Raw genomic sequence first — 144,179 nt, forward strand, 5'->3', positions numbered from 1 at the left:
TAATAATAATAATAATAATAATAATAATAATTATATTAATTAATACAAAATAAAAAAATAAAATAAAATAATAATAATAATAATAATAATAATAGTAAAAATAACCATAAATAAATACAAAAACGAAAATATAAATGAAGAGTGAGAAACGATATACATTACGTATGTTGTGTTGTCAAAGTAAGAGAAACATTTGAAACCCTGCAATTGTGTGTAAATGAGGCAGAAAGTCAGATTAGCAACCTGGGACTTGGTCACAACTTTTGTGATGCCCTATGGCAGCAGGGTCTACCATTAGGTTGAACAATTTTAACCACGATTTAAATGGTTGATAAAAATTATCTGACGCTTGCTTGGCTTTGCATAAAGGGCATAACAACATCAGTAACACTAACACGTGCGTCAATGGGACCGAACGAAGGTCATACGGATACCACCCAGACACATGCATGCATCATTTATATCAAACTAAGAGTAAATACAGATGAACTGATAGCTATACCCGCCAGCCTAGCACTTCAAATACCTTCTCTTCCCCCTCCACACAAACTCTGAGTCTCCTCTGATAATTTCAATTTAAGAGATCAAATGCGTTGCTTCTATCCTACCGTACCTCAACATATTAACAAATTTCCACACTTTAATGTCCTTATGAAAGGGCTGCCAAAAGAACGAAACTTGTATTTACCATAGACCTAGAGTCCGAAGACAATGAACTCATCACATTTCTTAATATTCTTTTAATTGTTTCCACCAACATATGAACAATGTTACAATAGGCCCTTGATCGGCTCGAGATACATCTAGTGATGACACGTTTGTAGCTAAACTTTAACGGTTTAAAACTTCAAGCTGGAGGAACACAATGACATAGAATGCTCCGTATTTCACGACTGGCTCTTAGCTGTGATGGTGAATTTTCATGCAGGACCATGGTTTTTGTATATGGCAGTCTAGCAGTCTAGGTTTAATTATTTGGAAAAGTTCGTGTAATTGGATACCACGCTTTCAAAAATATGTTTATATTTATGTTAAATAGGTAATGTTCTATGTGTGGTTTTGGGTTACAGATATAACAATACGAGATAAATATAGTGAAATCCATTTTTACGAAATGACCCAACAATATCGTCACAGCAAAACAACTCAAGTATAATACCCTAGGTCTCCAGTAATCTTTAATGAAATACAGTAAAACTTGAAATGAAACTATAGCTACCTAACCTTACCCTGGCTTCTATTTTTTTTTATGAGGCAGAATCAGAAAGGGATCTGCTGAGTAAAAAATAAACTTTCTTCTTTTATCGCTTGGGCGATCGGTCACGTCTCTGTTACACACTGTTGGCAGGTAATGGGCATGCACCGGCTCTTGAATGTACCTGAACCTGCTCCAGTGTTGGCCAAGTCTGGTCTTGAAAGAGCTCACACTCGGTGCCGTCACAACACTTTCCGGAAGATTGTTCCCAGAGCTTACAACTCTCACTCCGAAAAAATTTGCCCTCACAGTTTTCTGGACCTGTGGCTTTTTCAATATTGAGCTGTGACCCCTCGTGGGGCGAGCGTCCGCCAGCTCCAAGTAAGGACACTCGACTGTCGACTGAGTAATGCCCCTTGAGATGCTTATTACACCTCAATTAGGTCGCCCCTTGCCCGTCTGTAGTATAAGCTAGGCAAGTTCAGGCGCTCCAATCTCTCAGGGTAGTTGAAGTGCCGAAGTGCAGGCACCAGTCTGGTGGCCCTCCTTTGAACATTTTCAACCAACTGACAGTCCCTAGCATATCTCGGGGACCAGATGGGGTGACAGTACTCCAGCCATTTAAGGGTTAACTAAGGGTACTACCAGTAATCTTAAAAAAAAATAAATAAATAAATAAAAAACAATAAGATAAATTTTGATAACAATGGTGTATCAGTTCTTATAAGACCCAATAATTTATTTACCTGATTTACCTTCTTGCAATGGCCCGAGAACTTTAGTTTATTGTCAACATACACATAGGTCCTCACATTCAGTCTCAAATAGTGTAGCTTCTTCATCCCATTGGGACATATGATACGCCTCCTTACCGTTGGTATGCCTCAGGTGCATCCTCTTACAGTTCGTGACATTAAATCTCAGCAGCCATTTCTTCGACCATTCTTGGAGCTCACAGAGATCCTTCTGCAGCTCTTCACAGTCCGCTTGGTTCTTGATTTCCCGAAATAACTTGGCGTCATCGGCAAACATTTGTATGGAGGAGTGTACAACGTCAGGCATGTCATTTATGAAACAAAAAACAGCAGGCCCAATACACTGCCTTGTGGTACCCCGCTTGTGACAGGTACAGATGATGATTTCGTGCTATTAATCACCACACACTGCTTGCGATCACGTAGAAAGTCTTCTATCCATGCTAGGACATTTCCCCGAATTCCGTACCCTTACAGTTTGATTTTCAGCCTTTTGTGGGGTACACTGTCGAAAGCCTTGGCAAAATCTAGGTATATTTTATCGATATTACCACCCCGTTCCAGAATATGGGTCCAAATATCCAATACCTTGAGCAGTTGTGTTAAGCGGGTGCACCCCAGCACAAAACCGTGTTGGCAGTCCTTTACAAGGTTGTTTCGTTGTAAATGTTCCATCGCGGCATCTCTGATAAAACTCTCAAGTACTTTACATATTATGCTGGTCAGGCTCACCGGTCTACATTTCTTCGTGGAGTGACGATCGCCCTTCTTGAAGATAGGACTCACATAAGCCACTTTCCAGTCACTGGGGACCTTTTGTTCATCCAGGCATTTACAAACAGGATCTTCAGGGGCTTTGACATGCTCGTTGCACAACTCTCTTAGCACTCTGGGATGCACCATGTCAGGGTCGGGACTCTCATGGACCTTTATCTTCGACAGCTTATTCCTAATACCCTCTTCTGTGAACACAATGTGGGTCAGTGCTGTGACGAACCGTCTGTCCTCAAATGCAAGGTTAATCACATCCTCTCTTGTGAACACCGAGGAAAAGAAGCTGACCAGCTTTATTCTGGTCTGAATCTGAGTAACTACCATCTTCAAGCTTCAGGTCTGATACTCCTACTCGTGTTTTTAATTTCGATTTTGCATAGCGGTAAAACGCCTTTGGGTTTGATTTGACCTTGCTTGCAACCAGCCTCTGGAACCATAACAAATTATTAGTGGGGAGTTTAGTATGTGACCCTGGTCATTGGTAACCAGTGGCACATGTACAGAAGCAGTAGATATCTCACAAGTGTTGTCGAATTACTACTGGCTGTCCCGCCAGTCTCCGGTGATTTCCCGACGATCGGTATCAGTGTACAGACAAACAACAGGCAGGTAGATTTCCACCAGGTCACAGAAACACACTTGTGCACTGTAGTCTTCTTTAATAAGCACACTGATTCTTCACAACACTATTAACAGGGTAATGGCTTCACAGCGGACTTCTCACTTCGAATATATACTGCAGTCGGCACACTACCAGAGTACTTCCTTAGTCTTTTCACTTTATATTAATCACAACAATTCCACAATACTTGCACAACAATTGTCTTCAGTTGGTCTGCTAGGCTTATTCTTTACACTCTGAAAAGAAGCGATCGACTGACTCCTGGGTGGTTAGGTTAGAGAGCCGTGGCTCTGAGGGTGCAAGAAGGGTACAGTAAAAGGTAAAGTTCAGAAGTGGGAAATATAGTATGAGGTTGACAGCAGGTGGACTATCCACTTAGGCTGCTTGCTGGTGTTTATATACGCCTCTCGAACATCCTAGAATCACCCAGAGACGCCTGGGAGGTTCTCGAACGTTTTATTTGATCAAGGCTTACAATAATAAGTAAATCATAAAAAAAAAAATTATGCTATACATTCTAGAATATTCTTACATAATGAATACATCAATATACACACGAAAATTTCACTAAATTTGCCAAAATAATTGTTGCATGGGACAGAAAACAATTAAAACACCTAGTTTACAAAATTATAACACTAAATTATGTCTCGGTATAACAGTATTATACTCTAGCTGGGATACCGTCAAAACAGGCACTCTGTGGTTACAGTATTTCATCTTCATTTGTTAGTATTTATGGACCATACGCAAAGTTGACGGACAGACAGACAATATTTTCATTCGTAAAGTGTCTGCATTTGAATACACAGCATTTCCAGCCTTAGCAAAGGTAGCAGAGATGCTGTTGAGCCCATCCCAAAACTAACGCCGGGGATTTCCTCTACAATTTTGCAACAGAGGACCTATACTCTTACAGGGAGCTAAAACTTACACGCCCTTACCCACACGCCGCGGTGGGAACTACAACTAAGATCAGATTACATTAATAGGGTCTCGTAGTAGCATGATGAATAATTGTGTGAACCAGTCTACACATGATACCAATGTAGGATGGAATTCCACACAGGACCGGTGGGTAGGTGCCCAATCCTGTTATGTCAGGTGAACCCGGTAGTCACAGCAGACTAATATTAAGACATTAAAAAAAAATAAACAAATCGTATTCGGGCCGGAATATTTTGAAGGTGGGTCATGATATAATTTAGTCATTTTGTCTGTTGCTGCATTTTTTCTCCACCGTGAACGTTTTGTAGCTACCTTAAACCATTTGAGCTGAGTAAACTATTCACAACACATCTAGGGTGGAGTGCAAAACCCATTTTCATAGGTGTGCTTTACTAGTGTGAAATGTTGCTAAATGGGGTCAAGTCCTGCCAAACATTCCTCAATTCTGAAGTTCTTAGGTCTGTCACAGAGGGTTTATTAATTACAAATTAATTACCAGTTTCATCAATTTATAAGTCTTGCGAATGTCAGAAGCGCGTGTGGTAAATGACATTTGTTATACAGTAGTTTCATGCCTGTTTATGCATCCTTTGTAATTTACCGTAACTCTATGCATTTTATATAACCAATGCGTGTAATATGTTCAGATATTTCAAAACTACAGAAAAGAACATAATAACCTAACCACAATCAACATCAGAACACATAATCAAGCATTAGCAATATGGGAAAAACTCTAAGAACTAGAAGACCCCATATTCCAACAATTAATGCAAGAAGACATTACCAGAACACACAACTGGTGGCCAAAGAGCATAACATATGACAATACAGAACCAGAACCAATATGCACGAAATAAAAACGAAGAGACTCAAAGGACACGGAGGGCCCCCTCCCCAAACACCACAATCTACCTTAGCTTAGATTAGCTTGGCTTCTCTTCCCTTGCTGTAGTGGACATGAACTGCTGGCATGGCAGACTTAACCTCGTCCCCGCAATGTGGACAGCCCACCTGCTATCAACCTCCCTCATTAATTTCCCACTTCCTAACCTTTACCTTCCTCCTACACCGTCTTCCACCTTCCTGAGCCAATAGGCTCTCTCCTCTCCATCCCATCGGATCGAATCGAAGGTTATTCTACTCAACACTCTCAAACAGACAAGACCCCCTCTCAACAAGCTCCTCACCACACAGCAACTCCCGAGCACTGCATTGTATGTATGTGTATATATATATATATATATATATATATATATATATATATATATATATATATATATATATATATATATATATATATAAAACGCCAGTGGGTTTCCCTTCTCACCTCCATCCTTAGTGCGAGATCTCCTACATGTACAGTCACCCAAAAAAGTCCTGTCGCGAACCACGAACCCAGAGATTCAGACTCGTGAACCCGAAGCAGTACACACATACATTATTCTGTCCATAAATGCTTCGGATTCAAGAGTCTGAATCTCGGGGCTCATGGTTCGCGACAGGACTTTTTTGGGTGACTGTACGTATGTATGTGAGCCTAACAGAGAAATTTGACAACTGGCCTTATACCATACGCTATAACATAACAACTACTAATAGCTTGTTGCACGAGAAACACATTATCTTACATTTATAAATTAAGGCAAAAATAATCACGCTTCGAAAACTATATTAACCACTATTGGATCAACTCACTGGTTTAAATCCAAACAGTAAATAAATCGTCAAATGTTAATAATATCCCATTAGCACTCTTATTAATAACTAATGGGAGTCCTTTCCTATGCCAGTGGCATGCCCATCGGGGATTATAAATGTTTGCTGTGTGCTGATGACCTCCTACAGTAGAAGAGATCCAAAGGATGAAGCTGACGTGTTATATCCGAGTTGTAGTCAATGACGTAACAAATTACTGATAAACAACAAATTATCACTACAGTCGGGAGTACTGATACAATATTATTTGCTTCAAAAAGGCAATTTAAGAGTAAATGATGTTAAGGTAAAATAGCGAACACCTATCTCAACTGTCAGGTGTTTCTGGGATATCCTTCATGAAATCGACTTATTTTTTACCATTCTGTGTACCCGCATTGAGTATGTACACTTACGGACGAAATTCCCTAAACACTCGGCAATATCTGGCATTTACTTTTTGGTCATATTCCAAACCCCACTCACCTAATGATCCTCAAGTACTTACATGCCAGATACTGCCAAGTATCCAGGGAATTTTATCCGCACCTGTACAGTGTACACCTGCACTATGTACTGTATATTGTATACTTTTATTTTGTACACCTGTATTACTTATATATTTTTCTTTTTTATTTTTTAATTTATTTTTACTCTTATTGTTTCGCCCCCTAGGCCCCGTTGTGGGTCGATGACCTGTGCCCGGGTGGGCTATTCCCAGTATAAAAAAAAAAAATATTGTATACATACTGAATCAAATGTAACCTAAAATGACGATTTTGCAGAATATCTATCTATCCAGACTCTAAGTACATCATATCGGTCAGAAAGTTCCGCAAACAATAAGTGTGGCAGGTGGAGTGAAGCATGTTGAACTGAATCATATTTTAAGAACTGTCAAGGATTGCAACAACTTAACTAACCACATAAGTCTAGTAATATAATATAAAACAATTCAAATGAAAATTAATAAAGTAAATACATAACCGAAGAAACTACAGCAATTAGTTATTTTCTGCATCACTGACCAAGTATAGTTTAATAAAAACATTACCATTTATTTTTTTTAATTGTTATTGATTAGTCCCCTAGTACCAAAACGGACCCTAATGGGAATAAGCCTGTTGTCTTTTTTTTGTCAAATCTATGCACAACACATTGTTTTATGGGTGCTAACTATAGCGCATGATCCACAAAGATATACAGTATGTAGTCTAACCTAACTAACCTACAGTAACGTTAACTAACCTAACCTAAATATCTTGTAGTCCGCACGCTAAAGCAGCACTGCTTTATGCCTGCATTGCCTGTGTACATTGTATGCCGACAATTGCACAAGTTGAGCCTATGTGAATTTGTATAACAATTCAACTGAAGATCTACTTATCATAGATATGATGGGAAGAGAACGAAGCAAAGGAAGAGGACTTGTAGTCTTGTACCTCACTGTACTTGTCACCTCACATTTTTTTTTTCAGATATGCCCCGCGAGAGGGTAAGTTTATTGGACATCCCTTGCATCTTGTGCTAGGCGAAGCGCAAAAGCGTTCGCAGCAGATGTATTACAACGTGTAGAATGAATAATACTGTCATGATAGTAGCAGCGGCGGCGGTACTAGCTTTAGGCAGCTGTGGTGATACGTTTTGAACAGTCCAACCTATCCCAATGAAGTTTACACTAACTTGTCTAGCATAACCTGAAACCTAACAAAAACACTTTTGTAAATGTTTAAGCGTTTGTTTTGGCAGATAAATAAATAAACAAATGAAAATTATTGAGCAAATTTCAAAGTTTGTACAGTTAGTATATTTGAGCTATCCAAAACAGTTGTAATCATAGGAGCGGGGCGGCAACTGCGTCTAGCTCCAAGCGGGAGGTAAGTTAGCAGCGGTTGGTAGGGGTCATGGGGAGGAGAGGGAGAGAGAGGCGTCTGCCAGATCCCTGTCTTTCGCCGTCTTCCAGCACTTTTCGCTGCTCGATAGGAAATCTCTCGGTAAAAATTCATGAATAGGATGAGAATTCGAATGTTTAAATATAAAAGGTTGTTAAAAAACTTCGAATGAAATGAAATTTTAATATGTCCTGATGCAAGAACTAACATGGAACGCTTTGTTCAAACAACAGTAGCCAAGAGCGGCCCCACGTCAGCCGCTGTGGGAAGTGGTGCTAAATTCCCACTAGACCTGCTGGTTGAGCAAGGCTACAGTACACACCGATTACAGCCAACTCTTGACTGCTTTACAAGCTAAACTTCGTATATACCTTTGTAGTATATATGTATATATATATTAGTGTGGCAGTGGCACTGCATCTTGAGTAAAAATTACTGGACTCCTTTTACTTTTATCCTCTTCGCCACTGATCTTAGCCGCCTGGGCGATTGTTGGTTGTCTATTTAAAGACTTCGAGATATCTTTATACTTTTCATTACCTTCAGTTTGCCCCCTAAAAATAATATCGATATACAAATAAAAAGTTAATAAATAAATACCGACTGCAAGAGTTCATCTATTTTATTCTCAAGGTGAAGCACAAATGGAAGTTTACCCTACGATGGCTGGTAGTGAAGATTTGGTTGTAATACAAGCCAACCACGCACCCCGCAGGTAACATTACTTTTACTTTTATCATGTAGCATCTTTACACGTCTTAACTTACAGCTTTTTTATAATTCTTATCACATCAATATGTAGACATATATTTTCCCTAATATATACTGTATATTGTTGTAGCATGCGGTCTACCGAACTGGATGTATTCTACCGGTAAATTTACACTGTAGCGTCTATTAACCCAACCTAACCTAACCTAATCTAATGTATCTTAACCTAAACTAACCTAGCTTATGTTAGGTTAGTTTAATGGGTGCTAGTGTGACCGATCGCCCAAGCGGTTAACGAGCCAATCAGTGGTGAAGAGGATAAAAGTAAAAGGTAAAAGTAAAGAATTTCCCGGTTCGGTAGACCTCATTTTATAGGAGCACACACGCATATATATATATATATATATATATATATATATATATATATATATATATATATATATATAGAGAGAGAGAGAGAGAGAGAGTTATCACAAAACAATTCTTGTAATTGAGAGGAAAGTGCATCAAAAATTGGGTTGGCGAAATTATTCAAAATATAAAATGGATTTAAAACTTTGACATAAGTATTAGTGTACCAAACGTGGGAGAAATTGTCAAAATACTGCACCGATATAAGAAATATCAGTGTGATGAAGCACAACTTGTATGATCAAGTTACCAACGTTTCTTTCAATTATTCAGCTTAAACGTTTTTCACGTTTTTCTCTTACCTCTTTTGTAATATATTCAATTGAATTATAATGTTCTTTTCATTTTAAAATCATTTTGTAATATACAGGTATATTATTATTAATGTTGAATCATGAAACCAGACCAAAGAATTGTCAACAGTCATCGACCGCGCGCACCCTTGTATGCCTTCATGCCGTAAAATGAATTATCCCACAGATTTAACCATACTATAATACATAACTTCGCTTGTTCTAGTGGTATATATAAATTACCAGTGTATATTCTCTTTCATTTCATTTGTCTTTTCTATAAATGAAGATATATAATACAAATAAACTTTTGGCGGGAATTGCCGAGATCTTGTGGCGGGAAATTTGGTTTTCAAACTGCCACCCTCCGGGATTGATCAACAGAGATGCTCGCCATTTTGGCTTACACCATCGTCATTCAAAATTACAATTAAGTACTAAATCATTCAAAATAAGACCACATAACGCTATCACACCATCTTTAGGGTTTAAAGAGAGTTTACATGGGGAAGTGGATGCTTATCTTTAAGACAGGCAACAGGACATGAATTTAGAATGCGAGCTTGCTTGGCCGTATTTGGCGAGTTGCCGCTACTTTACCCTCTTCTGAGTATCGGGGGGGACAAATAAAAATAATTTTCCGTCTTACCTCAGCAGGTGACCCAACGTTATTCGCAGCTGGTGCAACGGCAGCGTCGTCCGACATATTGAAGGTGGTTTGGTTGCTTAACTGTCAGAAACTGGTGCGGAGGTGAATTTTGAAGTGTGGCTGGCCGGGGTCTGCCAAGCGGAGTGCGGCGGGTGGGCGAGGGTCACGTGACACCACCGCTGTTCCCGCCACCACACCCCCGCCCCCATCACCGCCATCCTCGCCACAACTCTCACTCACATCCTTGCACAACCTTTTTAAAGTATACATATGTACTACCCTAGGTGACAAGAAATCCAGCACACGGGAGAAACTCGCGCGATACCATAAACTATCGTTTAGTGAAAAAAGGGCCCAATAGAAGTAGTGACCTTGCACAGTGACCTTGTCAAAATTTGACGATACCTTATGTATGTAATATTAAATTGCTCGTCTTACTAACATCAAATACCGTAAGAAACGTGATGAGTGTTTACGGTTTTGTGACTGAATCAAATCATCGAAGCCAGTGCATTATGACCTCCCTCGTATATTATGATATTTTCAAACAAATCGTGAGCCTAATATTGCTTACTATTATGAGAGTGTACTTGGGAGTAACGTAATGTGCAAGAGACGATACAACATTCTCAATCAGCAATAGGCTCCGAACTATACTGTGTTTTTGACATGTGTGCACACATTCCTTACATCTCATAGTCATCTGTATACGGCACTAAGCGCTTCCATATATAATCAAATTTCGTATTCGTTTTACTAAAGCAAATTATAAGGGACTGCCGACGTAGTGCATAAACTTGAAAAATATCGACATGGCAACTTTGTCAGGATGGAGGAAATCCAGTGAAATCTATTTTGATAAACAACACATACATCCTAGACTGGACTACAAACTTTTTTTTTTACAATATAATCCATTTTCCTCCCTCATCGTGTAAGTATTGAACTAAATCCATCTACACTTTCCAAAATATAATTATTCAAAGACGTCGAGAAAAGGCTCCGTGATATTATGGTATGTTTGGTAACAGACAGTTGCTGGGCCTCATTCGGCATTGTTGTATATTTTTCATATAAACAGTGTCTATATTGATTAGTACTTAGGAGTCAGCATTTCGATACGAAATACACTACAGGAAGATAACATAACAACATGTATAAAGGTCCCAATAGGACCATGCTCTTAAAAACGATATAAAATCTTATCAAATAGAAGTCATGTTATCTTTATTCATTCACTGGAGTGGCTACATTCGTGGTCGTGGTGCCCCATATAACTGGCGTGTCTATGTGGCCAATATTGTCTGCATTGACCACCCTCTCAATCTCTATACATAGTATCTCTACCCTGGTTAAAACGTCCACTACACGTAAGCCAATGTGGCAACTGTCTCCACTCAGTTTCTACTATGTAATCTCAGCGTAGTTCATCCTGTAGCCTCCATAACTTTTTGAAAATAATGTAACATGAAGAAATGGAAAACAATGAAGGTCTCCCTAAACCGACAATGAGACAAATGAGTAGTGACCCTGCCACCCCTTGGATACAACGGACGCCTCCACTATCTCCCGCTTATTTAATCCTATGTGAAATTGTGTTTTGAGCAACTACACTGTGTATATGGATAACACAAGAGTTCATGTCATTTCCTTTTATTATACCATATGATAATTTATATCAACAAAATTAAATATATGAGGGGCTAAGAAAGCGCGGTTGGAGCGGTCAGCATTTATGCAGTTCACTAAAGAGAGGTCAGTGCGGCAGGGCCAGCCAGTATTGCCATACGATTTGCATCCTGATTTTTGCTCCAGGAATGTCGTCCAACTGGTAGATTTGTTGGCATGAGCAAGGCATTAGTGATGTTGCTCGGCCAAACACAACCAAAATAAGAGGCTTCTGTGAGTTTAGTAATGCACTGATATTCTCCACCTCTACCAACAACCACAAGAACAGTACAAACGCCTCCAACTGACGTCGCATTCACAATGGATTTACGTGCATTTTTCAAAATGCAAATACGTGCATAAAGAAAGGATATCAAGAGTGCATTCGAAAATAGTTATTTGGTCCGTGAAAAACATCCTGAACTGTATTGAAGGGCAGAGATGTTTTATATGTAAGGAGGTTCTTGTGCAATATTGTAAGACATCACTTTACGCAGCACCAGGGAAGTGGGGGAGGGCGCCATCCCCCAATCCTTCCTCCCAGTCTGCCTACTATACTCACCCCCTGTTACACCCCCCTCCCAAGGCACTCCTCTCTGTCCTTACTGCCATCCTACTGTCATTTCCCATTTTCTCTATTTATTTTCATATACCATATTTCTGCATATTTTCTCTCGCATCTCTTTTCCCATCTCCCTGTTTCTCTTTCATTCTCATTTTCACTTCCAAGAGGCAGGGAGGGTAGAGGCAAGCAGTACAGTGCGTGTTGTGGTGAGGCTGGGTGAGGCAACATGGTCGGTTGGTGTCACTGTCAGGGATGTGTACATTAAATGCACTCTGATCGATACCACTTATCCTTGGTTCGAATCCGGATCTTCCAGGATTCACGTTATTGTTTTCCCTGACCAAGGAAGAGAAGTGTAGTTTTGGGGGGCATATGGGCAAGTGCCCCCCCCCCCCAATATATTGACCCCTCCAAACATATCAGTGCCCCCCAAAAATGATTTTTCTAGATCCGCCACTGCTTGGGACTTTGGGACTAAGTTAATAATAACCACATATGCTTGGTACAAGTCCGCATTCTTGAAGATAATTCGTAGGTAATATACTCGCAATTGAGGATGAGAGAACGCATCTAGGCAGTGTTAATAGCCAAAGCGGCTAACGAGCCGATCAGTGGCGAAGAGGATAAAGGTAAAGCAAACCCGTGTTAGGATTCACAAAGGTTCATAAATTGATTTTTATCGTAAATTAAGTAAGAACACATTCAGGCGTATTTCGAAGTGAAGCCCAAAAATAACATCTAAACTGTTTCAAAATTTAAATCTACCTTTCCTAGACACGTCCACTCGGTTACAGATAAAAAAATTATCCCTCTTTATGAATCTCCATCCTAGAGCTCGGATTCTCCAAGTATTGCTGTACCGAGGAAGATATAATTCATCTAGTCACGAGCGAGTACAGTTCACACGTCTAATTTATGGCCACCATCTTTATACTGTAGATTGATTTAACCGAACCTGTTAAATAAGCTCTCACATTTCAAATAAAGTACAGTATTGTGTACCTTTCAGAATCCTTGCGGTGCACTTAGGCGCTGTTACCAAGAATGTTTTAGACGGTCTAAAACATTCTTGGTAACAGTCATCCTTTTTTTTTGTCGGATTCTTTTGTATTTTCCTGCACGTCATAATTTATTGAAGCACTGCTATACATTTGCTGCGCCCTGCATATTACCTGTAAGCACACAGGTTTTACACCCACATAAGTGAAGAAATATTTAGAAGTTTATTTTTTTATTGAATATTGTACTCTATTCAAAATCCATATTCCTTTTCTTTGATACACATACACTCATTATCGAATTAACACATGCAGGTTGTGAGTGCTATTGTGCAGTACTGTACACATGAACTGTCCATGTGCACTGTGTACCTGCACGGTTTATGTACATCTTTTTATGCCTGCATTGCATTTGTCCATCGTATAATGCACCTTCTTTGTACACACAAACAAATAATCCTACCTGCCCACCTGGGTCAGATGTGTTTGGAAATGAACACAATGTACATCGGTTTCAGTTAGATTATCAAGGATTCTTAAATAGTTCACAAATAGTTCACCGGAATTGCTCGCCCATTGTGTCATATTGTATCAACGAGAAAAGGGGTAGATGGTATTTTGTGTGTACAGATGTGGAAAAAATTTCCTGATAATTTGTCGGTACATATCTAGCATTTTATATTAAACTTGAGGATCATTAGGTGAGGGGGATTGAAATTTTAACTTTTCTCAGATTTGTCTTTGAATTAAGGATTTTTTTTTTCATTTTAAACCAATAATATGACTGTCAAGTGTTCGGGGAATTCTGTCAGCAACTGTACATGATAAACCAAAAGGAAATAGTATGAAGATTATACCTTACAGAATAAATATCAATCGGCCTGTAATAACCAGAATAACAGGAAACCTGACCCGGAATTTCAGCTGGTGAAACTAATAATAATCGATCAAACTACCATACTCATACAGTATCAGAAGGGAGACGACCAGTCATTCACTTGAAACGTTTACGGGCTGTTTTTACGAGTCCTCCGAGAATTTGCATAACTTTGAGGACCCGGTGTTTAATTAAATTCATCAAACTCCGCCCCTACTTTTCCCTGTCCCTCCTACCCTTAACTTTGCTTATTAATATTTCTGTTATTATCCCCTCATCCTAAAGAGTAATAATGCTGCACTAATTACCTTAATGATGACAAAACAATAAAAATTCAGTAATAATTAGTATCGAGTTGATTTACTACCACTCGCTACAATTACTAATAATACAGTAATAATAATAACAACAGAAAACAATACTTGTACTACCACTACTACTTTTTTTTCGTGGCCTCCAGCCTCCCCCAATAGCCACACCTTCGCTGCCATTTTATTACCTTAATATTAAATATCCTAATACATAAGTAGCTATCCTAGCTGTGTTGAGTTAGTTGAGCCGCAGATCTATGCGGCATTCAGTGACTGTAGCCTCATAGTCAATATCTGCAACTGTTGTCGGCTTTGGGGCCGAAGCTCTCGTTCCCCTGAGGCAGAGCAAAGCCGACCGAAGGAGAGAGGACAGTCGACATCTCATCCAGGCTGTAACATAACTTCTGGGCTGCTGCTTCTGTTCGGATACCACCTCTGCGAGTCTGGCGTAGAAGCATCTTGCACTTGGTTCCATCCCACCAGAGGTTGTGAAAACTAGAGGAGTGAAGCTGCCTTGATCAATGTTCTGAATTCTCTCCCCGTATGCCCTTATCTTGTTGTTCTTATTCCTCCTGTGTGCAGCATTGATAGCCAAGTTACGGTGACATGCAGCCATGGGATAAAAAATCCTGATGTCGAAGAAGGCTGCGTCCAGAATCCTCGAGCACTGACATCAACATGGGCTTCGTTGGATGTGTTTGAAGTCCTATGTTGGAAAATCTCACCGTCCAATGGAAGGAGGGTCGGTTCTACCCTGATTTCCTTCAACATATTTGCTGTGAGATCCCTTACTTTGTCATGCCTCATGCATATGAAGCCCCCTTTCTTGCACACCATGGCGTGATCGGCATCATAGGAAGAGCCACACACGCATTGGGAGGGCAAACCTTCCACTGGCCTACCGTACCTTAGAGCATTGGCATCTGTAAATTCTTGGTTAGTGAGACTGAAACCATTTGCCCTTATCGGTAACGTAGTTAACTAGTTCGAGGCGCCCACCTCCTGCGCTATAGCTACTTTTTTTTTCTTCAAATTCTCTGGTACTTGTAACAACAGTTGCTGTAACTTATCACTTTGGCTGTGCTGTCGTTCTGTCGTAATGGACCTTCGAATCTTGTTTACTTCACTGGTATCCACCTCCCCTGTTGCGTTCTGAGCTATTATGTGGTCCGTGAGGGCTGACGTGAGCTTAACTGAGTTTTGATGTTTGGTGGGGTGACAGTACTCCAGATGAGGAAGCACTTCACTCCTGAAGATTGTTACGAGGGACGGACCATCTAGATATCTGAACGACCTTCTTATAAGACCCAATCATTTATTTGCCTGATATACCTTCTCGCAATGGCCCAAGAACTTCAGCTCATTGTCAACATACACACCTAGGTCCTTCTCACACACAGTCTCAACTAGTGCAGTTTCTTCATCCCGTTGGGACATATGATACACCTCCTTACCATTGGTACGCCCCAGGTGCATCCTCTTACACTTCGTGACATTGAATCTCAGCATAATAATACACCGTACTATAATAAACTGACAATACAATACACGCCATTTTTTCTGAAACATTTAAGTTCATAAATGATGCGACAAATTTTAAGCGATATAGTTATATTACAAATAAGTGAGTCTATATAATCAAAGTGTATAAATGGAAGGCAGGGTTAAATAGTGATGCTATAACTAAGGCACATAACTACATTATAAAATTAGGAACGAACATGAAGCAATAGTTTTAAATTCGGCTAATTTAGATATAGGCAGAATTAGGTAAACACTGGTTTGGAAACGAGTACTGTAGTATATGAGTGGAACAATTTGCCAAACACTATCATTAACTCGAAATCGTTGGGGAAGCTTCAAATATAGGTTAGATTGTGAGATGTATGAGTGACTCAAACTATGTGTAAACAGGTTTGCCTGGTATGGGTCCCTACAGCAGTTTTCTTTATTCTTATGTTAACATTACCCCGAGCGCTGGGTAATATCCCTGAGTAGGTCCCAACAAGGTCAGTGGTGTTTTCTACTTGAAGAACTAATTATCAAACATGAGTTTTGTTTATTTATTTGATCGATTAATCTCAACAGAAATGTTTATAATGAAACCTTAGGCTATCCTTAGTAAGATCGATTTACTGTACTGTTAACTATAGTTTTCACACCTGAACTACCTACTGTACATGGTACACCTGCACTCTGTACTGTACATTATATACCTGCACTATGTACAGTATAGTTGTATACTTGCACTGTACAGTACATTACTGCATATACCTGCACTCTGTACCGTACATTACTGTATATACCTGCACTCTGTACTGTACATTATATACCTGCACTATTTACAGTACTTGTATACCTGCACTCTGTATCTTACATTACTGTACATACCTGTACTCTGTACAATACATTGTATACCTGTACTCTGTATTGTACACCATACACTGTACTGTATATTGCATACCTGCACTATATAATGTACATCAAATACCTGAACTATGTACAGTACAGTACTGTACAGTTAGTCAGCTGTTGCCTTAGCCATACAGTAAGTGGTTTGTTGTCTTTGTCGCAAATAATTCATCTAATGTCTTAACTATACAAATCATCTTTTGTTTTAGCCATGCAGTTAGTCAACTATTTTCTTAGTCAGTCTCTCATCTGTTGCTCTAGACCAGGGGTATCAAACTCATGGCCAGCGGGCCAAATGTGGCCCTTGGAATGGTCAGGTGTGGCCCGCGGGATGACGGTAAAATATATCAACCGGCGAAATTATAATAGAAATAGATATGAAGGGAAAAATGCAAATATGAATGAGTCAGTAAATTCCGAAATGATCTTTACATCATTGTGGCAATAATTGAATTTATATTGTTAATGCTAGTAATAACACTATAGTAAAGGCGAAATGCTTATAAATCGAAATCACTAAATAATTAAAAAACGAAGCTGCAGCCATTACCACACATTCATATTACAAAGCATGCTTTTGGACTGTTCAGTTTGGAAGTACTTATGGCTGTGAACAGTTATTCTCTCGGATGAAGATAAATAAATCTTAAGTACCGAACCCGTATTACTGAAGCACTTGGATGCCATCCGCCGACTCGGAATATCACCTTTGCAGCCAAATATAGAAAAACTCATGGAAGAAAAACGCTTGCAGTACAGTGGAAAGTGAGGTCAAATTTGAGGGTTGCATGATAATTCTTGTTCTGCATGTACATAACATAACTGTCATAACAAGATTGAGCTCTTAAGCTTCAAATCACCAATGGAATTGTATAATAAATTGTAGCCCCAAAATAATATATATTTCTCTCAAATTCCTTTACAACTAAAAACCTGCAACGTCAATGTGGCATTTAAAAACTCATGCACTGTTAAACAAATGTTAATCAAGAACTCCCCCAACAATACAGGTGGCTGCATTTATAAGGTTCCTTGTAAGGAATGTAATATGTTTAACTTAGGCAAGATAGGTAAAGATCTTGTAACTAGACTTAAACAACATAAATATAGTGTTAGGACAGGCCAGGAATACAATGCTCTGTTTGTTCATTTGAGGGATAATAAGCATTGCATTGACTGGGATAATGCCTCCTCATATTACCTTGTAATTCAATTGACAGTAGGAACATTATAGAATCCAGTCTCATTAAACATACCGAATCCGTCAACATGAATTTGAGTAATGGTATGTACAAACTAGATAATTTCGTAATTAAGAAGATTTGTAACCAGGTGAGAAGGTTGGGTCATCTTACCCTCTGACCTGATTACTGACTGCTGTGGTGCTTTTTGAAGATTAGTAGGGTCATTACCTAATACCTGACCATTGTGAACTTGATCTCACCCTCCTCTGTATATACGTATATATTCCTTGTTTTGTACTTCTCCTTAGTCTGTACTCACCCCTGAAGATGTGAATTACACGAAAGCGCTTGGGAACTTCGTGTTTTCTTTTTCCTTGTGGTTATCAGCATACTGTATACCTGGATCATGTGCACCTACAGTGATTTGCTTGCATATATATATACTGTGTGTGTGTGTGTATGTATGTATATATATATATATATATATATATATATATATATATATATATATATATATATATATATATATATATATATATATATATATATATATATATATATATATATATATATATATATATATATATATATATATATATATATATATATATATATATATATATATATATATATATATATATATATATATATATATATATATATATATATATATATATATATATATATATATATATATATATATATATATATATATATATATCATAATTAACTTATTAAAAAAAAAAAAAGACTTTTGCTTTACTTTATACCAGGTTTAAAATTTAAGCAAACTTCTTTATGTACTTTACATTCCAAGAAGAAATTACCTGCTTCCCAGTTGAACATGAGAAAATGCTACTTATGTTTGGCAATTAGTGAGACAAATACTGTACTAACCAAAGTTTCAGATGTAAACAGCTCAAGCATTACTTGGCTTTATTCTTTGCCTTATCTCACCATGATAGTGGCACCACTTTAGTTTATTTCTCTAATGAATGAGTTCACTAAATCACATTTATAACATAAATGGTAACCATTCTATTAAATGGTGCACACAAAACTTGCTTTCAGCAATTTCAAATTGCACATGCAATGATATGCTGCATGTCTTAACTACTTTATTTGGTCTCAAACCAAACAGTGAAATAGAAGTGGAATATTGAAAATCACATTTTTGAATTGTAGAGCTATATTGATGAACATAAGGTTGAGACACAAAATAACACTAATAAACAGCATCTGACAATACTACGGGTCGGGTAAGGAAAACATTAAACTTCAAGTGTCATGGAATTGAGTTGGTGTTACCACTCAGTGTACAGCTCAAATCCAGGGCAAGGTGGGAACAGCTGGATTCCTCACCAGCACAGTACACTTCACAAAGGACTAAAAATATTCACTGGTGACAAGTCCCAAGATTGAAGAAAATATCTTGGAATTCAGGAATGCACCTAAGCTCTCTCAAATGCTACTATGACAAAGCCAGCCATCGAGTCAATTTTTTTTTTTGGCTTGCAACAAAAGTGCATCTGTTATACAATAAATGTGGCAAGTCTGTATTATTTAAGGCATTTGATTTTACTTCCATGAAACATGTGTCTGTAGTCAAAACATACAGTACAATACAATACATTGGTAGTATTACCACAGCCTTAAACCACAGACTCCCCACATAAATTCACTTTTAAGACACATTGTATGCAAAAATAACAGATTCAAATTCAATTGCAATACATGATGGAGCATGCATTGTTTCATTAGAAATACACTTTGCAGACTGCAAATTTATAAAAAATGCCTAAGATTATGATCATGAAAATATTTACTTATCATAAAAAATTATTCATAAAAATTTAAATCACTGCAAATAATTTTTTTTTTTTTTTTTTATATAAGCAAGGTGGGAGATGTACGAAAAAATATGCATTGTACTTTTGCTTATCTCCATTAAAAAGAAGATATAGTAATGGGGCTGAAAGTAAGCTCTCATCATGTGAAAACTCCTTCCATTTACAATAACTTCTATATTATACATGTTTCTGTTACAAGCTAACATCAGAGACAACAGCTAAATGAAGGGATGTGTCAGAGGTACAAAAGAACAGAGTTACAAAGGATATTTTTAAAAATGATGAAATATCTCCCAATAACGTATTCACAAAATATGATTTTTCCTCTTAATCTAATGGACTGACCTTTCGTTGAGCTCGCTCATTTTGTAGTATTTGTTACAATCTTGAATTAGACATGTTTATCGTAATCTACTGCTTGACCTCAAAATAACAGGAAATGCATTTTTAATCATTTATGTGACATCCCAAAAAGGTTAACTGTCATTCAATCTTAAGCAAAGCTCCACGAATAGTCTACAACCTCCAATAAATGTTTATTATATGAGAGGAAACAATAACATCTGTGGTTTGAAAGTGTCAGGCTGATACAAGTCATAAAGTTTGATTCAATGAACGATATGCATAAAACATAAAAACCAGGAAAGAAACAAAAATCAATATTGTTATGTCAATGAATAACTTAAATACAAATGAACACAAAGTGGAAGAATGACAAAATGGAAATATGAAATGTTTACTATTGAAGGAAAAAACATACAGTGAACCCTCACTTTACGCGGTTAATTCAACCCACGGCGGCCCGCGTAAAGTGAGAAACGCGTAAAGTGAACAACATAACATATGGGATTAATTGAAATAGAGACTGGGCCGACCCCCAAACTCCACTTTTTCAGACACAATACCTACGTTGTAGTAAAAATAACTTCTTAATTTTATGATGGTATGCACACACAATTAATAATTAAGAGAAATATCAATAATATTAGGTTTTTTAACACTTACATTAGTAGAAAAGATGGCTGGGCACACGGGGATGGGGGGTTGGTTCCGAGGCAGAGGGCAGATTATTGGCCCTCACCTGTATCACTTGTATCACTATCCACCACAGAGGCTTGCAGGGCCTCTTTGTCAAACCCCTCAAAGTCCATATAAGTCCATATCCTCACTATCATTATCACTATCACTGACTTGGGCCGCCTATGGTGGGTGGCGGGTGAAGAACTCGGTAATGTTTTGATGACTGGGCGACCTTGTGCGCACCCTGCTCGCGCCGCTCTCCGCGTAAAAGGGTACACACCACCGCGGAAAGTGAGCATTCCGGTTTCGGCAGGGTACCGCGTAAACGTGGAAACACGTAAAGTGGGACCGTGTAAAGCGAGGGCTGACTGTACTCCTATACTAAAGAAAGATTAATAAGACATAAGCATCAATGTAATTTTCTAAATAATGGAAACATGAATGTCACAGTGATCCTACAGCTGAAGATGCTCATGACTATATATATATATATATATATATATATATATATATATATATATATATATATATATATATATATATATATATATATATATATATATATATATATATATATATATATATATATATATATATATATATATATATATATATATAAAAGAGAGATCCCTATGGTGACAAATTACAGGTGTTCAGAATGTAACAAATATTATTAGTACTGGAAAAAAATGTAAAGGATTATTCTCTACAAGCCAAGAAAAGCCAAATTTCCAGAAAAGAGGGCTGCACCCATGTCTACTATATACATGCATCTCATATAGAATAATGCCATGGTGTTGACAACTTAATAAGTTTATCCTGAGATAAAATAGCACATGAACATTTGTTGCATAATTTTAATATAATTAAACAGAGGACATAAATGAACCTACTAGCTGCGTGGGTCAAACCTAAACCACAATATGTGAAAATTAAATAACAAAAGAACAAAGACAAAGTACTCTTTCCTGCAAAAAATGTCAGTGGTGGATTCCTCATGAAACACTTGAGATGTGAAGTTAACAGCTAACACTAACCTATGGAAGAAGCTGCTTGACTCAAGTGCAAATATGATAGAATTGTTAAATAACCATGCATCTATATAGTTTGAATGAATATCATGTAGAGTTGAAAAAGAAGAGGAAAAGGAAAAGTGTGAGGAGGAGCAGCAGCAGCTCTATGTCATTATCTTATAAACAAGTACACAGATTTTTACATACATGCACTGTTCACATTTCTCATACACTACTGTATATATATATACGTATATATACACCCACACGAGAGAGAGACATACATATATATATATATATATATATATATATATATATATATATATATATATATATATATATATATATATATATATATATATATATATATATATATATATATATATATATATATATATATATATATATATATATATATATATATATATATATATATATATATATATATATATATATATATATATATATATATATATATATATATATATACATATTCTCATACAGTAATGTACACTCACGCACCATAGTTTCGATGCACCCTCTACTCTCCTCCTGGCTCGAGGGAAGGCGTAGTCAGGGCTGCAAACCGAACGGCCCCTCTTGTATAGTGATGGTAAATAAAGTGTTGTAAAGCCACTTAAAAAATGTATCATGCATATATTCTCTCAAATACGTATTACATCATGAAATGCTATTCGTACAATCCAGCGAAGCTTCGAGCTACCACATTGCGCCACTGAACGATTGGTGGGGGGAAGTGGGGAGAGGGGGTGCATTTGGCATGAAGCCAAGGCTTCGACTTACATCGAGTCAGGAGTAGGGGTAGAAGGTGAATCAAAACTATGGTGCATGAGTATACCTCTCTATCCCTCTCAGACATAAACATTCACCTACTTACCCTCCCATACACCTCCCTTCCCATACATAATGTCTCATACAGTTGCACACAAAATAACATGATTCATAGTATCGCATATCTAAAGAAAAATAAAATAAGAGAAAATGGAGAAATGGCAGTGAAGCTTCAGAATAAACAGGTCATACTAAGAGCTTCCTAATTTGTACTTGTTTGCATTTCCTGCAAGGGAGAGTATTATTTTTCAACTGGATGTGAAGAATCCACCACAATATTTCATGACAGCTTTTTGACAGTGACTTTAATCTGGTGCTGTGCTCCAGCTACCATACATGTGTTCATATATTCCATATAAGAAACACATACAGTGAACCCTCACTTTACGCGATTAATTCAACCCACGGCGGCCCGTGTAAAGTGAGAAACGCGTAAAGTGAGCAACATAACATATGGGATTAATTGAAATAGAGACCGGGCCGACCCCCAAACTCCACTTTGGATCAGACACAATACCTACATTGTAGTAAAAATAACTTCTTAATTTTATGATGGTTTGCACACACAATTAATAATTAAGAGAAATATCAATAATATTAGGTTTTTTAACACTTACATTAGTAGAAAAGATGGCTGGGCACACGGGGATGGGGGGTTGGTTCCGAGGCAGAGGGCAGATTATTGGCCCTCACCTGTATCACTTGTATCACTATCCACCACAGAGGCTTGCAGGGCCTCTTTGTCAAACCCCTCAAAGTCCATATAAGTCCATATCCTCACTATAATTCTCACTATCACTGACTTGGGCCAGCTGTGGTGGGTGGCGGGTGAAGAACTCGGTAATGTTTTGATGACTGGGCGACCTTGTGTGCACCCTGCTCGCGCCGCTCTCCGCGTAAAGGGGTACACGCACCGCGGAATGTGAGCATTCCGGTTTCGGCAGGGTACCGCGTAAACGTGGAAACGCGGAATATGGGACCGCGTAAAGCGAGGGTTGACTGTAATTTGCACCATACATACACGCATTTATACTTGATCAGCCACTGTATATTATATACACTTACCTTTCTCAATCTAAGCACATTAATCAGTAAATACTGTACATTCACCAGACACAATCCTATTTCTTACCTTTTTTCCCCTAATAAAGCTCTATCCCTAACATTCTTCAAACACACATAATTTTGTTGCAAAATAATAAAAAGATTTTGACATGAAAACCTGACCAGCAGATGACTAGTTCCTGAATCGATATATATATATATATATATATATATATATATATATATATATATATATATATATATATATATATATATATATATATATATATATATATATATATATATATATATATATATATATATATATATATATATATATATATATATATATATATATATATATATATATATATATATATATATATATATATATATTACATAATGAAAGTTGATCAGACCACGATAGTGAAAACAAACCAATGTTTTCAAAAACTTGCCATTGTTTCCTTTCTACACTGCACCTGACACAATGATGCTGGCCACTACCTTCACAGAGCCACATTATAATTTCATTGTTATGGATGGTACAAACAATGAGCAAATTCTTAGTACACTAGTATGTATATCAGTCATATCTAATCATAAAAAATCTTATTAATCATAAATTGTAATCTCATTTCATATCTCAGACTCAAAGAGTGCAGCAATGATAATTTCAAACTGTGTCATTTACTGTTTAGAGAAAATAGTAAATATTCAATTATCTATTGTTTAGAGTAAATATGACTGATAATTGAGCGGAAGAGATACTGATGCCTTAAAAATTACGATCATGATGAGGGAGGGAGAATCAATTTGCCGCTGGGATAGCTCCTGGGCAAGCAAAACACACGAGAAACACTACCACTGAGGTGCAAGAAGGTTCTTGGAGCAGGGACATTCAGAGGTAAGCAGGCACAGGAATCCATTTTTTATTTTTTTCAAACTACCTGTACTGTACAGGTGGTTTTGTTTCTGGGCAGAAATAACCATGCTTGTAAAAAAATCTTTATATTAGTGATGAATGCCTTAGGAATATACTTCATACAGTATATCAGTTTACATGTATTCATTATATACACTGCAACAATAACTGAGATTTTTAGTTCATATCTTAATTCTTTAAAAAACGTTCATGCTACAGAAACTTCAACTTCAAACTGCCCATCTGTAGGTTTTGTCACTTTTAGAAACATATGAAAGCAGAACAATAAAAAGCTGTTAAGGTATATACACAAATAATCATAAGGAAGAACTGAAGCACAAAAGATTAAAAAATGTAGTTATTTGTAGGTGAGGTTAAATAACTTATTTAACAATTATTATGTCTGATTCTTCCTTGAACAGGATAGTAAGAGGAACTTTACATTATAAATAACAGGCATTAAAAGTCAGAAAACTAAGCTCGGTCAAAACCCCAAAATTTTGGGTCCACTCACACTGACAAATTCGGAAAGATAAACTTCAGCAATTGGTATCAACAAAAAACTTACTTTCTATTTAGGGTCACATGACATAAATACTAGGCAGATAAAGTCAATAAAACTGCTGCTGATATGAAGCACAGTACTAGTAATCTGATAAATTTAATAACTCTTATCTAGATTTTGAAACTACAGTATATCTAATTAGGGTTATGAATATGAAGTACTGTACTGCATTAGTAATAATTTAATATTAGTCCCAGGCTATCAATTATTATCATGCTCTGTCCCAGCCTGCTTAGCTCTATTCCCTCACCACTACTCTACCAAACACACTAATTTCTTGTACATTCTAACAGAGTTCATTCAAAAAATCTAACAAGTTTGCTTCTATCAGTGACATTAAAATCTCACTATGTGGAACTCTTAATAGTATATATCACATTAAAAAATACCTGAATGTTGCAAAACCATTCATGGTGTTAAGTTTATGACACATTTATAAAATGTGTCTCTCAACAATGCGTATTCTATCATATTTATTTAGAAAAAATAATGTTTTCATATTATTTCTATTGAAAAGGTCAAACAAAACACCTAATCCACTCCTATGTATTAAATGCAGAAACCTTAAAAGTTATCAATAATCAAAACACTACGAAAAAGAGTGGACGAGCCAGACAGGGGACATTTCTACATGTTTGTGGAAGGTTGAGGCATCTCAAAACTACTCAAACACAAGTATGAGATGACTACTTTATGTACAGATGAAGCTACTACCACTGTGGACAAATGCATCCTTTCCTGTCAAATCCCACAAAGTTAGATGCACATGCATTTACATTATCATTAGTTGCTCTTTGTTGCCCTAATAAATAATATACTGTACTGTATTTAAAAAAGTCAAGACCGACTGTTACAATCATATATAAGATCAACAGCCAATTGAAATGAACACTACTTACACCTACTTTCCAACACACAAGATTGTGAAACTTTAAGTGGAAAAATCACTGGCAACAGAACATGAGAATAAGATACACGTAGCCTATAATAAACCTGAGTTTTTACATGTAGGCAGAATGAAATTTCAATGATAAAAAAAAAAAAAAAAAAAATATATATACTGTATATATATATATATATATATATATATATATATATATATATATATATATATATATATATATATATATATATATATATATATATATATATATATATATATATTATACTATATATTTTTTTTTTCAAATACTGTTTGCCAAAATGGCTTTCAGATATCTATATAACTCTTTGTTTAGCATTTATTTGCCATGAATTTAAATTTTACTGGACTAGTATATAACTGTATGACCTCACCAATTCAATGCATATCACATAATTATCTTTGAAATATTTCCAATATATAGTATAATAATAGTATTCATTCTGGCCTACAGTGTTCACACCCCTTCCTACATAAAGGGCATTCATCATCAATTTCAGCTGCAGAAACATTCAGGAAGGCCATCTGAATTTTCTTTGCAAAATTTAGCAAAAGCACAATAAAAAATTTCTTGAGCTTAAAATTTGGTAATCTAATCATATACAAACAAATTCTGAAATCTCCCGACAGAAAATCACTTCTTCATTCAACCTCAAACACTCATTCCCTCAATAAGCCCCCATTACATATGAATAAAAAGTTGCATAATTTAATTTAAGAATTAAAACTATGATGACATAGACAACTCTGTGTTTGGATTATAACTGCCAAGACAAAGAAGTACTGTACAACAATACCTCAATTACATGGGCCTTGGCTAACCAGGTTTTGTGTTATCTGGACATGGCAGCAAAAATCTTTGCAAACCATACATAGTTAGTGGTAGTAGATTTGTCATATCCACTTGTTTATGGAAGCACTACCATGGGACTTCTGGTTACCCTGAAGGAAGACATCTCCCCCTATGGTCTCCGTCCCTAGTAATGGTTCTACTTCTTTGGCCACAAACTAAAGCCCTACACAGTTTTTTACTTAAAATACTTTTAAAACAACAACTATCTTTAATTTCCATATCTTTTTGCTTTCCCATTCTTTTAAACAGTCCTTCCTAAATTAACTACAGGGTATTCTACCTGAAATGTGATGGTCATTCATTATATACTGTACTATATATATTTATCTACATTTTTTTATGGTGCAAGCTGAAGACATGTGTTTACTTGTGGGATAGCCCATCCAATTTTTTTGTATTTATTTATTTTTTTATATGTTTTTTTTTTAAGGGAGTAAAGAACTGCCATTGGATTTTTTACACAATATATGTATGTGGATTCTGGGGAATGTAGTGTGAAGGGAAAGATTCTGAATTTGCAAAACATCTCGAAGTGCAAAAGACAGCATCTTTGATGTACAATAATAGATAAGACAAGGTTCAGACAATGACAATCTTTCATACAGGGCTGAGTAATGATACCATGATGTGAGATAATGAAAAATTTGGTGAGCACGGGACCTAATTAATCAGGATATCAGTGGACAACATATATATATATTCAATGTGTCAGACATTAAATAACACTGGGAAGGCACCAGGTGTGAGGTACTGTACAGTCATCCAGCATCATACTGTATATGAACTGTCTCATCATAACTCATCAGAAAAAAGTTTTCAAAGTTTTTTACTGGACATTTAGTTGAAAGTTGGGATTTATTTTTATGACTCCTTAGTATTGTAATCCTACAGTAAATACAAATTTTAGTTATATACAAATGTCCATATATGATACTAGCTGCTAACAATCTAAATTTGGTCTGTCCTCAACTGACAAAAGTTAGCTATATTGGCATGAACCAACTTTGAACACTATTACAATGAGTTTCTAATACTGTATAGTTAATTAAGTAATCGAATAAGTGATAACTGTACTTATAAACACTGACACCTGGTGATGGTAAGAAAGCTTACCTAGAGCCAATAAAAAACAATACTACTTGCTAATTTCTACTCATTGTTGCTCTTAAATATCTTGATTATACAGGGACGTAATTCATTCAGACTTCCTATTCCTCAATCAAGTAGCCATCGCTTACGAGATAATTAAAAGATAGTAAATCCATGAAAATTCACATTATCTAGATTTTTTTAATGATATTTGTATTCCAGACCATTATTACTCCAGTATACTATATGAATGCTGGTATATAATCTCAGAATTCTTTAACCAAGATTCCAGAGCTACAGAGTTACCATATTAGTTTAGACCAAATTCAATAATAAAACCAAAGGCAAGAATAAATTTTCTTAAGCAATACAGTACAGTACTAGGAATTATCTTCTCATTTGTTTGTTATCTATACTGTACTGTACTGCAATCTTTTATCTGCTGTTCTCCACAACAAAATTCAACAATCATTGTTTAATGGTCTGTTGTGAAATAATTCTCTGAAGTCCTGTAGAGAGTTACTGACAATATTAAGAGTATAAAATAAATCTACCCAATATATGAGATCATAAAAACTTTAAATATTTTGAGTGCAATAATTAACAATGAGCAAAATAAAAACTATATAAATGGGAACCAAATATTTCCTAAAATGTACAAGTTTCTGGAACTTAAATTTCCAATATTTCTTTAAAATGTCAACACTTTTAACACTAAAGTATAAAAGAAAAAGTTAAGTATTAAAACTACTTACTAATTTTTCAAAGCTATTAATTTTTTTTTACCAAAACACTACAGGAATATATGACCTATGCCATACAGCCCTGATCCAACTTCTGCAATATACTAGAACTTTAATTCACACTTTAGAAATCTAATGAGATCAGGATTTCCTGTCCCCTGACTGGCAGGTGTTTTAAGAGGAGGACGACAAAGACAGACAGAGACCCAGACCCACACTCACACATGCCTCCAAACGTGACATATGCGCACACACACACACACAAAGTTATTATATACAGGCAATATGCGAATGGCATCTTTGTATGCCACTTGATATTTCTTCCCTAACGTGTGACATTACATAGAAATTAAGTTATTCTCAAGCTCAAAAATGATATTACAATACCTATAGAAATATCCATGATCTATAATAAAAAATTTTCCATCAAAAAATTATCTCCAGTTAAACCATGATACGAGAGTGCAAATGCTTATAATAATAGGACTTTACAATTATTACTGTAAGAAACACTATATCTGGACAAAGATGAAGTTTTCCACTGAGTGCTTTTTGTAAATTTTAAGGTGCTTACATATATTGATACAATATATAGTCACCCAATTATGCTGAAAAATATTTTCTCAATCTTCCAAATACAAATTATAATTCATTGAGCAGATTAAAAAGCCTGCCTGCATGACTGTTCACTTCCATAACCACGAAGAACATCATTCCTCATTAATTCCATTTACCTCATTATTTCCCTTCAATGGTTACTGATTCATAGAACACTTCCTACAAATCAAAAGGAAGATGTTTAAGACACTAGAATACACAAACTTTTATTTGCTTGTCTGTGGCATGAGAACTTACTCCTTACAAGTGAACAGTTTACCACTGTCAGTACATTATCTGTGACTCACTTTTTTCCTTCCCAGAAAGTCTGATACTTTGCCAAATTACTAGTTGTCATGTCTGATATTGTTGATAAGAATCTATTGCTTCTTTTAATTATATATTCTCTGCCATATCTACAGACATAAACCTTCTGAATGACAGTGGCTGGCAACTTTGGATTTTTGTCATGAGGCTGCATGAGAAACAGCAGTCTAGAATTTCAGGTCTTTAATCCAACACTAACAAGATGAAAAACTTCTTTTGCAGCTCTAATTTAGGTTTTCTCTGTCATATAACTCCAGGATTTCAAAGATCTTTTGTTACCCTCTCAATCAAGGTTTCCATCTGATAATAAATCAAGGAAAGAGAGCTAAGTGCTATTAAAGATAATTCCCTTTTTCTTGATAAATCAGGACTTTCTCCACACACAATGTATTGACACGTTGCTATTCACTACATTTACTTTCACTTTCACATTGCCAAACAACACCTACATGCTGCTGATAGCTTTATCCGCTCATATTGGTGATATGCCTCCATGTCTCACCAATGATGTACTTCCCCAGGTTTCTCCAGAAGACCCTAGACAAGACTGAGGTCATACTGGTGCTGATTGCTGGAGTGCATTTGTGATTCTCGTCCACAGCTCTTTCTTACATGACTTTGATCTATGGAGAAAAAGCATTTAAATAATTTAGTTGGTCATTTATTCAAACAAATACTGTACAATGTTAATCTTAATGGAATGACTTTCTACATAGTATATGCAATATATTAATATCACATTCACTTTACTTTATCACCATCACAAGTTAGTGCAGTTCCCTACACTTTATATTAGTCCCCAAGATACTGTCAAGGACTATAATTTTTTCATTAACTATACTGTATTTTATTCTTTGCTTCTTCCTGTTTCTTTAACAGGTAGATTTCCCTTTGTTTGCATTTTGCCTTTTACAATAATCCCGTGTTTTTCACGGATTTTTTTATCGCGGTTTTGACCATTCGCTGTTTTTTACTAAAAAATTATATATTACATAAAAAATATCCTTTAAAAACAAAAATTAAAATTTCGCACCATTTTCGATATTCCCCTGTGTGGTGCGGCAAACAGACGCCACCCTTTCCCGCCTCAGACACCCGCTGCTCTGAGAAGCCTCAGTCCACACGTGCCTACTGTACTGTGAACGCTACTGCGATTACCTCTTCTGCTTGTCCTCCCAAGTGCATTCCACATGGCTCTGGGACGTAAGCCAGCCTCAACAAAGGCAAATATTACTAGCAAAAACTCTAAAGTGACCAAGAGATCAAGAATAGTGTTGACCTTAACGGAAAAAACAGTTTTATTGGACAAGCTCAGAGGTGGTATGAGCTATGGGTCGAGATGTGGTGAAGACCGACAACTTATTTGTGTCTTTTGTCAGAATACAAGTCTTCAAGTGGAGGAATGTGGATGGAAGAGGACTGGCTGGCTGGTGTGACTGTGTGAGGGCGGGCAGACGCCGGGACAGCAGGGAGGGGATGGCAATGCGGGTGTTGCCGACCTCAGCGAAATATAAAAATTTTTATTTACTTGTAAATAATATTTTTTTTTATATAACTGTGTTTACATTTTTCCATTTATTATACTACAATATGATTAGTTTCAAATAATGATGTGAGTAAATGCCGGTACAGTGCATCAGTGATCAGTGTGACCACTGGGCCGTGAGTGAAGAGCATGGCGTGGTTAAGTGCATGACCAACCTGAGCTGTTTGGTGGCCACAGGTACAGTGATTCCTAAAATAGTACTCGCGGTTTTGGATTTTCGCAGGGGTTTCAGGAACGTAATTCCCGCGAAAAACACGGGATTACTGTACAGTACAGTGGTCCCTCGGTTAACGAACACAATTCATTCCAGAAGGTAGTTCGTTAACCGAAAAATTCGTTAATCGAAACTATTGTTTCAATGGGATTTTTGGTAATTGGTTCCAGCTCACCAAAAATTACATACAAACTAAAAATAAATGCAGTAAAGCACACTTACTTTGAGGTGTGCATGTAGAAGGCTCCTGGTTGATGATGATGATGATGATGGGAATTAGAATGGGGGTGGAGGAGAAGGGAGAAGAGAAGGCATTGGGGTGGAAGATAAGTCACCCCATGCCACCATTTCACCCATAAAATTTTAGTTCACTTGGTGTAATTCAAGATTATTTTCATTAAATCAACACTGCACTGCAATATATATTGTCAATATGTAAAATAAACTTCAGAATGACCAATAATTGTACTGTAAAAACGTAAAAATAGTTTATGTTCAAGAGAGTCTCAAGCAAGAAGCTTCCTCCACTGAGCAGGGACACACACTGATGCCATTTTGGGTGAGTCAAGTAACTGTTTGGCGTGCTAAAAACTAGTTCCCTGTACTTCAATTATGTTAAATAATTGTTAAAATGACTAAAAACTTTAATATAAGACTTGAAAAATTATTGAATAGTACAACCTTCTTGATATTTACTCAAAAGGTAACGAATTTAAGCCCTAAAACAGATTACTGTATTGGCGGACTAATAGTACAGCTGGTGAGCAGGCGAAAACATGTTGGGAAAAATTCGTAAGGAATTCGTTAACTGAGATTTTTTCGTTAACCGGAGTGAAGAATCTTATGGAAGGTAAATCGCTAACCGAGGCGTTCGTTAACCGAGGGATCACTGTATTTTCAAATATGAATCAACTCCTGGGCTGACAAATTTTTTGTCATTCCAGTATACAGACAGTCTTTGCTACACAAAAGGGAAGAGTTTCAACGGGATACACAATTGCCACATGGAAATACATATAAAAAAACAACATACGGTAAAAAATAACTTTAAAGGGAGGGAAGGGGGAAAAGTTGAAACAAGAGAACAAAAGTTAAGTTTAAACTTGTGTGAGAGTGTACATGGGTGTATCACTTACTTTCTAGGTTTACTTTCATTTATAAATCAAGAAGCAATCATCAAATGAACTCAACAGCCATGCTAGTGTCATGTCACCATCTTCTCACAGGTCATAGCTCTCATGATTAAACCTGAGAGTGTGGCAAGATAAAATCTATGCTCATCACAAAGAAATCATTCACAAAATAAATTTGAGTACTCAATCCATGGAATTCGAGCAGGTGATTGATCAATCCTTTTTGTTTCATTAGAGAACATTCAGTGATAAAACAATAAAAGTTGAACTTTTTGAGCAGAAACATTAATAAATCCTGCAAAATGAGCATGAATCACTGTAAATTGACTTCTTTGCATACAAAATCTCCCTTTTGAGTTATATTGATGATAGGCTTTGCCAGCAAAACTCTACCTTTTAAGAGACCATAAATATGTTAAAAGGGACCACTATGACTAACCTCCTTCCTGTATATGTAGTACATACACACAAGTTTTAATTACACTGTGATGGACTAAGGAGGTGTACATCACCATCTGTACTATCAATGAACCCTACATACAATCCAAGCTTGCCTAATACATCTGGGAAACTTTCAAAGTCAAACAAGGGTATAATATCTCCCAGACAATTTGAGACATAATTGGGATACATTTCCCTAAGGTCTGGATATTAATGAATCAATTGAGTTTTCATGTCAAACAGATAAAGGTGAATTTGAACTACTCGTGCTGGCCCACACTGAATATAACCCATACACTGCCTTCCCAGAGCAGATTCAAACCTGGAACCAGTGGACTACCTTCTTGTTAGGATAGTTGTTCTGCCAATGTATAGGTAAATTGTGATAACTAGGTTTTTCTGCATTTACATTTCCCCCTTGAATTGTACCCTTGTTAAACTTTGGCAAGAAAAGTAAAGTCTACCTCAGGAGAATAAATAGAGGTACTTACTGAATTATAAGAACATAACCTGGTTCCTTCAAATATACTCTAACTACATTTCTCAAGATAATAAGGCAGTCTGCAGATGGAATGGCTTTAAAAACTGCCTTAAGTGGTGACTTAGGCTAAATTTTTAAAATTACTGTAATTGGAAATGTGTACAGAACTGATAGGTTTTTGATGATGCACCACTTTTGTAAAATTTAGTAAATTGTCACACATTACTTTGGTAATGATCATTAGCTCCATATCTTCATGACCATTTTAACCAGTGGATTACATATGGTAATTAAACTGCATAGCACATTCATAATACATCCACTGATAATGGGGTGATGTTCAAAGTAATACACACAGGGTGATGGGAGAGGGTCTACACTGCATGCATCAAAAACTACTGCTTATTGTCTCATCTTCCTGTCACTAGGAACACAAAAGGAATACTTTACCATAGAAGCCTTGGCAGGGGTAGCTCAGTTAATATTCAAGCACAAAACATGATTGATTTTCTTCCTTACTTTGTCCATTTCAGCTTTTTCACTAAACAAGAAGATTCTTACCGGATACTCTTTACTCCCTCAAGAAAATCTTATGACCAACATAGAAATGTAGATTGTGACATCATACCCAATTAATAGCTGATATCAGATCACAAGAAAAACAAAATTATAATGGTAAGGCTGCTAAGTTTACTGAGAGAACTGTATAAATTGGGAGATGCCATTCAATTGTCAATGACAAAATCTGTGAATACAAAAAAATAACTTAATGACATGCAAATACGCCATTACTTTTTACTTCATTTGCAAGGGAGACTCCCAGAATCCCCCTGGTGACACCTTCAGCATCTCAAGCACTTTGCGATACCCTGTAATACATACTACATTAATGTCTTTTATTGTAATGTACTTACCAGTCTTAACCTCCTGGGTATCTAAGATAATAAATTTAAGGCCCTATACAGCAGCTATTATAATTAGAAAAACACTTATTTTCAGAACTTACCTTCTTAGAGCCTGCAAGAGTTCATTAAACTGGACAATTCCACCTGGTGTCATTTGGTATGCTGAACGAGCAGCAAGAATGATGGATATGAATTCATCATATTCAGTTGGGGTAATATAGTACATTTTCAGGTGGGTGCACTGGAGAAACCTATTAAGAAGGAAATATAAATGAAATATAAGCACACAACATTACAATATATTTTCAATCTTTATGAGCCTTTATTTACCTAAATTCAAGGTGGTTGCACTCAAGAGCAAACTCAGTCTCTCCCTTCACCTCTCACAATACATAACTTTTACAGGTGTAACAGACTTTTAATGCAATGGTACCATTCTTCCCTTCCACAATAAGGCCAAAATATCCATCTGGTTTATACCTGTTCCTTCACACAACCAAACATCACCCATCAGCAGCACATCCATTCCCCAAAACCACCAGACATTATGCTCTCCTATTATTCATGCACAATATTGGTTCCAGTATGTCTATCCCCTTCACTTAAAGAATGTTCTTAAGGCCCTCCATCCATCTCCTCCTTGGTGTTCCACCTTTCCTCCTCCCATCCATCTCTGAATTTATACACTTTTCTTACCAATTCTCTACTTTCCATATCGGAACACAATAAACCATTAAATGAATAATGATTTTCAGTGAAAATAGGATTGATAATATTGTTTTGGTTGTTCATTATATTCATATATTGAGAAAGGGAGGGAGGGATATAAAAATGAGTGGATGATAACAAAGTGTGTGTGTGCACAATCTTTACTTCAGCCATCCTGCAATATAACAGAGTGGGATATTAAACTTTAAGAATTCTGTCAGTGCTGGTAGAAGTATTTGTAACATCACATGAATTTCTGAGCAGAATAGTATATTTAAATAAGCATAAGCATATCAAAAGCTTTATTCAGTTTCCCAAAATGAATCAATATATTTGCGTAACTGTTAATTTTCAAACTTTCTGAGCACAAGACTATTGCTATCAATCATAACAGAGACTCAGTTAACTGTACAATATACTTTAAGTTTATTCATAAATGAGATACAATTGTGATCAACTTACATTTGCTGGCACTTCTGTACAAGAGGTTGTAAGATGGGTGACCTTAATTGTTGGTGAAAAAGAGCAGGTGAATGGCGGGCTAAATAATGTGCTGCCTCTACTGCTAGTTCCTGCAGCACAAATGGCGACACTACACTATTAACTGAGCACATACAAAATTGATGCAGGTATTGTTGACCTGCAAAAAAAGAGAAAAAAAGTCACAGTTTGCTAACAATTACAGTATAATATATTGTATAGATGAGTCCTTCACAACTGTCAGTACTCATAAAAAGTTATTTTTGTCACAAATGACAAGAGAATACCGGTAAGTCACTCACCAAGCTTTTTAGCTACTCCTAATAGCCACTTGACATCTTCCCCATAAGGTGGGTTTCGGGCATACTTTGCCTGAGGTCGATCATCATGGACTCTTCTGGCTAAAGTCTCTAATGCTAGCATGCCAACACGGTAAGAACTCAGCAAATAGTGCATAGATCCTGTGTTATTCACTTGCTGAATACCACCAACCTGTGAGAATATTAGTTGTGAAAAACCTAAAAAAATTCTTATTTACATACTGTATAATGTATATATACTGTATAAATATTATCTGGTAGTGTCTTGCAGATGGTTATTCCAACATCTTACAGGTTCAAACACATTCTGCTTAGAAAATAAGAGAATAGACAGATAAGAGCTCTGTGAACATATGGACACAGGACAGGTGCTGGTGCATGTGCCACACCTCTGAACCATACAATGATTTAGCTCACCATCAAAGTTTTAGAAAAAGGGAAGGATAAACGATGAGCTCATTTCCAACAGAGGGAAAGGAGAGGGACTGTTACCATCTTAACAAAACATGACATGAATAAAGAAAAGTCTCATACTTCAAAACAGTCTTCCTCTCTCTTTGTCTAATTGTTGCAGATGCCTAATGCATTGAGAAGAGAATAGGGAAGGGGCTAGGCGATACTCAGTGCATTCTTTTACACACTGGTGTTACTCAGTACAAAATTTTGCATCTTGCTCAGGTGCTACTATATTACAATATTAGCCATGGAAGTACTCCTGTATCCAATACCAGGAAACAATCCTGATCACTGAAGGAATACTATATCATAATGTTAAACTTTCAAGTGGACAAGACTATAACTGAAGCTTCAATGATGAGTAAAGTAACTAGATGGTTCAGTGGTTGGGGTGTATGCACTGGGGCATTCCTAGTCCCGTTTAGTACACATATGCATGTACCATTTAGTTCTTTCATTCCCCCCTTCCCCTGTAAAATGTAAATTAACTGATCCTAAAGGACCATGTATCAGGCACTTGTTAAAATTAGACAAACAGAAAAATTAAAAGACAAAATTTATTATTTATAATTATTATTATTTTTGTGCTTGAATGGCATGATATTCCACCACCGATTTGAAGATGATGCTATTTTTCTTAAGACATTCTCTTTGCATTTTATAATAAATTGGAGGAGTTGCCTGTTGTTGTGGTTGTGAGGTGGGCCGTGGGGGCAGCTGGGCCTGGTGGGGGGAATGTTGGACGATGTGGGGACCCTGGGCTCTGACCCAAGACAGCAGAGCACCTGGCTGAGGACCACCCATGAATCCTGCTGTTGACACTCCTCCACTGCCAACTGCACCCGAGTAAGGTAGCGAGTAGAAGCCCTGTCCAACAAATATTGAGGGGTTATTGACAAGCCTTAAGGATCTCATTGAAAATTTCAATCTAAATATATTTCCAAACTCTAAAAATTATCAATAATATAATAGAGGAAGATAATTCCCAGTTAGACAGGCATTTATTGTTTTGCTTCTTATGACTAATTTTTAATGTAAACACGTACCATATGAGTAACACCCCTCAATATCATAAAATCAATCATATAATATACACCTCTGATACCTATTTTTGCAAAAAGTTTGTTGCCCTATTTGCATTTGTATTTAAAATCAAAATGTTGTTGAGGTGATGCCATTTTCTCTGTTAGAAGAGATCTGTTGTTAGTATCAAAGTACAATATTAATTTCCATAACCACCATTTTATCATCTATCACATAGTAACACATGTACAATACTGTACATGAATGTGTTTCATATATGATGTAAATTACTTTAAGTATTGTTGAAATGTCTTCCAAAATTCATTAGAAAACAAGGGCCTCTTAAAATTGTATTATATTAGTTTCCAATGTCCACTGAGGGGCAACATCACTTCAACTAGAGCTGTATTCTAAGGAAAAATTACCTGTGTGTCCTGTGTGAGCCATGACCTCAGTAAAGAGGTATTCAAAGACTGTGTCATACAAAGCTATAGTACTCCTCTCCACCTCTTATCCAGTATTTGCATAATATTTAGTAGTAGCCATCAATGTGAAGGAGGGATGGATATGGAGATGATGTCCTGTGATACCATTATAGCAAATGGAATGTTTATGGTGGTAAAAGAAAATCATAACTCAGGAGAATGGGAGACAGAATGCAAGTAAGCTGAGGAGTGTGAAGGATCCAGGAGTAGATGGAAGGTGGAAGTGTTAGAATGGATCACAAGAATGTATATAACTATAAATTATTCACGACAGGGGAACAGAACATGAACAGTTATCATGCATTAAACAAAGTACAGTAGTGACAATTAATGTAAAAATAATTGTTGGAAAAAATTATTAAGCATAACAGGGAAAGTGTTTTGTAGTTATTATTCAGATAATTTAGAGAATTATATTACAGAAAGAGCAGTGTAGGTTCCGGAAAGGAATATGTGGATTATGTGTTTGCATCAAGGATCAATGAGTGAGAATGTTTTGTGGCATATAAGAGATGATAGAAAACAGTATGAGAAGTAAAAACAAATACTGTACGAGATAAATGGGAAATTGTTAAAGCCAATATGACTTTATTGGGAGAAGGAAAAAGATAGTTATTTCTTCTTCATACAAAATATTAGGAGTCAATGATTTAAATTGCTATTTAGCATAAGGTAACCAAAATTATATTAATTTAGATACAGACTTTAAATTACAGTATACTGTATATATACAGTGAACCCTCACTTTACGCGGTTAATTCAACCCACGGCGGCCCGCGTAAAGTGAGAAACGCGTAAAGTGAACAACATAACATTTGGGATTAATTGAAATAGAGACTGGGCCGACTCCCCAAACTCCGCTTTTTCAGACACAATACCTATGTTGTAGTAAAAATAACTTCTTAATTTTATGATGGTATGCACACACAATTAATAATTAAGAGAAATATCAATAATATTAGGTTTTTTAACACTTACATTAGTAGAAAAGATGGCTGGGCACACGGGGATGGGGGGTTGGTTCCGAGGCAGAGGGCAGATTATTGGCCCTCACCTGTGTCACTTGTATCAATTGTATCACTATCCACCACAGAGGCTTGCAGGGCCTCTTTGTCAAACTCCCCAAAGTCCATATAAGTCCATATCCTCATCATAATTATCACTATCACTGACTTGGGCCGGCTGTGGTGGGTGGCGGGTGAAGAACTGGTAATGTTTTGATGACTGGGCGACCTTGTGCGCACCATGTTCGGGCAGCTTACACAACATGGCGGATGGCGGGAGGTTTGGATCCAAAAATGGCGCGGCTCGCCAGCCGCTCTCCGCGTAAAGGGGTACACGCACCGCGGAATGTGAGCATCCTGGGTTCCGGCAGGGCACCGCGTAAACGTGGAAACGCGGAATGCGGGACCGCGTAAAGTGAGGGTTAACTGTATATATATATATATTCTTTCATATTCTTTCATTTTATATTATTTTTTGCATGGTACTGCCTCCATCGTTGTAACTGGGTGACTAATGAGGGTGTTTTTTTTCTTTTCATCCTACATTAGAATGAGAACAGGAATATAAGTAAAACATTGTTTCTAATCAAAGTAAATACATAAAAATCTGTATCAACAGGTATCAGAACAACCAATACCTGTGTTGGTGGAGTATTGCCTGGCAGGAGAGCAGGTTGTTGAGAGAGAGGAGGTGGGCCAGCAGTAAGGGGAGGAGGTGGCTGGGTACCAAGGTTCTGCTGACTCCCAGGTACGCCTGCAGGCAGACCTCCTGGCACGCCTGCTGACATTCCTCCATTACCTGGTAATCCACTCTGGAATGATCGGTAATAGGGTAATTCTTTGAAAAAAAAAGAAGAAAAAATACAGGAAACCCATTTTGATGGAGTTTTCTCCTTATTTCCACCAATCCCGATTCAATCATCCTGCACATGTATATTATAAATAGGGAAAGCAACTGTTAATTTAAACATAAAATACACCATGCAAGTATGTTGTTCAGGAATCAATTGTATGGGATTTCTAAAAGGATAAACATTTTTATCATGGTGTTAGGGTCACTATCACAGAATATTAAGATTGGTCTGCCCCAATGACTTAACTGCTGATAGCAGATAGAGAGTATTGAAGAATTATTTAAAAATTTTAATAAATGGAAGGATAAAAAAGAATTGAAGAGAGGGTGAAGGACCCATGCAGAGTGGAAAATGGGAAAGTGCTGACTGTAAAAAAGGTGTTGGAGCAGGTCAATAGTGTGCAGTAGGTGTGGAAGGTGATTATGAACATCTGTAACTTACAGTATCCCTGAAGGGTTTTCCATGTTCTGTAATATCAAAATCTACAAGCACATAGCTTGACAGAGGTAATATATATATATATATATATATATATATATATATATATATATATATATATATATATATATATATATATATATATATATATATATATATATATATATATATATATATATATATATATATATATATATATATATATATATATATATATATATATATATATATATATATATATATATATATATATATATATATATATATATATATATATATATATATATATATATATATATATATATATATATATATATATATATATATATATATATATATATATATATATATATATATATATATATATGTCGGTAATCCTCAGTTCACAGAGCTTCCAAAATTTGTAATTACAGTAAAGCCTGAGTAATGACGGGATGTGTCCGCCAATTTATGGTTGTAAATGGAATTTGTTGGATCTCTAATGTCCATTCACTTAATGCTATAAACTGAAGATGCATTCTTGGTGACACAAAAGATAAAATCCCCCAAAAAGGAATGATAATATAAAAAATATATTAAATTATATAGCTATTGTATAACATTAATAAACACAGGTACTGTATGTCAATGAAAAACGAACGATAGCGATTACTTAAATGAGTCACAATTTGAGTACAGTAAAAGTCCAAAAATCCGGATGCCAGAAATCCAGACCACCCGAGAATCCAGACTTTTCGAAAACTCAAACTTTTTTTTTTAAATTTAGCTGGCTTTTGTGTGTATGTGCACTTGCGTGAGTGCCACAGCTGCACAGCGACAACAAGCGACCACGCGGTCGCCACTTTAAAACGAGCAATCAAACTGTGACAACGTATGTAATTTTGAGTCCTACTCTTTCTATTTACGGAGTACTGTACGTTCTGTAACAGCCCATAATAATGGCTCCTAAAGTAGATAAACTTCGTTATGTGAAGAACACGTTGAAATTGAGTGACAAACTTGAAATAATTAAGAAACTAGAACGTGGTGTGAGCAATACTGTTCTAATGGAAACATACGACATTGGAAAAACTACAATTTATGATATGAAAAAGGCAAAGAATCAAATTCTAGAATTCACAGCTTTTTCTTTAAAACTGCTCGTTTTGATAAATGAAGCATGCTATATTTGCCAATGAATAAACTATCAAAATGTACCTGTTCATCTCTTCTTTATTCCTCCTTAAATTTGAATTTTAAAAGTAGTCTGAGAATCCGGAAAATCCGAAAATCCGGACCAACCCAATCCCCAAGCAGTCCGGATTTTTGGACTTCTACTGTAATTGCCTCAAGGTTAAACATATTAGAAATCACATTAATTGTTTTTACCATGGATCCACCATTCCCAATTCCAGTGAAATATTCAATGACTTCTCACATTTTCGAAGTGCTCTAATGCTTTGAATTTCTCAATTAAACTAACACAATTTCTTTTATACTTTGCACCAGGACTGTCATCACTTGGTCATATCTTTTACTCATTCTTAATAAATTATTAAAAATGAGGCATCAAAAATGCTATTCATTTATGAGTAGTCTGTGCGATGCCATAGCAAATGATTGACTGAACTGATGCCACAATGCACCAACCTAAATAGCTAAAGTGCCCACTGCGTTCTGAAGGAAATGTGGAGCGAACAACATTCTACAGTAGCTTGAATCAGATCCTAATTTACAAATTTATGTGATTCATTGCAAGTCATGTTGCCATAACTTGGGGCTATATTATATAGGGTAAATAATTAAAAACTGTACACTGGTGAGGTTACAGGCAGTAAATTATAATATATATATTTTTTTAATGTTGAGCTATGAAAGTTTACGGTTATTACTCAGAACCTTAGCAAGACATCAATAAAATAAGCTATGGAAAATTTCACCACAAAACTACTCACCAGTAGACAGTGATAACTCTAACCTTAATCCGTACAGTAAAGAGTCTGGGTGGCTGAGGCCAAAATTAATCATAATACAGTACTACAGTATAATAAAAAAAAGGGTGACGGTATTCAATAAGTAACACAGCCCATAGAACCCCGTGTTTACTGACGTGATTAAAAGAAAAATATTAATGCAGACCATTGTTTTTGTCTTGGGTAGATCAGCCAATTAATAAGTATTTGGTTTGATGACCTTAATGTTTTAGCATGTGAATTTTCAATTCACAATCTTCTATTAAGTTCATTAAGCAAAATTTTGACTGAAAGACTGTTCATGTGCCTGCCTGCACCCCAAGTAAGGCCAGCTATTTTTTTCTATTAATTTATATTTGGTTCCTTTAATATTTATTAACTTAAACAATAAACACAAATTAAACCTCATATTCTAATTAAATTTCCTACTCATGATATTTGAGAGGAGATTATTATGACCAAATCTGGTGGCTGGTGGTTGGATATTATCATTCAATGTTACATAAGCTCATGATCCTCCCGTGCTGTATGTGTGCATCTTAACATTCACTCGTACTGCACGCGCCTGTAACCAATGAACTTTGGTGTTTACACTAATCACTGCTAGGTCTTTAACTACAATACAGTAGTCAAGAATACTCAACAAAATCATGTTAACTGTAAAACTTCTTAAATATATCAAGTGGGAAGCAGTGAGCATATATATTATTGAAATTTACTTAATATTTTATTTACAGAGCTATGACAGTACAGTATATCATACCAAACATTACTAAAACCTAAAGCATTGAAGAAAGTCTAAACAAAATTATGTTTACTGTAAAAATATTTCAAAATACTTGAGGCAGGTAGTGTCAGCAGCCAGTGATAGTCAGGGTAAGACCTGGTTTACAGCACTTATAGACTTGTTTTATATACCAACAATGTTAGGTCAACCACAAGAAGTTTAGATCTTCAGTTCTTGCGACTACAGACTGTATGTATTTTCCACTATCACATCAGCATTAAATATTAATATTGTTGCATTTTGGGTTAAATATTCTTTGAAATGAAGCATCTCAGCTTATAACATGGGTTTTGGGTTGAAATTGTTTTTGTGCTGGAATGCATCTCAGCTTAACATAAGGCCATTTGGGAAAATGGGTTGCATATACTGTAGCAGGAATTCACCCAAAGCACAAATTTTCAAGAACACATGTTGTTTACAGGTGAACAAAGAATATTTACTGTGGAAGGTTTAGGGACAAGATTCTGAGAAATATTACAGAGAGAGTGTATTACCTTATAGTTTATCAAGTTCATTTGTATGAAGAACAAAATAGTCAATATTTCCAGTGTATCACAACATAGTTTATCAAGTTCATTTGTGTGAAGAACAAAGTGGTCAACATTTCCAGCAATTACTGTATTATAAATCTACATCAATGAACATTTGGTTATTCAAAGGATGTATTAATTATTGGACACCCTCTGGACTGTAAATAACACTTACTGCTGAAGCCTATCAGTCAAGGACTAGGGGACAACTTGGTGCCTGGTCATCTGAGTACAAAAGTGTACAGCTGGTTCAGTAACCGAGTGTTTCCATTTACTTTTAAGTGGCAAGGCTGGAGGCTTGGGCCTTTGTAAATCATCTTTATGCCTTGGGGATTATCAAGGTGCAGTGGATTGTTAAGTGTTTAACTCCTGACCTAAATATCTCATAAATAATGAAATGACACTAACATACTCAAGGCTGCACTAAAAGGCTTCGGTATGACTGACTGTGAAAACAGCTACTGTACAGTATATTGAAGCAATTGTATTATTTACATCAATAATGTATTATGCCACTGAATGATCTTATGCTATGACATAAGGCAGGGGTGGGCAATTATTTTTGATGGAGGGCCACTTCATGAATAGTGGCACACTTCGCGGGCCACCCACTTAATGTAGATGCAAATGTATTATATTAACACAAAGTAAAGCCTTGTATTTGTAAATACAAATGCAGTGGCGGGCCACAAAAATAATTTGGCGGGCCAAATGTGGCCCGCGGGCCATACTTTGCCCACCCCTGACATAAGGTAAGGTCTATCATTGGAACTTAGTCTCAAAGGTCTCTCACCAAAGACCTTTGGGCTTTTTTTTTTACAGTAAAAGAAGATAAGGAATTTAATTTTTGAAAATCTAATTCTTCCCACTTCAACTTAGTAAATAAAACACATGTATACACAGACACACAATACAGTATATGTATAAATTCTCATTCCACTCTCTGACCTACATAAGTATGTGATAAGAAAAACTAAAATACCATAAAAATGAATTAACATAACTGAACAAAAATTAAAAGAGAAAATCCCTAATTACCTACTTTTGTAACCCATGAGCTGGCATCCAGGATCTGTCTGATGCTGTAATGGTGAGTGGCAGCCAATTCGAGGACCATTTTTGTAGTCAAATTTTTCTGTTTGGAATTAAAGCCTGATAATGGACTTTTAGAAAAGCAGTACTTACAAAAATGGCCTTATCATATTCCAAAATAGGAATTACGACAAAGATGAACTACAGTCTCAGGTGTTAAGAGTAAAAGAAACTGCAAGAGTAGAGAATGTTTATGCAGAGGCTAAGTCATTAAAAAGACTAATTCTTATCAACTATGCATCGGCACAATGAAATACTGTACAGTAGATTGGAAGCCCTAAGCACCACATTTCTGCATCCATCCTTAAGCCACTAACAGCAAAATGACTGGTGGTCTTTAGTTATATGCAATTCACAGTGAAGAAGTTTTTGGTCAGACTTTTAAGTTGAGAAAAACTGAAGGTAGTTATACAGCTGTGCATAGCCAGCAAAGTGTTGCTTGCTACAGTATTCTACTTCACTTATGTGAAAGCCTATAGAGAATATGTAATTCTTCAGTACATGCTGCAGGTGTTGCTGCATGGAGAGTGTGAAGGTCTATGACTGAAATGTTTGAGAAAGTTCTACATATAGCCATGTCTTCAAGAGATAAGAGAGAGAAAAGAGGCATCAAAGATGTAGATGCACAGACAGACAGGCAGACAGACAGATGGTCATCTTTATATTATTGCTCTGATTATTAACCACTTTCTGATATAGTAAGTAGGGCTTATTGACCAACCAAGAAGGAGTGGGAGTAAAACATGCCAATTATCTTTACAAGAAAGTAATCACACCAATACAAACACAATCACACTACATGCATATCACACATCAAATAATAACATACACAAAATTTATTTTAATTCATGTACTACTGTATACTGAGGAACAAAGTAATATACTGTTCCAATAAACATAGTGTATATATAATTTTCACACTTTGCACTAAATCTACAACATGAGAATCAGTAAATTGTAACTTGGAGTTCCGTTACTACAGTTTTGCAGAATTCACAGGCAAAATAAAATTATTTCAAATTTACAAAATGCCATACTAATATTATACATGAAAATAAGAGCACTAAAGTAGAAGCTACTTTGATTAGCCTCAAGGTTTCAAGACATTCTAAAGTTGGTATGCAAACTTTTCTAACAGTTCTACCAAGAAAGTATTTTTGCATAATTTCATTTTGAATCTCAACAATTACATCAACGTTTTATGGCCATTTTCCACGCTTGCGTGGGTTACCTGCAATTACCTGATAGTAGCTGTTAAGTAAAAACATAATGGGATGTCTCCCACCCCCTCATTCAAAACAGCAAACCAAGGGCACTAGCCTAAAAAGTGCAGCAAAGACCAGGGGATGGGTACAGTTCTGGTGACCCGGTTGCCATCACGTGTGTTAAATCAAAGTTTATGGCTGGATGCCCTTCCCAACGTTAACCCACAAGATGGAAACAACTGACAAGGCAGGGTCAAAACTCCCTCAGGTAATCAAAGACTACCTCCCTGTCTGCATAAAGAAAATTAATTTATCTATTTCTCAATCAATATCTGAATATCTCCTCCCTCATTTCCTTCATAAACTTCTCTTAAGAAAGTTGCCTTGACACAAAAACTTCCAGGCTAGCTTACTTAAATATGCCTCCCTAATGTACTCCTCTACTCTCCACATCAAACCACCACATTACTCTTGCCTCTTTTGTCTCCTTCCTTCAAATGCTGAAATTATATCATCCACTAACAATATCTCGTCTCATAAACTATCACAGGCTCTCCTGACAGACTATGACATTACATCACCTCCTCCCATAACTCTGCCACCCTACCTCTCTGAGACAATACCTGTATTGCCTCAGCCCTCCTAGATATTAAAAGAAGCTGGCCCCCCATGCTTAAAGGTAGATTGAGAAGATCATAAAAAAATATATATATTATAAAATAAACAAATGTTGGAATATATGTAAGCAATGCAATTCTCCAAAATATGAAAGATATAACAAATTGCAAGTAACTGACTTTATATTTTTTCCGTGTTGAACAAATTCCAAAAACTGAACAACACAAGTGTCATCCCACCACATTTCAACCCTGTTCTATAATAGAAACATATGATAAGAATTGAATAAAAAAGACAGTCTATACACTGAATGTTGAATTTTCACAATTACATGTCAATAATTTCAATATGAGCTTATGGTGTCCTTACCTGTGGAAGTGTGGATGGTATGGACACAGGAGGGTAGTACTGAAGGGGTGGGGGAGGCAACAGAGGTTGTGATACTCCTTGTGCTCCACTGAATGGAACCCCAGGTGGTTGGATGTACATCTGAAAGGATAACAACACAAATACAGAATACTGTGACTCAGGTCTGACCAGACACTAGTTCGAATGATGGTGGAGGGGTTATCTATCCTGGCTAGCAGGTTAATGGCACTGAGTATGAATCCCTAATGTGGACAAATATATAAATGATACAAAATGTGAACCAGTAATATTACAATTATTGTTAAATCCAACTGTTCACTGGAGTACAACTGTCATATCTCAAGCTGGGAGTGGTATGTGATGACCAGGCTATACGACAGATGCCCTGGGTTGACTTTAAATATTACATTATGTACAATGGTAGCCTAACATGAATATAGCTCCCACACTCATATATATCTCCCAACCCATTACAATGTAAGGAAAAGGGGCATTTAAAACAAGGTTTGACACAGAAACCTCATGCACCCATATTGAAATATCAGGCACCATTAACAAATAAATAGTTGAGATTTAGAAGCCTGAAAGGTACCTATATAATTGTTAAATTTAACACAAGACAAATACTCAATGGCATTAAATAATAAATTTTTAAGTACTTTGTGAAAGCCAACAAAATTTTTGAGAATGTAAATTTTCTTTCCAAAGACCTGAGTGACAAAAATGTAATTGTAACTTGACTTTCAAATACTGTACAAGTCTTTGTATTACTGGGATGATGCTGATTCATTTATTTATAGTATCCAAATCCTAAATTAGTTATATTCTAATGCAAAGGAAACCCAGAAATACTGTTTACCAAGTACTGTTAAGTAAAAATACCTGCATAGGCATTTGAGGATTGATGCAAGATACACTTGTTGTTAGCCCCTGGATATAGTTATAACCAAGAGGATACGGAATGCCAGGCAAGCCATAGGGGACAGAAGGTGCTGTTGCTGCTACTGGGTATCCTGCCACTCCCACTATTGTGCCAGCACCACCACTGCCATTCACTCCCACAGAAACCTGCATGAGAAAAAATCCATGATTGGAGCTCTAAATACAATATTTGGTACACAGTAGAGTACAGACACAAACCCTTTATAAAAAAAAAAAAAAAAAAATCTAGTTTCTATATATATACCATACTGTGGCTATAATTAACTAAGCTGTAGCAATAAATAATATGAATATAAAGTTTAGTCAATCAAATGTGAGCATTAAATATTTGAAGGTAAAGATGAAACAGATCATAGGTACAGTACTGTAGTTAAAAACACTGGAGAATATATATTATGGGACAAAGGAGTAATAAAAGGAGAGAAAGTAATAGATGAATTGAGAAATGTACAGTATTACCCCGCCTAACGCGGTTTCACTTAACGCGTTTTATCATATACGCGGTGCCTCGCCAGAGCTGAAATTTCACTTAACACGGATTTTTTCCACATATACGCGGTGAGTGTCCGGCTCGAGACGCTATTTTTAGATTTGCCCCACCCGCCACCCTGCCTGACTGCCTGTTTTAGCTCATAAAATTCATACAAATTACCCGGCCAGAATATAATTTACATTGCTGGAATTCTTATAATTTGGTGATCATTTTGAATATAAACATCATATATTTTGCATTAGACATACAAATTTTAGATAAAATGTTTTCTCTAGTAAATATGTTATCTTTTGTGCAAAATATATGACATTTATATTCAAAATATTCCTGGTCTTACAAGGAATCCAGCAATGTCAATTATATTATCCTAACTTTAGTTTGAGGTATTATTTATTAAAATTTAGTGGTTTTCCCACACATCTCCTTGGGACGGTTGGTGGGGGGTAGGGGGGGAGGGAGGGACCGACCGACCATCTGTTACCCCGTGAAGAATATTTTTTTTTTTATAAACTGAAGATATTTGTTTTAGCTCATAAAATTCATACAAATTACCCGGTCAGAATATAATTTACATTGCTGGAATTCTTATAATTTGATGATCATTTTGAATATAAACATCATATATTTTGCATTAGACATACAAATTTTAGATAAAATGTTTTCTCTAGTAAATATGTTATCTTTTGTGCAAAATATATGACATTTATATTCAAAATATTCCTGGTCTTATAAGGAATCCAGCAATGTCAATTATATTATCCTAACTATAATCTGAGGTATTATTTAATACAAAATGTTAAAATTTATTTTTTTCACCCACTCTTCTCTTGAAGGAAGGATTGGTGGGGGGTGGGGGGGAGGGTTGGGACTGACCGCGCGGTTGGAAGAGGGGGCAGGCAAGGTGGGGTACTTTGATTGACAGATAGTGTCCTGAAGAATATTTTTTTTTTATTAACTGAAGATATTTGTTTTAGCTCATAAAATTCATACAAATTACCCGGCCAGAATATAATTTACATTGCTGTTATTCTTATAATTTGGTGATCATTTTGAATATAAACATCATATATTTTGCATTAGACATACAAATTTTAGATAAAATGTTTTCTCTAGTAAATATGTTATCTTTTGTGCAAAATATATGACATTTATATTCAAAATATTCCTGGTCTTACAAGGAATCCAGCAATGTCAATTATATTATCCTAACTTTAGTTTGAGGTATTATTTATTAAAATTTAGTGGTTTTCCCCCAAAAATTTCTCAGAGAGGGAAGAGCCAGCAGTGTAGTGTGAGAAGAGGGGGAGGGAGTTGAGTCCATTATTTGAATGGACATTAACTTGGCGACTGTATTTCTCTATTTCTCTTAAGTATTAATTGTGTGCATGTACCATCATAAAATTAAGATGTTATTTTTACTACAACATAGTGATGTGTCTTCAAAAAGTGGAGTTTGGGGGTCGGGCTGGTTTCTATTGGAATTAATCCCATATGTTCTGTTGTTCACTTAACGCGAATTTCACTTAACACGGGACCCTCTGGGTTCTATTGACCGCGTTAAGTGGGGTACAACTGTATGGAGAGAGAATCAAACCAAGTGAGTCAAAGACTGGGATATACTGTATAGAGAATCATTAGGCTGAGACATTACTAAGTGGGTGTAATGCATGTACAGTCAACCCTCGCTTTACGCGGTCCCACTTTACGCGTTTCCACGTTTACGCGGTACCCTGCCGAACACGGAATGCTCACTTTCAGAGGTGTGTGTACCCTTTTACGCGGAGAGCGGCGCGAGCAGGGTGCGCACAAGGTCGCCCAGTCATCAAAACATTACTGAGTTCTTCACCCGCCACCCACCACAGCCGGCCCAAGTCAGTGATAGTGATAATGATAGTGAGGATATGGACTTATATGGACTTTGAGGGGTTTGACAAAGAGGCCCTGCAAGCCTATGTGGTGGATAGTGATACAATTGATACAAGTGATACAGGTGAGGGCCAATAATCTGCCCTCTGCCTCGGAACCAACCCCCCATCCCTGTGTGCCCAGCCATCTTTTCTACTAATGTAAGTGTTAAAAAACCTAATATTATTGATATGTCTCTTAATTATTAATTGTGTGTGCATACCATCAAAATATTAAGAAGTTATTTTTACTACAACGTAGGTATTGTGTCTGAAAAAGTGGAGTTTGGGGGTCGGCCCGGTCTCTATTTCATTTAATCCCATATGTTATGTTGTTCACTTTACGCGGGCCGCCGTGGGTTCAATTGGCCACGTAAAGTGAGGGTTCACTGTACTCTAGATGCAAGAAGAAAATTAAAAGCAACCAGGAAGGGAGAACTATAAATGAAGGGGATGGACACCGAGGAAGTTGTGGTGTGATATGTGTGAATGATAAGAAAGCACAGCAACAAGTTGTTTAACCCCCACTCCCCGGTTGACGTTCTGAAATGTCCACCTAGGGCGGTCCCAGTTGATGTTCCGGAACGTGCGCCTTTTTGCAGCTTTGTTTGAATAACCAGCTCGGGTTATCAGGTTCCAGTGTGACTATTTGCGTGTCACACCACATGCTCGGTCACAGGGAAGCTTCCTGAATGTAAGTACAATACCTACTTTTGTTTGTTTCATTTTCATTGTTTGTCCATTTTATCATGTTGTATTAAAGTAATATTGCTAAAAGTAGTGTAGCTGTATTGTAGTGTAGTATTACTGGAAAATAATGCTATGATTAAGTTATAAATGAATTTATTTGTGGAATTATTATTCCGATAATTATTTATATGCATTACCTGCCAAACACAAAGACAGCCTGGCGAAAGACTGCATGTGTTGCCGAGCACTTTTTATGAAAAATAATGCAAATAAAATATTCTAAATGAATTATTTATAGAAAATAAGAATTATAATCAGTAAATATATGCATTACTGGCCATCCCGGACACAAAAGCAAGCAAAAAATGGCCGCAAAGTGTGTAGTGACCACGAATACTAACCGTCAAAACAACACTGTCCCCTTAATATCCCTTACCACTGCAGCCCCAGGGAAGTTTCTAGAGGGTCAATATATAGTTTTTCTTACTTCTTTATGATTGATTTATCATTTAAAAAGGTAAAAAATTATTTTTGTTAAAGTTGATTTTTCTTGATTTACCCCGTGTGGGGGATACGGCCATCGGCACCCTAGCCCGGGGCGTAGGGGTTAAAGGAATGGACACCCAGCCAATGGATAATGGCAAGTTGTGTGACGTGACTGGGATAAACCACACAGGCATCCTAAGGCTCTGTTGTAGAAGGGGCACAAACAGAACACATTTATTACTGAAGTAGGAGTGAATGAATGACAATAAATGAAGAGGTTCCGAGTTTGATCCTTGTCTCAGCTACACTGTAATATAGTAAGATAGAACTTTCAAGAATGGATAAGGTCTACTGTCTAATTAATACAGAAAAAATCCTTGACAGTACTGGTGGATGAAGTCCTTGTTGAGCCTGTTGTTCAACTGGTGGTATAGGTGGCAGTTGTTGCTGCTGTTGCTGCTGCTGACTGGGTGGAGTTGGAGGATTAATTGGTGGTGGTGGAGGGAGAGGCAGGTCATGAGCTCCACCTGGATCAACAAAAGGTGGGTCCACTACGGCATGTTGGACACTGCCTGTTCTTGCTTGATGCCGCGCCTGGTGACGACTTCGAGTTTCATAGATCTCATACCAGCGACGTGCCACAGAGAACAAGACCTCAGGATATACGCCGCCACCTTTTGCAGCACCTTCTACCGCAAGGCAAGCACTTTCCAACATGGTATCACTCTGCTCCTTGCACTGTTGGTTACAATAACACTTTTGGTAATGATATGCTTTTAAGATGTGAAAAGACAGCAAAAACCAACAAGACATACCAGTGCTTTTTGGATATCATATATGAATGATTGCAATATAAATATTTCACACTGAGTCTATATATTAGCTAACCCTTGTTACCATCATCAGAACCAACAATATAACCAGTTTTCTTCCAATTATTTATTTGAAAGTTGCTCATGGAAATCGGGCACATGCTATTGTACTATTCCAAATGATACTAAATGTTACATAATACTTCCTTGAGATAAATGTATAGTATATATCAGGTGCCCAAAAGAGAGCTTAGGTTCTCAACTGGCTCAGCCATGTTAATATTGTTACAATATTATTATCCACTCTGTATCTGTGTTTTTCTGGCTAATTAAATTGTTTCAATTCAATTCTAAGTATGAAATAACACCCCCAAGTACCCAACATTTGCATGAGTTCATGGGTTCTACACTACTTATATAAAGAAAATTGCACCTTGGTTACTAATGACATTTGGCTGTTGCAATAGTTTCTTTCCTAAAATTTAAATCTACATGATTTTAATTAATATCAAAGAATCCCACTAGCATGTACTGCTCACCTGCTCACCAAGTACAGTATAGGTATGTCACATATATATACCAGGTTTGTCTTGAGATCACACCAACCTTTCATTTTAAAGTTATCACAGACAAGTGACTTCCAATTTTCTGAAGCATATCCTTCACGTACAGTTTGATGAAAGTCAGACTGTAAGATTAACTCTACTAGTGACAATAAGTTTCACTTGAATCTCACTGAGAGATGAGCTAAAAATTATTTGTTTAAGAAAATTTTTATTTAAAAATCAAGTAATCATTTTAAAAAATGTATATTTTCTTGCCCCAGGCCAAGGTATTACTGAATTTCACACATCAGGTTTAGAGAAGATTTTATCCAATATATCTTAAGCAAACTTGTGGAACATTAAGACAAAGCCATATTTTGACCCCAAGGGTTCATGTGTACAAAATTTCTATCTCTATATTATCTTTAGGTTCAATACTTTGCATTTTAAAGAATATTTTCCTATGTATTCTTTGAAATCATACAGGCACTGGGATAGGGCCAAACAATCCGACAGTTTTGAGAAAATTTTAATTCTAAATACCAATGGGGTCCTCATTTTACGTCAGGGATGTGATTCAGAGTTAAGTGACTTATAATGAAATGTTTTATAATGAGGAATTTTTCCTCCAAGTTGGGTCTGTGATTTTTTGTCAGGAATTAATATTTTATGATAATATTTGATTAACCCGGCACACAATGAACGTAAATTACATGAGAATTACGATGAAATTGCATACTGTCATGTTAAAAAGTTCAAAGGTGGAATTGTCCAGCCAACCACACACCCTAACTTCCACATAATTGACTTCCCACTCTTAATTTTCTTATTTTATAGTTTATTTTCGATATTTCTATGTCACATTAGAGAATTGAAATGGTATTTCCATAACCTTTATGGTTTCTTATGTAACTCTAGCACATGTGTATTCTATTCAAAGCTAACACATGCCCATATGTTATAGTCATTTCTGGACTCTACATTCTCCCACATTGTCCCTACACTCCTATTTTTTATTATCATATATCTTTATATTACTGTATAGTATTTTCTTTATAAATAAAGCACACTAGCACATTGAAATGACTTTTCTGAAAATTCTGTGGTTATGTAACACACAACAATGCATTAGCACTCAGTCGTGTGAGAGGCGAATGATTTATTTTGGTGTGGTAGAAACCTAACACTTACGGGGCAGGCACTTTTATTACTTATTATGGTTATTTTCACATTGTAATATGTACTTTTAACACTATTTATGCATCATATTCAGGTACACACAGACTTAGTATAAGATAGTGGATGATCAAGACGACGTACAACACAGTATACAGTATGTGAAATAATTGATGTACTCTACAGTCTCATGAAATTTTTTCCTATACAATACTGTATTTGTTAGCGACGTATATCAGTACACCATATAGTGAGGACCCCCTACCTCTGAATTTGGACCTTCATAAGAATACTTTTCCTTAGTTGGTTGAACTGAACTCAAAGGTTATTGAGAAGAAATTAATTATTTAAAGATCAAGTTGACCAAGAGTGTGTAAAAAAAATATGCCATACCATTAGCTCATTTGGCATTTTTGGATCAGGTGAGCAATAAGTAATTTGCCAATTTTGTATTTTCACAAAGCCAATCACTAAAAGACACACTCATATTTATAAAAATGCTAAGTCATTGACCCTAGCTGTTTCTGCACTTAGCAAAAATCTTAGTTCAAGGATCATCAAAATTGAGTTGTTTACAATGGGAACTTACAAGCAAAAATACGTGGATTTAACCCTCTGCCTGGCAGGGGTAGTAGGTCATCATCTATTGTAATGAATGCTGACCTGATCACTTTCCATATTTATACCTTGGGCGATGCTCTTGATTAAACGTTAACCACTCTACAAATTCAGGGATATGGGTTCCGTAAAACCTTTTTAATTTTAAATGTAAATAATCTAGTGTTAAATTCATCTGATACACAGTCATCCTCTCAGTGGAGCAACTAACCTCCAATTAAATAAGTGATCATGAATCTGGAAACCTTCAAATGACACTTATTTACAGAACAAAGCCTGTATCCTGATATATTCTTTGATGAGTATAAATAATGTTACATGTCTTACCTGTATAATTGCCCTTTGAATCTCATTTGGATTTAGTGCATGAGCATGGGGTAGACAAGAGAGTGCTAATCTTGCAGCTGCTCGTATAGTGAGAGTATCTCGGCCACGCGATGCACGGTCAGCAATAGAAGCTGCTTCTTGTGGAGTTAAGTGACCTTCCCATGTATCAATCAAGAATGACACTGCTGATGAGCCAATTTCAACTGCTTGGCCTGAAAGGAAAAAGGAACAGCTCTTTTAAGATGGGTATGATAAAATTGCAAGAAAATATTTTAAAACATGGACACAATTAAATTTGTGAACTTAATGAAAGATATTGACTAACACAATAGATATCTAGGTGTGATAATGTTTAATGTTTAAGGTAGCATCTTCACTGTGTGAGAGGGTTTGCTCTTTTGTTGTTCTAACTTCTTTAATACGAGAATTCCCTCCCAACCAGCCACAGTAAACTAGGGCACAAAGATATGGAGACTTGGTACAAGGAGTGAGGAGTTGCCTTGTGCATTTCATGTCACAAAGACTTCCACACACTCAAGAAGTTCTAAATTCAGTGTATATACAGGTACTCCTCAACTTACGACCTACTCGACTTACGACCACCCGGACATAAAATATTTTTCAAATTACGTATTTTCGAGTCCCGACGTTAGTGATCGCGCTGTGTACTAACAAAATGTTCGTTTGTAATTCCTTTTAAAATGGCTGGCAAGTGTTAAAGTGAGAGTTCTCGTGGTGCTGAGAAGTAAAAGAGACACCCATTTTAGATTTTCTATGTATTATTTTCGGATTTTCGACTTACGACCAATTCGACTTACGACCTGGTCGTCGGTCCCTAACCCCGTCGTAAGGCGAGGACTGACAGTACTTGAAAATAGTGATACATTTTGTACTGCCCGAAGCCCTGACTATTCCTACTGTTCAGTATCTTATAGTTCTTTTGAGGAAAATTTAAATATTTTGTGTAAGAAATACGTGTTGCAAGTGCATGTCAACATCACTTCTCGCTCACTGAGAGCTGTGCACAGCAGCTTCAAACAAAGCTATCTTCATCACTCCACACTGCTCATTAACCCTCTACACAACTCTCCAACCAAGCTACAATGAAAGTTGAATGTAAGTACATTCTTCTGACATTTTTCTTATGTTGATTAACCCATTTATAAGATGACAATGGATTATTTAAAACACACACACACACACAAAAAGTGTTTTTTACCAAAATATGCCAATGTGGCGGGTTTGGTGGGTCTTACAATGCCTTGGGTCTAAGGATTAAAGATATGGAAATGTTCAGCAGGTGCAGTAATCACTAAACTTAAAGTGTTGAGTAAGAACTTATGAACCAGCTTAGGATAAATAATAATGTAAAGCTACAACCAAAAACTTAGTAGAATCTTATATAATTCTAAATACTAGTGGGTTTCATGTATTATATATGGCACCTATACTCAAGATATATTGAATACCTAATAGTGTTATGTAAGTATTATGCAGAAATACCCTACTTGTTAAAAAATACATACAGTAGAACCTCTATACAGCAGATTTTGCTTTTTTCGGACTCTCTGAGGTGCTCCGAACCGCCCCTCTATTTACCAGAAATATTTAAAAAGGCCAAAAAATCCAGCATCAGTCAGGATGTCTGTGTCTTCACATGTGAGGTAAAACGTCTGTGCGTGGGAGTAGCGCAGCACATGTCTCAGTCTGAATCCTTCCTTTATACGTATCGTATCACTGCGCCACCTTACTACCTACACTCATTTATATGAACTTTATATATAGAGTACATATTGTTTTTAATGAGGATACTTGAGGGTTTTAAGAAAAGGGTAAAATTACGTAAACTACGCATTTTATGAAATACCCTGTAAGCGAGAAAAAAGAAAAAAGAATGCTGCGGTTATTAACATATAAGATTTTACAGTACAAAATACTGTAGTCCTCAGTGAAAACAATTGTCGATATCTAAATTTATGTCTGATTTTCTTTAAATGTTTAGCCCCAGAGATTGCCCCTTTTCAGACTGCGGTCTACCGCAAATAGTCCGGTGTATTGGGGTACTAATGCACAGTAAAAATATTGTCTTACTTGTTATCCATGAGACATGAGATGAGTATGTCCTTGAGAGCCAGTTGGGACTGACACAGTTATGAAGACCAAGAGCATAAAGACCAATTTGAAATGCACACATGTGCAGTGGTCGATGAGGACCTCTGTGGTTTTGAGAACTGCTGGCCTGTAAAAAATGGATTAATTTAATATATAAATTAATATTACAAGATGGAATGTACGAATGTGTGAATACACATATTAGCACAACATAAATTACACTCTAATGTGGTACCTATACCATATGGTTAATTATAAATAAAATTACTGATAAATGAGACATTTGGGGTATTACAGCCAATAAATACAACATAACATGCTTCAACTAAAGGTCTTCAATATAGCTTCAAGTTTTGTTAAAGAGTATTTATTTTAACTCAGAGGATATGTTTGGGCCTTATAACTTACCTGTGTAAATAATGATGTGCTGCTATTTCCTCCAGCTCTATTTAACACTGTCTTAGCCAACTCAAACATGAAATATGCACTAGCCTCTGATGGCTGGTTGGGAACTGTTGGGTATGCTCGTTTACCCTTAAACCGAACACCCTTCCCATAAGCTGGCTGAGGTCTAGGCTGTGTTGTTGTGCTTTCTGGAGTTGGTTGTGGGACTGGTCGCACCAATGAAAATCCAAGAGGTGGAGATTCAACTGGTTTGTTTGCCTGCAAAAATAAGAGCTGCCTTGAGGTAGCTGCCAGTGTGTAAATGAATTCTAAAGATATGAAAAGAATCCACAATGAAAAACATTAAAACAAAATGTTACAAAAATTAATACAAAGAGAAATGACTACTCATTTACAGGAGGAAAGACACACCACAGTGACCACACACACATATATGAATAAAACCAAAGGAAACATACACAGAAGCTGTGATGATAAAGCTCATTTTTACTTTGTAACTTATAAAAGTAGGTAAAAACAATTACTGTAACACTCACTTCAATGCTGGTGATCTTGTCGCCACTAGAAAATGAACCTATACTATCAGAGGAATTGCCAGATGAGCCAGAGTCTGAGCCAGGTCCCGTTGACTTGATCCAGGCTATGCATCGTCCAGGTGTAGGGCAATTATCTGTCAAGTTAATAGTCACTGAGATCTAAGGGATTGTTGGAGTACACTAGAGAACACACTTAAACTATTTCCCAAATATTAATAGCAACATCAACAGTGACACAAGACCCCGGTTTGGCTGAAGATGTTCATCAAGGATGAAAATGTGCCTCATAGGCACGACCGCCCATTTGGGACAGTGTGGATACAGCACACTGTATACGAGTACTAAGCCTTCAGTACACAAGGAGGAGTTATGGACAGTACAACTCTCGACCACATTTACCCTCCCAAGTTTTAAACTTAGGTTCCCATTTACAGCTGAGTGAACTAGGAGCACCTGAAAATGGAACCACCAACCCCCAGAACAGGAGGCAAGCATTGTATCCACTGACTGCCACACTCTGGCACATGGCCTACATACAGCCTTCAACAGCACTGCATAAACTCCCAATAAGGTTGAACATTTTTGGTATTACTGCCCCAGTCACATATTTGCTTCTGTAAAAAAAAGGCATCATACAACTGGGTCTATGTCTGTCTCCACCCACTAATAATTTCCTAATTAAATCTGGATCTGAATGTGTCACTCAGTGTTCCACTCTCAAATATGTATACTGAAACACCTCACTTCCTACAGTGTATTTCCATTCTAACTAACATATAATTTTCTCTGGTTCTTATCTTTACTTATTTTCATCGCCTTAATTTTATTCACTAGCAAATAGTTTACAGTACTTGAAAGCAGGGTTGTCAGATGGCCGTTTCCACGGCCAAATTTCTCTACTTTGGCCGTAAAAAACTTCGCCTGGCCGTGGAAAAATGGATGGTCACGGCCAAACTATTTGGCTGAATTTTGTAAAACACATACTAATTCCTCATCTAGTGGATTTTGAAGACAAGTCTAGCAGATTTTCAAATTTCACAATGAAAATGCTGGCTCAGTGACCTCACCTCTTCACATGATCATGTGACCTACTGAGCTGACTGACCTTAGTTGTTAGTTCTCATATTTGAGTTGTTCAGGCTGAACGTGTCCAGTATACGGGCTAAGCTTCAGAGCTTACAAAGCCATTTGAGTTACTTATTTGAAAATCTGAGTGCTAGTTTTCAAAATGGAAAGGGTCCTACGACAGTGGTAGAAAATTTAACAAATCATGGGAAGAAAAATACGTCTGGGTTAGTAGAGCCAGTGATGGAAGTGGAAATGCTTATTGCAAAGTGTATAGAACACAGCAGCAGTACAGAAAAATACATCATTTGTCTTGGGCAGAGGAGTCAGTTTTTGATGGCAAAATTCCCACAGATGCTATCTCTTTCTGGTCTGGGGTGTTGCAATACAGTACAAGAATTCAACAGGTAAGCGGCCCTTAGAAGAATTAGGGACCTATGTTATGGCTTGCCTCACAACACCAACGAGCAATGCTGTTGTTGAAAGAATATTTTCCACGGGAACCAAAATCAAAACCAAATCTCGAAATCAGCTCGGTTCTGAAATGTTGGACGCAATTATTAGAGTTCGCTCACACCCCCAGTTCCAAGGAAAATGTTGCAGAGATTTCAAAGTAACACCACACATGATGGAGCAATTCAACTCTGCGAACATGTACAAGAAGGAAGAACCAGGGAACGATGACGAACTAGACGTTTTTGCTTACGTCAACTAGTGTTATCAAGTTCTCCACCATTATCATGCTCCATCACCATTTCAGATTAAGGTAAATCTACACTGTAGAATTATAGATACCGCATTATATTTATGTAATTATTGGGCTCTCAATTCTAAGTGAAAATTTTTTTATTGTGACATCTTAAGTGGATATTGTAGGGGATACTTTTATTTTGTGTGGATTGCAAAAATAGCCTTATGCTTCCCATTCAAAAAGATTTGGCCAAATTTTGGCCAAAAATAAAAAAGGCTTGGCCGATTTGGCCGTAAGATGGCGTGAGTGTTGGCCGTGAAGCTTATCGTACATCTGGCAACCCTGCTTGAAAGTGCAAATTCATCACCTTCCACACCAGATGAGGTAGTTTCTAAGGTACATGCCGGGGCCCGCTTTTTTCTTTGTTTACCCACAGCGCACTTCTCTTCCCAAGCTTTATAATCATCCTCCCAGCTAGGGCTTTCACCCTCCTCCCCCTCCGGGAACCTAGAAGAAGAAGGGCCATTCTTGGGTCGTGCCCCACCTATGGGTTGGGACGGGGAGAGGCTGAGACGAACCATGGACCCTTCTACATCGCCTCCAGATGTTCCTGAAATATTAGAAAAACTCTCAATTTACAATCATGAAAGTAAATACATCTAGCTGGGTTGAATATGAGCAACCCCTTGAATAGAATAGCTTTGTACCGCACTATTTCTGTAGTTTCGTGCATTGCAACCTATCTCTCACATTATGTTGTCCCTTAATCGATTTTTGCATCTTATTTATATTTTTCCTCAATATATATCCCCTCTCACTTCACTTGAGAAAGCAATCAATTACTCTTCACACATCAATAGCTCAATATGCCTTAATAATTTTAGTACCCACTATTTTACTTCTTATACAACACTCTTCAGATCAAATTCCTCAAATTTCTTCATTATACTTCATAGTATCCAGGCTTCTTCCTTCACATACACTTCTTTAAATTTTCATCTGAGCAGTGTACATCCCAATTATCTTTTCATATCAGGCCATGTACACTTTCAGATAACAGGTTGTTTAGCATCATAACTAACATACACTATACATTATCATACCATACAGTATCAAGTTATCAAGTAACAATCAATGACTCACTTTTTTACTACTAATAAAAGTTTGAACGCCATTCTCTTTTGCTGGATCACCAGTATGGCTTTCGCCAGGCGAGATCTACTGGTGATCTGCTCCTATTGCACCCATCTTTGGTCATCCTCTCTTAGGGAATATGGGGAATCTTTCGTCGTGGCTCTTGATATCTCCAAAGCATTTGACAGGGAATGACACAAGTCTTTGCTTTCTAAACTTTCCTCTTATGGTTTCTCTCCCCCACTTTGTTTTCTAATCTCCAGCTTCCTTGAGAACCGATCCATGGCAGTTGTTGTCGAGGGATCAATCTCTCGCTCTTTCTCTACCAATTGTGGAGTCCCACAGGGTTCTGTTCTTTCACCTACTCTCTTCCTCCTTAAATCAATGATTTACTTCACACTACAACTAAGTCTATCCATTCTAATGCTGATGATTCTACTCTTCACTCTTCTTCATATTTTCTTCTTCCTCCTAACTCTCAAACTAGATCTGTTTCTACAGCTGATATCATTACTTCTATCAATGCGGATTTGTGCAGCATCTCTGAATGGGGATGTAGAAACTTGGTTAAATTCAATAGTAATAAAACTCAGTATTTACCAATTACACTTTCTAAATTAGATGATCTCCCACCAATTACATTTCAGGATGCTATCATTCTGCCAAAATCTGAAGTAGATATGCTAGGCCTCACCATTTCCTCCAATATGTCATGGAAGTCACACATCCTCAACATAACTAAAATTGCCTCCCGAAAGTTGGGAATGCTGTACAGATGCCGTAGCTACTTCACTCCTGAGCAGTTGCTTCAAGTATATAAGGGATTACAGTAATTCATCCTAACTTGGAGTACTGCTCTCATATCTGGGATGGCTCTTCTTCTGTCCAACTGTTAGATAGGGTGGAATCAAAGGCATTTCGTCTTATTAACTCTCCTCCTTTAGTTAACAATCTTTCTTCCCCTTCTCTTCGCCGCAATGTTGCTTCACCCTCTCTCTTTTACAGGTACTTTAACGAACAGTACTCGGTGGATTTGGCATCCTGTGTACCGCCGGCAAGGCCGTGGGCTCGTAACACACGTTTTGCCCGCGGTGCCCAACGTTTTTCTGTGGATGTCGGTCACATTAGAATAACCTGTTATAGTACATCCTTCTTTCCTCACACAGCCAAACTGTGGAATGTTCTGCCTTCTTCTGTGTTTCCATACTTATACAATCTGTCTCACTTTAAAAAGCTGGTTTTCCGGCATCTTCATGGTATAGATTAACACAGTATAACCCCTTTCTTCTCATTCCCCCCCCCCCATGGCCACGTTGTGGGTCGTTCAACCTGTGCCCGGATGGGCTAATTCCCGCAAAAAAAAAAAAATAAATAAATAAATAAATAATAATAAAAAAATAAAAACATAAATAAATAAATAAAAAAAAAGGCCAGTGAGTGTTGCAGATTCCGTTGGCTGAGTGATTCTTTTGTAACAAAAGAGCTTGTCTGAAGAAGCATCTACAGTATTTCTTATTAAACTCAGCCACTGGTTAAGGAGCAATTAAATATGGGTGGTAGCATGATAGACAACAGATGAAAGGTCATCACAAACACATACACACTTTTACAACAGTGAACTGTACAAAAATTTCCTAAACATAAGTATTTGTATGTCACAAAGTATTGTTACCCTACGATTAATTAATAATTACCACATACCTGAAGAAAGTTGTCTCTGTAAAGACTGTTGTGAGGGTTGCTGATGCATCGAGCTCGCTGACTGATTTGGGCGGCCAGTGGGTGGCACTCCCATATTCACTCCCTGCATTGGAGGCAACGATGCCACATTTGCAATGGGACCACCAGTAACCGTGTTCCCACCAGGGGAATCTGCAACTCGTATATTGTTGCTAGATTCTCCGTCAATTCCACTACTACTGGTCTGTTGAGACAATATAAAACTGAATTTTCAGGGGGAATATAAGTAAGATTCATGTATTACTTAAAATTACAGTAATATAATGAAAGAAGAATGTGATAATTTTATACCAAATTCAAACAAGCCAAAGGAAAATATACTGGTCAAGTCATATAAATGGTGCTCTAAAGGTTCAGTTTCCTTCCTTCCTTCCTTCTTATGTATACCTGTACTGAACTTTATTCAAGATGGCTTGAGACGTGGTTATTATACAGTTCCATAATATTTATTTCAAAATTGCTTAACTTTAATTGCATTTGCTGGTATTTTTCTTTTTTGTGAGGTAATTTAAAAATGTTTGGATAAATTTATATTTTAGGCTAATGTGAACAACCCAGAGTCCTGACGATATCAAAATAGCGAGGGATTCAGTGTTTGTATGTTTCTCAAAGCAACTAAACACACCTACCAATAAGCTAGTGTTAATTCCTTTCAATGTAGATACTCCATTATACTTGTATTACCATTAGCTCTTTATAATTACAGCTTTTACATTAACAACTAGCAATGCCCCACACTCCGCACCCTCCTCCAACTCCCCACTGAGCCAGCTAACTTGTGCGCAAAGACATGTTTATTCCCTTTACTTTTTTTGCACAATTTGTATGTAGGTTGGTGTGCATGTAGGTAATAAAAAAAAAGAGAGAAAAAAAAGTTACATATATCTTCCATAAAATACGAGTTGAAAAATAACCATATTATAGCTCAGCACTTAGCCTGATAGCCTAATGGCTACAGTGACGAATCTAACTTGGCTACAATATCACTAGCAATGTTAACAGATGCAAATGTGAAAAGAAAGTTATCTGTAAATCTTCATTGGTATTAGGTATTTGTAGATTTAAAGATAAATGTTGCAGGTATGATATTATCAGATAGTAGCACTTGTGAGAGTTCAGAAAGGGTTACTACTTTCTGCTTAGCTCTGAAGAGTTGGGTGCCTGCTGTACACACGCTAATCGTCTTGTATGTTATTATCATCAGTTCAGTAGTTATAGACCCAGCTTTTATATTTACAATAAATCTTTTTTTAATTAATTAAAAGTATTAAAAATGTGTTTAAGTACACAATAACATATTTTTAATTCTGGAGTTGGGTTAGGTATAATTTAGGTTACTGGAGACAGCAACTGGGGATTCATAAGCTTAAGGGAGACAGCAACTTCACAAATAGGACGCAGGATGATTTTTTGTGCCATTTTCCAACAAAAAAGTGTCTTTTATGTCATAAAATATGGTACATTCTCGTACTATCTTCTTTTTTTCCTTCCAGAATCTGGTTTGTTTCTGTTTCCAACCTTGCTAGATAATTGATATACATTACAGTACTTCTCTTAACATGCAGAGAGAAAAATAACTTACCTGACAGGGTGCATTATTGACATAATATGTAGGCAAAGAGGGAGCTTTATACATTTGATGGACTTCCTTATCCAAAAGTTTGTCCATAATGCGAGCCAATCTGTCCTGGTCATCCTTGTAGTGAGTCAAGAGTGTGAGTGCCAGTTCTCCTCTCTGGTAAGACAAAGCTTGCCATTAATTGTAATAAAAACCCAAAACTATTTTGAAAAAAATCATAATTCTCAGTAATTTAAAGAAAGTTGAAATGAGTGCATAAAGTTCTTAATTATGGAATAAAATATTCTTTTGAACACTGGTAATATTTTTAATATAAAATGAATATTTGCATGTAAATATTATAATTTTCACACCTGTCTTCTGGTAGCTTCACAGAGCAATGGATGGTCAGCCTCACACACATTGGCTTTCATGCCAATTGCAGCAACCGCAGCATCAAAACCAAGTGTTTCATCTTGTGGCTGCCGGCAAGTCTGACCTCCCACAGAATTCTTAGTTGTTCCTGAATCAAGGAAAGTTGTTAACAAGTGCATCTTTACATAGAACAAGGATCTGATGGTTACATCAATTACTGTACTAATTTCTGGTTTATTCATCAGAAAGTGGAGAGGTAATCATCCGTATAAGTCACGGGCATCAACAGAAACACTACTTACCATCATCTTTTCTGTTCCTTAATCCAACTTTGTCACAGATCAAACAATGAAATTTCTTATAATCTTTCAAGTATTTTTTCTTGTGTATCAGTAGAATTAACCCAAAAATATTTCATTACTATATGACAGCCAAACCTTTCAAATACTAAATTCTTAATAGAAATGTACCATGCATGCCATATACAAGAGAAAGGCACTCCAAAAGTTATGATAAACACATCTCATCTCATATTTTCTACAGCTAATTCTGCAAACATAAAACAATTCTCTCATTCTTTTTTTCAACTTTCTCCAAAGCTTATTGAAGGGCAAAAATTTAATTTGTAATATTTCCTCATTCCCTGTTCCCCATGTACAGAGCTCAGTTATTATTTACACAATATACTTTACCAACTACAGTAAGATCTTGTATTTCGCGAGTAATATAGACGGCAAAAATTGCGCCAAATTCAAATTCGCCAAATGCAAATACATAAACTAACGGGAAAAATAACAATATAGACTGGCCACTCTACATCAACCTCTGATTTTCCCATTTATAACCTCCAAATGACACAAATTCTGCCATTATTAACCTGATTGTACTTTTCGGAAACTAGTTTTTAGGCCTTCCTCAAGTAACTTAATCACACGCTGCTTATCCTGCATCGAGTACTTGGCAAACTTAACTCCTTCATGATAGTCCTGCTTCTCCTTTTCCTTATTTGGCTGCTTAGGTGGGTCTGTCCCACCAGCACCAATAGGACCCCCAGAAGAGGTAGAGGCCATTATCTTGACTCGACAGGTGGTAGCACCACCCAAAAATGCACACAATTGCAGCCCGGGCGATCACTAGGATGGCGCGGGCTACAACGCGATAGTTGCGCTCTTGTAAACCTCTTTTACATTCACCACCGGCAATTCGATCACCAGAACGCTTTTGGAAACATTCTTCTTGCCTTGTCTTTCCGTATTCATCGCTAACACAATAAAATTGGAGAAAATAGCAAAAATCACAGAGTAATTGACAGAAATCGCACGATTCAACTGATCACGCGATGTAAACAGAGAGTGCTGGTGTAAACCATTATTAGTCCTCACTGCGAAACATTCTTTTTACTTATTCTTTTCATGCAGTATTTATGGGTAACAGGCTTAAAAAAAAAAAAAAAAAAAAATTTATTGAACATGTGATCATGTGATGTCGAACGTGAACTGGATGGAATTGTGCTATAGCCAACATTCGTATTCAAAAGTTCGTGTTTTACAAACAGGGTTCCCCTATTCATCAATCGCGTTGCAACCAATTCGCTTTGACAAAACACACGTTGTAGCAGAAATGACTGTAACTGGTGTAAGGGCTGTGATGTCATTAAAGACTGTGGCCAGCATTCAGCTTGCTGGATCTTGCGTTCAGCTGGCTGAATCTCGCCAAATTCACTAAATTTTACGCCAAATATAAGACTTGGTTACATTAGGTAGTGCTCGCGAAATAAAAAACGCGAAATGAAATCACACGAAATATGAGAACTTACTGTATATAACAAAAAAAGTTCTTTGATAATTCTGTCATCATTCTTCAACCACTACCTAAAAATCCTCAGTCCACTACACTATCATATAAAAAGGCATAAAAAAATATCTTACCAGCAATAACAAGGGCATCAAAGAGGAAGGATGCCAACATGAGTGGTAAGAGAGCTTCTCCTCGGGTCTTGAGCATACCTGATCTCATCTTCTCAGCCTTATCACGGATCACAGCCAATTCTAGTGGCCCCAGGGGTAGGCGTTTAAGGAGTGCCACTAGATCACTCTCCTGGTTTGCCAACTTTACCTCCAGAGGCTAAAAAAAACAAAAACATAAAACGTATATAAATAAAATAAACAAATCATCCTTTACATTCTCCTAGCATTTTATATCCAGATGTAAAAAAAGAAAAAAAATCTTTAAATTCTCAAAAATTTATATCCAGATGTAAAATATATTAATCTAAAAAACTTACTTTATAGCTGACTGAATCAGGCAAGTTATGTGTTACTAAATTATCAGATTGAAAATAATTATTTAATCTCTCCAGATACTTGGATGGGATGGGAAGGTCTAAGCTATCTAATTAATTAGTTACAACCTTGAACTGCAAGTAAGTGTAGCTAAGGATGGGTAGCTCTAGGCTATCATGGTCCAATGGGTGGCTGCCTGACCGCCAACCTTGGTGGTCTGGGTTCAAATTCCGTCATTCACAGACAAAAATTTTTTACATTGATTTGCGTCAATAGGAGTGGCTGTAACAAATTCATGAAATAGTTTAGATCTTTCCATCTCATCCAGATATGTGAAGAGGTAAGACAAATATGAAATGGTAATACAACCTATGCCTGAAAGTTGAGAATCTTATAGGTGTTATTAACATGTGTGCTCCTTAACCCTCATGTAACTTGCTTATAAACCATCATTCCAATAGGTCAAACCTCAGCTCCAGCCTATTGGAGTTATACCCATTGGGAGGAGGGAGGATAACTGAGTGGTTTGGTGAATGGTACTTCAGGATCAATTCCTAATTAATAACCAAACTCTTGGCTTGGGTGGCTCATACACCTCAAGCCACCTAGAAAACCAGAAAATGGGAAGGAGGTAAAAATAAGGTACAGACAATTTACTATGGTGACTTGCACTCCTTAGTGGAGTAAAGATACTAAGAGAAATGTAGCACTACCTTGTATCATACAATCTAAAAGCAGTGTTAATCCCCAAAGTAATGACTTAAAAAAGGAAAAACACAAAATTAAAGAACTCCAAATGCCCCACGCAAAGTCGCATGGTTGAAAAACAATGAACTCCTCCCTCAGAAGTGAAATCTAAGAAGAAAGATGATATGACATTGCCTGAAAACGTGGATAAGATAAATCTTGATAAAATTGTTTCCCTTTTCCCTGTGTGATTATATATATATATATATATATATATATATATATATATATATATATATATATATATATATATATATATATATATATATATATATATATATATATATATATATATATATATATATATATATATTAGGTATTTGTATTAATTTTTAGCACTTAATAACTCAATGATTTAGTGTTCAGTGTTAGCAATTTTTTCTTTTGCAATGCACTTAATGAAACCAAGGTTATAACCAATTGTCATATTGAGTTTTCAATATTAGTGCTTTTGTATTAATCTTCATATTCTAGATCTAATGATGACAAGAAATAATGTAAAAACATTTCCAAACAAATATGTTGCTATTTATCCATACTTTGATGCTCTTATTCATCCTATATATAGTACTGTTTATAAATTCACAACTTCTTCAAACAACAGTAATAATACAAGTCTCGTAACAAGTCTTATGAACTCAATTAACCAAAGTACTTTACCTTAGTGGATGCAGGAGGCCGTGCCATTTCCAGGCCAAACATAGCTACCTGGAAAGCTAAATGGGTGTGTTCAGGATTTTCTGCTAACACAGTACAGAGGAAGGCACATTTTCCCAGGGTAGCCGAGGCTAAACAAGTTAAGTGGTGAGATGCAGGGTTCACCTTCTTACGCTTTCCTTTACTTGGAGGTGGTGGAATGTCTATCATTAAATTTGGAGGATTGGCCAGCAGCTCATGGGACAACTGTACTGCAAGTTCTGAGGCCTCCTGGAGATGTCCATGTGCGTGGAGTCCTTCAGCACGGGAAAACAAGATCTCAAGGGGATCATCCAATTTTTTAAGATTACTGAAAATTTCTGCTCCTCTACTGCAAACTCCACCATCTCCGCCACTACTTCCATCTCCAACCAAGTTAGCATTGTATATATATACTTCATATTCATCTGCTCCGTGCAAATCTCTTGACCGCTGCCCTCTGTTACCCCCTCGACTTCTCTGGTGTCTAGTTGGTTCAGCCACCCCTGACCAGTCAGACTCAACTCCCCCATCGTCTGGAGAAGATTTGTCACGCTCATCTCTGGAGTGACTAACTGCAGCTACTAATCCAAGTGCAGCCATTGGTCGTTCTTCTCTGGAACTTTGGCGAGAAACCTGACCTGAATCAACTTGCTCTGGGGATCGCTGATCGGGTGGAGAGTCACTATCACGACCCACATCATTGTCGCAAAATCCTTCACTACTAACACTACTACTACGATGGCCACTATGTCTGTGACCAGCAAGTGGCACACCACCTGGTAGGTTCTCAAGATCACCGGGATTACCGGGACTAATTAACACACGGCGTTCTGAAGGACGCTTTGGTCCTGCATGTGATGTTGGATTTCTAGGATGTGGGGCAGAGATGGGTGCTGTTTGAGACTCATGTCTCGAATCATGTCTGAAACACATGACAGGGCAGTAGTAACGAGAAGCTGTGCGAGAATATGTGACGCCTGGAAGGGAATAGTCACTCCAATCCAGTTGACATGCTTCTAATGCTGGTTTAAAGCCTGGAAAGACATCTCCATCTGTAACTCGCTTGTTGCTCCCACTACCACTGCTACTGCCTGCCTCTGTAATGGAAGGTAAATAGTAAAAATGTAAAACAAAGCACTGCAATTTCATTGGGGTATTTTTTCCACTTTTATATCTACTCTCATTATAATATTGGGTGGCTACAATCTATCAGATAATCACAATTATTATTGTTTTGATTGCACAATAAGAGAATATAAATACAAACCTTTGCTTTTGGCAACTTTCTCCAAGACCTTAAGATGCCATCCTTTAAACTGTACTATGAGTTGTTCTCGCTCCTGTGGTGAGAGTGCTGGGTTGAGAGCTGCTAGGCGCCATAAGACAACGATCTCATCACAGAGGGAAGAGCAGGCATATTGACTACCATGGCTATTGGAGTTCATGTTGTTTTTACCACCATGGCCAGAGCTGCCCAAGTGCAGTGCTACCTTTGTATTTACCCACCACACCAAGATCTATGAAGAGAGAAATGACCCATTTACCTTCAGGGTTAAACTGACACCTTAGGGACCATTATTACTAAACCCTCAAAACTTTTACTTCATCTTCATTAAAGTAATACATTTGAGGGGTACAAACATAACCAATACTTCTGTTTGAGATATGATGTACAACATTTAACTGACTTGACCTTGGTGATCTTCACTTCATCTAGTGATGATACATGATCATGTGAAGTTTCATCTAAATATCAAAATACTGCACCTGCAAAATAATCATTTAAGTCCAAGACAATGAAATATTGATCAGAAACCAAAGATCTTTTACAACCACAAACAAAGTGATCTATAAATTACATAAGCCTGAAGTTTCTGCACATCTTTACCTTCTCTGTGGCCAAGCATTCTTCAGTGATTATTTCTAGCAAAGGAATGGAATTCCGATCATTCCTTTTGAACATTTCACGAACAATGGATAGCAAGTTCCACATTCCCTCGGGTTCCCTTCCTCGTAGCGGTCTCAACAACGATGCCCATTCTGCCGCAACAGGAGGGGCAGTGGAACTAAGGTAGTTGACATCACTGAAAAATACAGTACAGGTATACAGGTACAATCATATTGCTGTTTTTCATCAATTTGCAAGTTTAATCAATTTATTGAAGCTACTCTAAGCATCAAAGCTCTAAGTGCTTTGATAACATTTGTTCTCTTGATAGCAAACTGAAAATATGAAAAAATAAATAAAAAATTCCTTTCATTTCAGTTGACAAATTTGTTGGCCTATGAATTCTAACATCAACTCAAAACAGAAGGACTAGGTATAAAATTATAAGCTACAAAGTTCTACAAACTGATTTAGTTAGTACAATAAAATGTCCAAATTTACATCGCACCATTTTACTGGATATGCTGGTTTGATAGGTTAGGTTGGTAAAATGTTAATCTGGAATCCTATAATTTAAATATTGGCCAGTATGAATGAAATTAAATAAATTTCATTATTGTAATATGAATACTAGGTTTTGTTAATGTCTGGTTTAATCCACTGTTGTAGCTATGTACAATACAGTAGATACTTAGAAAATTTAGTAAATTTCAGCAATGGCAAACTATCACCCACTTACACCACTACTTCTCATCATCACATACTGTACAATGGTTGTTGGATTAGATGTGTTTGTATACTTAAGGCTTTTCTATAGGAAACATGATTTTGTCTGGGAAGCTTTCAAAATTGTAGCAATGATTAGTGTGAACACAGAAATTTGTGGGCTACAGGGACATCACATTAAGTCTTGTAACACAACAGTCATTTAAGTGACTGTGCATAATTTTCTTTCAGGCCTATTAATATACAATGACACTGTTAAATGTACAAAAATGTTATACAGTACAGTACTGTTTTTATATACTGTAACATGTATAAAAACTTATTAGTGTAATAAAAAACATATCATACATTGACTTATCTTCAAGTACATTCTTTTAATACCATACATATTTGTACAATATTGAAAAGAGTACTGTACAGTAATACCCCGGTTAGCGCTACCCTGTAGAATGCTGTTTCGTTATAGAGCTCTTGCTTGCAACTTGGAAAAATAAATAAATAAATAAATAAAATAAAAGTACTGTAGTCAAAAGCCATGAGTCCGAACATTCAAAACACGCAAAGAGCAACTCTCTTTGCTTTAACACACTTAACCAATCAGCGCCAAGTGCTCTGTTTACAGTACAGTACAAAATTTAATTTGCTACGCTTATACTGTGGACACATTCTTGTTGACTCGCTGATTTTTCGATGAGTAACTATTTTTTATTCATCGTACCGGGAAAATGACCAGCAAGTTCTAATGCTGCTGGTGCGTCTAAAGTGCCATGGAAAAATATCTCGTTGAATGTAAAATTACAAGTCAACACATGGAAGCTGGTGAGCGTCAGGTGGATGTCAGTGCTGCTTTCAACTTGGCTACATTGACTGTAAGAACTGTTATTAAGAATGCAAACAAGATTAAAGCTTCAGTTATGACAACTATGAAGTTAACAACAACAAAGGTGATGTGTTCAAGGAGTACTGTAGCTTGTTAGAAAAATGGAAGGTAAGCTAGGCATATGGGTGGATGACCAATCACAATGTAACATGCCATTAAACCAACTCATCATCATGGAAAAGCAAGGAGCATCTTCAGGCACCTGCAGAATGAAGGAGTTGATTTAGAAATATTCTCAGTTAGCAGAGATTGGTTTGATTGGTTCAAATGGCTCAGTAACTTGCACAGCATCCGCATTTATGGCAAGGCTGCGAGTGGGGATGTGCAGGTTGCTCTGGAATTTCCCGCCACCCTCAAAGATATCATCGAGTGTGGCAAATATCCTCCCCAGCTTGTCTGCAATATTGATGAAATCGGCCCTTTCTGGAAGAGAATGCTATCCTGCACTTTCACCTCTTGAGAAGAGAAGCGTGCTTCTGGGTTCAAGGTTGCAAAAGACTGCTTAACACTATTGCTGGGGGGTAGTGCTTCAGGAGACTTCAAACTGAAACCAATGTTCATCTATCACTCTGAAACACCACGAGCTATGAAGGGATTTTCAAAAGAGCTTCTGCCTGTGATATGGAAATCAAATAAGAAGGCCTGGGTGACAATCAACATTTTCCAGCATTTATGCCCAGCAGTAAAATGCTATTGTGAAAAGAAAACCTTGAACCCAGAGCATTGTTGGTGGTCGATAATGCCCGAGGTCACCCTGAGAAGCTATATACCCTTTGGACCTGCTTATCTGTAGAAGTGGTCTACCTCTACCTAATACAACTTCCTTGATCCAACCAATGGATCAGGGAATCTAATCAAATTTCAAGGCCTATACTGCCTTTGTTGCACCTTCAGACAACTAGTTGAGGAAACAGATAATGAAGATAAACAATCTATCAGACAATTTTGGAAAAACTATCACTTCATGAAGGCCATACCTAATATTAAAGAAGCCTGGGATGAAGTGACAAACAATTGCATGAACAGAGTTTGGAAGAACATATGGCCAGAAGCATGCAATGACTTCCTGGGCATTGACACATCACCAACGATCGCCATTGACATCTTGAAGCTGTTCAACGAAGCAGGACTGGAGGATGTCAATGTGGATGATGTGGAGGAGCTACTGCAGTCTCATGGTGAAAGCTTTACTAATGATGAACTGTGGGAATTAGCACAGCAACACATCCAGAGTAAGAGAAATGATTCTGATACAGAAGTGCAAGATACACCACCAGAGAAAACCTCACCACAGCATTCCTCAGTGACAGCATCACCAAGGTCATAGACATCATGGATCAGTTTGCTGAGAATGACCCAGACTGGGAGCGTAGCAGCAAGGCTAAGAGAGATGGTCTCGACATGATTTCCTGCTACAAAGAATTGCTTTGTGAGAGAAAACTCAAGAAAGAGCAGTCAACCCTAGATGCCTTCTTCAAAAATCAGCCAAAACATGAGGAGCCACAGCCTGGCTCCTCATCCCAGAGTAACTGCTCCTGTCCTACATCATCTCCCACTACTGTTGTGATGTGTTGTTGGTTTCGTGCTTTGTTGTAAGTAGCCATGACTACAATTAATTAGTAAATGTTTTTTATAATTTTTATATTAAGTATAGGTCTTATTGTATGACATAAAATTGTATGCGGTGGTGGGTTGGAGATCAGCTGCTGAGGAGCGCTTGGCAACACCCAATGCGTGTTATCACTCCTTTCCACTTCACCTCTTTAATCACCGTGCTATGGAACATAATGTTGAATGGATACAACATTGCTCATTTATACATATACTCTGACAGTGCTGCAGGTGCAGTGTTACCAAAGAAACTGATAGATGCATCACCTCCTCACCACATACCAAAATTTCCCTCACCACTCCCACCATCACCTCTACCCCTATTATCACCATCTAAATCATAATTTGTCATGCAGAGATGGTTTAGCATCAACCAGACCAGAGCTGTACAATATCCACTGCTTCCTTCCCTTCCCCCACCTACTCATTACGTCTCACGCTCGTTCGTCACACGACAGTCACTTATGATACAATATTATTTATTTGTTATTTATTTATTAGTAATATATGTTACTGTAATAATCTGTTTATTAATACCTGTACCCTTCATATACAATACTGTATATATCTCATAGGTAAAAAATATCATCATCAGGAATGCATCTCCATATTTGCCATGGTATAATGAGCCCTTAGAATAGAACGCTGTTTTAGATAATGTTCTATTATCCAGGAACGCATCCAGAGTGCTAAATAGGGTATTACTGTCCAGTATTGTTTTATGTATAATATTTAGAAATAAGGATGGTGAAGTGGCTGTGCAGTGTGACATAGAATGATAGGAAACCCTGTTCGGAGCTAAGAAGGCAATTAGGTATTGAGAGTATTGGTGAGGTTTTGCAGAGGTATGTGGGTCAAGAGGTGCATGAGTTTGAATGTGGAGGGAGGGGGGGAGGGAGTTAGTGGCAGGCCAAGAATTAAATGGGAAGATGTTGTAAGAAACACCTCTGAGATAAGAACCCGATGAGAGAGGCTGAAAGAGATTGTGCAGCATGGAGAGCTGCTATCAGGTAAGCAAAGATAACCCATGTAAGTGAGGAAAATGGATATAAAACAGTGATGATGATGATGAAGGAAAAACATAAGGCTACATGTTTAATTTCCAAGATTATTCATAGTTTTATGTACAGTATTTCATTATACAGTAATTCTCAGGGGTACACTGCCTAATACCAGATTTAGGAAGAATCCTTTAAATTATGAATTCTATCCTAAACCACTTAATAAAAACAGGATTTTACTGGACTGTACACTGTCCAGTTTACTCTTTTGAACAACATGACTGTTAAACTTACCTGAACACAATTGGTGATGGTACACAAAATTTAACCAAGATCTTGTGAATGTTATCATGTAAATTGCTCTCATCTAACCACCATGCCATCTGCTCATTGGCAGAACCTCCTGCAGTTGGATCTGGTGCTCCTGAAACCTGGCCATAAAAAATGTACAATAGAGAACATTTCATCAATTTGTTAAAAATGTTATTTTAATCTCTGTCCACACTCTTCACATCCTTGGACACAGATCTATGTCTGCATAAAAACCATGAGGTATCTAGGTACCAGTGTTATTACTTATCTAAACAATCCAGCTATTTTGTGGTGATGTTACATATTATAAGTGAGTGAATTCAGTGCATTTCCAATAATATCAAGCCTGATCCTATTAACACAATACATAATAAAAACTGACCAGTGTTCCAATAAAAATGCTTTTTAGGGCAATACACTCCTTCACAAAATAAAATCACTGAAACAAACAAAGAAACTACACAGCGTAACTCACAGTGTTGATGTCAGATGTTTGACTAGAGAGAATTTCATCAATGAGCCGTTGTGCTGTAGGTAAAATCTGCTGTGGCAATTCACTGATAAGGTACTGAGCAAACTTTTGCAGTTGATCTCTCTGTAGCCGTGACAACGACTCACTGACTGGGGCACGGAGTTTAACCTGACTTGGCTGTAGTACAAAGAATATAAATGTAGTATGCATAAAGTGCACTTTCCACATAGACATAAAAACATAATCAGATAGTAAAGAAAATACTCTATATTTAATGTACATCCATTTGTATTACATTTTGTGTGTGCAACTTAGCAAAACTGAGAAAAGTATTACAATGATAAATGACAGTACTAACTTCAATTTAACTTAATTTATAAACAGCAAAAAAGTTAAATGTTTGTAAGGGCGGAAACTATCTTCCTGCTCGTTACCGCTGCTAACTCTCTCATTTGCTGGTGCAGACGACACCTGGGGCGGTTGGACAGAGGTGAGAACGGCAGCGACTATCTGGGTCACCGGCAGATTCAACCCAGCCGCCATACAGTCACTATCTAGCTACCCCGCTGTTCGTCAAATTCTGGCTGTGATCTCATCATAGGTCCTGGACTCGTGGGCTGCGTCCCCAGACCTTCACCTATCGACTGTCAATTCTCTGGTCATCTACCACTACCACATACCACGACCGTCAATTCATCCCATTCCGTCTGTGCCCCGGTGTTCTCCTGCCATTTCAAGACAATCAGCCGCTGTCGCTCGAGTGTGGAGTTGAATGGACGCTTCCCTACCCTGAGTGTGCATCACCGTGTTCCAGAACCTTCCCCCAGGGCCACTGCCGTAGGAAATATCTGTTCATTGTTTGATTTTACGGTTGTTTGATTCCATTAATTACTGACTCCCATTAATTGTTTGATTCCTTTAATTGTTTGCTTCCCTAAATTGATTAACTTCATTAACTATTGACTGCATTAATTGTTTGACTCCCATAATTATTTGTTGTTTGTTGTGTGGTGTCAGAGTTTTGTGTTATATTTTTTATAGTAAAGCGATGTCAATCTCAAACGGTTGTTTGCTATTCCTCAGAAAACCATGGTCTTGACTTTCCTTTATTAAGAACCTGATTGGTCTGGTAAGGGATTTCAATCCCTAATTCCCCAGGCCTTTACAATGTTGGAGTCAACATTCGTGGTTCATCCCCCCAAATATGGAAAAAAAAAATGTATTTCTATATTATACACATATACAACTCCTTCCATTCTCAGTCATCCTCTGGGTAACACTATTACATAATAAATAAATATATAACAGCTATTCACATATGTAAACTAACTCAATAATTCATTTGAGGTTGCACCATTATATGTGTATTTAAAGAAAACAAATTTAAATATCATATTCGGTTGTGTTTATGGGTAACTCAAGTATCTCAATCATGATGTACAAACTGGTATTGCATAATATAGTACTGTATAATATACAGTACAGTACAATATTGTTGTTTGGAAGTATATTTCATTGTTTTATTAATGTTTTTCACCATTGTATGTGTATTACAAGAAAAACTTAATGAAATGCAATACGTACCACATATGGTTGTGTTTATGGGTGACTTAAGTATCTCAAACATACACTAGTCGCAAATTTGGAAAATTTGCAGGGTCTGTGGAACCTCCCCTGCAAATAGCAAGGGTCTACTGCATTTGAAAAAAATAGTTAATCTATTATATTTCTTCCATTTCCAATTTCTGTATCCTGTTAATTATGAGAGAGAAAGAAATTGCACAAAAGTGATAAAAAATAATTTGAATAGATAAGAATGGGTGAAAGCAGCAAGAAACCACACACACTTCCCCATATCCTCAACTTACAAGTACAGTACATTATACACAAGTACAACTCCTTCCACCAATTACCATTTTCACCACTAGTGATTTTTCAGGAGTTAGTGGAAATACATGGCTTTGCAAACATTGAGATGATTTCCAGCATGTCTTTAGTCTTTGGAATCCATAACTTTTAACATTATTGTTAACAATTTACCATGTATATTAATTTGAGTCATCAGGTTCATTCACATTAACACTACCATGTATAAAATAACTGTAGCCATACAATTTACAATACAGTAATTCTATCATTATCTAATGTGACCAACTCTCAACCTCAGTATTACCCCAATAGTTCAATACTTTATCACCAGTCCATCTCTTCCACAATCTTCCCTCATTTTACTTTTTTCAAGTTACTGCCATATATCCGAATTAAAAATACCTTCCCTACCATGCACTTCATTAGATCCAATTACCACTAAAATCTCCTTTCTTAACCTTAAACTCTTCACTATGGAGATGCCACTTTCAATACTTTATTTGGCTAATGCCAGATGATTTTATTCAGCTCAGAGGGGAACCTGTACACACAGATTTAAGTGTATAAATACAGTACAGAGGTTAATAAATGTACATTGTACACATAAATACAACTCTACACTGCACTATCTGCCTGGACTTAAGTTGGAACAAGATATTCCCTAATTAAAATATCTCAACTACTGTACATACCTGGTGTATCCTGTGAAGGCATACAGCCACCACATGGGAACACCAAGAGGCATTTGCTGAACAGGTACAATTGCAGGTGGTGATCCTGCCCCGGTCAAATGTAACCGCCACATTGAACTGTCCTTTTGTACCAGATGATGATACTACTACAGTTGCACTGAGATGAAATCCTGAAATGAATATCAATACTGTTAGCAATTTTCCTAGACCACATTAAATGAAAGTTTGTGAAAATTTATAAACCTGACTATAGGACACAAGACGGTCGAAATAATTGTCATTAATAAAGCAGAAAAATATATTGAAATGTGTGGGAAGCCAATGTAAACAGACATGTGAAATAAAATAAGTAATTTATAGATAATCTCAGGGCTAGACACCTGAGTTGGCCCTGGCAATATTAACGGGTAGCTTCTCTTATGTCATGCCAATTTTTGGCCAAGAATATAAGAATACTCTACAATTCTTTATATGCTCCAAGGTTAACGATAATGTAAAAGGTGAAATAAAGGTTAATAATGAAGCTGTAAAACACCATAAACTAGTAACACTGACAAAAATGATTTAAATACAGGTACATGAAAATGCAATGTATGTAGCTAGTTATGATTTGGTTATGCAATGTAAATAAAAATTTTTGGTAATAAAATCATGTTGCATACTGTACTTCTCAATTGTGTTACGGTGAGGTAAAATATTACGTCTTGTGATGAATGGTAGTAATTTGCCAACAATGTCACTGTGTAATCTACAGTATATTTACCAAACCTACACTGAGCAAACTTTACCTTCATAAATATCAATAAATTATGTAACTGTAACTACAGTATGGGAGTGATGACTATGGGTTTTACTGTATACTTGTTTCTTTCATTGGTAAAATTATAATTATTTCCTTTCACTTTAAAACCTAACATCTCAATTGCAGAGTGTACAGTATTCCTAGGACAATTCTAAGGCACAATGTCGATTGACAAAATGTCATAATCCAAATACAGTACTGTACTGTAGTTTCGTAGCAACAGCACTTGAAAGAGGTTGCGGTAATGATAGTGAGGTTGGAGTGAAACAGCCATAGAATTTTGTGTTATTTTGTGCACACAACTCTACACTCGCAGAGGGAGGGAATTTTGAACATTAACTATAATAATATAACTGTGTCACACTGTAAAGAGTTAGCTGCATAAAATTAAAAAAAAATCAATGGCTGTTTCACTCCAACCTCACTATCATTACTGTAACCTCTTTCAAGTGCTGTTGCTACGAAACTACAGTACAGTACTGTATGTGGATTATGACATTTTGTCAATCGACATTGTATGCAATTGAGAATCCCCCTTGTTTGCTGTGCCTGTGAGAGACTGTTATCCTGAGCTTTACTACATAAAAAGGTACTGTACACAAACATTTATAAGAACACAGACAGATAAGTGTTCTTTTCCATAAAATTAGGCTTTAAAATTTAGATGGACAGGCAAAGTAAATGCTGCATAAGATTCAATAAAACATAAATAAATTTAGGATAATGTGGAACCAAAGCATTTATGGAGTTTTTGCACAAGAACTAAAGAAAGATGATAAACATAAGAGAGAGAGAGACCTACCAATCTGTAAGGGATCATGAACACTTTTGTGCTTGTAATGATTGTCTCCACGAAGAAATTCATCGGCATTTCCATTTGCCAAGCAGCTGTAAAGCCGAATATCTTCTTCATTTTCAGGGAAACTCCAAAATGCAATGAGAAGCTGTAATTGTTCTGGGACAGGTGGCATCATCTGTTCCACCACTTCAAAGGGGATATGTGCCGCCACTGTGCGTGCACACATCTCAGTGAGTGAATGTACTCCGCCATCTGTGAATAAGAATAAAACTATAAAACACCAATATCATAGAATCAAATTCAAGAGGGATGATGACAGTAAAATTTCTTTTTTATAAAGAACACCAGAGATATCCAAAACCCGAAGAAAACACTCTTCTTCTACAAAATATAGTACATTACAGGTAAAATAATGGATATATAAAAAAAGAAGAAGACAATTTTGAAATTTTTACCCAAATTATATAAACACACCAATATTTTTATGAGGCCTTAAGAAACCCTGATGGCAATAACATACTCTTACAGGGTGGTCCTGGTTGTAGAGATGTTAAAAAAACACACAAACATTACAACGAACTCTTGATACTGACCTTGAGCTCTAGTACGGCCATAAAGGAGGGAAGCAATTTTTTCAGAACGCTTCCACCCCCTCCAGTTGTTGCAGAGGGACTCGGGCTCGCTGATCCAGCTACATAGTGAGTCCTCTTCAAATCGCTCCGAGTCCTCAAAGGAGAAACGATCCCCTTCCTCCCAATCGAACATTTGTTGAGCTGTAATGGTGCAGCGTGGTGGGGCCCAGGATGAGGAGGAAGAAAAAGGTGGAGAAGACTTTGAGGAAAAGAGGCAAGAGGAATAGGATGAGGAATGGGAGGAGGTGGATGGAGTGGAAGAAGAAGATAAAGAACCACAAGAGGATGGGGAGGAAGAGGATAAGGATGAGGAGAAGGAAGAGGAGTAGGACGAGCACTTACAGTTGGTGGCCACAATGTACAAGCACCTTAGGCTAAAAATCTGTAGGTACTAATGAGACACAGTTTCCAAATTCTGACAGTCTCCTGCCACAAAGATTGTTTGTGCTGCAGCTGGCTGGGGTAACTCTTCCACACTCTAGTCATATTTTCCAACTTATGACTGAAAAATATTTAATGCTACTTATTTTCATGTACGGTACATTACTGTATATTCAATATTTCAATGCCAGTGCACTATCACTTACAACTCACACACATTTTTTTTGCCATACTTCATTGTTAAGATCATGAAGCTTCAACTGTGATTACACTTGACTGCCATTTACCTGTTGTTCTAAATAATATGAATTTTTTTTTCAGTTTATAGCCAAGTTTGTTCATAGTCTCAATCCAGGTTTTCCTGCCACAAGTGCAGCTGGTGAACCAATTCTAAATACAGTACAATAAACATTCCTTGAAAGAGGAAAAATTCATTAATATAAAAGCATTTTTAGTGTCAGACATGATATAGCTACTTTGAATAATATTATATAATACAGTACCATATACTACATTTCATTATAGGCCAAATGAAAAGACAAGACAAAAAGTTCTTCCTTCTTACTCTACACCTTGGAAAAAAAAAGTACTGCAGTCTAAAGGCATGTATGATGCAGCTGTACTATATATGAATAATGATAAATATGAATCCTCAATAGCATAGTGTAGCTACAGACCACAGTATATGTACCCTCAGGTTAAGTTCCTGTACTTACAGTACAAGTAATATACAAGTTACAGCAACTGACTTTTTAAAAATTACAGTGTACAGTAATACAGGTACATGTACTGCTGAGTAAATGAAAAATTAAGTCTAACCTCAGCATGGTCTATTTCCACACCTTCCATTTCCTCTACTTGCTGGAATAATGCCTGGGATGCTGGTTTTTCCTCTCCCAAGTAGCAGACATAAAGTGTGCAACATTGTAACAGACTAAAAAATCCCCTAAGAATAAACTCAGAACAAGGTTAAGAAATACTGAGCAGTAAACTGTATGGTGTACACTTGAAACAGCACAAAAGCTATTTTGGGTTACTGTACTCATCTGAGTGTCATGAAGCAAAAATTTTAATGGTTTCATAATTTTTCATTCATTACCGATCAACTTCATGAGCTGTATTATGATTCGAGTAAATACTATACCACAGAGGCAATTAAATATTAAATACAGTAAGCAATAACATAAAGAAATTAGAACTAAAACATGTTACGACAATAGCAACAAAAGGGACAGGTAACTCAGAACTATCCTATAATAAGTACTGTACAGTACTCACATTTCCATTTTGTACCATAAAATTACATAAGATACATTACAGTTGTGATGTGAATGCTTTAAACTTATCAAAGATTCGAGGACTTACTTTACTGGGTTACAGTCTTCCATAAAAGTATTTAATATCCAAAGGTGTTGATCACATAATTGATATTCTAACCACCTGAGCATATGCCTGCCAGTTTATTGCATCTGAAATTAACTACCCTAATACTGTATTGAGGCTGGGGCTAATCTTCAGGTAATCCATATAAAGTTCATAAGGTTACTGTCCTGCTGGAACCCATTTTCTTTTAAATTTATGGATGGATTTATATAAAAATTTAACACATTATTTAGGCTCATCCAACAGTGTTTCCTTTAAAATTTCAACATATTTGAGAGGTACTTTTTTATTTATTAATATATTGGGTATTTATTTTTTATTTCTATTAATTGAATACAGTACAGTAAAGACTTTTGATGGAAATTGTTTGTGCTTTAGGTGATATAAAGAGCATGGACTGATTATATTTCAAAACTAAAACCAAACAATTATACACATTTAATGGTGTGAAAAAGCACTAAGTTTACAAAAGCATTGAGGACAGAATAAAGCCAAAATGGGTCCCATAGGCTTGACTGCCTGTTAGGAATAATGTGGATACAGCAGACTGTATACTAAGCCTTCGGTATACAAGGAGGCAGCATGGCCGGTATGGCACTCAAATACATTCACTTCTCCAAGTTGTAAACTTAGGTAGCTACAGTACCCATTTACAGCGAGGTAAACTGGGAATGTCCAAGAATTGAACCACCATCTCCTGAAACAGGAGGCCACTGTACTCCATACTGAGGACTACGAGTACTGGACTATATTTCTCATTATATATTCCACTCCACTAACCCCTCAGTTACATAACAGTGTAGATAGCTTATGTATTCCCAAAGTAATATTTAGTTAGGTCAGCCCCACTCTTATAAGATACATACTAGTAAAGCAGACTGTTTAGGTGTCGTACAACTTAATCAATCATCACTTGAGTAAATCACATTACGTTTACTAAATCAATCATCAAAACATTGACAATAAAGTGAATCAGTCACAATAATATAGTTATTGTACTGTTATACAGCAATAGCTATACTATTTGATCTATGACATATACTGGTATGGTATTGTGCCAGTTTTTAGTGTATGATTTTTCTTGTTGAATTTCAATATAGTAGTACAGTAGTCATTAATCAATGAATATACAGCATGTACTATACAGTACTGTATATGTGTATATGTATACTGTACCAGGTAGTTACTGGTACAATACCTTCATTTCTTTACTAAATAATTATTACAATACAGTAAGGTGCACCAATCAGGCGTGTAACCAGAAGTTCCAAAATAAATTTTATAGGGATCGCCAATAGTTGCTCCTTAACTTATTTCACCTAAAGAATAACCATCTAAATGCTATCTTGGAGGATTAGGTTAGGTTAGCATTAGGATGGTTTATTTTAAGATGAAATAAGCTGACGAGGGAGGGGGTAATTTCTCAGGTGACCCTATAAAAGTACCAGTGATAACAGTTACAAGTTATTCTTATGTGGTTTATTTATCATTTTATAGTTGAACAATGATCAAAATCAGATATGATTCTTCTAGCTCACCAGTAAGACTTAACGTAATTATTTTTTATTTAGTTACTTCAATTCATTATATACATCAAAGGCTGACTTTGAAAAGTAGTACTGTACAGTAGTTGCCATGAATGCTAAAAATTAATCAATTACATACTGTAAAGTATATACTGTACAGTAACTATACTGTTTGAATGTTTGTGAAAGATATAGACATTACTTTCTCAGGGGTAGAAATTCACACATGCCCGAGGCGACCAAAATATCATAAGGGCGAGCAGATCTTAGAAATTTACTGTTTTTTAATCGCCCGGCAGGAAACTAGCATGTCAGATTTACAGTGTCTAGGAGCTATCCAGTAGTTTTGAAATTTTTTTATATTTTTGACAGTCTGCTTTACCATAAGGAAGTGCTTAGTGCCCAGTTTATAAAAAGCATTGCAGAAGCAAACGTGTGTTGTAAGCGTGAACCCGCGTACTTGGACATTGCGCCCACCTTGGTTGGGCCCTATTGCTCCCAGGGAGTCAGCGATCTCAGTGTAATTAAAACCTCCATACAGTACTGACGTGATGTCCAAAGGGAATTGTTTGATATGTGGAAGAATGTTAATCCAATACCAACCAAACAAAAAACAACGAAGAAAAGTTAGAACAGCAGCGTCAATATGAGCAATCAACAGTATATTACATTCATATTATGGTGACACTTGAAGGAAGAAACATGTTGGTAGTGGTACAGATGGGGCCAGTGTTATGACAAGTTGCAAAAATGGCTTGGTAGCTCGATTGAGAAGTGATTTAGAGCGGCCAGAGTTGGGAGGTATTCACTGCACTGCAAATAAACTTGAACTGGCTTACAAGGATGCAGTGAAGGATGTACCACTTGCCAAGAAGGTTGACCTACTGTTGCTAGGAATATACAAAATCTATGAAAATAGTTCTCTCAACAGAAGCATGTTGAAGCGGGCTCGTGAAATATGTCAGCTACCATTTTTGGTTCCAACACTTGTGGGTGGTACAAGCTGGCTCCCTCATATGCTGCAAGCTTTACAAAATTTACAAAAGAGTTACAAGGCTATTGGACTTCACATGCAGCAGGACTCATCTAGCAAAGCTAAGAACTATCCAATGCTTCTAACCAGTGCTGATATAATCAAGTACATCCACCTCCTCCTGGATATCTTGCGTTGCCTTGGGCGCCTTTCAGAGCAGTTTCAACACAGACAAACAAATATTTCTGCTATCACGAATGAAATTCAGGCCTCGGTTGACTTACTCAATAAATATTTAACAAGCCCAGGAAGATTTTGGAAGGTGACACTACGATATTCCAAGGAGAGAAGCTGGGTGATAGAAATAGTGCCTTCATGGCTGCAAGGCATGATATGCTGACATCTCTTATTACAAGTTTAAAGAAAAGATTTATTGACATGGCCAGTACAGTTCTGCAAAATTCATGAATTCTGGATTTCAAGCTGTGGCCTGCAGAATACACAGGGAATGAAGGTTTTGTAGACACCGCTGTGGGAGAGCTGGCTTAGTCTCTTGAGAAAACATAGAGGCAGAAGTGGATCCAACCAAGATGGAGGATGAATGGACTGTACTCAAATGCTATCTCTACAAAATGAGTAAGATATCACCTGTTTCAAAACTGTCCTGGTAGCAAATATATGAATCATACAGAAAAAGAGTGGTTCCCTTTTCCATTTAGTTGACCTTCTGCTGTCCATTCCAATCAGTTCTGCTGATGCTGAATGTGGCTTCAGTCAGGTCAAGTTCATCAAGACAGACTGGTGCAGTCGCCTCACCGATGACCACTTGACAGATCTCCAAGTGGTCCAGTTGCAGTCAGAATGTGTTAGCAACTTCAATCCAGAGCAAGCCATCAACATATTTTTAACAACTGGGGCCCGTCGTGTTGATGGGTACTACACAGATGGCTGCAGCACAGAGGAAGTGCTGGACGATATCGAAGAATTGGACGAGGAGCATATACAGAAACCTATTGACCAAATACAGTGAAGAAGAAAGCCCTCAGTTACTTGCAGTTACATATACAAACAGTACAGTAGTGTTTTAAGAGGATAATTTTTTTTTATAAATTTCAGCTAATGATACAAAGTAAACAAGAAAACAGATTATCTGTATTATAATAATATGTTGTACATGCCAGTGTTTGCAATTTGAATATAATTTACCTTTTGCTATTAAGTTAAATAAATAGTCAAAGTAAACAACTTTCTATGTAGGCCTACCCGGTATACTGTATGTCAACTATTGAAATTTTAATTTTTTTTTAATGTCTCGTAAAATTTTGGAAGGGCTAATAAACTTTGGGAAGGGCTAGTAACTATTCGGTTCTATTAGTCTGGCTGGCTACCTGAAAAAAAAGGGGAATTTCTACTCCTGCTTTCTTATCCATTAAATATTATATACAGTAATGCTTAAGCTTATTTTCATACCCTACAAAATGGCTTCTTTACTTTCATATTTGTAATGTCATTCCAGTGGTGAAAACAAAAGACTAATCTCACTTAAGCAGCAGCAAGTAGGTCATTGTCTCTTGTGTGTTTTGGTGTTTCAGCAATACAAGAACAAAATCTGAACAATGAATTCAGCCATAATAAACCAATGAGCACTGGAACAGCTACTGAAGGATTTGTTCCTGCTAAATACTGTATAGACATTATTCAATGATTTTTTTATTATCAAAGTGTGCATAACCATGTGCCAACCATGCCTTACTTTTCACTTAGGTAAACTTTGTAAATTTTTCTTTCTACTGATAGCTACTGGTCTTACACTGTATGCACTGAAGGAAATAATTTGGTGAAAATTTCAAAAGAACACAAACCATTACTAACAGCATTAAGTAAAGTAAAAAACAATAAAAATAAAATAAAAATTAAAAATAGAATGTTACTAATATCAGACACAGTTCAGCAAAAGTTTGTCTATTTTTGCTGCACCCATGTAGTGGTCAGGGCAGTGATATAATTACTACAGTGGCTGAGTTGTAACCAGTCCAATATATAGGTACCTTCAGCTAAAAAAACGGAAAACATTCCATAACATATAAGAAATTCAGTATACAGGTATTACAGTACAGTATTGCATTTGTTGCCACCAGCCAAGCCTCAAGAATTTTATTTGTGCAATAAATAGTTCAGACAAAAACACTTTTATTTTCTTCTATGACATTTCCCTCATAAACGACCTATAATATGCTGGGGGGTCCTGGGGGGCAGAGCCCCCAGATAGGAAGTTAGGTTGTTTGTGAAGGAAACGTCATAGAAGATAAATGTGTTAGGATTGTCTAAACTATTGATAGCAAAGATAAGATTACCGCAATTTGGTTGGTGGTAATAAATGAAATTTTATCAGAAAATCCATTTTAGGGTACAGTAGTAAATTCTAAGGTTTAGTTATTTTCTTATTTAACCTCACATTTCCATTTCTTCTCACCGCACACAAGGTTGTTTTTTTAAGATTGTGATGTAGATATCATTAACTCATTGTCTGCTTATGAATGAAAACACTAAAATCAATAATTCTTGATAATGCCATGCTAAAATTCACAATATTAAGGGCTTAACCCATTCACTTCAAATTTACCAATTGTGCTTAATACAGTGAGCAGGTTCCATGAAGAAGTGTTGCCCCAAAACCTGGGATACATCCAGTTCTTCATAACAAACTAACACCTTTCTTCATCTTCAATTCTTAAAACATATTAAATTAAAATAGCATATGCCACTTTTTCATCACAAATTAGTTTTCCTCTTGATATAATCACATTATAAGGAAATAAATCTGAACCTTTTTACCATTCCCATGACGTGAATATTTAAGAGTTTCAGTTCACCTTAGACTCAAATACTCAGCTTCCAGGCCTTAATATACATACCGCTCTCGTGTGTGTTCAAAATATATTCATAATTAAATATTATCATCTACAATTGGGCTACTTGTCGCCTAAAGGTACCGTAGAGAACCCAGGTAGGTTAAACAACACGACAGGGAAGGGGAATGTGCCAGCTACAGGGTCACAGTCCTCGGTCACCAGACAGCTGATCCTCGAGACAAAAGACCTACTCTCAGGCCTCTTTAAGCGATTTTCACAACTAAAAATCATTCTTTTGTATCACTGCTGTTGCCAATAACGGTAAAAAGAACACACACTAATCACTTAGACACTATGGTTCATTCCAAATCAAAAACAAAGAAGGAGAAATCACCAAACGCTTTTGTTTTGTCCCTTTCTTCTCTCGATAACAAACAAATCTTCTCGTTCCAGTATTATTTTGTCCCCTATCGATAGTCAACTCGCGAACTGAGGAATATTACTCAGTTTAATGAATAAATGGAAGAAGGAATAACCAATAGTAATTTTTAATGGTGGTTTTATTCAGGAGATTTATTGACAATGTTGATAATGAAATATGTAATAACAAAGGTCGCTAATCCTTAAATTTTACCTCCTAACAGGTGCCGTTACAGAAAAGTTGCATATTATGCAGAATTTAAATTGAAATTTTCATTTAATTTTAAGCGAATAAATAAACATTTAATTCTGTATTTCGAAAAAAATAAATTGAATCATCAGAAATGACAACTTACAAATAAATTGTCGCTAAAATGATTTTACAATATTGTTTGATCTCTGGTTGAGTTACCGCTCGTCTAAACAGTTCCAGCGTTCTTTCCTTCCCCGAGTCCTTCAGTGGTTGTGGTTCAGTGTGAGTATCGTAGAAATTCATCGGTAAATATTAGAGTGATCGTTTGTCATTTTTCTCATCTGTTGCCGGAGTTGAATTGCTTTATTATCAAACTTAAGTATGACATTTAATAATTCTCCTAATAGCAGTTGATGAACACAAGAAATATTTTCGATGAGCAGGTTCTCGTGTGAAATGTGGTGACGTGAGTGAACACAAGACAGCCTTGTGAGTATTACCCGCGGGTTATACTGTTGTTGCTCACAGTCATATTAACAACAAGGCTCCAGTGACTTTCTTGACCAGTCTTCGGTTATATCGACTTGTTTGGCTTGTACATATGTTAAGTTTATCTACATGCTGAACCTAAGTGAATGCGTATAACGGCAGTCTCATTAAATTTTTGTTAACGGTGTTCTTGAGTCTTGTGTTCCAGTTAATGATTTGTTTCTCGTATTTTAAGTAAATGCTTTAATACATAGGCCTGTAACAAGTGTGATGAGCTAAGCATAATAACAGGAAATGGTTAGTAGTTCTTCTCCGTAGCCTCATTGCTCCAGTGCATTAACATAAGAACATACGAAGAACATAAGAAAATAAGGAGTCTGCAATAGGCCAGTTGGCCTGTGCATGGCAGCTCCTGTCGAGAGTTACTACCACTCAAACATCCATGAATCTATCTAGCCTCCTTTTAAACTTTCCAGCTTTCCAGCACTTACTACAAAATTGCTAAGCTTGTTCCACTCGTCCACCACCCTATTTGTGAACCAGTTCCTCCCTATCTCCCTCCTAAACCTAAACTTGTCCAACTTAAATCCGTTGCTACGAGTCCTATCCTGCTCGGATATTATAAGAACTTTATCTATATCTCCTTTATTGATTCCTTTCACCCACTGAAATATCTCCCCGCGCTCTTCGTCTTTCTAGGGAATGCAAGTTTAGTTTATTTAACCTATCTTGATATGGAAGGTTTTTAAGTCCCGGAATCATTTTTGTCATTCTTCGCTGCACCGACTCTAGTGAATTGATATCCTTTCTATAATAAGGGCACCAGAACTGAACCGCATAGTCGAGGTGCGGCCTGACTAGCGCAAGATATAGTTGCAATAAGACCTCTGCACTCTTATTACTTACACTTCTAGATATAAAACCTAATACTCTGTTTGCCTTATTTTGAACTTTAATGCACTGTTTTCGAGGCCATAGGTCTGGGCTTACAAGTACCCCTAAGTCTCTTTCACAAGTCGACTTCTCTAGGGTGATGTTAAGGCTGTATACATTGACGCTGCACTTGCTGGTGTTGAATTTCATTTGCCATTTTTCTGACCATTACTGCAGTTTATTTAAATCCTCCTGTAGTGCATTTGCATCCTGCCCTGAATTAATCTGCCGCCCTATTTTGGTGTCATCCGCAAACTTGCTCATGTCACTGCTGATCCCAGTATCTAGATCGTTTATGTAGATTATGAACAAGAGTGGGCCCAGTACTGACCCCTGGGGAACCCCACTGGTTACACAACCCCACTCAGATTTAACACCATCTACGCTGACCCACTGTGTTCTATCGGTGAGCCATGATTTTACCCAATTCAAAACTTTCCCCTCGATACCATGAGCCTTAACTTTTCTCAGAAGCCTCTGATGCGGCACTCTGTCAAACGCTTTGCTAAGTCTAAGTAAATAACATTGTAATTTTCGTCATTATCTACTACCTCGAAGACCCCTCCCCCCTTCGTACCTTCCCTGTCCTTGTGAAATAGGTTGTACCCTTCTATGTGGTACTCTGATAAAAGTTTTTGCTCGCCAGATTCATCCAAGTTTCGGTGATTGCTATTTTATTCAGCTGAGGGATACACTCACTACAGTATTTAGTTTTAGCTCCTCAAGGTAAGGCTGGAGCAGCAAATGGGCTGCGGGCCACATGCAAGAGTGTGTTGGGCTGCATGACACCCCTGGGGTAGGGCTTTGAAGTAGAGTGAAAATGTGGGGGTAAGAACACAATGAAAGCAGGATGCCGGCACTGACAAGCATCATGAATGTGACCATGCTATCAAGCGTGGTCACACAGTTGAAGCCTGTCGGCATTGGTTGCCCGAGCTGATAAGTTTACCGGAATGAACAAAACATTTTCTCACTTGCCTGCGTGGGTGGATATGGTGTTGTGGCGGTGTTAGTTGTGCGAGGTGTTTTATTGATAATTTTGTCATGGTGGAAGTAGAGGTTTTGATAGGCTGTGTAGTCAAAAGTTACCCAAGTCATTCTCATTGAAAAAACCTCGAGTCCCTTTTTAGCTCACTAAAAAAATGGTGATATTCACCGCAATTTTTTCTACTGTATTCCAGTTCTTTTCCTCTTGATTTTTGCATAAGCACTATCGAGCAAATGAAAAACTTCGTCAGACGACGTGCTAGACATCTTTACTATACGACAGCTGGATTATAACTCGCAGATAAACCTGATTCTCTGCTGGTGCTGGAAATCTTACCAGCAAGTGGGTAACCTGTGGCTAACCTGCTTTCTTTGTGTTCTTACCCTAATAGAACCTGACTTAACCAGCCAAAGAAACCTACCTAACTTCCAAGCCCCCTGGACTCCCGCCATATTAAGCGAAGTACAATACTTATTTTGATATCTGGTACCAATGAAAGCAACTTTCTTGAAGCAGCATGGTGTAATTTTACGTTTTTGTGGATGTGAAAGTACGCATGAACCAAGCAGTTCTGCTGTAAACAAAGCAGATGACACGCCGAGAGTGGCAGATTGCGCTTTGTAATGTTTATCGTAAGTAATTAATTTCTTCGCATGCAAGGTACTTAGACATATTTTTAATGTCGTGATCAGTTTTCACTATTTTACCCCGCAATTTCCCTCATCCTTCATACCCTGCACACTACAGGCGATTTATGAGCGTAGATAGAAAAAAAATTACTTAAAATTAAAATAAAAAGTTGGCGTATTGTTATTACATGCTGTCATCCAAAGAACGTCTGTGGAAAAATTTACGATGTCGAACAACTACTTCTGGTGACAGCCGTCTGCTCCAGTATCACCAATGATAATTTCAGACAAAAACAAAACTATATACCAGTAATTCTGTGACACTTTCAGTGCATTTTACCCATAACTGAGCTATTGTGGGTTGAAAATCAGAAAACTAAGAAAATTCTAAGTGCTGGTAAGAAATTGCAGGGTTATTTATTTACTTTTGTAATTGCTGGTATAATTCCAGACGAAAATGAGACAAATTTCTACTGACATTTCTCGCATTTTACCCATAACTGATATACTGTACAGCAAGTTGAAAATCAACACTACTGGAAAAGATATTGCATTTGTTGGCACCAACTGAATTTCAAGAATTTTGTCTGCAATAAATAGCTTAGTTAATTCTAAGACATTTTTCTTCTACGGTGTTCCCACACAAACCACTTAGAACCGCAATAGAAAGAAAACTTTATATAATTAAAACATATTAATCATATTACATCATTGTTTGATTGTTTGTACTTGTAATCTTGTTAAATGATCTAGTGCAGTATATAATGGATATGAAAAGTATATTTTATAGAAATGGCTTTTTATTACAGGTGTATTACAATACAGTATTATATATATATATATATATAACCACTGAGGATAATAGTATGGATGAATCTCATTGCCTTGTTTATCGCAGTGGCTGAGAAATTACGCTTGTCAAGTCTCGCTTGACATAAGATTACATTAAGTTTCTCGACAATCTTTCACTTCTCAGTCATCGCAAGAGACAGAGGTGAGGTTTGTGCAAATGAAAAATAGTGTTTTAAAATAGTGGCTGTTAATAAGTCATTATTAATTGTGGCATGAACCAACTAAACCTAAACTGATTACTTTTAAATTAGGTTGGTTAGGTAGGGTTTGGTTGTGCACTTAAAAATGACACACTAGTTGTGTCAGAAATCAGGTAGATGAATGAAATAGATGTTTGAAATTTTTTTGTAAATTATCTTAGTTATGTCACCTTTATTTAACCCTGACTTCTCTTCATACACCTTGATCATATTGTCCCTTGCTGTACAGTATCTGAAAAACGTTGTCTGCCAGAATGGGTCCAATTTTTTACGAATTGCTACATGCTACTCGTAGTGTTCTGTGAGGGTTGGTATGACTGGCTCTTGACATACTGTACTGGTCCAATTACATTTGGTGACCAAATATCATATTAATTATGCCAAAAAAATACACATAACATAACTTATGTTAAATTATATAATGTACCAAAGTAAATGCATGTCACAATATCTGTCATCCATGGTCTCATAAATAATTTTTCACAGAGTGTAGACAGATGCTTTTTTGAGATATTATACATTTCTCAAGATAATGCATCTCACTTTTCTTAATCTATGACAATACTCAAGGTTCTTAATTTCCATAATTATCTTTATCATCATCTATTGTTTAATTGCTGTATAGTTTGTCTGGGATTTTTATGTGCTGATTCGGTCCATTTCCAGATTTATAATCTTTAGGTCACATTTCTCTAGTACAATAAGGTCTTTCTTAAAAAGCATCTGCAATTTCGTATGTGTATAGTGTACCTCTTGAAGGTAAAATAATTTACATAGCTGTTTTTACTTTTATCAGATTTTTTGGTAGTCTTTTGACTGCTTTGATAGAAAGAAATATTAGTTCTCAATTTCTGGAAACCTGTTTATGTTGAACTAATTTGTAACTTTATAACTACCCCCTGTACTTAGTACACTGATATTTTCTAATTCATCAAATTGTTTTGCAGATAAACCATGGCACCCCGTAAGGGAAAAGTTCAAAAAGAGGAGGTGCAGGTCCAACTTGGCCCACAAGTACTTGATGGTGAGAAAGTGTTTGCTGTTTGCCACATCTATGCCAGCTACAATGACACATTCGTACATGTGACAGATCTGTCTGGACGTGAGACCATTGTCCGTATCACTGGAGGGCAGAAAGTAAAGGCAGATCGTGATGAGTCATCTCCATATGCTGCTATGTTGGCAGCTCAGGTATTTATCAAGAGTTTTCCCAGTTTTCCCAATATTGAAGCAGTAGTAGTACTGTAGTAGTCTTAGAGTAATCCCTCACCAACCTGAGGCTAATGTTATTAAATTATCCTGTAGTTGGCAAGGGTTGTGTGTGTAATGGGAAATAAAGGGTTAAGAGAAGTGACCCCTGAAAGACATACAGTCGAAGATTGTTAATTGGAAAAGTTAAAAAAATTATAACATCTAATCAACAAAACAAAATTGATATGGCAAAAATAAAAGTCGCTCACTTCTCCCAAGTGCCACTTTGATTCTGGAAGACTCTAACACATCCTGCAGCACTACCAACATTTAGCAACATTGATCTCATGCAATTGCATCTAATACAGCCCTTGCAGTGCTCTCCTGTACAGTATTTTGAAAATTGTGTAGGAGAGGATGATAAAGGAAATTGCCATATACAGTAATGTACTGGTGTATAAGTCCCATCTTTCACCTTAAAATTTTCTGCGCAGAACTCAGATTTGGGCCAATACTGTACAGTACTGGCCTAAGACATCTACAGTACACCCAGAAATTCGTAATGGTAACACTTTTACTCCGTATTACCATCTTTTCAAAAGACAGCTCAGGTCCCAACTTTCGAATAAACAGTCTTTTGCAATACCTCATTTAGATTTATTTAATTATTTTTCCCTAATTATTGTTGCTTAAAAGTTGGGCTGCTGTAGGGACATTGCAGATTCAATGAGTGAGTGGGTGTGGGAGAGCTGTTTGAATGTAGGTGCAGTTTGATGGTGGGGGCAAGGGTAGGCATGGGCCACCCCTTTCAGCCAACAGGGGAATCCTGCAGTGTTTGCAAGTGGAGACCATGGGATGAGGTTAGTGCTGCATCGGGTACAGACAATTCTTCCTCGGGGTTTCTTCTCACTTGGGATCTCCTTGGTTGTTGGCTTGGGCTGAGGGAGAGTAGTCGTTCCCTTGTCTGGCCTCCACCATCTGCTGTGCTTTGGAGTCCAGACTTCCTGGAGCACTCTTAGTTCACCCAACTGTAAATGGGTATTTAACTATACAAGTTGGGTAAGTGAAGGTATCCGAATCCAGAGCCTCCTTATTATTTATATTTCGGGGAATATAGGAATTATGTCTGTATGCCTATACAGTACAGGGAACATAATGGATTTGCACTTTTCAGTAAATTTTAGTCTTCCCATGTTTGTAAGTAGGATTTTGCAAAAGTATACAGTATAGAGCATTGAAATTGTGTAGCTTTCTTTGTGTATAATTACTTATTGATTTAGATATCAAGTTGTTGATTTTTTTTCTTATTTGGTCATTGATGAGGATCTTATGCTTTTTGTATACACAAGTTCAGTAATTCCTTTGTTACAACCATGAATTGGGGTGGGTTTTTTTTCTGTGTTTTCATTAGCATATGTACTATTGCCCCACTAAAATTTTTGATGGTTGATCGTATCACTCAGTTGTGTCCCTTGGAGTTAGAAAAAAATTGGGTATTGCATTGTTGATGGGGAGGGGGTTGCTACTGTCAATCTGACTGTTCTTTGCATTCATAGCTGTCAAATGCCATTTATCTCAACTTACTGGGATGTGAAACATTAAGAAATTGAATCTCATGGAACCGTATTATTTACAGGATGTTGCAGAAAAATGTAAGACCTTAGGCATCAATTGCTTGCACATCAAGATTCGTGCCACAGGTGGTAACAAAACAAAGACTCCAGGACCTGGTGGCCAGTCTGCACTGCGAGCTCTGGCCCGTGCTGGCATGAAGATTGGACGTATTGAAGTAAGTTTGTTGTCATTGATAGAAAATTTTGTAATGGTGGGAAGAAAGAGTTTGTCAATAATCATACAACAGTTTTAATGCATGTACAGTGACCCCTCGTTTAACGAACGCCTTGGTTAACGAAATTTCGGTTAACGAACTGCCTTCCATAAGGATCTTCAATTCGGTTAACGAACAAAAATTCGGTTAACGAATTTCTTACGAACCGACCTCAACATGTTTTCGCTTGCACTGACCGGGCAACCAGCTTTAGTATCAGTCCGCCAATACATTAATCGGTTCTAGGGCTTAAATTCCTCACTATTTTAGTAAATATCAAGAAGTTTATACTATTCAATAATTTTAAAAGTTTAATATTCAATTTTTTAGTCATTTTAACAATTATTGAACATAATTGAAGGTAAAGTGACTAGTTTAATGCGCGGCATCCAACCTCTTAATACAGCAAACGGGTTAGTCTCTCTCTGTTTTCACTGGAGGTAACATCTTGCTTGAGACCCTCTTCAACTAAATGCTTTTTTTTCTGTTTCCAAGCAAATTATTGGTCATTTTGAAATATATTTTACATATTGACAATATATAATGCAGTGCAGTGTTGATTTAAAGAAAATAATCTTGAATTACACCAAGAGAGCTAAAATTTTATGGGTGAAATGGCACCATGGCGTGACTTCTCTTCCACCCCAATGCCTTCTCTTCTTCCTTCTCCTCCACCCCCATTCTAAATCCCATCATCATCATCATCCAGGGGCCTTCTACATACACACCTCAAAGTAAGTGAACTTTTCCACCATTTTTGTTGAATTTAGGAAATTTTCGATGAGCTGGAACCAATTACCCAAAAACCCATTGAAACAATGGTTTCGGTTAACGAACGACCTTCTGGAACGGATTGAGTTCGTTAACCGAGGGGTCACTGTATAGTAAAAAAAAATCGGCATCTAATAAATTGAATTTGCGATAAGTCAGTACGGACATTATATAACAGTTACATTTTGGATATAGTTCTGAATAGTCACTAGGAGCTGAGTCATGAGCAAGATTTCAACAAGCTGGCCCACACTGAGCTTCAGTTGGCAAATATATATACACACACACACATACAGTGGTCCCTCGGTTAACGAGCACAATTCGTTCCAGAAGGTTGCTCGTTAACCGAAACCATTGTTTCAATGGGTTTTTGGGCAATTGGTTCCAGCTCACCGAAAATTACATAAAAGTAAAAATAAATGCAGTAAAGTACACTTACTTTGAGGTGTGCATGTAGAAGGCTCCTGGTTGATGATGATGATGGGAATTAGAATGGAGGTGGAGGAGAAGGCAGTGGGGGTGGAAGAAAAGTCACCCCATGCTGCCATTTCACCCATAAAATTTTAGTTCACTTGGCATAATTCAAGATTATTTTCTTTAAATCAAAACTGCACTGCATATTATCAATATGTAAAATATATTTCAAAATGACCAATAATTTGACTGGCAACAGAATAAAAGCATTTATGTTGAAGTCTCAAACGAGATCTTCCTTCCTCTGAACTGGTAAACAAACCGACTCCAAGCTTGGTGTGTTGAGTGGCTGTTTGGCACGCAAAAAAATAGTTTTCTGTTCTTCAATTATGTTCAATAATTGTTAAAATGACTAAAAAATTTAATGTAAAAATTTTAAAATTATTGAATTGTACAACCTTCTTGATATTTACTAAAATGGTAAGGAATTTAAGCCCTAAAACCGATTACTGTATTGGTGGACTAATACTACAGCTGGTGGGCAGCCAGATACAGGCAAAAACATGTTGGGAAACGAGGGTTTGCTCGTTAACCGAAGTGAAGGATTTTATGGAAGGTAATTCGTTAACCGAGGGATCACTGTATTTCTATATATATATATATATATATATATATATATATATATATATATATATATATATATATATATATATATATATATATATATATATATATATATATATATATATATATATATATATATATACACTAATTGCCTTCAGCACCATATGTGCTGAGGTCCTTGGTACAGGTGTTAACCTGTAATGCTTTTTCCACAACTTATTGTTTCATTACATGTAACTATAAACGAGGCGGTTGGGCTGGCAAGTTGGAGACAGTTACAGCCCATCGCCTCCACGCATGTTCACTTCCCACACATACACAGCCGTGCATTTTATTTTTGTAATGTTTGCTATTTTTTAAATATTATATTTTTTTCTTTCAGGATGTCACTCCAGTGCCCTCTGACAGCACCCGTAGGAAGGGAGGTCGTCGTGGCAGGCGTCTGTAATTTGAGGGCTGTAATAAATTTCATCGTTTATAATTATTTTCTTAACCTACCTAATTAGTACATACTAACTAACTTAATGCTAAAATATTTTCTCATATGCAATTAGACTTAACCACATGTAAATACTTTCAAGATGTCTAATTAAGTTCTCTTCAGATGGTAAAGTTGTTTGGATGTTATTTTGATATGGTGAACCTGTAATTATTTTATGTGAATGTATGGTTCTCCTTTACACAGTAGATATGCAAAACCAAAGTACCTGTACACCCTGACCCTGCAAATCGTGCATTTTTATGACTGTTACCCAATTACCGTGTATATTGCTAGTCCGTGTTCATTTAAGAAAAATAAATTACAGTATTTAGTACCGTATATTATGGCAGATTGGGCGACCTTCGGATGAGATGAGGCCCAAATTTCAGTCTAAATTTCATGGGTTTTAAGCTCATATCTGGTATATGACAATTCCCCAAACTACCTGTGGTAAACTTAAGGTCAATAACCACTAATACGGTGATATGTTTCATGCATTAAATACTTTGAATGTTTAATGTATTACCAGTAAATCATTTGAATTATGTTATCGGAGAGGCATGTAATAAGATACTAAATGCCATGTCTATCTTCGGTTGTGGTATGTTAGGTCGATGACCATATTGTTTACATACCTACATGTCGTGATGCATCGTTTGAAGCTAGTGGAATTGATGGATTTTAAATGTATAAGATTTATTTATTTTATTATTTTTACAATGCTTTCATTGGTTTAATATCATATCAGTTTATGGATTTTAGTGCCAAAAATTGTAAACACTCCAATAGCTGTTTCAAGATTGACAACCACATCTACCTTTGCAGGACCCAAATTATTATTCATCACTCCTTGAGTGATGAATATTATTTCTGGTGCCCTAGTTATTCTGTGGTGCAATGTATAGCACCTTATAGCCAAAATATTGGGTGATACAGCACCCTCCTTTCCCACATCCATATACTGGGTGGAGTGAGAGGGGGAGGATGGTGCGGCACGAGAGAACTGACTAACCATGGGAGATGCACATCTGCCAATGGTTAGTAAAAATATTTTTAACAACTTCACGGACAGCTGAATAAAGAGCACTAATAATTTTTTGTGAACAAGTGAATTTGTAAATACTGTACATGTATGGAGTTCACAAATACAGTGGGATAAGTGTAATTGTAAGTATGAAATAACAAAGATTTTTGTTGCACTATTAGATTTAGCTTTTTTTCTGAATTTTCATAAATTTTTAATGCCTATTCTGCTAATTTGTGACTTGAGGAAATTCTGCTACAGTAGGATACCAATTAGCACGAATTTGTGAGGTGAGGGTGTAAGTACAAATGTAATATCAATCAATCAATCAATCAGAGTACCCTTTTTATATATGTGGGTTGGAGACCACAGTCCTCCACTAAACATTCTCGGGCTGTTTTTATCAATCCTCTAAGGTTTTGTATCTTGGGGGTCCCATGTTTTTAATTCTGCTTCCTTCTGATATTAGCAGTTAACAGTCTAGTGTGGAAATGCTTTATTACCTCTGCTTCCTTTTTACTATATACAGTATATTGGGTGTATTAGGCACTAATGATCAGTAAATTTCTGGAATTGTATTTTTATGGCTGCCTTGTCATGGCAGTGATGATACAGGTACCATGTATTTTCACAACATGGGATGAATCCAGAAAAGAATGTTTTATTTCCAAGAAAGAAAGATGGTAATTTTTTCTTTTTAATTTTGATGAAAATTCTGTACTGTAGCTGATGTTTTTTCCTACAATATCATAAAAATGTTGCTTTACCTGTTTTTTTTTTTATAAAGTGATCTTATATGCTAGATTTTCTAGACAATTTGGGTAAATTTTTTACATAAGAAGGAAGAAACTGCAGCGAGCCTATTGGCCCATACTAAGCTAATCTATACTGTATATGAAGCTTCCCAGTGCGTTCGATTTAATGATAATGGTTGGTAATTTGTTCCACTTGTCCACAACTCTTTCATGCCTAAATCAAAATTGTCTACCAAAAAGCCATTACTATGCATTTCCTCCTAGTCAGGTAGTTAAATTGCCTTTAACCCTGACTTCCATTTATATACTGTACATTGAGCATATTACCTCGCTCCGTCGGTACATGCACGCGATCTATTAACTCAGATTAAATTAAGTTTTCCAATTTTTTGTGACTTTGACACCAAATACTAGTCGAGAAGTGATTAGCAGTCCTATTTATTCATCTAGGACCATTATTTGACTTCATTCCGGCTACATTTGGGTAATTAGTCGGACCGGGTTTTTGGTACAGTAGTGACTTGGATAAAGGCCTGCTGTTACAAACACACCCTTAATAAAAAGTATTTTACTAGGCGGATAAACCACATGCCAGGTATACAGCCATCTCTCACTTGCTATCTATTCAAGGTGGATGATGGATCACCAGTATGTGCCAGGGAATATAAGACTTTTACACAAAAATAAACTGATTATGCTGGGTTGTAAAATATCACCAATGTACAACACTGAATTACATTGTAGCAAGTAACACCGAGCTAACCTAGATATGATAAAGCACCAAGGTACAGCGTTGAATTACAATGTAGCAAGTAACACCGAGCTTGACCATAACTAAAAAAAAAACACGTGCTCAGTTTTCACATGAATAGCTTTAATGTGCTTCTACAGTGCAGTTACTGTTGGAGTGACTTTGTCTAAGTATTGAACAAAGGTAATTCGTATGGTGAAAAGAGGGGAAAATGTAACAAAGATAAAAAATGGAAAAAGAATCTTTTTTTATAATTATGCTTTTTTGAGTCAAAACTGATCTTTGACTGTTTACACTAAAAGGTGAGACATTGTTGAAAGGATTAGTGTATTCATCATTCCCATAAGCCATAAGGGAATGATGAAAATAAAAATTTCAACCCGAATAAAAACAACTAAAAGGATCGGAAATCTAATACTGTGTCCACAGTAGTACTGTACTAGGATTGTAATAACTGAAATGAAATGGTTGAATTATGTCCACCTGAAAAGGCATGTTAGTGAAACTTGTGATAGTAGACGTGAATAACATTACAATACTATCCAAGACGAAGACCCTGGGCAACCTTACATTTGATATTAAAAAGCTATTAATGGGTCAACAGTTTGGGTACTACATGAGTGTGAAGACCAACTGTGTCTTCATATTCCTGAATGTTAACCTACATAGTGTAATGAGTGAAATCAAGGAGTCTATACTCTTAAGTGGATGGCTCACTCATTCACTCCGGATTGTGGTGCTGCCAAGTACTATATCAACACAGGTTGATAGGCAAAGATTAAAGGGAGACTCAAATTTTGTTGAATGAATTGTTTTTATTGTTTTGTGCACAATATTTTACCATATACAATGGGATACAATTATTGTGCAGCAATAAATTGTTCCAAAACACCAAAAGGAAAATAAAGCTGTCCCCAAATTTTCAAAGGATCTAGAGAGTTGAGTTGTAAACCTACTTCTCTCAATGTTTTGATGTTCATTAGTTTTTATGAGCTCTTTGTATATTTAATGCATTCAGTATTGACAATGAACCGCCCTTCAAATTGCTAGTGAAAATAGGATATTATTCTGTGGTCAAAATGTAAGGCCTGAACTTTTCATTTTTGGGTCATTCGTTTTTGGGCCGCCCTTTACTTTTTGGACGAAATTATGTTTTATGTTTTTCCTGTATATTTCAATGAGTTTTGAGTGAATTTCACATTAGTTACTTGGGTAAATTTACTAAAATGAAGATAAAACTCATCCCTTATGAGTCAACTTGAACCCATGAAATGAGTGTAAAATTCACGACATCTTCACCAACCCAACCTAACACAACCTAGAAGCTGATTTCACTAATTTTTTCTTACTTTAAATGATTGAAGATTGAAGAAAAATCCCATGTGGCTAGTGGCATGCAAAAGCATCTCAAGGTGAAAGATGTCCAGTTTAGGGACCCTAGGCACATGAACCTGTATTGTACTCCCACGACCTATATACACCATATACAGTACCTGCATTGTCTATATTCATGCTGAACTGTATACCTGCAGTTGATATACATGCCTGGCTAATTGTAAACCTGTATGGCAATTTTACTGAATAAACTTTGTTATTACTACTATTAGTCAAACTTGGAATACTGTAGCTTGATCATAAAACCTATGATCTTTCTTAAGTTTCCAACAATCCATTGGTAGGAGTTGTGTAGTTTTGAAGCTATACTGTTATTAACTCGTAAAATCAGTAGTTATTTATTTAACTACTAAAATAATAGTCAATTCAGAAAAAATAGAATAACTACAACAAAGTATATTGGTGTAAAACTGTAGCTATCATCATCGCTCTTACTGAAGAACTAGTGTTATCACACATCAAGCGAGACAATGGATAAAGAATTTAAGACTGAGTGAGTCATCCTTCAAGAGAACGAAAAAAAAGAAGAAATAGATCTCTTGGTGAAAGGTATGTTCCTTTCCGATTCCCTCGCAATTTCATCATCCTTTTTAAAACCTTGTCGCTGCCTGATTTGATTAGTGAATGACTATTTTTAGATTCGGAGAGAAGCAATGACTATTAAGGATTAAGAATGTATCAGTGTTGTTATATGCTAATTAATGGGACCATAATTTTTAGTTTGTTCTTTCGTGAACGAGATCTTTAACGACGTCAGCTCCGGGGAGATTAGAACTCCTTGGTCAGCAAGTGTTCTGCGTTTTTATTGCACTCCATTCGCGAGTCTTTAGAGATTTATAGGTAATCGGTTTTAGACAAATAGCAGTAGTGATTTTCAGGTGTCAGACACAGAAAGTTCGAGTGATGACACAGTAATAAGTGATAATGAAGGAAGTGATACCGTCTTGTTTACCCCCAGAGGATATGGAAAAAGGTTCTACAGGAAATTTAAGTTCACGCCACGTCGTGTGGGACTTAAGAATATCAGTAAGTACCTTGTTTTAGTGTGCACCCTATTGCCATTAAGGTAGTGAAGAAACAAATAGCTATGCAGGTTGCAAACTTGTGAGATTTTACGAAAAATGTTGGCTACAATCTTAACACGTCTTCAGGGCGAAAAATCACCTAAATGAAGAGGAAATTGGACGACTACATACAGATTATCAACACATTTACTACGTAGTCAACATACACGTATAAACGTGAGTACAATAATGTAAAAATAAATTTATGTACTGTAGTAACAAATTGGCACCATAATTTCGCGCACACACACTGCAATTATTTTCCACTTGCAATGTATTATTTGTTACAATGATATATTTATTTTTGTTCGTCCATGTCTTATAATATTTATGAATGCCAATTTTCATAATTTATTTTGTAATTATGAAACATGGATCTTTTAAATTTTTAGTTCAAGTTTCTCGAGTTTTAATAACGAATGAAGTGGGTTTTTTTAATAATTTCATTCGGTGGCCGGGTGACGTATGCCGAGAGCTAGTATATATTCACACTGACATTTGATTTGTTCATCCATATGTTTTTAGAATATTACGATATTTTGGCTGTGCGGTCATTATGTATATGTTCATATTATCACAAAAATCCCACCATAATGCATCAACTTTATGAGATATAAAAAAAAAGTTCGATAGTATTAGTTTTAAGAGGTAATTTATGTAATATACAAATAAAAGCGATTCAAATGGTAATGATAATATTGTACATGATTCCAATATGAAAACAAAAATATTGAGCCCATGTTATCTTTAAAGTCGTCTAACTTTAGTTTATTTCCGCTATTCATCGTGTTTGTTGTTGTTTAAGCACTGGACATTTCATTGTGTGTTTGTGTTTGTACACCCAACAGAAAATAAATGAAATACATGGTTTGTATATAATAAGATATTGAATCGTATAACGAAAAATACAATGTACAATACAGTATAATATAATAAAAAGACATCGTACAGGTGGTGAGAGACAGTTAGATCCACAGACCTCAAACAGTTCCCGCCCCTTCTGTACACTCGGGAACAGAAGTCCTGTCGCCCCTTCTGCTGCTCCACGAACCCTGAGATTCAGACTCATGAATCCGAAGCATTTATGGGCAGAATAACGCACCAGTGTCTACTGCTTCGGGTTCATGAGTCTGAATCTCTTGGTTCGCAGAACAGCACAAGGGGCGACAGGACTTCTGTTCCCGACTGTACATGGCCAGACGAAGAGTTGTTTTTCTATCGCAATAACAAAAGTTTTCAGTGTTCTGGAAATATGTAAAGACAAAAAAAGAGGTGTGAGGTGACCATAATGCCAAGTTTATGTATGAACAAAAATAGAGTAAATTTGTATTTTCAACCAGTAAGGTTCTCGAGGTGAGCAGTGTTTTGCAGATTTTGTTTTGTTTTGTTTGATTTTGCTATTGATTTTATGTCTGAAATCATTCGTTTTTAAGAGAGCCCCACCCCATAAGACCCATCAAAAACCACCGGAAAAACACATTGCTCGACTCAAAACCCAACCAAACCTCACCTAACCTAACTTAACCTCCAGAAATAAATTATGGAATTGAACCAATATTTCTGGAGATACTATTTGCATGATACTGAAGACGAAAATTTTTGCATTTTAAACCAATATACAGCCGAAGGTTTTTGACTTAAAGAATGAATAGACCACGTCGAGAACTTTCTTCTGAACCCTACCTTTACCTGTCGCAATTAAATAATAAGCGAGATATGGGGTGTCCTTCGGCTGCATATTGGTTGAAATGCAACAATATAAAAAATAGCATGAGCAGCATGAATCTGAAAAAGAAAACATTGGATACTGTACTGTATGAATGAAGGAAAGCATAGTGAAGAGTATGCGGTTTGTGCACAGCCGCTTAATTCATAACAGCGGGGTCACAAGGTCTTCACAACTCCCCCTCCACATCACTGTTCATTTGTATAGCGTAAATAGAAGTGTCCATTATTGGTAACCCATAGGAGCATTTCACCCTTTTTAGCTCCTCACCAGTTATGAATATCCAGCACAGGTCCCTCCCCCTGTATTCACATGGCTCTAAACCACTGTGGATTCAGAAACACTTCACCACAACACTAACATCCTCACATTTCACACGTACAGTTGCCGCCACATGAACGTACCACAGCCTGGGCATGTGTGAAGGCTCGGGTACGAGACGTGGCACCACAGCACCGTAGTCATGGACGTGAAACCATGGATTACCTTGTTTACCGGCTACACAACAAAGCTACATAACACGTATCACAGGGTTCGTTTATCTTGTTACCTCCTTTATTGTTTGTATCTTATCACAAACAGGGTAATTTCACCGTTTCACTCCCATGCATTCGGCCCTGACAACGGCCCTGCACTGGCACATCTCGTACCCCAAGCTGAAGACCCGGGTATCGGGTACTCGAGCCGTGATACATTCATCTTGGGCACCTGTACAGTACGTGGAATAGTCTGATTATGTGTTGCTAGCGTTAGATATCGCTCTTCCAGGGGATGAACACTTCAACTATGGATTGCAATGAAGATTGATAAATCGATGGTTTTTGATGCCAGTCAGATTACAGTAGATCCTGGCGATCATTTTACTTTAGAAAATAATCTGCGCCCCTCTAGCACATAACATCGTCTACCATGAGTAGTCACGCACTGTCGCCTTTTAATTATTCGACGGCTTCTATTCCTGGCAGAAATAATTCGTCGATAATATCTTTAGGGTCGGGCGGGGAGAAGTGTGCCGGAACACTGCGGATCCAGAGAGCTGTAGGGGTGTTCTGGCAGCCAAGGTAGCGGTGATGAAGCTCCCGCCAGGTGTAGGGCGGTGTCACGTCACAAGGAGCGCCAAAGATGGTCCGCCTTAGTTCCCCGCCAGAGCCGTCGTAGGAGGTGGGCGTGGACAGCCTCACCGCACTGAGCGACGCCTGGGCAGGACACAACCACCAGAATTAATTAAACATGATTAAGTCGTCCTCAAGTGTACCTACAATTTATATATTTATTATATTATGGCGTTTTATCAAGATAAGTTTATGGCAGAGAGGAACATTAATCATGTTCGACAATAACGCCCGTATTATTAAACAACATCTTCCCTTGAAGAGGGTCCTCGTGTTTCAACCCGAGTTTTAAACTAAATGAGTCCTGGGGAACACCGCAGTACAGTACCCCCGGCAATTGATACAAGGAAAAGCAAAAGTTATACCCATACCCAGTGATATGAAAAGTTGATTGATATATATATATATATATATATATATATATATATATATATATATATATATATATATATATATATATATATATATATATATATATATCACCCTCGAACTGTATTTGAAACGCGTAGAGAAGGGCAAACCGAGTACGCTGTTTAGGCTATTTTGTGTGTGTGTGTGTGTGTGTGTGTGTGTGTGTGTGTGTGTGTGTGATGGTGATGTGTGTGACAGTATGTAAGATGTGTGTGTGTATGTGTGTATGTATATGTGTGCGTATGATGGTATTGTCTGTACATAAGATGGTGATGTGTATGTATGATGATTATGTATGTGTGTATGTATGGTGGTGATGTACTGTGTGTACATATGGTGGTGATATGTGTGTGTGTGTGTGTGTGTGTGAGAGCGAATCAGAAAGGCGCTTGTAGCGTTACCTGGTGAACTTGCGCGGTGCAGGCGTGAGTGTGGGCGTAGTGGGTCCAGTGGGTGGAAAAATCTCTGCCCCAGGAGTACTCGTCGCTGCCACCCACCGCGAATACCTTGGGAGAGTCAATCACACCGTCAACCCATCCATTGCCTTCTATCCTGTTCTGGCATGCACATATTGGTCCTCTGTACAAAATATGTGATAATAATCTAAGCACAGTATCTATTATTTACTCGTGTATTAGTTACCCTTGGTTGACAGATCGTTGGAGTCTTAATGAAAATGCAAGTAAGAATGCGTTTTATATATACCTGGTTAGTAGGCTACATGTTATTTTTACACACACACACACACACACGAATGTTAATTTATTTATTAGTTATTTTCACATGTAAAAATAAAGCGATATTTCAAAGATCAATATTTTTTTTAAGTATTTTGAAACTTTAATTGGATATTTATTCCAGGAGTCACGCTATAGGCCAATAACGCACTTGAAAATTCTTGTTTAGTATTTTTTACAATGAACGTTTTAGACATATATATTAAAATATGAAAATAAAGTTAAGTAAATTACATAAATATACTGTAAACGTTCTTGTATAAGGTCTATTAAATGTTGTGATGCTTGAAGGTGAAGATATGAACACACTGACTTTTTCTATTCTTTCAAAGGTATTTTTCATAAGCATCTACAGGGGCGGATCCAGGGGGGTCCTTGGGGGTCAGGCTCCCCCTTTTCATCAGAAAATTCCAATACTTTTCTTTAATGCAGTATTGTACTCAGACGTTTTCGTAAATTAAAAAGTAATTACTATTGACATCAGACTATCTTCTAGTATTAAGTGCACATAGCTTAAGGCCTCACAATGCCCATGATATTGGTGGGGGGGGGGCTTATAGCGCCCCCCCCCCCCATAACCTCCCAGCTGGGTGGGCTCGCTGCGCTCGCCATGACCTCCCACCCACAACTTCTTGAACCCCTCTTTTGATATTTCTTGATCCGCTCCTATTCTGGTATAGTTTAATTTGATAAGCTGCACAAAGATGTAGTTAAACTGTAGCTTTATACGTCATTGGTAGGTTAGATTAGGTTAAGTGAAGATGTGTGGTCAGCTGGGAGAGAGAGCCAACGTACCTGGACATTTCTGTGTTTCTTGGACTTGGCGAAGGCGTTGACGATCTCCCCAGCGTAGGAGGTGTCGATCAGGAGAGTGACCTGCCGCGCCGCACACTCCTGCACGTCCCTCAGTAATTCCCGCGGGCTGTACACTTCCCCGCCTCGCGCCTGTACAAGTACACACCACACCACTTACTAGTACACTTATACACACCACCAGACCACTTACTGCTACACTTACACACATCACACACTACTTCTACTTTATCTGAACGAACGACCACGTGTTTGTGGTTACAGCTTGACAGACAGACACATGGATAAACAGATGGATGCGTGACTAACCAGGCCATTGCGGTCCTCGTCCCAAAGGAGGATGGTGCCATCATTGAGAGAGGGTCCAGCGAGGTAGAGGAGAAGGGAGTCGGTACAGAGAGGCGTGGCACACAGGGCTCTGAGGTGATAGCGCAGCCCCAGCTTGAGGGAGGACGGGTATACGGCGTGCTGCAGAACTGGCCCTGAGGAAGTGAGTAGAGGTGGTGGTGGTGGTAGTGGCTGGTGGTGGTGATGGTTGGTGGTAGTGGTGGTGGTTGGTAGTGATGATGGTGGTGGTCATTGGTTAATAAGGCTGGCACATCGATTACTCTTGGGAGTTAGCGCTAAAAAACTTAACCTAACGTAAATTTAATGGTTTTAGGTTTGATTGAGAGCTTTTAGGATGGAGGGAGGGGGAGTCATTTAAGTTGCTACCGCATTGACAGACTTGGTGTTTGTGTACTGTAGATGGTAGATTGAGTGTTTGTGTATATGGTAGATTGAGTGTTTGTGTAGATGACATACTGGGTGACTGTGAAGGGGGCTGACACACACACACACACACACACACACACACACACACATACACACACACACACACACACACACTCTGCACATTACTACCTTCCACAACTTTTAGCAATGCGTCGGTGAGGGTGGTGGTGGGAGGAGGAAGGGGGGGGGGAGTGTCACGGTGGGCGTGAGGGAGGCGGAGTAATGACAGAGCTAGGCGGAGTTAATGAGAGGGCAGGAGCTCACTGGCCCCGCCCACCTGGTCAACTTCAAACGATGCGCCTTCCCGGACCAACACTTCGCCAGGCCCCTAATTGAGCGTAATAGCCTGTGATCTGGCTTCTTTACGGGACTAATGACGAAATCATCTTGTTGAGAATTTTTTTCTTCTGACAAAGGGGAGAGAGGAGGAGTGGATGATTCCGCTTAACAACAACTTGGTTTCGTCTGCCACCTGGATGGAATCAGTTGGCAGCCACAGCGAGCCAGTTGACTGGATGGAGAACGTGTGTGTGTGTGTGTGTGTGTGTGTGTGTGTGTGTGCGTGCGCGTCTGTGTGTGTGTGTGTAACTATGAATAGATCTGTATTTGTTTGTTAAAATGATTGTTTTGTGTTATACGAGTAGACGAACATATTCATCTAACAGCATATAGCTACACCCCAAGAACGGAGATAAACATGGCCACTATTCATGCTAACATAGCCTTCATATATAATTAATGTATTTAACTAGAATAAAGAATTTAAAGCGCATGTGTTTAAAAATGTAAAGTCACTGTAGGTCACAAATTGGTTTAACCCAAACTTGAAAAGAGAACTATCCCTCACGCGGGAAACTAGACATCCATTAGTAAGTTCAGGAAATACATACACAGGTATCGTACTGTACTCGGCTGATTTAAACGGAGTCCAGAAGTTGTTTTCCAGGAATCAGTTTCGTCAGAGTACGTTCGTCTGGCAAAGCAGTTTTTAGACAGGTTGCTTCTCATCTACATTATTACATGTCCGCCTTGTATGTCATTCCGGAAACATGAGGGTGGAGGGTGGGGGATGAGTCTTTCCCATGCGAGATAAAGTTCTGGGAAGTTGTAAAGCTGGGCAACACTCCATCTACTCCCAGTTACGTAAACCTAATATCAGCCCTTCCGCGAAACACACACTTCACTAGACACTCTCACACTTGTCTCATGTTTCTAGGAAGCCGTCATGGCGTTTTGAGGGCGTTTGTGTTGCTGGAGGGAGGGTGACAATGTCTTAACTTGGTAGTGCTGACGAAACACTGACAACTGACATGATTGTACTCGGGCGCATACACACACACACACACACACACACATCTACGCTAGGCCTGTTGGCGCATCACTAAACTTACGGGCATCCTTCTTGGCTCCATTGGCATAGAAGATCTTGATGTTACCCTTGTGGAAGCCGTTGTGCCTGAGCATGTGGTAGGCGGCGTCGAGGGTTTGGCTTGTGTGCTCTGGGGACAGGTCACGGCTCCAGCCCCCCGACACCACTACCGCCTGGTCACACACCTCAAACAGTCGGCACCTGGTGTGTACGGTGTCATGTCGAGACGAACACCTCTTAGAGTTGACTCCTAGAGGAAGAAAAGTTGTTGAAGGACGAAATTTTATTAAAGAATTGAAAATAAGCAAGTTGAATAAAAAATATTGTATAGGTGAATACAGGAATAAAAAATATTTTAATTAATCAAAAAACTCATACTAATAGTAGTCCTACACCGATGATATTGATAAAGGTGAATATGATAATGATTATAATTATTATTTATTAGTACACCTGATTATAATATTAATAATGAGTGATGGTACTACTACTACTACTACTACTAATAATAATAATAATAATAATTACATACAGGGATACACTCCAATTACCACCATTTTGATATATCACACAACAAAGAGCGACACACCTAGTGGATCACACACGAGGTGGTTGGTCTCGTTGAGAGGCCTGAGGCGGACACAGAGGGCGTACCCGTGGGCATCGTCTCTACACCTGAGGCGCTGCAGGGGACGCTGACTCAGTCTGGGGCCATGGGAGGTGTGGGTCAGGGTTCCCACCTCCTCCTCCCGCACCACTAGGGGCGGCAGATTGATCTCACACCGCCGGGCATAGTTCTTGCGGCGGCCTCGTCGCTCAAACAGGTTACGGCAACGCTCCTTCACCGCTACCATTAAGCAGTCCCCGGGCTCTGGGAGGCGACCACGAGAAACACTGTTACAGTATTGAAAGTGAAGGTATTAGAGAGCCCTAAACCTGTCCACACTCACACGAGCACTTACAGGCTATAAAGTGTACATTTTTGTATATACATGATTATATTTAATATATTTAAGCATCACGAATAATATCAAGGGATGACGGTACAGTATGCAACCTGACACTGGGAGTATTTCCGGGAAGTACTCTGGCTTGGCTCGGTTAGGTTAGATTAGATTAGGTTAGTTAAGGGTAGGTTGTCAGATTAGGTTAGGTTAGTTAAAGGTACGTTGTCAGATTAGGTAAGATAAGCCGAGGTTAAGGTAGGCTGGACCTAGGTTACGTTAGTTTAGATAAAGATAAGTTACGTCGTCAGGTTTACACACACACACACACACGAACTTAAGATAATGTTGGTGGTGTCAGTGTTTATCATGGTGTGTTGGTGGTGTCAGTGTTTATCATGGTGTGAGGGAGGGATGGGGAGGGGGGTCCTGCCAGGGAAGGGTGTCAACTCATTGTAATGTAGGTGTCGTCCTGTCAACCCCCACTAACCCCCCCCCTCGTCCGTCTGCCTGTCCCTCCTCCATCCGCTCCTCTGCCTGGCCTTGAGGTGATCGTGTTTGTCGACTCAACACCTGGGCACTCCTGCAACCCATTACCTGTGTGTCTGGCCTCACCTGCCCCTCCCCTCCCTGACACACACACACACACACACACACATAGCCACACACACTGTACACACAGCTGCTAATGTCTCCTGTACACACATAGCCACACTACTGCTAATGTCTCCTGTACACACATAGCCACACTACTGCTAATGTCTCCTGTACACACATAGCCACACTACTGCTAATGTCTCCTGTACACACATAGCCACACTACTGCTAATGTCTCCTGTACACACATAGCCACACTACTGCTAATGTCTCCTGTACACACATAGCCACACTACTGCTAATGTCTCCTGTACACACATAGCCACACTACTGCTAATGTCTCCTGTACACACATAGCCACACTACTGCTAATGTCTCCTGTACACACATAGCCACACTACTGCTAATGTCTCCTGTACACTACCACACATACACACTACTGTAATGTCTCATGTACACACATAGCCACACTACTGCTAATGTCCCTGTACACACATAGCCACCTACTATGTCTCCTGTCACACTGACACTACTGCTAATGTCTCCTGTACACACATAGCCACACTACTGCTAATGTCTCCTGTACACACATAATATGACGAAAGGAAAAAAAGATGTCCTGGATCATTTTCGGCGTTGCATTGAAGTCTTTTTATCCCTTACCTTATGTGGTAGAGAGAGAGAGAGAGAGAGAGAGAGAGAGGTTAGGTTGGATTAGGTTAGGTTAGATTAGTTAGGTTAGGTTAGGTTAGGTTAGGTTAGGTTAGGTTAGCATTAGGTTAGGTAAGGATAAGTTTGTGTTTTCAGTCATCGGGTGAACTAAATATCTCAACACCAAGGCAAAATTGTTTACACTCGAGTGATTTCCAAGCACGAACGTCGGTCTGAATACCACACACTGCAAAATGAGAACGAAGAAAAAGTCACAGTATACTTGTTCATTCACGGGAGGGGGTTGCTGGACAAAGGTGTGGGGGGTTAGGTTAGGTTAGGTTAGGTTAGGTTTGTGAAGGTTTGGTTAGGTTAAGCTAGGTTTAGTTAGGTTATGATGGTTGTTTATAAGGTGAAATACATTTTTTTTTTTGGGGGACTAATCTAAAGGTGATCTAACATGTTAATTCAAAAGTTTGGTCCTTCAGTAATCATGATAAATATCCCGTGTTGATGGTGAGAGCCGCCAAGGCCTGTGTCATCATGTCCAGCAGTTGTTGGTGGTTAAGAAAGATCCTTACAATAAGACACGGTGGCGGCGGTGGCGTTTGATGTGTATGTGTGGGCGGCATATGAAAGCGGGTTGGCTTGTGGCCCATTGCTGGCTACCCAACTACGCTCACCACCATCTCTCTGTGTCTTGCCTGCCACCATCTCTCTGCGTCTTGCTTGCCACCATCTCTCTGTGTCTTGCCTGCCACCATCTCTCTGTGTCTTGCCTGCCACCATCTCTCTGTGTCTTGCCTGCCACCATCTCTCTGTGTCTTGCTTGCCACCATCTCTGCGTCTTGCCTGCCACCATCTCTCTGCTTGCTTGCCACCATCTCTCTGCGTCTTGCTGCCACCATCTCTCTGTGTCTTGCCTGCCACCATCTCTCTGTGTCTTGCCTGCCACCATCTCTCTGTGTCTTGCCTGCCACCATCTCTGTCTTGCCTGCCACCATCTCTCTGTGTCTTGCCTGCCACCATCTCTCTGTGTCTTGCCTGCCACCATCTCTCTGTGTCTTGCCTGCCACCATCTCTCTGCGTCTTGCCTGCCACCATCTCTCTGTGTCTTGCCTGCCACCATCTCTCTGTGTCTTGCCTGCCACCATCTCTCTGTGTCTTGCCTGCCACCATCTCTCTGCGTCCACCATCTCTCTCTGTGTCTTGCCTGCCACCATCTCTCTTTGTGTCTTGCCTGCCACCATCCTCTCTGTGTCTTGCCTGCCACCATCTCTCTGTGTCTTGCCTGCCACCATCTCTCTTGTGTCTTGCCTGCCACCATCTCTGTCTTGCCTGCCACCATCTCTCTGTGTCTTGCCTGCCACCATCTCTCTGTGTCTTGCCTGCCACCATCTCCATACAACCTACTTGCCACCACCTTATGTATAGCATTTAAAACTCACTTAACCTAACCCAATCCCCTAGGCAGAGTTAGGACCGTTAGTTGTTAGGAGAAATAAATTGGGGTGACTAATTTCAAGTGACCCCACAGGCCTTTAATGCAGTGTGGAATGAATACAAACGCGCTTATATTTCGTGAACAGGAATAAGAATAGAATGCAAGAAGTGTGTGTGTGTGTGTGTGTGTGTGTGTGTGTGTGTGTGTGTGTGTGTGTGTGTGGGTATTTAGGGGCGGTGGCGGGGGGTGTAGGCTGGGTAGACCCTGAGTGATGGATGGCATACTGTGGTGATAGAAGGCATACTCATTATACTTCGTTCTTGCTTCCCTCGGTATATACTACTGACTTCAGTGTACACAAGCGAGAGAGAGAGAGAGAGAGAGAGAGAGAGAGAGAGAGAGATTTCTAACTCTGTTCTTCATTTGAAGATAAAATAAGAACGAAGGACACTGCAGTAGGCCCAAACTAGGACAACCTTGTTTTCACCCAACCTTTATCACTTATATAACTGTCCAGCCTATATTTGAAGTTTCCTTGTGAGTTAATGGTAATTTTTTCCCACTCCACCACTCTACTCCAAACCAATGTTTATCTATTTCATGCCAAACTCTAAATTTGTCTAATTCAAAACCATTACTACGTGTTCGCTATACTGGTTTGATAGTTTATGTACCTTAGTTAGGTCCCATCTTCCATTTATACACTTCGATCATATCTGCCCTCACGACGACTTTCAAGAGAATGCAAATTCATGTATCTTAGTCCGTCTCTGTACTCAAGGTTCCTAATGCCAGGGAATAGCTTTGTTATCCTCTTCTGAATGCTTTCTAGGATAATCGATATCCATCCTATTGTGTGGGGACCAAAACGGAGCTGCATTATATCAAATGAGATCTCACATACACGAGACGTGGTTTGGTGATTGCCTCGCTAACTCTCCTAGTGAAGACTCCTTATGGTTTGCTAGTCTTGTTTTGAAAATAAACACAGAGCTAACTTGAATACTAGAAGGTTTTTACTTATGAGTCAGATATCTCCATATTTGCATTGTTCAGCTGATAACTTGTTCCAGTTTTCATTCCCTAGCCTTAGAAACATAAACTTTCCACATTAAATTGTATCTGCCATTTTTCACTACACACTAAAAGGTTGCTTTCATCTTGTAATGTTTCGGAGCCCTCGTGTTCTTACGTTCTGTTACGCAGTTTTGTGTCGTCACCAGCTTTAGGTACTCATGTTGCTGTCACCACCTATATCTGTGTACTTAATCTGTATAATTAGTGACCGAACGGAAGTGTGTGTGTGTGTGTGTGTGTGTGTGTGTGTGTGTGTGTGTGTGTTTCTGCGTGTTGTCTAAGATAAGTAGATAGATAGAGCTAGAAATGTTGAATAATATAGTGGAATACGAATAGAGACTCGATTATTATTATTATTATCATTAGGATTATTATATTTTTCTTATTTTTATGTTATTATTATTATTATCGTTATATTATTATTATCATCATCATTTAGATCACCTGTAATTTAGAGACCTAAGCTTAATTTTCCTAAAGCCACCTGGGGGGGCGGGGGGCGGTAGATTATGATAGGTTAATTCGGGTTAGGTTAAATTAGATAAAGGTTACGTTAAGTGAGATAAAGTTGGGTTAGGCTAAGTTAGATCAGGTTGAGTTGGGTTAAGTTAGATTGGGTTAAGTTGGGTTAGGTTAAGTTAGATTAGATTGAGTTGGGTTAGGTTAAGTTATACTAGGTTAAGATTAATTTGAGGAGCATGAGCGGACGTTTATTTAGTGAGAAGAATGAATTAATGTGTCTCCGGTATGTCTCACTTACCGGTGTCACTTACCAGCATGTCTCACCAGTATGCGTCACTTACCAGTATGTCTCACCAGTATGCGTCACTTACCAGTATGTCTCACCAGTATGCGTCACTTACCAGCATGTCTCACTTACCAGTGTGTCTTATTTACCAGTAATTGTCACCTACTTATATGTCATACCAGTATGTATCACTTACCAGTATGTCTCATCTACCAACTTGTCTGAGCTGTGTAAGAGAATATACTCACCTATCCAGTAGCCCTTGGTGTTGGAGCAGTGTGTGAGGGAGGTGTTGGTGTTGACGAAGATGACAAGGACCAGGTGTCCCCAGGAGGCGGTGGGGTAAGGGTCGAGCATCAGAACCCCGTGGTGGCGGCCAGACCTGTACAAGGACCCATCTGGGAGCCTCGCCACATACTGCCGCTGCCCCCCTTGGGTCGCCCATACCCGCATCAACCTGCGGGGTACCAGCTGGGCAGCACGACACGCCTTCTCTGTCGTCCAGGAGGGCGCCTCGCATGACAGCGACTGTAGCAGGTCATATGCCGCCCCCGCCCATTTAGTCGTGAGCTCATTCATCGGGGCATCATCATCATCGTCATCATCATGGGACACTTCTAAGGTGTCTTGTGGACTCGATGTGACCATTTCTATGTTATCATCTAGAGCCCTGGCCTCCTCCTGTAGCAGGTCAGGAGAGGCTAAGACCACACCCACCACCACAAGCACACACACGTACCTCATCACCTTCTGTTGGTGACCACTCATTACCACAACACGTGCCACAGTCCTCACACAGATTGTACTATTACCTCTCTCCACCACACCACCGCTCACTTGTATATGGGACGATAGGTGGTGGCAGCGTGTGAACAGCGTATGTCAGGGAGTCACACACCTGCAGTATGGAGCGCGGTGTAGGTGTTACGAGCGAGGGTTCGCTTGATCTGGTCCGTGGCCCGGGACAACACACACTGGCTCCTGCCTCGTCTGCGCTCCTGCCTATAAACGCCGTAGCTGAACGCTGCCGAGTACCGACCGAGCTGTGATAATCGCACCAAAGATCAAACACGCCGACTCCTCACAACTCCGGCGGCTTCCTTTGATGTGTGAACTGGTCGACCCTCCACCCTCACGAGGATGTCCCCCCTCCACCCTCCCTCCCGTTCCTCTGCCAGTCCCCGACACAAACCTTCTTCTGGGTGTGCCCCTTCTTGTCATCTTCCTATCACTCCCACTCTCCTAATATCTTGTGGCTTCTCACCATCGTCGTCTATGAGTCACCTCTACAGTACACCCACACCCTGGATCTTCTTCGGCCACTCTTCCAGGATGTATGGAAGTTAAGAGCCTGGCAAGTCTTCCACAGCAGCAGATCTTCCGCTTTGTTACGAGTCATGGGTTGTAATGCAGGTCTGGATCAACTTATTTTACCTGAATATTAACCTAACCTAACCCTAATCTAACCCTAATCTTACCACCTAACTGCTAACTTTAGTTAACCTAATCACAATAACATCCTATAACCTAATCTAACCATGCCAGCATTAACCTAACCTAACCACCACTTAACCACCATTACGCTAGCAGATCCTAATCTAGCTAGCCTAACCAAACCTTGCACACACACACACACACATATAGTTGTTATTCTGTTCGTCTGGAGGGGATTTCTCTGCAGAAATGAGAGAGAGAGAGAGAGAAAGAGAGAGAGACCAGGCTGGCGGAGGACGGGTGGGCTCCCCGGGTCACCTCTGAAGAGCCAGTTTCTCAGGTCACCAAGGTTTGTGTCTGTCTGTATGTATGTATGTATGTATGTATGTATGTATGTATGTATGTATGTATGTATGTATGTATGTATGTATGTATGTATGTGTGCTTTTGTACTGGTGTAATGGGTATAGAATCTATACCCATTACACCAGTACAAAAGCACACCTGTCCACACCCACTCCTGTGTGTGTGTGTGTCATCTATACTATGACACAAATAAGAACTGGACTGACGATCTCAACCCACACCCACACACACACAGGAGTGGGTGTGTGGGTGTGGGTAGGTGGGGTGGGGGGGAGGTGGAGGCTTATAGGGGCGGGGTTGAACAGCACTTACCAATACACGCTTCCGCTACACCCGTGACACTCCCGCACTTCCGTCCCCTCCTAAATTTTCCTTCTTTTCCTCCTTCCCGTCCTCATTTACTCCTATATTTCCCCTCCTTCCCTCCTATATTCCCCTCCTCTCCTTCCGCCCCTTCCTATATTTTCCTTCTTTTCCTCCTTCCTTCCCTCCCTCCCTCCCCTTAATCTATCTTTCTTTCTTTCTTTCTTTCTTTTCCTTACTAAGTTCCTCCTTTCCCTCCTGTATGCTCCCTTCTTTGCTCTCCTCCCTGTTCCTTCCATCCCTCTTTTCTTGCTCCCTCCCTCCCTCCTTGCTCCCTCCCTTCCTTGCCATTCCTTCTCTCCCTGCCATTCTTTTCTCTCTTGCTCCTTCTCTCCCCACTCCTTCCTTCCTCAATGGCAGCCATTTTTTGTTTCACGGAACCCCAGTCGCTCTCCTCCTCTCGCTCTTCTCCTCCTCCTCTCGCTCTCCTCCTCCTCCTCCTCTCGCTCTCCTCCACTTCCTCCTCTCGCTCTCCTCCATTTCCTCCTCTCGCTCCTCTCCTCCACCTCCTTCTCTTGTAATTATCACTTTTTAATTAATCTTTTGTTCTCTTTTGTCCCTTTCTCTATGTATGTATGTATGTATGTATGTACAGTATGTATGTATGTATGTATGTATGTATGTACTGGGTATGTATGTATGTATGTATGTATGTATGTATGTATCCCTCTTCCTCTCTATCTATTTTTCTAATCTATCTATCTATCACTCTCTATTCTCTGTCTGTCTGTCTGTCTCTTTTTAATCCCTGTCTCCTCTGTAGCCACCTTTCTTCTCTCTATTCCCTCTTCTCCTCTTTGTCCTTCCTTCCATCTTTATATTTCCTCTACTGCCCCCTCTTTATCATTTCTTCCTTTCTCTCTTGAGTTTTCCTACTTCCTTCTTTCGCAATTTTTGTTTTCCCTCTTTTTTCCTGCTTCCCCTCTCCTCTTTCCCCCTCTCTTATTATCGCCTGTTTCCCCTCTCTTATTATCTCCTGTTTCCCCCTCTATTATTATCGCCTGTTTCCCCCTCTCTTATTATCACCTGTTTCCCCTCTCTTGTATCACCTGTTTCCCCTCTCTTATTATCGCCTGTTTCCCTCTCTTGTATCACCTGTTTCCCCTCTCTTATTATCGCCTGTTTCCCCTCTCTTATTATCGCCTGTTTCCCCTCTCTTATTATCGCCTGTTTCCCCCTCTATTATTATCGCCTGTGTCCCCCTCTATTATTATCGCCTGTTTCCCCCTCTATTATTATCGCCTGTTTCCCCTCTTATTATCTCCTGTTTCCCCACTTTATTCTTGCTTCTTTTGTCTATTTCCTCTTTTCGTTGTTTCCCTTGTCACTTGTTTTATTTTCTTTATTTGTTGCCTCCCCTCTTCCCTCTCATCAAAAAATGGCAGCCGAGTAAGTGAGAGGGGTTGGCGGTGAAGTGAGGGGGGCGGTGGTGAAGTGAGAGGGGCGGTGGAGACGTGAGAGGGGCGGTGGAGAAATTAAAACAACAAAAACAAAAAACACATTATTTTACATAAATCTTGATGACGATTTTAATATTCCCGATAATTTTAGACTAATATCGTATTCCACCTTTTATTGAATAATCTCTTATTTATTATTTTAGGAGCGTTCAGACAGAAGGCAGAGAGAAAAAAAATAAAGAAGTCTAAACGAGGCCCCGAGACAATCCGTCAATTATCTCACAAATAAAAATGACTTGAAGAGGGAAAGGGTTTGTTATTAGGCATCAGGCGTACCAACATGACCACCACCACCCGGTATGTATGTATATCCGTATTTAACTGCCTTCAAGGTATATTAAACTCTTAACATCACTTCGTGTTTATGAATAGTTATACCCGTGTCTTAATTGTGTGGTTAAGCTGCATTCGAGTCATCATCATATGAAAGAAATACAGAGGTGGATATGGTGGTTAGGTTGGCAGGCCTGACTGGGCGGGGAGGTAAGGAGTGGGGGAATAATTAGCTGAGCAAGTGTAGTACTAACCAGTAGCCACTTCACCCCTCCTGCACGTCTCCCACCAGTCATATTCCATTATCTCATCCTATTTCATCCCTTCCTGGTGTGTTTTCAACCTGTCATCGCTCACATATGTGGAAAATCGGACGGAATAACACGTAGACGAAGGCGATGATGCTAACAGTGAGGTGCCTCTGTGATAATAATAACAACTGTACTGATATACTTTAGAGGCCGTAATCAGTAAAAATAATACAATCTATATAGTTTTAAGCTGGGGGGGGGGGCTGTTAGTGTTTTAAAGATGTCGTAGTTATTGAAAGATAGGTTGATTTAGCCACAGAAGTATATTTTGCAGTGTAAGGCTGTTATAGTGAAGATACACGGGTCGTCTTGTTAACAGGTCGTCTCGTACACAGGTCGTCTCGTACACAGGTCGTCTCGTACACAGGTCGTCTCGTACACAGGTCGTCTCGTACACAGGTCGTCTTGTTAACAGGTCGTCTTGTTAACAGGTCGTCTCGTACACAGGTCGTCTTGTTAACAGGTCGTCTTGTTAACAGGTCGTCTCGTACACAGGTCGTCTTGTTAACAGGTCGTCTTGTATACAGGTCGTCTCGTACACAGGTCGTCTCGTACACAGGTCGTCTCGTACACAGGTCGTCTCGTACACAGGTCGTCTCGTACACAGGTCGTCTCGTACACAGGTCGTCTTGTTAACAGGTCGTCTTGTATACAGGTCGTTTCGTATACAGGTCGTCTTGTTAACAGGTCGTCTCGTACAAGGTCATATTTTGTTAGGTTAGGTTATGTTGTTAGGTTATGTTAGGTTAACGTAATGGTTGTTCATAATCAGGTGAAATAAGCTGAGGGGGGGTTAATGTTCAGGGTGATCCATTCAATGCTTAACCTTTTAAATGTTTTCTGTTCAATAAGTTCTCACATCACCAGGTACGAGGGCAACTGAACGTAAGAATCATTGAGAATCTGGGACCCGAAAATGTGTGCCTACGAGATAAGAGGAACAACGAGCGGCATGTGTAAGGTAAGCATTTCTTCCCTTCATGTTAAAATACTTCTTTTTTTATTTTTTATTTAACGTATTGCTATGTATTAATTGTTTACAGTATAGAGCTTTCTGTATTTTTGTTATTTAAAGTCTCGGTGAATTTAAACCTGCTGGAATAGGAAGGCTGGGTCAAGACTTTTGAAATTTACAAGGCAGGGATTAGGTTTGGTTAGGTTAGGCTTGGTTTGGTTTGGTTCGTTTTAGTTAGATTAGGTTACGTTATTTTTTTCCCAGCATTCATCACAGGGTGGCTTCTCCTGACACCGACTGGAGGTAATCCACTACACGCTAAAATTCTCTCACGGCTGAATAAGTTCACTAACTGTAAATTACGTTATCGGAATTCGGTCTATAAAAAAAGGAGTGGGGACGGGGAGGGGAGAGTGTCACACCACAACATGCAAATTCAATATCCTGCCGTTGTGACAATATTCGCGTCAGGCTTTGTCCTTATAGTAAAACCCCGCAGTCATGTTGGTGTCAAAATAAAACACCCATTTGGCAACTGACTTAATGTGGGATATTGACTAAAGCTCTCATTACTTGTCTTTTAATCCGCGAACATACGAGTATTCTTCATCGTATCTTGAGTTACCTTTATATCGTAAGATTTTTTTGTTTTAACTATTCCTTTGAGAATAGATAAAGTAAGATAACGTGGCAACACCTGTCATAGCATCGGGATATTATATTCTTCGTGATTTACGCCGATTTATTTGACAGATTTGCTTCCACAGCGTGTAATAATGACATAAATCTGAGAACAGCGTGGCGTTGATCACAAAATAGAGGCTGATGAGGCGTGACGACAACCACAGCTTATTTATCAATCCCTCCCTCCCTCCCTCCATACCGCAATTTCCCTTCAATTGTCATGCCACCACTACCATGACGTGTACTGTGTCAACCATCTACCACCATGACGTGTACTGTGTCAACCATCTACCACCATGACGTGTACTGTGTCAACCATCTACCACCATGACGTGTACTGTGTCAACCATCTACCACCATGACGTCAAGCGTGGAGTAGTGGCCATACCTTGAGAAACTTCCATAGACGTTATTATTATTATTATTATTATTATTATTATTATTATTATTATTATTATTATTATTATTATTATTGTCCAGTAGAATTTCTCCCTTCCCTTCCGTTTTTCTCTTTACACCTCTCCCTCTGTAATGTCCTGGGGGAGGGGGGGGGAGAAGGAGGAGGAGGAAGACTGCACCAGTTACCTCCCAGGACGTGACTAGACTGTCCCTTCCACTTAGGCCTTATTGTGTTGCGGGTCGTCTTCTTGCTGGTGGGGGTGGTTCAGGTCCCTCCTTTGGCCATGGCCTACCCACCCCACCCCAATCCACCCCTACCCCTACCCCACCCCCACCTACTACAGTATGCTAGGTGTGTAAGTCTCCTCTCCGGTGTGCCGTGAGAGGTGGAGAGCTGAATGTGGTGTAACTTGTGACAAGGTTCCGTGACGCGCCTCCCAATGCCCAACAGGAACCCGATTGCCTCGTCGCTGTCCAGGCTATACATATTGGCAAAGATTCGTATATTGTACTGTATGTTAAAAACTCCATCTACAGTAGTTTATCGCCATCTTGGTGTCTTTGCTTCAGTCAGACAGTCAGATATATTCACATCACTATGGGGGAATATTTAAATTTTTTTCCCTAGAGCAAGAAAACCTGATTGGTGGTGATCACTATCCTACACAGGCGTGAGAGTAGGTACTGGAAGGCACTTTAGCGAAATCTTGCCAAGGAGGCTTTGTCGTAGGGAGAAGTAGAAGAATACGAGATAGGTCACACACACACACACACACACACACACACACACACACACACACACACACACACACACACACACACCCTGGAAATGCCATCCCTCAGTGACTTGAGAAAGAATTTCAACACAATTACGGTAAAAACCTGGGATTGGCAAGGAGTGAACACATATGTTAACTACGAGTTGTTGATAATTTTTTAAATGGTCGGATTTAGGCTATTCATAAAGAGATCAGTACGTGGTCGTATGGGCTGGAGGCGATTACAGTATACTGTATTGTGTCGAACAGCAATTCGCGGTCGAGGGATTTCGGGTGGGAGAAGGAGACGGCGACGAGGATGATGCAGCTGTTACTCCCCAAACTTGCAGGTGAGGTCAAGGTGATTATATATCAGAGAGAGCTGAGAGGGTCAGTATATTGAGTTCCTCTTAATATATGGTATAGGAGGAAGAGAGAATTGTTTTGCACTCCCTCTTCTGTACTCTTTCTATATTAGAAGTCCTCTCTGTGTAGCATTTAGGGAGGAAGACGCAGGATGTGGAAACAAAAACAGGAAGATTTGATAAATGCTTGTCGTGTGCTTTCCAATTCAGTGTGTTGTCTATAGTGACGCCGAGGAGCTTGGTGGAATCCACAACCTGTGTTGGGGCCCAATGTAATGGAGGGAGGTAGGACATGGTTGGAGGAGAGGTTGATGTGCATAACCACGGCCTTGGTATGATTGGTGTTGACATGATTAATGGTGGCTCAATTTTGGAGACTGTTCAATATATTCTGGAGGGTGGTGTGGTCGAGAGCCGAGTTGTTCACACTGATCCCAATGGTGTATGTGTGTGTGTGTGTGTGTGTGCGTAATCCCTGGTGAGTGGTTCCTGACGTTTCCGTTTCCTGTGGTTATGCAACAAGCTGATAGTGACTGATGAACCATGAACCGTGAGAAATGTTGCAGCCACCGTGTTACGTGGTTCAGTAATAGTATGTGTTATGATGGGGTTATTATGTGTTATATAGTACCAGTATATATGCTCTATGATACCATTATGTGTTATATATTTACATTACATTGATTTTTATTGATTTAATGGATCATCTGAAGATTAATCACCCCAGGGCCACCCGAGGGTTAGGTTTGAGTAGGTTAGGTTATAGGTGAAGTTAGGTTATGTTTAGTTATGTTAGGGTGGTTAATCTGTAGGTTTAAATAGGACAAAACCTAAAGACAGTGTTACAATAGTGATTTATATCAGGAATATATACAATTAGCATTATGACAGTAGTAGTAGCATATCGAGAGAGAAGCACTGAAGTCGTGGAACGTCGGTAAGGCAGTGCCGGAGTTGTGGGACGTGGAAGGGAAAGCCAGAGTCATAGGACGCTCGGGTAGGCAATGCTTCGTATCCTGGCGGTGTTGGTGATGTAGTTTTGAGTCGTGGGACGTCGGTGATATAGTGATGTAGATGTTGGCGGCTGCAACGCTGTAGTCGTGGCCTCTAGGTCCTGGGAAGAGAAGAGGTCCGGGTGAGGAGAGCGCTGCTAAGGTGGAGAGAATGTGGGAGTTGTCTAACTAACTAAAGGGGAAGCGACAGGGGGTGACGATGGTTCAGTGGAAGGGTAATGGGTGGATGGAAGGGAGTTGTAGGAGTAAAAACAGGTGCCGTGGCTTAACAGAGCTTGCCCGATGGCGATAGGGTTGTCTTAGGGTTGTGAGCAGCACCACTCCGCCCGGACGCGGCAGCAAAGGAAGGGGCGAAGTTTTTATTTTTTTTATTTATTTATTTATTTATTTATTTATTCATTTATTTATTTATTTATTTTTTTTTTTTGGGGGGGGGGCGAGACCATCGCCGCCAAGAACGCAGTCTGAGCCCCCAAAACTACCAGACGTTGCACCCTTTAAGGCCTCGGTGGTCATGCGGTCACGATAAAGATTATGAATAACGAAAAGTAGGTTAGTGGTAGAGCTGGAGCGAGTTGGAGAGGAAGAGTTTTGAGTCTTTGATCTTGAAATTTAAATCCTTGGTTTTAAAATTCAGGGTATTCGTAGCGTGAAAGGATGAGGGTATCGTCGTAGAGTTTTATTTTTATAGAGAAAGTGTGGAATAGTTTGGAGATGAGTGTTGTAGCGCGTATATTTATTTTTCCGGTGAAATGAACCCAGCCAAGCGTAACCAAAGATACGCTTAAGAGTTATTAGTTTAATTCGTGTTTCTTTGCAATGTGAAAGGTTTTGTGGTGTTCTTTGTAATAAATCCTTAACATTGCGCCAGTATTAATAAGTCAATAGTCATCCATAGATACTCATTTTCTTTCGTTTTGGTTTCTGAGAAAAAACGGAATCTCTAAGGACTAACTATCTTATTTTTTATACGGCTTTTGTACTTTTGGTAGTTGTCCTCGCATAAAACCTTTCACCAACCTTAATTGTGTTAGATGACAAGCGGATTATCTTTTATAGGAAATAGTATGTGCTTAGGTTAGGTTAGGTTAGGCTAGGTTAGATTAGTTCTTGATTTTTTTATCATATTCGCCGCTTATCAGCTTACTAGCCGGTTGGACGGTCTATCCAGCGTTTGTGCAGGAGCAAACCGGGGATCGGGAAACTGTTGATGTTTGGTAGTGAGGGTCACACTGTATAACACCTTTCTCACGTGTGTCCGGCCGAGGCTCGAACCCTTGACATATTAGTGAGTTATGCGCATTGGCTTAGGTTAGGTTAGGTTGAAATTGCGTTTTTCCGATGATTTTTAATGTTTTGAACGATTCTGATCTTCATTTCTATCGTGGATGACCGAAGCGATAATTTTACGGGCAATTTTACCGCTTTGCCTATCCTGCATCTTACTTTTCAATTGTTTCTTAAGTAAGACCACACGGAATCCATCGTAAGGAACAAGAGTATTCAAAATAACACAAGAATTACAAATACAAGAAGCTATATTTTTTTAAGTACATTTCTGGATTTATTAAAAGAAATATGTATGCATTAATTTTGGTTTAGAGCTTCTGATATTACGGCAATGTTTGAGTTCATCATTACTAATAGGACCACTCTAAACTAACCTAACTGGATGACCCAAACGATAATAATACCATATGTACATTTAATTTCTTAAGAAAAATAGATTATACGTAAGAAAACAACATAAAAAATATAGTTAATGATTGAAAGGGTTAAGTGCGTTAATGTCAACAAAGGAAAAATAAAGGAGTGTCCCAATGATTCTCTTATTTTAACATTTTCTATTTGGTGGATCTGACACTAAAGAAAACGTAAATGGCTATACGGTAAGGGATAACTATGACCTAGTATTTTGTAATTTTTTCTTATAGATACATAGATGGATAGATATATAGATAGATTCAGCTCGTGTATAGATTATAAACAGTGCAGCACTCTTCTCGCTTCTATCTCTCTTTCTATTTTCTCATCTTTTCTCTCTTTTTCTCTCACAAACACACACATCACTCACACTCGTTCCTGCTTTCACTTCTTTCAATACTTTGACTTAGAGTATTTCCTATCTGTATGTGCTATATACTATATCTATTTATCTTCATATTTATCAGTCCTTCTCTGTATTTATTTATTTCGTTACGTAAAGTCAGTGACCACAAAAGCGCTACAATAATGTCAAGTCTTTTATCAATAATACGGTGTTTAAGATCAACTGGGTGAAAGGTCATGTACCAGAGGTCAGTAAGACGATACGCTGGGTAAACACTGAGGGAAACTGACCTAGTGTTTATTACCCAGGCGACAACGGGCTTATTATTTTTCCCTTTTTTATGACGTTTGGGTTAACACTTACCACCATTCAAGGAGGGTAAATTATTATTATTATTATTATTATTATTATTATTATTATTATTATTATTATTATTATTATTATTATTATTATTATTATTATTATTATTATTATTATTATTTATTATTATTAGTGTTATTAAAATTAATATTATTAACATTATTATTATTTCTCTACTAGGCCCATGTGATGTATTATTCTGCCTGTGTATCTGTCTGTTGGTCTGCTTTTTTGTGCCCGTGTGCGTCTGTTTCAGTGTGTGTGTGTGTGTGTGTGTGTGTGTGTGTGTGTGTGTGTGTGTGTGTAATTTAACTTAACGTCTGTCTATCCCTGTGTCTTTTTTTTGCTGTCTATCTGTTCCGTTACTTTATTTCTTAATCTCTCTCTCTCTCTCTCTCCTCTTCCTTCTCCTTCATTTCCTCCCTCCTCCTCCTCCTCCTCCTCCTTCCCCCCCTCTCCCTTTGACTAATTAGTGACCCGAGAGAAGTGTGACCCCCAGAACCCCGCCAACATAACCTCTGACCCCGTTACCAGTGCCAGACCACATGAGAAAACAAGTGTTGCCAGAACCCCGTGAAAGACTACCCTTTCCAGTTATAGGAGACTACCCTCATTTAGCCCACTTAACGACCTGTTTGCAGAGAGAAATTGGCTGTTAAAAAACATATGGAACTTGGATGCTTTCCTTTAACATGGTCAAGTGATAAAAGAAAAAACGAAATAATGAAATCGCGAAAAAATGATAAACACATAAATAACAAAACGAAAAATAACTTAAATAATAAAATGAGAGATAAATTTCTATATGTAAAATGAAGTTGAATAATAAATAAAAAACTAAAATAATTATTTATCATAAACCATACAATTTTTTACTAATGAATTACAAACAAAATAACAGTACAAAATAATAGACTGAGAATACGGAAAATTGAGTGAAAATGACTATAGAAATAAAAATAAAAATAATTGAAATAAGCGGCAGTGTCCAAATTGTGATATGAATGCATGTAAGTAAAGGAAAGAATACAAACTGAGAAGAATAAAAAAAAGAGGGGGTTGGGGGTGGTGGCTTACCTCCCAGCACAACCAACCCACGTCGTAGAGCACACACACACACACACACACACACACACACACACACACACATCTCTACCAGACCTGTCAGATTTAATCGATGACAGCCAATCACACGAATACAAAATCCTTAACCCACGAGCTCATACCCGACGCTTGGAAAACTTGAGAGAAATCCCACCCCTATCTAAAACGCTCATAAATGAACTAAAATCAAACGAAATGCGCATGATACCTTTCGCTCTACTAGTTAACTGAAACTGGTGATTAAACGCACAAGATTTTCTCGCTACCACCACATCTACTTAACGAAGGTCGTCGCTAAACAACGATATGACGCATACTACCACCACCACTACCACCACCTACTACCACCACCACTACCACCACCTACCGCCACCTGCCTCCACCAACCTTCACCACCACACCACCACCCTCCATCTGCCACCACCACCAACACCACATCAGTTACCCAATATGCGTGTCCATTGAGTGTACCCGACCGAGCGTGCATCACAGAAAATGGGTACATTGTGACCACAGATGAATTCCTGATAATTTTTCGCATGGTGGCGTTGATAGGCACTTCTCCTGTTCCCCTCCTCCTCCTCCTCCTGCCTGCCTATCCTCACCCCCTTCCCCGTCCTTCCAACCCCACCCCCCTCGTCCTCCCTCGCCACCCCTATTCCTCGTCCCCTAACCCCACTACCCCAATCCCCATCCCTCCACCCGCCATTTTCCGTCCCTCCAATCCCCCCATTCCCCATCTCTCCAACCCTCTCCCGTCCTTCCACCCTCATCCCCCACTCTTCCACCCTCATTCCTCACCCTCCCCCTCCTCCTCCTTCCCTAACCCTATTTTTCCAGACGAGAACAACTGGTTACCTTCGAATCTTACAGTAGATGAGCTGCCGACAATGTGCTTAAAGAGGAGAGTTATGAAGGTTAGGTTAGGTTAGGTTAGGTTAGGTTAGGTTTTCACTGAGGCTTAGTTAATGGTTTGTATACATTTTATTTATTTTTTATTTATTTTTTTAACAAAGGGTCGAGTACCGTGATAGTCTGCAGCCGTTGGAGGGATACACATGTAATTATCCTTATTATTATTATTATTATTATTATTATTATTATTATTATTATTATTATTAGTTTTTCGCTTCTTTTGTGTCTTTGAATAACGCATTGCATATTGTCTATAGTAAGTTATATGTTTTATTTAATTTTTTTTTTCGTTCGTCATTTCTTGTGTGTCGTTTGGAACATAGGACTGACTGTACCGTTATTGACGTTTGTTAAGATTAATCACTACAAAAACTATCTCACACTCCAGTACTGATGACAAACACTCGATCGGGGGAGTTAAACCATTCAAAGAGGACTTGTTACAGCGAACAATCCCTGATAGGTGAATTGGTTCATAAATAAATGGGTTATATTAGCGAGACTCCGTGGGGGGATCATTCAGTAGCCTATGTTGTTTTTGTTTACGTGTGCGTCAGGGATACACTCCGCTGCTACAGAGGCTTCGTACAGCTCCAAGCGGCTCTTCCTAGCTCGAGTATCGGGTTGTGGGTGGGTGCATGACATTGGCTCGTGTTTGGCAGAGGGAAGGAAATATATTGTTTTTCATTTGATTTGATTCTTATTTCATTGTTTTTGCAGAGAACCTTCCCTTCTCTCCCCCCCCCCTCTCTCTCCTTTAGGTTAGGGTAGGGTAGGTTAGGTTAGGTTAACATACTAAAGAAGACACAAGCGTTCAAAAAATAACGACTTATATGGATGGTAAAGTAGCTTTGAGAACTCCCCCCCCAAAAAAAACCCAACAACTATATGACGTGTATTCCTTCCTTCCTTCATTCCTTCTCCCTCCTCCCTCCCTCCCTTCTTCCTTCCTTCCTTCCTCGTACTGTACTTGTTGATGTGTACGAGACTATGTGATGGAGATGATAATTATGTACTTTATCCCACCTCCCTCTCCAGTGCGTCTCTAAGCGGTATCTAAGGCTTTTTTTTCAGTTAGCAATGGTGAAATTTGGACCAGGAACCTCGACACGAAAAAATAACTTCCTTTCGGTTATTTGACTCATTTTGTACACCGCCCCATAATAATAATAATGATAATAATAATAATAATAATAATAATAATACTGTAATAATAACTTCGAATAATGATTAATATACATAGGCTTGTAGATTCAGAGAGAGAGAGAGAGAGAGAGAGAGAGAGAGAGAGAGAGAGAGAGAGAACAATTAAAACTCATTTTAGTAACAACTCGTTCACAAAAGACCAATTAAATTAACACCGGATCATCGACTCTTTCACCCCCTCCCCCCATTCACCACCACCCCCTCCACCCCCTCCACCCGTCCTCGACCCCTCTCCACCCCACCCCCCCCTCCTCATTATCACTGTTTATTCACGATACAGTCTAGGCTAGGGGATGAAAAGACGCCATGTTTTTAGCCCCCAACAAGCAGTCATTCATCACTAATTACAGAGAACAATTGGTGTTGATTCAGCCCACTTGAGTTTGAATTTGATTTTGATACTTAGTGGAGTTAAAGGGGGGGAGGAGGAGGAGGAGGAGGAGGAAAAGGGTGAAGGTGGAAGGAAGTGGGTGGACGATAATGGTGGAAAATGAAGGTAAGAGGATAGGTGTAATTGAGGAAGAAGAAAGGGGAGGGAGAGGAGGACGAAGAAGAAGGGAAGAGAGGAGGAAGGGATGGAAGTATGAATGAAGTGTCAGGATGTGTCTCTATAGGAATGAGGTGTGTTAAGTATTATTTAGAGAGAGAAGAGAAGAGAAGAGAAGAGAAGAGAAGAGAAGAGAAGAGAGATAGAGAGAAAGAGAGAGAAAAGAAAAGAGAAGAAAAGAGAAGAGAAGAGATAGAAAGAGAAGAGGGAACAGAAGAGAAGAGAGATAGAGAGAAAGAGAGAGAAAAGAGAAGAGAAGAAAAGAGAAGTGAAGAAAAGAGAAGAGAAGAGAAGAGAAGAGAAGAGAAGAGAAGAGAAGAGAAGAGATAGAGAGAGAAGAGGGAACAGAAGAGAAGAGAGATGGAGAGAAAGAGAGAGAAAAGAGAAGAGAAGAGAAGAGAAGAGAAGAGAAGAAGAGAAGAGAAGAGAAGTGAAGAAAAGAGAAGATATGACAGACTAAATGACAGTCACCTTTCCCAAGATGTCAACAAAAGCGAGGAATTATTTTTTTGTTTTTTGACCCTCTCAGAAAGACGTAAATTTCACCTTGACTCGGATCCCAATGAGGTAGAGACCAGAACCTGACGTACATGAGTAGGTGGCGCCCCTTGACTATACAACAGAAAGCAAAATAGAAAACATCTTTAAATTAGTTTATTTTTCTCCCGTAGAATTTATTCAAAGATCGGGGAAAGAGAGGGGCAGTTTGTTTCTTTCACTGTATGTATGTATGTATGTATGTATGTATGTATGTATGTATGTATGTATGTATGTATGTATGTCTCTTTCGTTTTCTCTTTAGCACTTTTTGTCGACATCTTCCTATTTCTCTCCTTCTGTCTCCCTTTGCTTCTTTATTTATCTCTTTCTATTTCCTTGTCTATCAATGAAGTCGGCTGTCTTATCTCTAGTCTCTGTATCTCAACCCACTATCTCTATTTTCTTTACCTCTATCTCTTCTAACAATCTCTATCTAGGCACTTCGAATTATCTACAACTCTCTCTCTCAGTATCGACGGCAATGCGGTACTTCCTCTTAGTTCAGTGGACGGTTAAACTCCTAAGTCAAACACGTAACAGAGGGACCGTAACGATACGAACGACCGGAGCTAATCGAGACACATTGGTTTATTTCCGAACTGAAGTACTTTTTGTGTACGTGTTTGTGTGTGTGTGTGAAGGAAGGAGGGTGGGGGGGGTACCGGGAAGAAGGTACGGAAAGAAGGAGAGAAGGAAAGAGGGAGGAGGAAGAAGGGAGGGAAAGAGAGAAGGAAGGAAGGAAGGAGGGGGAAAGAAGGGAGGGAAGAAGGAAGGAGGGAACGAGGGAAGGGGAGGGAAAGGACGGAGAGAGGGAAGGGAAGGATGGAGGGAAAGAAGAAGGAAATAAAGGAGGGAAGAAGGATGGAGGGAGGGAAGGAGGGACTGCAAGGTAAGTGGAGATCCCAAGGTTTTATTATGGAATTTTCATCTTATCAACACAGAAACAAACATACACAAATACAGTCACAAGTGTAGGTACAGCAACAGACATATGTACGTAAAGCAACAGGTGGAATACAGGTATAGTATAGGAAAATATAGATCTATGGAGTATTTATAATATTCAATCAAGTATTCATTATAGTAACACAGCATATGTAGAATATTCAAAGTATTCAATAAATACTTGTAGCCTTATAAAACTATTCAATGATGACTCGTAACATATTAACAGCATTCAAGATCTCCGGTAATATCCATAACATCTGATAAAATATTCAACACTAATATACATAGAAAAAAATATTCACACACACACCTATAGAATATCTGTAATAATGAAAGTTATATTCAGTAAAGATCCCAGGAATATTCAGGGTACAGTTTAGACAATAATACATAATAACACCTCTAAATCAACGGAATATTTGCTAGATGGGTCGATATTTGACGTCGATCACATAAACACACTTGCTACTCAATGGATTTAGTCAGATAGAAGTTGCGCTTGACGGGGTACTGTCAGCTCGTGTGTGTAGGGTAGGCCAAGTGAGGAGGCGTATCTCTCTGTATTGACAACCACGTCAGTCTTCAACCAGGCGGGCGGTGAGCTGTGCTGAATGAGGGAGAGAAGAGGAGGAGGGAAGGGGATGGAAGGATGAAGGAGGGAGAAGATAAAGGGAGGGGTTGAGGGAAGGTGTGATAAAGGGAGGTGTAGTGGGATGTGTAGTAAGGGAGAGAAGGGAAGGGTGAAGCCTGGGAGCAGGAGGAGTAGGGAATAATGAGTGAGGGTGGGGAGAGTGAGGAAGAAGGGTGCATGGGAGGAGGGAAGGAGGGTGAGAAAGGGAGGGTGGAGGAGGGAAAAAGGATGGAGAGCGGGAATGGGGAGAAGTAGGGGAGAGAATGAGAGAGGTAAGGGGGGGTGAGGAAGAGTTAAGAGAGGAACTGGAAGGGAAATAGAGAGAGAGAGAGAGAGAGAGAGAGAGAGAGAGAGAGAGAGAGAGAGAGAGAGAGAGAGAGACGTTATGAGGCTTTGTAACACTAATACCACGCCATATTAGCAGCTAGGAAGCAAGATAGATAAATAGACAGATAGATAGATAAATAGATAGATAGATGGATAGATAGATCAATTCATTAATCTTTTGTAGTTTCATGAAGGGTGACAAGGCAACAAATTCCTCTCGTAATAAACAAATTATTTTTTTTTTACCTCAGCACATTATTACCTTTTAAGAGACAATCGGAGACCCGAGTGAGTTTTACCCCCTCCCTCCCTCCCTCCCTCCCTCCCTCCTCCCTCCTCCCCTTACCCCCATCCCTCCCCTCCTCTTCTGTAGATTTTCTGGCCAATACAATAATTTTATTTTCACACGGCCAAGATAAACTGATTACAGTTTAATAACGCAACACCAGGGGGAAATTTATTTTTAGAAAAGAGTGTAACGGCTGTATTGTATATGCAAATTTCCGGCCAGAGAATTCACCGCGCAAAAAGCCCATCTGCAATTCCGATTCCAATAACATTCCATCAATTGCCTCAGTCCGCTTCAACTTATTGACGATTGAAGGCCGCGAAGCTCTGTCTGTCTGTCTGTCTGTCTGTCTGTCTGTGTGTCTTCGTCTAAGCGACAGTAGGCGACAGGGAGACAAATACAGACAGATATTATCCCCAATTCGGTTAGTTCTATTCATTAATACTCGTGTGTCTGTCTGTCTGTCACGGATCGATTTGTTGTTACGTTAATGGATAGATAACGTTCGCCTTTTGTTCTATCCATTCATTCATTTCTTTTTGTTTTCATAGGATAAGTTCGTGGATAGATGATAACATTGTTTTTTCACCTATATTTATTCTTTACATCAGGATAGTTCGTTCGTGGATGGATAGTAACATTTTACCTTCATTTTGTTTGTTTGTTTGTTGTTGATGTTGGTTAGTGTCTGGATAGAACATGGTTAGATACGTGTTTCTAATCCAATACTGCTGTTCTTTCTATGGATAGGATAATTGGTGGATAGTTAGATATGGGATTATCTCTTTCTCTCATTTCTCCATTCCCTCCACACATACACACACACACACGAAGTTAAAACCATCCCATTATCCCAGTATATCCCATTTATTCTCCTTGTATCCCAACTATCATCATCCCAGTATCCTGATATTCTAACTGCTTCTCATCCCAGCAATCCCACCCTTATTATCCCACAATCCTTACACCACCACCACCACCGCCACCACCATACCACAAACACCGAGTAGGGAGATATCAGCTGAATATTTCAAACACCTATGGAGCAGTACAAGAGTAAAGTCCAATAGGAGAATATTGACAAACTGCCTCAGAGTCAATAGCCTTCAGTACAGTTTTGAGAGTTAACTAACGACCCGAACTATCAAATGAGGGGTTGGGGTGGGGGAGGGGGGGTGTTGTTTATCTTGTTTATTAAATGGTTATGTTATTATTGACTTTAGCTCCGGAGAATTTTCCTCATTAAACACAGTACACACATACATATACAGTACACACACACACACACACACACACACACACACAGACACACACACACACACACACACACACACAGTCAATTTGATCAAAGACAGATAGATAGGTAGACGGACGGAAAGATAGATGTGAAGACAGATAAACACACAGACGGATAGACAGATAGATAAATAGAATGACAGATAGACACAGCCAATACAGTTGGATAGAGAAATGAGCAGTAACTATAAGAGACGTGTGAACAGTAGCCAGCGAACGAAGAGTAATGATCGAACACCCACCAACGAAAAACAGAGGCCATGTATAGAAACAGTGAAGGAACAGTGCAGCGAGGAACAACAGGGAACAGCGGGGAACAGCAGGGAACAGCGGGGAACAGCGGGGAACAGCAAGAAAGAAGAGGTAGGTAGGTAGGTAGGATTTCATCGCAGCTCGCGGTCGGTCGGTCGGCTACCAACTCCCTCCGCCAGTTTTGTTGATCTCAGAGCAAAAGTAACTTGGGGGTCCGTCCCTTTGGTGGCTGGTATTAGGATTCCCCAGCGTCCGTGCCCTTTGGCGAGCTGCCGGCACCAACACAAACTTGCCAGCCGTCTTTTGCACCTGCACAGGAATTCAATCACCGAGAAGTTTATCCCAGGCGGAAAGACTCTAGCTAGCTGGCGAACAAGCGAGAGGGTTTCACCAGTGTGTGTGGGGTGGGTGGGGGAGAGGGGTGACTTAAGAGATGACGTGGATATATTGAGAGAACATTCCTTCGTTGTTTTTCTTATTGTTTTTTTTTTCCTTTGACTTTTGCGTGTGTTAGCTTAAGACAGACATACAATGATCTGTCTCTCTCTACCTCTCTGTCTGTCTGTCTGTCTCTTCCTCATTCAAGTTTAGGGATAATATGACTGGAAAGAATACTGATACGTATTACCACCCTTGTGTTTTTATTCTTTTCCTTGAGTAATTGATTTTAAAGAGTTTTGTTTGTTAAGAGGGAAGTGACCGTGTTAGCTAAGAGGGGTAAGTGACCGTGTTAGCTAAGAGGGGTAAGTGACCGTGTTAGCTAAGAGGGGTAAGTGACCGTGTTAGCTAAGAGGGGGAAGTGACCGTGTTAGCTAAGAGAGGGAAGTGACCAAAGCTAGAGGGGAAGTGACCGTGTTAGCTAAGAGGGTAAGTGACCGTGTTAGCCAAGAGGGGAAGTGACCAAGTAAGAGAGGGGAAGTGACCGTGTTAGCTAAGAGGGTAAGTGACCGTGTTAGCCAAGAGGGGAAGTGACCGTGTTAGCTAAGAGGGGAAGTGACCGTGTTAGCTAAGAGAGGGGAAGTGACCGTGTTAGCTAAGAGGGGGAAGTGACCGTGTTAGCTAAGAGAGGGAAGTGACCGTGTAAGCTAAGAGGGGTACGTGACCGTGTTAGCTAAGAGGGGTAAGTGACCGTGTTAGCTAAGAGGGGGAAGTGACCGCGTTAGCTAAGAGGGGTAAGTGACCGTGTTCTAGTTCATCTTCCTCTCTTGGGTTTCATCTCTTCGTCCTCTTTCCTCTTCTCCTCCTTCTCCTCCTCCATCTTCTCCTCCTCTTCCTCCTCCTTATTTACCATCTCCTCCTATTCCTCTCTTCGTTGTCTCGCCCTCACTCTCCTCTATCTCCTGCTGCTCCCCCTTCAGTGTAGCCAGCTCTGGGCGGCCCTCCAGTGATCTTCAGTGTTGCCATACTAAACTAATTTGCCCCGCGGTTAACCCTTAATAAAACAAGACAGCCGTCCTCCTGCACTACCTGCAACAACAGCCCGGAGGAGGAGGAGGGGGAGGGAGATGATGGTGAGGAGGAGGAGGAGGGGGAGGGGGGGGAAGGGGAGGAAGATGATGGTGAGGAGGAGGAGGAGGAGGGGGGGAGGAGGAAGATGACGGTGAGGAGGAGGAGGTGGAGGTGGAGGAGGGCTAGGAGAAGGACGAAGATGAAGATGAGGAGGAGGAGGCGGAGGAGGAGGACGAAGATGACGAGGGATAGGAAGAGAGGAAATACAGGGAAATGTCCTAATAATGGTGCTGCTTCTCTAAAATAAGACCCCTTTTAATGGCTCTTTCTACCTCATTAATATGGTACTGTGATTCTGCTTGGTCTCCAACACTTGCCAAAACATGCGACTGACGGAACGAGAAAAGTCCCACAGGAGAGTTGGGTTGGGTTAGGTTAGGTTAGGTTACGTTAGGTTAGGGTGTTGACGTCAGGACACAACCCAACTCGCCAGAGAATAATAATAATTCAATCCCCGATATAATTTATGTCCGTTTTCTGTCACTCGTCAACGGCTGGAGAGAAAGGAAAAAAAATATACTGTATAAAAAAGGTGTATATCGTATGGAAATGGATGTATACTGTATTTGTTATGTAAATCTTGTAGGGACGTGTATTCTGGTACACTATTGTAACCCCCCCCCCCACACACACACACACAAACACACATACTGTAGTGGACAGGTGAGAACGACAGGTGTAGAAAATAAACACCTTGAAGTGGATCTTTATGAGTAACTACACCTGTGTGTGTGTGTGTGTGTGTGTGTGTCTTTTTGGGAGAAGGATATAGTAGTAGGTAGTAGGCAGATATCAAACAGGGAGGTACTGCCGCCTGGGAAGATATTGGAAGCATAATGTGTTGTCTAATGGTAGACCCTGCTGCCATATGGTATCACGAAAATTGTGACAAAGTCCCAGGTTGCTGATCTGACTTTCTGCCTCATTTACACACAATTGCAGGGTCTCAATTGTTTCTCTTAACATTGACAATACAACATACATATATTGTTTCTCACTATTGATCTTTTTTAATTTTTTTTATTTCTTTATGGTTCTTTATTATTATTATTATTATTATTATTATTATTATTATTATTATTATTATTATTATTATTATTATTATTATTATTATTATTATTATTTTTATTATTAGTGTTGTTATTATTATTAATATTATTATTTAATATTTTTTATTATAATTTTTATTTACTATGAACTAATTATTATTATTATTATTGTTATTATTATTACTATATTTTCGCCCTCCAGGCCCCGATGTGGGTCAGTGACCTGTTCCCGGGTGGGCTTAGATAGATAGATAGATAGATAGATAGATAGATAGATAGATAGATATATAGATAGATAGATAGATAGATTCATCCAGGACTGGCGTGGGATAGTATGTTCAACCTGGATAAACTCTCTTTTTAAATCATAAATTCAACCCTGAATTAAAGAGGACAACACCCCACCCCTTACCCCCCTTTCCCTTCCCCCCACCCCCACCCCCTTCCTCTTCCCCACCTCCTCCCTGAAATACTACCGAAACTGTCTCGTATTATTCAGTCCCACGTGATCTCCTGAGAGCTCTAGTGAACCAATATTCCGAATTTGTGTTGTATATTTTTGGTTGGACTTTTGACTCCTTTTACGATAGATGTAAAGGTGAATATTTGAAAACTGTATTGGTTGTGCTTTGGGTCCTGTTGTAGGGCGTGTGTTTGAGCCTTACTACTGTTAGGTTATTTGGTTGAGGTGTATTGTGTATTTTGTGGTTGCGTTGGATCTCTTTTAAATAGGTGACTAAGAGAATCTGTTTGTGTTATTGTTTTGAGGGAGATACAGGTAAATATTTTGGCAATATTTGTCCATTTTTACGAATGACGTAATTTTGCCACTTAGTTTTTAAAAAATGTCTCCAATGAAATTAATAATTTTGGAAGCCATTCGAAATTAAAAACTGCCGCATTCAAAATCAGATAATATTTTTTTTCTTCAAAGTTTGAAATTACAAAAATTGGAATCTTTTCCTGTGGTAAAATAGTAAAAAAAAAAAGATTCTTACTCTCACATCGTAAACGAACATCGACGTGGGGGAGGGAATCCGATACCCCGAGTGCAGATAGTGTAGCCCAGGACAAGGCTACGTGAAGCAATACCCAATCCCACAAGAGGATTCGAACATTCTAATAAAAAGAGAAATGAAACAGAGAATGAAACAGATAAAGAACATTAAGTATCATTTTAACAGTAGAGTATTACTGCTTAAATAATAAATATATATCTTAAGGAATCATAATACTGATACTTCACAATGCAGTATTAGGAACATCTTAATTAACAGCACAAGAACATTTAGAATGCACTATGATTAACTTCGCAAAATTCATAACGCAAAGTAATTATATATATATGTATATATATATTTGTTCCAGCATTATCTACGCCTTAATTCCATATATCTCTAAAGGTCATTTTGGCTCGTAGTGAAGTATGGAAAGTTCCAGTAATGTTTTGCGGGAGATTTTGTTGACATGATACAGAACGGTTGTCGTCCATTATGTCTGGTGGATGATAATGTGAATCGTTACGTGGTCTAGTCGCTTTCTGCTGAGTGACTTGACCACTTACCTAGCTCACCTAGTGTCACTTACTAGGTTGTTAGGAAGGTGCGAGTCAGAGATAAGTGACTTGACCTCTTAAGGTGGCTCCACCTGGCTTGACCCACCGATCTTACATATCCTTAAGCCTCGCGCCACTTTTTCTGCCTGAGATTCTGGGCGCCTAGGCTTTCCTCAGGAGCCAAGATGTAAATAAATTTAATTAAGACTTAGATTCCCAAAGATCTGTGCATTACATTATTATTTTTATAAAATTGAAGATAAATTAATACAGTAGGACCTACTGTAATTCTAATGTTATTTGGACTGCCGTCGGTGTGTCGAAACCTATAAGTTAACTCCAGAACTATATTCCTCAGAGGCATTGTAGATAATGTGTATAAAATGGATAACAGCTATAAAAGAAGATTTTTTTCTAGTATTAACATAAAGACACATCTAAAAAAGAACGCGTGAAAAACTTTACCCTGGGTAAGATTGAGGCTACAGGCTCAGAGGTGACACACACGATAATTACAGTCCTAACATACTTGAGACTATATAAAGAATATTTCTGGAAACCTTTACGATAATAGAGTGAGTAGTTTCTGAGCAATGCTTTTTTTTCGTAATAACATATGGACAGCCGACCACAGCAGCAGAACAGTCACACACACACACACACACACCATATATATATATATATATATATATATATATATATATATATATATATATATATATATATATATATATATATATATATATATATATATATATATATATATATATATATATATATATATCAAAGCTCTGAGGATAACTACATTGTTTGCATGAACATTTTCCTTGCTGTTTGTTCATGCCGAGTAAAAGCATTCTTTCCTGGACGTCCGCTCAGCTCAAACGTTTTATACGCCTCTGTTGACAAACGTTTCCCCGCGCAAAAAAATATATCAACGTTTCTAATCAAATCCCACTGGCAGGTTTATTTGATGCTGTTAAGAGAGCGGTGAAAGCGGTAATGACAGCTTCAAAAGAGACAAAAAAAGGTTTATTACATTATGGTGTTATTTTTTGCCTGTAAATACAAATTGTATTCACTGTACTGTATAACTTTCTGCGGTGACCAACAAATCTTGAACCTTGACGATGTGATAATGAGGGCGTCACCTGGCAGACTCACTGCGTCACTGGGTGACTCCCACTTTCCACTCTTAGAATGACAATGAAAATGTGTAAATTAGAGGAGCTGTGCTGGCAACATTTGCAACATCTTAGCATTAATGTTGGACAATTGGACAGTTAAGACAGAATTTGGGATCTCTGTAACCTTTTACGGTGCAGGAAAAGACAATATTCTTACTAGTTTTCTCAGCACAATATTCATTTGAATGTCATAATCGTACAACTGCTTATTATTATTAATAAATACTATACATACACATGGTAATGAAATGCAACTTCTGAAAGGGGATTATGGGTCTGGGTTCAACGAAACTCGTAATCTAATAAAAGGAATTGGCTTTATCATTTTCTTCTCCCTTCAACCTCTGTAGCACTACATCTTTCCTTTTCCCTCTCTTCGTTTTTCGTCGTTTCTCATACCCTTTATCCTTCCATTTTCCTCGCCCTACCTTCCCTTCCTTTATTTTCCCCTCCCAAGGGAAGTGGTTGGGCAAAAGTAGGGTCTTAAGGGCAAGGGAGGGGTCAGGAGGGGAGAAGGGGGAGGTAGCTGGGTAGAGAGCACGCAGAAACAGACAAGAGGGGCAGGGGCAGAGTGGGTGGGGAGGGAGCATGGGTAGGGGCAGGATAGAGGGCAGGGAGTAGGGGCAGGTAGGGAACACGAGGAGGGTAGGGGCAGGGTGGAGGAGCATGGGTAGGGGAGGAGGGGGGCAGGGGGGGGCAGGTATAGGGGGAACGAGAGGGGGGCAGGGGGAGGCTGGGTGGGGGCAGGGTAGGGGGGAACGAGGAGGGCAGGGTGGAGAGCATGGGTGGGGGCAGGGTGGAGGGGCAGAGTACGAGGGAGGGGTAGGGGCAGGGTGAGAGCATGGGTGGGGGCAGGATAGAGGGCAGGGTAGGGCAGGTAGAGACGAGGAGGGGTAGGGGCAGGGTGAGAGCATGGTGGGAGGCAGGGGTAGGGGCAGAGTAGAGACGAGGAGGTAGGGCAGGTGAGGCATGGGTAGGGGCAGGGGGGAGGAGGGGGTAGAGGCAGGTGGAGAGCATGGGTGGGGCAGGATCAGGGTAGGGACAGGGTGGACGGCAGGGCAGGGTGGAGGGCAGGTAGAGGGGAACGAGGAGGGGTAGGGGTAGGGGCAGGGTAGAGGGGCAAGGGTAGGGACAGGGTGGACGGCAGGGGCAGGGTGGAGGGGCAGGGTAGAGGGCAGGGGCAGGGTAGAGGGTAGGGTTTTGAGGACATGGGTATCAGTTTACTCGGCCTCGTCATGCCTGCAGGTCAGGATGTAACCCAACGTCCATTACTGGTGAGTATATCTCGATTACTCTCCTTCCTGACCTCTAGTTATTGAATTGAATTGTAACAGTTTATTTAGCCAGAAAAACACAGATACAGAGTGGATAATAATAACAATATTAACATGGCTGAGCCAGTTGAGAACCCGAGCTCTCTTTGAGGCACCTGATATATACTATACATTTATCTCAAGGAAGTATTATGTAACATTTAGTATCATCTGGAATAGTACAATAGCATGGTAGTAATAAGTACATCTCATAGTGTTACCACGGTTATCGGCTCTTAAGTGGCTCTAGGATCACCAGGTTTACTCTAAGTGGTACTAGGATGGCTCTAAGTGGCTCTAGGATCACCAGGTTAACTCTAAGTGGTACTAGGATGGCTCTAAGTGGCTCTAGGATCACCAGGTTTACTCTAAGTGGTTCTAAGATGGCTCTAAGTGGCTCTAGGATCACCAGGTTTACTCTAAGTGGTACTGGGATGGCTCTAAGTAGTACAGTTTATTTAACCTGAAAAAATTAACATACATAGTAAACAATAACAATAATAGTAACATGGCTGAGCCTAGTGGGAGCCTGAGCCCTCTTAGTGGCACCCGGTATACGCTGCACATTTATCTTGAGGAAGTATTATATAACATTTACTATCATCTGGACTACTACATGTAACATGGTGTCAGTAAATACATATTAGAGTGTTGCCACGAATACATTTTTGTTTCTTTATTTATCTTTTATTTATATATTATTTTGGAAGATAAGATTTAATGGTTTCCAATATTATAGTATAAATACAAGTATAAAATAAGTCTTAAAGAAATATTAATACTTAGACAAGATATATTTTTAAGAGATGGTTTAAAGGAAGGGAGCGTAGTCTTTGTTGGGATGGGTGGGGGTAAGTTGTTCCACATCTTCACACCTTGATATTTTATGGAGGTCTGGGACTGAGAGGAGCGCATGGGGGGTGGTCTTAGTAGCTGTGGGTGCCTTAAGTTGTATCTCTGATTATTCCGGAACTGGAAATAATTATTGTCAATCAAGTGATTAACTGATTTATAAACAAATAAGGCACAGCAGTTAGTGTTAATAACTTCAAAACTTAACATTTTCAATTTAGCGAAATGTTTGTTTGTGTGATCAGTTTTTTCAAGTTGTGTCACTAATATAACTCAAAGTGGCACTAGTATCGCTGTAAGTGGCACCAGAATATCTCTAAGTGGCACTAATATGGTGTAAGTGGCACCAGAATAGCTCTAAGTGACACTAGTATGGCTGTAAGTGGCACCAGAATAGCTCAAAGTAACACTAGTATGGCTGTAAGTGGCACCATAATAGCTCTAAGTGGCACTAGTATGGCTGTAAGTGGCACCAGAATAGCTCAAAGTGACACTAGTATGGCTGTAAGTATAGCTCTAAGTGACACTAGTATGGCTGTAAGTGGCACCAGAATAGCTCTAAGTGGCACTAGTATGGCTGTAAGTATAGCTCTAAGTGACACTAGTATGACTCTAAGTGGCACTAGCAAAACACTTTGAGAGCCACCGAATATCAATTACACCACCACCATTTCCCTTAAGTTAGTCAGTCACTGCCGCGTGTCTGGGTAGGGTGGTGGTGGGGGAGGAGGGGCGATGAGGGGTGAGAGGGGAGGTGAAGGTTAAGGGGTGGGCGGTGAGGGCTGCTACAGAGGGCCGTGAGAGCCGTCGACCCACACCTGCACCTCGTCACGGACAAGGGTGCCAAAAAGTACCTTGTGGTCACCCGCTTCTCAACCCCTGCCACCAACTCGCCTCCCTCACTGTAACATCCATTTTGCTCTAACTATTCCTCCACCTCATTAATATATCTGTAATATAGTGTTATTCTCTATGACATATCGTTTGAGGGTTAAGGAAAGAAAGTTAAAGGAAAAATTATTATATTGTTGACAGAAGAGAGAGTTGGCAATAGCTTGAGAGTTGATATACACAAGGGAGTCGTGTCCTGCCCAACAAACCCTCCACCGCAATGTTATGGACCCCTCCCTCCCTCCTTCCCTCCCTCCTTCCCTTCCTCCCTTCCCTTCCACTCCTTCTCTCCCACCCATTTCTTCACATATCATCATTAATTATGTCTCCTCTACTCTCTCCCTCACTTCTCCCCTCTCTGCTTTTTCTTCTCCTCTTTCCCTTCTTCACCCCCTTTTCTCTCATCTCTCTCTCTCATCTTCCTCCACTTTTTGCTTTCTCCTTCTCTTCCACTCTTTCACTTCATCTTACCCCCCTCCTCTCTCTCTCTCCCTGCCTCCTTTCTTCTACCCCCTCTCACTCTCCCCCTCGTTCTTCCCACTGTCCCATATTATTATTCTTTTCCTTTTCTTTCACTATTCCCCCAATCACTCCATTATCTTACTCCTCTTCCCTACTTTAACTCTTCCCTTTCCTCTTCTCTCTTCCTCTGCCCCCCTTTCCCTCTTCCACATCTTCCCTTTTCACTCCTCCTTCAACCTCCTTTCCTCCCACTTTCTCTCCCTCCCTCTTTTCTTTCCTCTTCCATTCTCCCTCCTTCCAGTCTCTCTCCTTTTCCCCTTCCCCTTCACACCCCTTCCACACCCCCTTCCACCCCCTCCCCTAATAAAGCTCACTCATACCAATATTGTTATTATTGTCCAATCTGTATCTGTATTTTTCTGGCTAAGTAAACTGTTTTAATATCAATACCAATTTCTCTCACCTCCTCGTTTAGTGTCTATACTACCCACCCCTTTCTCTTACTCTATCTCTCTCTCTCTCTTCCCCTGTTTCAATTCTTCCTTCTATCTTTCCTTCCTCCCTTTACCCCCCTTATTCTATCCTTCTCTCCCTCTCGTTTACAATTCGTTCTCTCTCTCTCTCTCTACCTTCCTCGTGCCTATTCTTCCTTCCTTCTATCTTTCATCCCTCCTTCCTTCCCACTCTTCCCTCCTTCCTTCCCACTCTTCCCTCCTCCCCTCCCTTCCTCCTTATGAATGCCGCCTCACTCATTTGCTCACCGCAGTAAAAACGAAAAGCCAAATTAACTCCGGGTTTCACACCAGAGTTTGTAAACAGTGAGGTTGCTTGAGACTGAGAGGGTGAGGGAGGAGGTAATGTGAGGGAGGTAGTGTGAGGGAGGGGAGGATGGGGGAGGTAGTGTGAGGGAGGGGAGGATGGGGGAGGTAGTGTGTGAGGGAGGGGAGGATGGGGGAGGTAGTGTGAGAAAGGAAGGGAGAGGGAGGGAGGGAGGGAGGATGGGAGGCTGAGGTAGGGAAGGAGGGTGAAGGAAGGTGTGAGAGGGAGGCAGTGTGAGGGAGGTAGTGTGTGAGAGAGGTTAGGTGAGGGAGGGAGGGAGGGAGGAAGTATGGAGTAAAGTGTGGTGGTTATAATAGTGGTAGTGGTGGTGGTAAATGCTGGTAGGTGGAGGTAGTGGTAGGTGCTGGTAGGTGGAGGTGGTGGTAGTAATGATGGTAGATGATGGTAGGTGGTGGTGCTGGTAGGTGGTGGTAGTTGTCGGTAGGTGGTGGTAGTAATGGTGGTTGGTGGTGGTAGGTGGTAGTAGGGCCGTCGTGGTAGATCTTATTAAATTATGTTAATGCCTGGGAGTCAACAAAGCAGGAGGTGGGTAGGTCCTCTGGCGGCGGTGTGACCCTTCCTCCCCTTCACTTCACCCATCCTCCACTTCCCTTCACTCCTTCCCTTCATATCCTGACCCCCCTTCACCCTTCCTCCCTTTCCCTTCACTCCTTCCCTTCATTTCATACAATAATTTCATAAACAACAATACAAATTGAGATTGAGAATATTATTACAGATACAAGAGTAATTACAGGTACAGGTACAGACATGCAGGTAGAACATAGTGAGTACAGGCATACAGGTAGAACATAATGAGTACAGACATACAGGTAGAACATAATGAGTACAGGCATACAGGTAGAACATAATGAGTACAGACATACAGGTAGAACATAATGAGTACAGACATACAGGTAGAACATAATGAGTACAGACATACAGGTAGAACATAATGAGTACAGACATACAGGTAGAACATAATGAGTACAGGCATACAGGTAGAACATAATGAGTACAGACATACAGGTAGAACATAATGAGTACAGACATACAGGTAGAACATAATGAGTACAGACATACAGGTAGAACATAATGAGTACAGACATACAGGTAGAACATAATGAGTACAGGCATAGAGATAGAGGCATAAGTAACGAGTACAGACATACAGGTACAGTATAAGTACAGATAGAGGCATAAGTACAGGCATACAGATAGAGGCATAAGTAACGAGTACAGGCATACAGATAGAGGCATAAGTAACGAGTGCAGGCATACAGATAGAGGCATAAGTAACGAGTACAGGCATACATGTAGAGGCATATTAACTTCAAAATTAGACAAAAAAATGTCAAGAATTCCTCCTCAC

At 38.6% G+C, this 144,179-nt stretch overlaps 4 protein-coding genes across 12 annotated transcripts in view; 1 reads left to right on the top strand and 3 right to left on the bottom strand.

The window, feature by feature from the left end:
* LOC121877408 (high mobility group protein HMG-I/HMG-Y-like) overlaps positions 1–10,131 on the bottom strand; it is a 22,704-nt gene extending 12,573 nt beyond the window's left edge. Inside the window, exon 1 of the mRNA XM_042383159.1 lies at positions 9,949–10,131. Within this exon, the coding sequence (XP_042239093.1) occupies positions 9,949–10,005 (57 nt within the window). The 5' untranslated portion in view covers positions 10,006–10,131. The remainder of the gene's footprint in view (positions 1–9,948) is intronic.
* Positions 10,132–27,381: 17,250 nt separating this feature from the next.
* LOC121877367 (zinc finger SWIM domain-containing protein 8 homolog) lies at positions 27,382–87,352 on the bottom strand. 6 transcript variants are annotated; one of them, XM_042383098.1, is made up of 28 exons: positions 87,314–87,352; positions 79,766–80,599; positions 79,176–79,424; positions 77,572–77,741; positions 75,014–75,187; positions 74,521–74,657; positions 70,009–70,204; positions 69,388–69,637; positions 68,103–69,217; positions 66,342–66,537; positions 64,413–64,561; positions 64,063–64,215; positions 62,442–62,664; positions 60,151–60,216; positions 57,851–57,984; positions 57,318–57,572; positions 56,889–57,036; positions 54,798–55,009; positions 51,707–52,057; positions 47,687–47,872; positions 46,805–46,924; positions 44,563–44,655; positions 39,598–39,771; positions 37,129–37,314; positions 35,974–36,163; positions 35,654–35,831; positions 34,585–34,734; positions 27,382–30,386 (listed from the first exon to the last, which is right to left on the bottom strand). In XM_042383098.1, the coding sequence occupies exons 2-28, from the start codon at positions 79,935–79,937 to the stop codon at positions 30,317–30,319; spliced, it is 5,697 nt and encodes a 1,898-aa protein (XP_042239032.1). In that variant the 5' UTR covers positions 79,938–80,599; positions 87,314–87,352; the 3' UTR covers positions 27,382–30,316. The 6 variants fall into 6 exon arrangements, with proteins under 6 accessions (XP_042239032.1, XP_042239030.1, XP_042239028.1 ...); XM_042383096.1 differs by having other exon boundaries at positions 57,851–57,954; positions 59,974–60,216; XM_042383094.1 differs by having other exon boundaries at positions 59,974–60,216.
* Positions 87,353–87,711: 359 nt separating this feature from the next.
* LOC121877369 (40S ribosomal protein S14) lies at positions 87,712–96,929 on the top strand. 3 transcript variants are annotated; one of them, XM_042383100.1, is made up of 4 exons: positions 87,712–87,814; positions 92,571–92,814; positions 94,451–94,603; positions 96,834–96,929. In XM_042383100.1, the coding sequence occupies exons 2-4, from the start codon at positions 92,578–92,580 to the stop codon at positions 96,897–96,899; spliced, it is 456 nt and encodes a 151-aa protein (XP_042239034.1). In that variant the 5' UTR covers positions 87,712–87,814; positions 92,571–92,577; the 3' UTR covers positions 96,900–96,929. The 3 variants fall into 3 exon arrangements, with proteins under 3 accessions (XP_042239034.1, XP_042239035.1, XP_042239037.1); XM_042383101.1 differs by having other exon boundaries at positions 87,788–87,837; XM_042383103.1 differs by lacking the exon at positions 87,712–87,814 and adding an exon at positions 87,975–88,021.
* A 6,099-nt stretch (positions 96,930–103,028) lies between these two features.
* On the bottom strand, positions 103,029–115,316 carry LOC121877370. Of its 2 annotated transcripts, none has more exons than XM_042383104.1 (7): positions 114,573–115,316; positions 109,453–109,734; positions 108,886–109,113; positions 107,030–107,202; positions 106,703–106,852; positions 105,572–105,676; positions 103,029–104,843 (listed from the first exon to the last, which is right to left on the bottom strand). In XM_042383104.1, the coding sequence occupies exons 1-7, from the start codon at positions 115,090–115,092 to the stop codon at positions 104,586–104,588; spliced, it is 1,716 nt and encodes a 571-aa protein (XP_042239038.1). In that variant the 5' UTR covers positions 115,093–115,316; the 3' UTR covers positions 103,029–104,585. The 2 variants fall into 2 exon arrangements, with proteins under 2 accessions (XP_042239038.1, XP_042239039.1); XM_042383105.1 differs by having other exon boundaries at positions 109,453–109,757; positions 114,573–114,930.
* Positions 115,317–144,179: the final 28,863 nt, after the last annotated feature.

Source organism: Homarus americanus, unplaced genomic scaffold, assembly GCF_018991925.1.
Source record: "Homarus americanus isolate GMGI-L3 unplaced genomic scaffold, GMGI_Hamer_2.0 scaffold367, whole genome shotgun sequence".
Taxonomy (NCBI): domain Eukaryota; kingdom Metazoa; phylum Arthropoda; class Malacostraca; order Decapoda; family Nephropidae; genus Homarus; species Homarus americanus.

Bases quoted from the DNA above. Each gene is read 5' to 3' on its own strand.
- LOC121877367 (XM_042383094.1), bottom strand. From the start codon at position 79,937: ATGTTCGATTGGGAGGAAGGGGATCGTTTCTCCTTTGAGGACTCGGAG. The intron at 79,425-79,765 runs GTCAGTATCAAG...TCTTATTCACAG, and splicing joins TGGCCGTACTAGAGCTCAAG to ATGGCGGAGTACATTCACTC. The intron at 55,010-56,888 runs GTAAGACAATAT...TTTTCCTTTCAG, and splicing joins TCATGTCTCATGGATAACAA to GCCAAGCAGTTGAAATTGGC.
- LOC121877369 (XM_042383100.1), top strand. From the start codon at position 92,578: ATGGCACCCCGTAAGGGAAAAGTTCAAAAAGAGGAGGTGCAGGTCCAA. The intron at 92,815-94,450 runs GTATTTATCAAG...TATTATTTACAG, and splicing joins CTGCTATGTTGGCAGCTCAG to GATGTTGCAGAAAAATGTAA. The intron at 94,604-96,833 runs GTAAGTTTGTTG...TTTTTCTTTCAG, and splicing joins TGAAGATTGGACGTATTGAA to GATGTCACTCCAGTGCCCTC.
- LOC121877370 (XM_042383104.1), bottom strand. From the start codon at position 115,092: ATGAGTGGTCACCAACAGAAGGTGATGAGGTACGTGTGTGTGCTTGTG. The intron at 107,203-108,885 runs GTAAGTTTAGTG...TCACTTCCTCAG, and splicing joins TGGAGCCAAGAAGGATGCCC to GGCCAGTTCTGCAGCACGCC. The intron at 104,844-105,571 runs GTAACGCTACAA...TGTCCTGCCCAG, and splicing joins GCACCGCGCAAGTTCACCAG to GCGTCGCTCAGTGCGGTGAG.